We start from the raw sequence: 144,179 nt of genomic DNA, 5'->3' as shown, positions 1-144,179 counted from the left end.
TAAGTTGTTAGTTAAGACATTTATTTCCAGTTATTTCACTGTCCAGCATGTCAATTATTATAACTAGTTCTGAAAAAGGGGAGAGACAGTATTGAGTACTGTAGATTGATTATTCCAGATTTTAGTTAAACTCCATAGCTATAAATAACCCTTCCTTTATTTTGTTTTATTTGTTATTTGCTTTTATTTGTTCAACTCAAAGCAGTGTACAAAATGCTCCTGCCTCCAGAACAAAGAGATTACTGCAAATACAAAGCATAACCTTAGAATGCAAAGCATATCCTTAGAGTTAAGACTTGCGACCCTTGGGGAAAAGCCCTCAAAAGATGTGAAATCTACACATAAGATCAAGATGGAGAAACCCTTATTCAAATCCTGTTGGTCAAGAGAACCAACTGGATTTCAACCTCCAATAGGGGGTCCTTACATGCAGGGCTTTTTTTGTCATAGAACACTCAGAACGGAGTTCCAGCACCTTTTTTGGATGGAACCTTATAGCGTAGGCAAGGCGGGTTATATGACATGTGTGAGTTCCGGCACCTTTTTCTTTTACAAAAAAAGCACTGCTTACATGTGTTATATTCCTGGGCCTGTACTCTGATCTCCAAGTCATAGAGAAAAGGGGCCTGCTTGTTGTTCACACCTCTACCTCCTGTGAGCTAATATTTATCTGTAAAGGTATTGCCTGAACAGGGCTAAAATCCAGTAAAGTTTGATTCATAACAGTAATTGTGCTTGCAGTGGTATTGGAGGAGAATGAAGTATTGAATGTAAAGTTGCCATCCCCAACCAGAAGTGATGGACTATAACCTAGTATTAGGGTTGGGTGGATATGGATTTACATTTATGCACAGTATAAGATCTATTTTCACTCATAGCAGTAGTCCTATTACAGGTATTGGGTTAAGAGAGAGTCAGTAGTCAAAAGTCATTCAATGATCTTTAATGACTGATGCTGGACTACATTCCATGTCTCTCTATTCCTAGTCCATCTTAACCACTACACTAAACTGGTTCTCAAGATGGCCTTGAAGAGGCAACAGGTATAGAAAAGAAGTGCTGAATCCTTAAATAAAGTCACTAAATGGAATATATAACACCAGTTCTGAAAGTATTGCACTACTAAGGGCTTGGGAAATACCAGACCAATTCAACTAGTTTTATATTTTATATTACGCTATAAAATTTAAATGATTTGGATTCAAGAATTGAAGATGATCAAATAAGCCACAAATGAATATCAAGACAAGAAGTAGTCTTTCTCCCAATGGTTGAACTTTCCTGAGGGACATTCAGTTAATTCCCGTGCTATATTCTTGATTCACCAATTTTAAGTCTGTTGGAACTCAACAGAACAAGTCCAAATTTGATAGGGTGGGAGAAGCTGGTGAAGGAAAGGTTGAATTCAAAAATGGATTGGATCTAGTTTGGAGCTGTGGAGAAAAACATTCCAGAGAAAGTCTTCCACTAGATCCCTATGCATTTAATTCCCACTATTCACTAAAAAAGCACTTGGGAAACATCAGGATGGGGAAATTTGATCTAGTAAATATCTCAACTTCCATTCTAACAGAAAGGATGTTTGGAACGAAGTGTTTAAAAAATCAAGACAGCACACACTATCACACCTCTTTTTAAAATATTTATTGGAAATGAGTTTCAGATGTATGTCTTTCTGCAGAAAAAAGGGAATGTCAAGAAAACAGTGGCTGTCTGGGGATTTGATGTACCATGTTTAAAAAGCTGAAATTCCCGTATTCTAGCTACACTGAAAAATACTTTGGGGATCCTCCCAATTCTATATAAAAGCATGGCATTATATGAATGACCCTGCAGAGAAGTCTTTTGTTTTAGGTAAAAGGTTTGGCCAGACAAAAGTGAAAAATAGAAGTACATTAGTTTCTTTCATATCATATTCCTTCTTTCAGTGGCCTGTGGGAGGAAAAAAAACCCTACAAAGTAGATGCTTTTCAGAAAATCTGACACAAACTTTTTCCTGCATACACATTATATTATATTCAGCATTCCTATTTCAAATAAATTTGCAATCCCTCAGGAATCATCGAACAAACTTCTTACTGGTTATTAAAGTGTGTGTGTGTGTGTGTGTGTGTGTGTGTGTGTGTGCTACACATGAGTATGTGTACTTTATTGAGCGTGATTTTATTTAAGACCTGGTGGCTTTCTGACAGCCACTTTCACTGACTGCTGTACATGAAAGACATGTCAGCACCTGAAACATTTTAATGGAACCCCGTCTTACTGTTCTCCATTCTTAAGACATTTCTATCAGCCAAAAATATTGCTTCTCAATGCCTTTGCTTCCTTTTTGTTCAGTATTTTGTTTCCCCCCTCTCCCCCCAAAAAAAATCAGACCTCTTTTTTGCACAATAAAATCAAATCACAATTTATAGCTTTCTTGAACCGCCTTGAATTGCGGTTCTTCTGAGAAAAAGGTTCTCCCCAGCTAAAAGTTTGTTTTGATATCATGGCTGGTTTAGTAATAACTAATTATGAAGAATGTCAGTTTTTTAAAAAAATGATATAGGCAAATGCTATGATGGTAGGGTAACCTATTTTTGTCACTATTGTTAAATCAATAATTTGCTACCAGTAATAAAGGTAAAGGTTCCCCCGCACATGCGTGCTAGTAATTTCCGACTCTAGGGGCCGGTGCTCATCTCCGTTTCAAAGCCGAAGAGCCAGCGCTTGTCCAAGGACGTCTCCGTGGTCATGTGGCCGGCATGAATAGATGCCAAAGGCGCACGGAACACTGTTACCTTCCCACCGGAGTGGTTCCTATTTTTCTACTTGCATTTTTACATGCTTTCGAACTGCTAGGTTGGCAGAAGCTGGGACGAGTAACAGGCGCTCACTCTGTTACGCGGCACTCGGGATTTGACCCGCCAAACTGCTGACCTTCTGATCGACAAGCTCAGCGTCCTAACCCACTGAGCCACCGCGTCCCTTGCTACCAGTAATAGTCAGAGGCAATTAGCTGAAATTACTTCAATGGGAAATCATGGTTAGGATTTCCCCACTAACTTCTTCAAGACAATTTAACAGCATTAGTGAAAAGAGAAGCAGTTTGAATTTGAAAACTGAAGTGTCTTCAAACCATGTTGCTGTACTATATGGACTGGAAACAGTCATGGGAAGTTGTGGGCCCACTTTGTCACTATTTGAATAATTGCTGTTTCTGGTAGTTTTGCTATTTGCTAGTTTGCCTCCAGGATGCTCCACTTGTATATCCCAGAATAAGCCTTTCCTTCTTTCTTATCCCAGATAAACTAAACTCTGTAGCAACATCAAAGAAGATCAAAGGACTAGGGAAATAAAGCCAAGTATTTGGCTACACATCAGAGAAGCTCCACAGAATTATTTAAGATCTGAAATGGCAAAACCCTGCTGAATAAAGAGGGATTGATCAAACATGAGTGCATGTGTGAATGTAGTTCTTGAGCCACTTCTTTGCAGTGTCTCAAGTTATTGTAGCTTGGAAGAGGGCAAGATGAAGGGTACAATAGGCTAGGAGCTGTTGTATTATAAATGTAGCTGTTAAGGGTTGTAGATCAATCAATCAGAATAGAGCTGGAAGGGACCTTGGAGGTCTTCTAGTCCAACCTCCTGCTCAAGTGAGAGACCCTATACCATTTCACATAAATGGCTGTCTAGTTTTCTGTTAAAAAGCTCCAGTGATGAAGCACCTAGAACTTCTGAAAGCAAGCTGTTCCACTGGTTAATTGTCTTCACAGTTAGGAAGTTTCTCCTTAATTCCAGGTTGCTTCTCTCCTTGATTAGTTTCCATCCATTGTTTCTTGTCCTGCATTCTGGTGCTTTGGATTGATGATACATGTACTGATCCATGTAGATGAGAAAGCACTGGAATAATATGCTAAAATAATAAAGACCAGAGACCACATATCACACTGGCACATCTAATAGTGAGGATAACAGTGGATTCAAAGCAATGTCATATGCTTCTAGCTTGTACCTTCACATTTCATGTATATTTACCATGTAATAGCTGAGCCTCCTTGTTGAAATGGCTGCACCAGACCAGTAGCTAATAGTATTTAAGCACCTTGAGAGTTCATGTTTCAATAAACAATATCTATAATGATCCTAGATAGTCTGAATGTTCAAGTTCCATTAAAAATTCAAGTTATAAAAATGTATACCTATAGATCTATTTCAGTTTTCTCAACTTCAGCAGCTTTAAGTGGTGTGAACTTCAACTCTCAGAATTCTCAGATAGCATGTTGCCAAGTTTGAAACCTTGATATACAGTATTTTAATCTTGGTTTCACTCTTGCATTTATATAGCGTTCCATATAGCTAATCATTTGCTTAATTTTATTGCCTCTATAGAACACTGTACAAAAAACAAACTTCTTGTAGTCAGATTGGTTTCAATAGTTCATATCAAAGCCAAAATTCAGAAAAAATTAGGTTGGCCTTTGTAAGCACATCTGAACCTCCTTTCCTAATCGTTCTTGCTCTTCCCACTGGCAATGTACTTCAGTACATCTAAATAAAGATATTAAACAATACTCCTTTGTACACTGATTTCTGAGTCTAAATGTTATTTAGACAGATTTTCCTTGCTGTGATCAATGCAGTGGAAATAAATGTTCAGAACCTTTTCTTAAAATATTTATTTCACAAACTTTGTGGAAGAATAGAGATAATTTGTCTCTATTAAAAAGGAAAGGAGCAACCAGAAGGGCATCTATACTTGCAGAACATAAATTGTTTTAGCAGGAATATAGCCAGCATGGCTGATTTGCAGTTTGTCTATATTTGACCATACTGATATTTAATAGGACATAATACTCAGGGAAAGGTTTGACCTCCAAGCCTTGTAATGATTTACATCAATTGATCATAGGCTTGAACTTAATCCAAGATTGATGCACAACATTAACTCTTCAGGAATTCAAGATGCAAACCAGTTCAACTTCCGACTCTAGAAGCAAGGGTTCTAGGAGCTGGAGAATCATGTGACCTGGTCTTCTTGGATTTATGATGGCCACCAAATGTCTTCTTAGAAGTGAAGATGGGCATGTTCTAATGCGCTATATCTATTATTTATTTATTTATTTATTTATTTATTTATTTATTTATTTATTTATTTATTTATTTATTAAATTTTTATACCGCCCTTCTCCCGAAGGACTCAGGGCGGTGTACAGGGCAATAAATATCAGAATATAAATACAAAAGTTAAAAAAGAAGTTAAAAAGAATTAAATAATCATGCCCAATATAATACAATAATTAAAACTATGTTAAAATTAGATCCAACCCTAAACCCATCAAACCAGGCCAGATTGTTCAAATAGATAAGTTTTTAAATCGCGCCGGAAAGAGCGAAGGTCGGGGGCCATCCGGAGCTCAACCGGCAAGCGGTTCCATAGGTCTGGCGCGCCCACAGAGAACACCCTCCCCCTGGGGGCCACCAATCGACATTCTCTGATCGGAGGCACCCTGAGGAGGCCCACTCTGTGGGAGCGCACTGGACGGAGGGAGGTTGATGCCGGCAGCAGGTGCTGCCGTAGGTAATCCGGACCCATGCCATGTAGGGCTTTATAGGTCATTACCAGCACCTTGAATCTTACCCAGAGGGCAACTGGCAGCCAATGCAGCTCGCGGAGCAGAGGTGTAACATGGGAGTATTGGGAGACCCCCAACACCACTCGCGCGGCTGCATTCTGCACCAGTTGAAGCCTCTGAGTGGTCCTCAAGGGCAGCCCCATGTAGAGAGCGTTGCAGTAGTCCAAACGAGAGGTCACGAGCGTATGAGTGACTGTACGCAAGGCATCCCAGTCTAGATAGGGCCGCAACTGGTGCACCAGGCGAACCTGGGCGAAGGCCCCCCTAGTCACAGCTCCTATATGATCTTCTAAGGAGAGCTGTGAATCTAGAAGGACCCCCAAGTTGCGAGCCCGATCTACGGGGGGTAATAGCTCACCCCCCATATTAAGAGATGGAATATTCTGCGTTTCCCGAGATGCCAACACGCACAGCCACTCAGTCTTGTCAGGGTTGAGCTGAAGCCTGTTCCTCCCCATCCAGACCCGGACCGCCTCCAGGCAACGGGACATCACATCGAGGGCATCACTGGGGTGGTTTGGGGTTGAAATAAAAAGCTGGGTATCATCAGCATACTGATGATAACCAACTCCAAAACCACGAATGATCTCACCCAGAGGCTTCATGTAGATGTTGAACAGGAGAGGCGAGAGGACCGATCCCTGAGGAACTCCACAAACAAGGGGCCTCAAGGTCGACCTCTGCCCTCCTGCCAACACCGACTGCGAACGCCCCATAAGGTAGGAGGAGAACCACTGAAGAACTGTGCCTCCTACTCCCAACCCCCTGAGGCGCCGCAGCAGGATACCATGGTCGATGGTATCGAAAGCTGCTGAGAGGTCTAATAGGACTAGGACAGAGGAACAACCCCTGTCCCGAGCCCGCCAGAGATCATTCACCAGCGCGACCAATGCCGTCTCCGTGCTGTACCCGGGCCTGAAACCCGATTGGTACGGGTCTAGATAATCAGCTTCCTCCAAGAACAAAGGGAGCTGATGCGCCACCATGCTCTCAACAACCTTCGCAAGAAAGCGAAGGTTGGAGACCGGACGAAAGTTATTTAATACAGCTGGGTCCAGGGCAGGCTTCTTGAGGAGGGGTCTCACCACCGCCTCCTTCAAGGCGGCGGGAAAACTACCCTCCCTCAAAGAAGCAGTTATCACTGCCTGGAGCCAGCCTCGTGTCCCAATTTATAAGAAAAATTTCATGTTAGATAAGTTGTATGACAGTAATATGGCTGCTGATTGGTGTGTGGCAAATAGCTGTACTATTCCTATGGGAAAACAGATTGACTAGCTAGATTAGTAGATTGACCTACTCCCCTTAGCCTATTTTTCCCATAAGGTTTTAAGTTAACCAAGCATGAATTACCTGCAAGGGTTTTCATGAACTGAACCCTAGTAGTTGAAATGGGGTTTTCTGTATTGCTTTTTATTCTAATCGATCACAAATTCTTAAATATTCTAATTATTGCCTGTGATCTGAGCCCATGTTCTTACAACACTTTAGGCTCAGGCCCCCTAACGATTATGTAACAACACATTTAGCACATTCACTACTAATTGAAATCATGAGTGGAATAATTAGTTAAAATAATATCACTAGGGATCTTGGGAATGTAAAAAATGAGAGTCCACAAGCGGGGGGGCACACATACACATGTACATATGTGTGTATGTGTGTATATGTGTGTGTGTGTCTGTATGTATAAGTGTGTGTGCCTGTGTTTGTGTGTGTGTGTGCACGCGCCTATAAAATGCTGCATGTAGACTTAGTTGCAACTGTTTATGCTCAGTGAAGAATGTATTGTTTTGACCTGGTCGTACTTATATTTATTTCTGCTAAAAAATTTCACAATCGTATCGTTTTTACATAACATTCTTTTCTACAAAGTATTGTAACACCTTAGGCAATTTTACCTAAAAGTAAGGCCTTTGAAGATTATAATCAGCTTTCTCCCCAAAAGTAACTTAAATGGGTTTGCTTAGTTGCAGATGAAAATTAGCTACTGAAAATTAAATTCAGTTGTACTAAAAGTAGTGAGGTTATAACTGAATTCAGTCCTATATGAGCATTGTGTGGTTTACTAATTTATTAACTGAGGTTGGGCAAAGCTTCCAAGGAATGCTAATTTTTCTACAATGCTCCATGCAAACAACATAGCCTCCCAATTTCTAAATATTGACATAGCCACATTACTTTGCTTCCCAATGAACAAAAAGTGCTTTATCAAGATGAAGTGTGGTTGCTTCGGATAGCTCTGCTCCGGCTGAAATAGTCAGAATGCCATTTATTAAGAGACCCAAATATGCCTCGGGGGGATGGGAGTGGGGGTGTGGGGGGGGCAGATGTTCTATTGACTATAGTCATGCAATGCTAATATTGACCATAGCAACTATATTGTGTTTCACTGAACTGCAGTGATTTGCTTAACAACTATAGCAAAAAGGTCATAAAACTGGGCGTGACTCACTTAAGAATTCCCTTGATTAGCAATGGAAATTCTGGTCTCATTTGTGGTGGAAGGTCAAGGATTACCTGTAGTTATTAGACAACGTTATTAGATATTTGTTTCTGACATCTGTTATAACAGAATCTTGCAAATCTAATTGTGCTGAACCTTCCTTTCTTCTTTTACCCAGTAAATCAGGGAGATGCCTGCCTGAATCCCTTCCCAATACTATCTTGCTTTCCAGGATTTAAAGAATATTTCACCCTTCTTTGCCTATGGTTACAATCAAACTGCTGGTTCTTAAAATGTTAATTTTGTATTTAATTGTTTTCCCCCATTATTATACAAATGTTATGTATGCACAATACTTATGTCATTGAAGGAGAAGGAGTGGCAGAACCAGAGGATAGACGTAAAAAAGGGATCAGCCTAGAATTTCTCTGTAGCCACAAGCAGACTAAGTCAAACCTCCCTTGAATTCTGTTGCCCATACTCTAATTCCAAACCAGTGCTAACCATTAGTTGAAAAGATTCCTATGCATAGGCTGTTTAGCCATACATTTGAATTGGACCTTCACTGGTCTTCCATGCCTGACATTAATCTTCTCAACTCTTCCCCCAGGTTCTGCCACTCCTTCTCCTACAGTTATTGTCATCTCTGCAACAAATAAAAATGTTCCTATATAATATATTGACAAAGCTCAAAAATCAAGTTTTTTAAAAAAAGAAAATTACTATTTAAGGGTATTTAGGCACATCTAGGTCCTATTTGAGTAAATTTAGTGCACATGATCCTTTAGTACAATTGTGATCTATCAACAATTTGCCTTCCTACGAATCTTGGCAATTATATTGAATTACAAGCATTGGAAGAGAGAAGACTCCATGTTGACTATGGAGGCATGTGTTGGTTTGCTCATAACTGTCCTGGGATCAGAGATTGAATGACATCCAAGTAAAGAACAACCATTATCAAAGTTAATTACTGTGAATCTGTAATTTAAAATTAGCTGCCTTGTCCCCACAAAATTACTAAAAAGAATCTCTAGTTTAGAAGAATTTATTTGAGTTTTAGAAATGTACTGAGTCTAATCAGATTAATAAAAGAAGACAAAGTTGTATCATTAACAATAAGCTCACTAAAAATGAAGCTTATTTGCATGTAAGACAGTTAATACAAGCTATACAATAGCTTGACTTTCACTGCTGTTTGCTCAGCATGTTTTAGTTTCGATATAAAGCTGGAATCTCTAAAGTCCACTTAATAAAGGAAATTAAGTCATGCATTCTGAACGCTGCATGTAAAAAAGGGAGGGAAGAATCAGTATTCTACAAAAAATGCACTTTTTCATCATTGACAACTCTGTACATTTAACAGGAATATGTTTAGGTCCCCATTTGGAAAATAGTTTCCAACAGTTCACTGTTCTGATTAGAATCAGTCGCTCTTAAAACACACTGGCTATCCCATTGGAACCTATGCCATATAGACACAGTCAGGGTAACCCCAAAATATTTTCATAGCTGTGTGCTTTATTCAAAGCTTGGCAAGCTAAACTCACTTATTATTTGTTTGTTTATTTGTAAAATTTATCAGCCGCCCATCTTCCCACATGGTAACCTTGAGCATCTTACAATATTTGAGATGTCCCACCTCATCTTAAATCATGACCTTGGAGGTATTTAGGCAAAGAATTCCTCGTAAAATTGATGTTCTAAAGCAGAGGTCACCAATCTTTGTTAGGTGGCAGACCGGAGGAAAAAGGAGGGGGGAAGCATTTTACATGCATGCGCACAGGGCTGCGAGCACATGTGTGCTGCAAATGAGGTGGGGATAGCGCCTGTGTGATATTCACTAGCCCTGCTCTGTTCTTGCATGGCACAGCGCCTTGTTTCTGTGTCCCGTGGTGCAGCAGCGGCCTATTTTTACACCCTGCAGTGCAGCCGTGACCTTTTGCGTCCTGTGGAGTGGCGGCCTGTTTCTACACCGTTGTCCTATTTTGTGCCTTGCAGCGCAGCAACGTCCCATTTTTGCGCCCCACAGTGAACTGGTGTCCCATTTTTGTACCCCATGGTGTGGCGGTGTCCCGTTCTCGCACCCCGAGGTGCAGCATCGGCATCCTGTTTTCACACCCTGAGGCATGTTGGCGTCCCATTTTCACGCCCTGAGGCACAGTAGCGGCCTGTTTTTGCGCCCCATGATGCGGTGTTGTTTTTGCACCCTACAGCCGCAATGCTAGCGCAAGTGAGGGGGTATCCCTCCAGTGGGCCATGGCCCACTACTGGGCTGCGGCCCACAGGTTGAGGACCTCTGCTCTAAATAACATCAGAGATGCTTTGTTCAAACAAGGGCACATCTCATTCCTTGTGCAGGGGATCTAGCATATCCACTGATTTCTCACAGCAGTGGTTCAATCTGGATTCCCTGTTCAAATCTTCTTTGGAATAAAAGGCATGAACTAACTTTAAAATGGTAGCCAGATCTATAAATGAAAGGTGTATTCAAGTTTTCTTGCCACATAGGGGCATCTTTAGAGAGGAGACTATTGGAGGAAGAAATGCTAATACTCAAAAAAGCCAAGATAGGCAGGCCTTTGATTACATGGACACAGCCACACCCTTGATATTTTTGACATGTTCTTAAAGCTGGCTTGCATCCATTGCTGTAAAATCCAATTTTCTTTTTAAATGCTTGAGTCCATACAATGCTAGAGACTTTGTGTATCTGACAAGAAATGTGGAAAAAGCAAACTGGAGGCTCCAAACCCCAAATTATTTCCCCATCTCTGTTATATAGTCAGTGATGATAATTAGCATTTATACACAATTTTTATTGTCAAAGCTGTCATCTTTAAGTTTTGCAACAAGAACACTGGATTTGGAAATTTCCCTAAATCCTCGCTTTTCAGTCTTCTACTCCATGATGCTTTCCAGATGTGCTGGATTGCAGCTTCCATCATTCTCAATCATCAGCTTATGCATCTGGAGTACATTAAACTGGGGGAAGCTGTATTACAAGTAATCCAATTGGGAAGGAGTTGGAGACATACATTTCATAAGACACACGTATGTGAATATATAAGTTTATGTATATGTATGTATATATACAGTTCATGTATAGACACACATATACATATGTGCACATGTATGTATCTCCAGATATTTGTGAAGTGGAAAATCTTATTTACTGTCCTGTCCTAATGTGGTTGAGGTGATATGTCTTTTCTGCCTATTTCTAGCAAATTATCTCTATTCTAAGAGTCTGACACACTTATAATCCAATTGCGGAGGAAAACTCCTGCTTGGAACCATCTCCTGCTCTCCAGCTCCCTTGCTTTCCAAATCATCTCCATGTTCTTTCCCAACACCCGGGAGCAGCACTGGCTGCCCTTGCCTCAAATAGCTGCTAACATTGTGTCTTTCTACTCTGAAATTTGTGCTTCTCAGGAATGAAGTACTCCAAATAATATAGGACCTGGTCCCTGACTTGCATCCATTCGTTTAGTGACCATGCAAAGTTACAGCAGCAGTGAAAAAAAGTGACTTATGACCGTTGCAGCATCCCCATGGTCATGAGATCAGAAATCAGGTGCTTGACAGCTGGGATGTTTTTATTATGGTTGCACTGTCATATGATCATCATTTGTAACCTTTCCAACCTGCTTCCGACAAGCAAAGTCAATGGGGGAAGCCAGATTTGCTTAATGACCGCATAATTCACTTAGCTGCCTTGATTGGCTTAACAACTGTGGTAAAAAGGATAACACATGGGACAAAACTCACTTAACAATTGCCTTGCTTAACAACAGAAAGTTTGGGGCTTCCGGATGGCAAGGCGACGCCGGAGGCAGCCATTTCTTGGCTGTCAGCCTCGCAGCTCCGTACAGCCGCCGAAAACAGCGTTGATCAGCTGTTCGGCGGCTTGGAAGCCCCCACCTCGGGAGAAGAGGAGGGGGTGAGCGTCCAGGTAGGGGTAGAGCTCTCCGGGGCCGCCAGAACTTAGAGTTTTGGTGGCGGAAGGATTAAGCCCCCCCGAAGCCTGGGCATGCTCCGGACTGCAAGGCTTCTCTGCTCCGGGTTTTTTGGAGCAGAACAGGGTGTTCGCAACCATCCCTGCTAACAAGGAAGAGCTTATGAGAAAGAGGACACAGGCAGAGCGATGCAGGAGATTTTGGTGAAGATGATGTTTTGATCTTTAACTCAATGGACTTTGCTGAATCTGCATGTGAAAGTGAGTAGTTAACAATAGAGGGTGAAAATGGCGACTATATCTTCTAAAGTTCCTGCCCTGAGGCAGCAGTCTTCGGCGAAAACTTTATTGTCCTCTGCATCTGAATCTGTATCAGCTTTTACAGTAAAAGATTTGCAGAGTTTGCTCCAAGAAACTATGGAAAAGCAAATGCAACAATTTGTTGAGATAATGGAGAAAAAGTTGGAGGAGACGTTTACAGAGAAATTAGCAGAAATGACAGCAGACATCACATCTGCAACGTTAAATCTGGCTAAAAGCATTGAGATTTTGGATGAAAAAGTGGAAGATCTTGTTCAAAATGATACTAGAATGGAAGCCAAAATGACAGAAACTGAAAATATGATAGCGGAAATGGATTATGATTTGATTTCGACACAGTATTTTCAGATGGAGCTTGCTTTGAGAATCAGAGGCCTAAAAGAAAATCCTAAGGAAAATTTGACGAAAATGGTTTCTGAGGTTTTGGAAGGGGTGTTGGAGCGACCAGCAGATGAAATAATGGAAGATATAGATAAAATCTTCCGTGTTAATTCATGGATTGCAAGACAAAGGAAATTACCCAGAGATGTGGTGGTTTATTTCACAAAGAGAAAGATTAGAAATGAAGTTATCCAGGCCTCCTATAATATTGATTTTGTAATGGATGAGCAAAAAGTTTTGATTTTAAAAGAGATTCCTGCAAGAATTTTAAAAGGAAGGAATTTGCCTTTTTGACACAAGAATTGAGACGACGTGATATTAAGTTTAGATGGCAAATACCAGAGGGGATGGTGGTGACTCATGAAGGTACGAGGCATTGTCTTACCACGGTGGTTCAGGCACGTGACTTTTACAGTAATGTTTTAAAAGCAGTCCCCATATCGTCTTTGGAGTCTACAAAGAAAAAAGGTGACAGAGAGCCTCAACGTTCCAGAGAGAATCCACAAGATGTTGAAGGGTTAACGCAGACAGATGTGAAAGTTACAGGAGTGGGTCAAATTTCATCACCACGGGAGAAGGCCAGTAATTGGAAGAGGTGTGCTGTTTCTGGAAGAATGAAGCAAACCTGAGGATTTAGTTGCATAATTGCAAGAGATAATAATGTAATAAGGATGCTAGAAGGATTAAGTATGTGGGGATTCATTTTTCACCCTTATAAAATAATTATATAATATTTTGTGTTGCTTTAGTTTGAAGATGATTATGAAAATTTAATTGGGAAGATTTGTAGTAGTGTTTATTGATATTCTGTAGGTTATGCTTTGTTATTTGGATGGAAAGTTTTAAGCCTGGAAGGTAGTGTATGGTATTTTAAGTTGTATAATATATTAAGAGAAGGAAAGGTTGTATTAATTTGGTTTTAGTATGTTAAAGTCTAGTTGGATAGAAGAATAGTTTTATAAAACTGATATAAATTGTTTTATGTGTGATTGAAATTAATTTGTAATACTTTTATGGGCAATATTGGAGTAGGTAATAGAATATAAGAATACAAGAATGATGTGATTATATATAAAAAAAATTAAGTTTGGAAGTAATCTATGGTATTTTAATTTGTATATTAGGATAATATGAATTTAAGGTATTATTTTGTATTTGAATAATCATTGATATGATATATATATGTATGTTTGGAATTTACCTATATGAGTTAAAGTTTGATAGTTTGAATAGCTTAGGATTGTTTGCGTAAGTTAGATCATGATTGTTTGTTTGTATTTTTATACCCTGTGTTTTGGTATTAGATTGGAAAGTATTATTTTGTATTTGTATAATTATTGATATGATATATATATATATGTTTGGAGTTTTCTTATATGAGTTAAAGTTCGGTAGTTTAAATAGTTTAGGATTGTTTGCGTAAGTTAGATTATGATTGTATTTTTATACCCTGTATTTTGCTCTGGGAAGCCGGGGGGGGGAGGGGAAAGGGAGGGAGGGGTTGGGGAGGGTGGGGGAGGGGGAAGAGGGTGGGGGGGAGGGGGTTGGGAGGGTTTTTTTTCTTTTTTGGTTTGCTAAAGATAAAGTGTATTGTAAAACTTTTTAATAAAAAAAAACAGAAAGTTTGGGCTCACTTGTGTTTGTAAGTCGAGGACTACCTGTAATGCTCTGGTGCAGGCCTCACAAGGGGCAGTGGCATCACTGAAGCAATGAAGCTCTCCCACCAAGAAGGCAGGCAAGCCCCAACAAGGGTCAAAAGCACCTCCCAACCACACTGAAAGCTGGATGGCCTTGGCTGGCAAAGGCTTTGCTGATTAATGCCCTTAATGAGGGCAACCTCAATTTCAAGAATACTTTGGAAGCACATCAAGCACATTATTCATTGGAAACATGGGTGAAATTTGCCTGCTTCAAACCACTTGTATGCTAACTTTCTTTTCTCAGCCAGGATCAGTCAGTGCTTTAACCATGTTCACTTTAACAAATCTTTTAAATTTTCCTGTTTGTATTTATTTGTTAGAGCTGCTGCAACAAAGCTGTTACAAAATTATTCTCCCAGGACTACATTCTTGATATGACTTTACATATCACACTAAAACATATATGGTTTACTGAATTAGAGGGTTTCCATAACCTGCTTAGAATAAGGCAATAATTAGAATAATGTCTCTCAATTAGCAGAGATGTCACCTTTATTTGCATAGATGCTTAACTGACCTGATTTCATGGCTTGGCGATGCTGATACTTTCTCAATACTACAGACGTTGTGATCTCCTTTTACTAAGGCAGCAAACACATTCAAATTTCAGTAGGTTAAGCATTGAGGAACTCTACCTGTTAATCATTATTTTTCCCCATCCATTTTTAAGGACACATTATTGGTTGTCTTTAATATGTAAAACTTACTAAAGTTTATTTCTATTCCACTAGTATCATCTCTTTTCAAGCTTAGCCTTCCTGGTCCAGTCTCCAAAATTGTGATGAGTGAGCAGAATGTTAAATATCAAAAATTCTAACAATTCTCTTTCTACATCCTTCAAAGATGTCAATATTTGCAATCGTTGAGATAATTTGGGTTATTTTGCACTTACTAAAATAGTTCATTTCACTATGCTGTAGGTGCCTCCTAATCGGTGCTCCTAGTTTAGGGATTATATCTCACAAAATATAACATGGGTCTGCTTGACGTAAAATTAGGGGTTTGGTTATGCTTGAGTTACGGAGGCCAGAATGAGTCTAAACTGACTGTGTCCCGATCATTAGCAAGAAATGCTGCATAAAATGTGGGGACAATAATTTAATAACTTGTCTTCATTTTATCTTGCTGAAGTTACATAAAAGCCATGATTATAAAAGCCAGAATGGGAGTGAAAGTCAACAATCATGGCTCCCATCTACAGCTGAAACTTGAAAAATTAGAATATCATGCAAAAGTTCATTTATTTCAGTAATGCAACTTAAAAGGGGAAACTAATATATGAGACTCATTACATGCAAAGCAAGATAGTTCAAGCCGTGATTTGTCATAATTGTGATGATTATGGGTTACAGCTCATGAAAACCCCAAATTCACAATCTCAGTAAATTAGAATATTGTGAAAAGGTGCAATATTCTAGGCTCAAAGTGCCCCACTCTAATCAGCTAATTAAGCCATAACACCTGCAAAGGGTTCCTGAGCCTTTAAATGGTCTCTCAGTCTGGTTCAGTAGGAATCACAATCATGGGGAAGACTGCTGACGTGACAGTTGTGCAGAAAACCATCATTGACTCCCTCCATAAGGAGGGAAAGCCTCAAAAGGTAATTGCAAAAGAAGTTGGATGTTCCCAAAGTGCTGTATCAAAGCACATTAATAGAAAGTTATGTGGAAGGGAAAAGTGTGGAAGAAAAAGGTGCACAAGCAGCAGGGATGACCGCAGCCTGGAGGGGATTGTCAGGAAAAGGCCATTCAAAAGTGTTGGGGACCTTCACAAGGAGTGGACTGAGGCTGGATTCAGTGTATCAAGAGCCACCACACACAGACGGATCCTGGACATGGGCTTCAAATGTCGTATTCCTCTTGTCAAGCCGCTCCTGAACAACAAACAACATCAGACGTGTCTTACCTGGGCTAAAGAAAAACAGACCTGGTCTGTTGCTCAGTGGTCCAAAGTCCTCTTTTCTGATGAGAGCAGCTTTTGCATATCATTTGGAAACCAAGGACCGTGGGATTACTGTGCTTGATTGGCCAGCAAACTCGCCTGACCTGAACCCCATAGAAAATCTATGGGGCAATGCCAAGAGAAAGATGAGAGACATGAGACCGAACAATGCAGAAGAGCTGAAGGCCGCTATTGAAGCATCCTGGTCTTCCATAACACCTCAGCAGTGCCACAGGCTGATAGCTTCCATGCCACGCTGCATTGAGGCAGTAATTGCTGCAAAAGGGGCCCAAACCAAGTACTGAGTACATATGCATGCTTATACTTTTCAGAGGTCCGATATTGTTCTATGTACACTCCTTGTTTTATTGATTGCATGTAATATTCTAATTAAACTGAGATTGTGTTTTCATGAGCTGTACGCCATAATCATCACAATTATGACAAATCACGGCTTGAACTATCTTGCTTTGCATGTAATGAGTCTATCTCATATATTAGTTTCCCCTTTTAAGTTGCATTACTGAAATAAATGAACTTTTGCACGATATTCTAATTTTTTGAGTTTCACCTGTATTTATGACCAGGGTATAGGAAAAACATGACTCAAAATGAAAGAGTATGAATAAACAAAGAAGGGAAGTTTTGTAAAAAAAAAAAAAGGTATTTTCTTGCTTTATTGGTTTTGGAATCGTTTTTGGATTAATAGTTTTTAATTTTATGAATGCCCAAAGTGGGGGAGGAATTTTTTGTACGTGAGAAGAGCAGCTGTACTAAAACTTTGAAGACTTTGACAAAAACTAAAAGAATAATTTAATTAGAACTGCATATAGTGGTAGCCATAAAATATTAAATGGGAAAAAGTAGAGAACTTGATGGGAAACAAAAAGAAGTACCAGTGAGGACATGCTGAAAAGATTTAAAACATTGTATCATCATTAATAACAAAAATCATATAAAAGCAGTGACCTGACAGAGAAATAGACAGGTCATTTTAAAAGCAGCTGATTTTCATTTTCACCATTTTAGCATTTTAAATTTTCATTTAGTGTTTTTCCCTAACCAAGGGCCAAGTACCAGAAAATTTTAAATATGTTTATTTCAGCTAGAGCATATTATAATTGTGTCTTTGAGTTGAAAATATACATCTAGGTCTTGCAAATATCCTATATGTTTAGATATTTTTATTGTTATTATAATTTATATTTTTTTCTGATTTTTCTATTTCTATAAACAAAGTCAAAATATAAAATTGAATAAATATAATTTTTGGATAATCAAGATAATCAGGCACTGGATAAGTTGAAATGAGCTGAGTCAATAATCTTCAAAGGCAGGTTGGTGTCTGATGGGGTTTTTTTGTATCCGCTTCTTCAAATTATTTTCACTCCCAAAGTGCAGGTGGCAATTACTCAGTTTTTGAATGTATTTTTCCAACCACTATATAGCGGATACAAAAAAACCCCATCAGACACCAACCTGCCTTTGAAGATTATTGACTCAGCTCATTTCAACTTATCCAGTGCCTGATTATCTTGATTATCCAAAAATTATATTTATTCAATTTTATATTTTGACTTTGTTTATAGAAATAGAAAAATCAGAAAAAAATATAAATTATAATAACAATAAAAATATCTAAACATATAGGATATTTGCAAGACCTAGATGTATATTTTCAACTCAAAGACACAATTATAATATGCTCTAGCTGAAATAAACATATTTAAAAATTTTCTGGTACTTGGCCCTTGGTTAGGGAAAAACACTAAATGAAAATTTAAAATGCTAAAATGGTGAAAATGAAAATCAGCTGCTTTTAAAATGACCTGTCTATTTCTCTGTCAGGTCACTGCTTTTATATGATTTTTGTTATTAATGATGATACAATGTTTTAAATCTTTTCAGCATGTCCTCACTGGTACTTCTTTTTGTTTCCCATCAAGTTCTCTACTTTTTCCCATTTAATATTTTATGGCTACCACTATATGCAGTTCTAATTAAATTATTCTTTTTAGTTTTTGTCAAAGTCTTAATGAGAATTTGCAAATTACTACCTTCTATTAAATTTTAAGTTCAAAATGTGAAAATACTGTAAGTCTACCCCAGCCCAGCTCTGGAAATACACAATGAGGTTCCTATTCACACTGAGCTCAGTTCTGTTATTTATTTTTCTCAAGATTAGGCCATGCTGTTTTTCGCTTTTCTTTTTGCAGTTATTTCCCACTGATAAAAATCATATAGTTCTATATAAAAATGTCAGATTTTGACAATATAATTGCTCTCACTCTTAGCAATTGGGTAAGATTTTTTTAAAATTAAGACGTTAACATCTGCTAGATTTCCTTAATTATTAAGAGTTCCCTTTATTAGATTGCATGGCTGTCTTTACAATCCACTATCACGTGTTTCAGTGATACAGGAAATCTGAGAAATAAATGCACACAGAAAATGGTTCTGAAAAGATTGTAAAATTGCCTTCTACAAGTAATCCTTAATTTATGACAATTAGGAATGGAAGTTACATAACTGATGCAGTTGTTATGCAAATTGTGCCCAATTTTATAATCTTTTTTGCACTATTTGTTAAGTAAATCTGGCTTCCCCCGTTGACTTTTCTTGTTGGAATCCCACTGGGAAGGTCTTAAATGATGATCACATGACCTCCAGATGTGACAACCATTGTAAATATGTGCCATTGCCAAATACCTGTGACAGTTGTAAGTGTGAAGATCTTTTTTACAATGCTGTCATAACTTCAAATGGTCATTAAATGAATAGCCATACGCCAAGGACTATCTGCATATTTCTGGAAACTGATGTTTTTAGAATTATAAACTAAAGCAAGAATTCCTACACAGAAAGAATATTTTGTACTACTACTGGAGGGGGCATATTCCCTGCAACTATAAAGTTACTCAATTCTAAGCTTTGGTAGTTTAAATTAAATGTCCTGTTTTCTGTTTTAGTGATCAAGAAATTTAATAATTAAAAACATCTGGACTTGGACTGCTTCTTCATCTTGGTGGAATGAAGGAAATCATCTGAGTCCATCACAACCCCAGGAATCTATTTGACTGCAGTCTCCACTCAAATTCCCAAAGATGAGATTTGGGATTGAAGGCAGCTTCCTGTCTTCCTTCTGACCTTTATTTCGTAAGTTTCTTGACTGTTTGAAAGATTATTGAGGATTACTGAGAGCTGCTATTCCTGATTCAAAATGGATTTTGGAACTAATTCTAGTAACATTCAAAATCTTCATTTTTAGTAATTATAGGTTTACTAGCATCAGGATGGGAGGAGTTAGTGAACTGCTGTGGAAACAAGAGGCAAAAAAGAAATATGTGATGTTTATACTGATTTGAATGTAGCCAATAATTTCCACTGAGATAAATCCAGATTTAAGAAAGTAGTCCTAGTCACTCCATAATAGTACCATCAATCCCCAAATATATGACTAGAAACTGAATCCTGAACTGGCACATACCAAATATGTCAAGGAAACAATTGAATTGTGATTTTCTTCTCAGGTACTGACAAGCTAATCCATTTTACCTGAATGCCTTCATTTTTACAATAGAAATCAACAGAATCAAAGCTTCTTATTCACACAACTGGAATTAGACAATAATTACAGAGATACTCAAATGAAGGACAAATATAATTTAAAGATAAACCAAGACCAACGATAGCTAAATTACAAAAGACGGACATCTAATTATCTAATTTTTACAAAACAAAAATCCAGTTTTATCTTCAGTTCATTTGCTATGTACAAAATGTAATATATTGTCTCAGAATTGGCAATAAGACATGGTTTTCTTCTATTGCCCTCAATCTTTCCCAGCATTAGGCTCTTCTCCAGTGAGTCCTTCCTTCTCATTAGGGGGCCAAAGTATTTGAGTTTAAACTTCAGGATCTGGCCTTCTAAAGAGCAGTCAGGGTTGATCTCCTCTAGGACTGACCGGTTTGATCACCTTGCAGTCCAAGGGACTCGCAGGAGTCTTCTCCAGCACCAGAGTTCAAAGGCCTCAATTCTTTGGCGCTCAGCCTTTTTTATGGTCCAACTTTCACTGCCATACATTGCATCTGGGAAGACCAAAGCCTTGACTATATGCACTTTTGTTGACAGGGTGATGTCTCTGCTTTTTAGTGTGCTGTCTAGATTTGCCATGGCTTTGCTCCCGAGGAGCAAGTGTCTTTTAATTTCTTGGCTACACTCCCCATCTGCAGTGATCTTGGAGCCCAGGAAAATAAACTCTGTCACTACCTCCATTTCTTCCCCATCTATTTGCCAGGAATTGAGAGGGCCGGATGCCATGATCTTGGTTTTCTTAATGTTAAGTTTCAACCCAACTTTTGCACTCTTCTTCTTCACCCGCAACAAGAGGCTCTTTAGTTCTTCTTCACTTTCTGCCATTAGAGTGGTATCATCTGCGTATCTTAGGTTGTTGATATTTCTTCCGGCAATCTTAATTCCAACTTTTGATTTATCTAGCCCTGCCTTTCTCATGATGTGCTCTGCATATAAGTTAAATAGGCAGGGCGACAGTATACAGTCTTGCCGGACTCCTTTCCCAATTTTGAACCAATCAGTGGTTCCGTGTCCAGTTCTCACTGTTGCTTCTTGGCCTGCATATAGGTTTCTCAAGAGACAAATAAGATGGTCTGGTACTCCCATCACTTTAAGAACTTGCCACAGTTTGTTATGATCCACACAATCAAAGGCTTTAGCATAGTCAATGAAGCAGAATTTGATGCTTTTCTGGAACTCCTAGCTTTCTCCATGATCCAGCCTATGTTGGCAATTTGATCCCTAGTTCCTCTGCCTCTTCGAAATCCTGCCTGTACTTCTGGAAGTTCTCGATCCACATACTGCTGGAGTCTAGCTTGTAGGATTTTAAGCATAACTTTACTAGCATGTGAAATGAGATAGTTTATATATATATATAAAATAAATTTGGATTGCTGACAAAGAAGACTGATATAGCTATTTCAATCTTCTTTGCTCTCATCAGTCAGCCACACCCTTCTGAGATTCGAACCTGGGCTGCTTTGCATGTTAGGCAGTTATTTTAACTTCTAGGCCACAGGCTCTTTCTCACTTTGTCAGCTGCATTAGGGAGGGAAGACACAAGGGGATGAGATATATCTTGAGTGTTTTGAGCATCTCGTCAACCCAAACATTTTGCCAATATTTGGGTCAACGAGGTGCTCAAAACACTCTAGATATATATATGTGTGTGTACACACACACACACAGACACACACACACACAGAGAGAGTAAGTGCTTGCACTGTTTGCCTCCATATCGCACATGTCGTTCCTCTTCCCAATTCCTTAGTGCCCGATATGCAGGGGAGAGGTCTATGTGCTGGTTGATAGAGGAGTGGTTTGAAAACCAAGCTTCCTTAAGTGTTGTCACTGGCAATTGCCTCAGTCCCTGTTAGATTAAAGACATACCAGGCACTAAGGAATTGGGAAGAGGAACGACGTGTGCGATATGGAGGCAAACAGCGCAAGCACTTACAGAGTGCCTCATTGTAACAAAATCAAGATTGCACAAACATACAACCACCCTGCATTGTAGAACACAGGGAAGAAGAGAAACAACTATTTAGACCCTCCGGTATAAGAACATGGGCAATGACTAGAGCTATGGCTATAACACATGGAACTGTCAGCATTCCACTTTTGACAACAGACACCCAGAGACAACTACATCCCCCAAAAACGGATGCACGACAACTCAAAGGAATACAGCAGGCCTCAACAAACAGACCGGTGATGTGCTCCATGAGCGGAGTGCAGACACCAACAGTATAAATGCGATCTCCCCACCCCAGCATTTCGATCCTGAAGACGTTAGCAGTTAGCTTTTAGATGTTTCTGACTATCTCCCAAGGCAAAAACAGAATAAAAACATAATAGACACAGCAATCAAAACATGGGACTCTTTTTGTAAAGGCCCTTCTGCTAAAGACCGGTCACCATATGAAAGCCAAGAATTAAGCAAGACCAAAAAATGATTACTACCTTCAGTGATGAGATAATCCAGTTAAATTAGATGAACTGAACTCATTGTAAATAAAATGTTTATACATACCAGACTTAAGTTATACATTAACTGGTGGAGACTGAAAGGAAACTTCCCTTTGAACAAAAGTTTAACTTTTGCCAACAGATTCTTGAGTGTCTGCCGCCAGCTTCTGTTAAGACAGGATATCAGAATAATGGAACAACTTCCTTAGTTGGCTTTAAAATATCTTTTGGACACTTTTAACAGCTGTGGCACATAAACTAAAGAAAGTATACAGACTTGGATTTAAAGTTATTTAACACTATTGAGGCCAAAGATTGCACCATTTAACTATAAAATAGCTAATGCAAACAATTTAAGATTATTCTGCTTTAATGTTTAAAACCAACCTAAAGGACATTTAGATGATGGTGTGACTCCAGAGGACTGCACCACAGTAAAACATGTAAAAATGTAAAATTAACTTTGCTAAATCATGTGAAAATTCATCCAATTCAGGATCTTATAAACTACAGTATGTGGCCAATCAAATGCCTCCAGAAAACAGAGAAGGGGGGAGTTCTTGAAGGTTACAGCAGCCCCAGTCCATGGTATTCAGTGGTATTCCATCTCTGAACAAATGAATTTTCTTTTCCCAGTATATTAATATCCATGGTTACTTATCCACCTTTTTAAGCCACCTCACAAGGACTTTTAATAGTCTTGACAAAGAGTTTTCCTATTGTTCTGCTGTATATTGTTTCCCTATTGTTCCACTTGGTATACTATAGGTCAATATAAACATGACTTTAAAAATGCAAAACTTACAAGTGTTAATCTTTTCAGTATCCAATATATTATTGCTGCCACAATTCTAGCTACAGCAGGGAATTAAATTTCAAATACCAACCAACCAACTTGTCAAAACACTGGGGAAAAGAAGCCTGTTTATGCTCCAAATGCAATTAAATATGCATTTTTTTCAACAGGCTTGAGGGAAAGTTAACGGGGCTGTCATATGAAAAAATAGTGCTCAATAGGAGGTTGGAATGGAAATCTGCCCACAAAGCAGAACATCAGCAAAAGGGATTAAAATTATGGAAGGCAAACTACCAAAAATATTGTTCGGAAAATGGATAATATTGAATTGATTGCTATATGGAGACATAAAAATAGTATTGTAAAAAATATAATTTTTCAGAAAGACATAGATCTTTCTACAGAATAGATATGTTCTGGATTGCTAAAAGTTTAGCCAGTTGTGTTAAAAAAATTGAAATAATGCCAAACAATTTCTCTGAACAGAATCCTATTATTTTAATATATAAGAAACCTAGAACCTATAGAAAGAGACTAAGTGAAACTTTACTACAATGTGATCTAATAAGGAAAAGTGTAAAAATATATTAAATATATTTTTAGAATAATCTAAATAAGGGTATTGCTATAATAATATTATGGCATGACATACTATATAGGATAATTTCTACAAAAGACTCTAAGAGATCTAAAAATAAAAGAGGATGAGATCTCCAGGGAGAAAAAAATATGTTACAGCAAATTAAACTCTTACAGTATTGGCTTTCTATGTTAATGTTGTCAGAGATGGAAATAAAATTCATTTTTGAGAGAGGAAAACCAAGTATTAATATGAGAAAATGAGAAAACTATGATGCATTATAATGTCAAAGAAAACACTATTATACAATGCTACCGTGTTTCCCCAAAAGTAAGACCTGGTCTTTTTTTTTGCCTCTAAAAGAGGCACCAGGTCTTATTTTCAAGAGTGGGTGGGTGTCTTTTCCACTCACCTCCAGCACTGCACAGCCAGCCCACTTCTGCCACTGAAGGAGCAGCTTCATTCTGCAGCTGAGAATGGAACTCTGGTCTGCATTTCATAGTCACAGGCCTTTCCAGAAGGCCTCTGCCGTCAAGAACTGAGCTATGGATTGAATCCATAGCTATGAAAGCTGCAAAATGAAGCTGCTCCCTTGGCTGCAGAAGAAGGGGCCGGCGAGGCAAGTGTCGATCCATGGGAGTCCTGACTGCAATGGTAAGCTCTAATTCCCACCCCCAGCTTGATTTTTAGGCATGTGCCTCACCCCAAAACTAGGGCTTATTTTTGGGGTAGGGCTAATATTAGGGTCACCCCCAAAAATCAAGCTAAGGGCTTATTTTTGGGTAGGTCTTACTTTTGGGGAAACACAGTATATAAGAGAGAAAATTCATTGTCAGGGGCACATGAATACTTAAGAAACAAAACCTGCCCAGTTAACAGATGAAAAATGAATGGACCATTAACATTAAGTGAAATCTGTGATGCTATAAAGAAGAATAAAGGTACAGCCCCTGGCCCAGAAGGATTAAAGGTAAAGGTAAAGGTTCCCCCGCACATGTGTGCTAGTCGTTTCCAACTGCAGATGGATTATCAACTTATAAATACTTTGAAGATCAGTTTTCATTAGCTTTGCAAAAAAAATATAACAATATATTTCATTTCAGATAATAGAAAGATACTGGATAGTAGGACAGTACAGGGCCACAAATAACACTGATTCGTAGGAGAGAATTTGACTTTGTTACAGTCCTAAATAATGATTATACGATATTCATGACAATCTTAGTCTAAATGCTGAAAATGTTTTACAAGATTTTATCCATGAAGAACAATGCAAATATTGGTAGGAAACATTAGGAATGTTCTTAATGTATTATTAGAGTACTTGGAGCAATACAGTGAAAAACAAGCTGCCTTAATATTTATTGATACAGAAAGTTTTTGAGAATTTAAACTGGACTTTTCTGTTTATAATTTTGAAAGACATTGATTTTGGAGAAAATTTTATTGCACGGGTTAAATCAATATATACTGTACTTCACAAAAGGCACAAAAATTGGGACTTAATCAAGGCCTAATAAAATACAGAAACACCGAAAGGAATGTGGCAGGGTTGCCCACTTTCTCCATTGTCATTCTTTCTGGCTCTTGAAGTTTTGAATAGCGAGGTAGGACAAGATGAGAGAATTGCTAGAATGAAAGTTCATAAACTAAAGGCATTTGCCAATGATTTGGTTTTAACTTTGGAGAACCATTTAGGAGGAATATATGTATTAATGGAAAAACTAAGAAAAAATTGTGTATTGGCTGGATTTAAAATTAATAAGGAAAAGAAAAGTACTGAAGATGGAAAATTAAAAAGTATTATTGGTAAAAGTGGTTTTCAGATTGATAAAAATAGCATATTTGTGTATTATTATAACTAATATGAATTATATGTTATTTAAATTTAATTGAATTGAATACTTTAATTGGCCAAGGGTGATAAGATATACAAGGAATTTGTCTCTGGTACAGAAACACTCATTGTACTTGCAAAACTACAGAATAATAATAATAATAATAATAATAATAATAATAATAATAATAATAATAATAATAATAATAATAATAATAATAATAATAATAATAATAGGAAATAAAGAAGATAATAATATGGATAAATAATACTACAGTCACACTATGTATTATACTAACTATGTGGGTTAATATACATGCACATTAGACAGAACTGTTACAACATGAAATGAAACCAAGAAGGATTTATTAAGATAAGAAAAATTACAATTGTCATTGTTGGGAAGAATTTCTATGATAAAAGTGAATGTACTATCTAAGACAAGGGTTCCCAACCCCGGGGCCATGGTGTGTTTGGAACTGGGCCACGAGTAGTTGGTTGGCGCATGCGTACATGCATAATTAGATGGGCTGGTGGACTGGTGTGTGGACCAGCCCACACTTGTGCCAGCTGGTTTCCCCCTCCCCCCCACCGGGCCACCAAGGTTGGGGACCGCTGATCTAGCTTATTATTTGGATAAAGGCTTGACTGTTAAGAAATAAAGACATTTTTAGATTTAGATGGTCTGAGGTTTGGGTGGTATGATTACTTACAGTATGGTAAACTCAATGTAAATTATAAAAATTATATCAGGCATGCCATACTAAATACACAGAATAGATACAAATACAGCTGTGCCCAAAAATACTTTTGTTGGCCTCAGCTTGAGAAGTGTTTTAAACAATGGGTAAAAACAAATGGTGATGGGGGAGATGATGGGGGAGCTTAAGAATAAATCAAGAGAACAATTAACCATTAATTTTCAACAGTTTCATATGCCCAATAGAAGGATTTAATATATATTTAAAAGTACCAAGGATAGATTATGAAATGGAATTTGAAAATGAGTTATGTACAAATAGTGAACACTTAGTTGCTAAAAAGTATAAACTTTTATTGAGATTGAAATGGTGAGTTAAAAATGTATGATAAAATGAGCCAATTATTTTGTTTATAATAATCAAATGGATAAAAATGGAAGAGCATGTAGTTAAAAAAAATCTGAATTTCACTCTTACAATTTAAAAGAACACTCAAAATATGATATAATGTTGGTATATGACACCACAGACATTGTCTAGAATGTATAAAGTTATTTCTAATCATTTTTGGAAATGTGAAAAACATGAAGGGACATTTTACCATGCATGGCGGAGTTGTGAGAAAGTAAAAATATATTGGACACAAATTTAGTGATGCAGAGTTTTAGGAACCAGACCTTTTCTTATTAGAACTTATTAGACAATCAACTGAAAAGGCTCACGGAGAATTGGTTTTATACATGGTGAGGTAAGGCAACTATATGCACAAAGATGGAAGACCACAGAAATACCAATAATGGAGGAATGTATTATGAAGATGGCTGTTTGCAAAGATAACTACATTGATTTGTTTTATTAAGGAAGGAACTACAACTACTTTTAAAAACACTGAAAACCATTTATAGACAGTTTGCTGAAAATGGACAAAAATGAACTGCTGATTTCAGGATTGATTAAAAAGATTTGTTTATGGGAAGAAGGGAGCTTTGATATGCAATGTGAGAGTGGAGATGCTGTAATTGCTGCAAAGATGATCAGAAGTCAGATATTTTTCTTGGGTTTTTTGCCATTTACTTTTTCTTTTACCCTATTATAATCTTTTTTCCCTATTTCATCTTTTATGTTTTGGTAGCTTTTAAAATCTTTCTAACATCTTTTATTAAAATTGTTCATTAAAAATTAATTGTTAATGAAATCCATGCTATTTCAACAAAGGAAAACTATAAAATATTTCATTTTTCCAGATTTATGTAAAGGGGAAATGCTATCTTTGCAATGATTTAACAATGATACCACTGCCAATGCCATTATCAAGGATAAATGCAATACTCCATCTCCACATGATACCTTTTTATTACAATATCAAAAAAGTAGGGTGGGGGAGGTATGCAAGTTTTCAGGATCAACAAGGTCTGTTTTTAATATTTTCAGGAATGTGCCATCAATGCTATATTTAAAACCATAAGGAGGTTAAAAGAAACACAAAAGAAACGCATTTTCTTCATATAACATTCTGTGTCTTACTACCAATCACACCACCTTCCGTAAACCCTGAATTTTTTTCTGTTATGTAAATATATATATATATATATATATATATATATATATATATATATATATATATATATATATATATATATATATATATATATATATATATATATATATATATATATATATATATATATATATATATATATATATATATATATATATATATATATATATATATATATATATATATATATATATATATATATATATGATGTATGTTATGCATGTGCTGGAAGCCCCACCCACCCATAATTAGCTATGTTTATTAAACTTCTGTATTAGTGTCAATTGGCTACAGATACATATTACTTTAAGAATTAAATACATAACTGTTTAATTCAAACAAGCAGAAGGGCAAGAAGAAAAAGCATTATGTGGATGGCACATATGGTTGTAGATACCAAAACATTCAACCATTACAATTCAATGATTCTCTAAGTAATCAACTTTCAATGAAACATCTTGGTTGAAATTACATGTCAAAATATGCTAGATAGTTTTCTTTACTACAATCATACCGTAGTAGTTTAAGAAGAACTATTACAAAATGCTTTTAGTTAGTGTACTCTTCACAAAGAGCCAAAAAGCTATGTAATAGTTGTAGTAGAGTTTGGGAAGAGTGCTTCTAGATACTAGGAATTTTAGAAATATATTACTTGGTAAGCAGAATAGCTACAGAACTCACAGCCACAACCGTTATGTCTACTATTATTTCACTTAGTTAGCTGCAGGTTCAGTGCATTCAACTGTGCCCAGTCTCTCTCAACGATGAATTCTGCCTTCAGGAGCCGTCTGATAACACTGTTTTTCACTTGAGAACCCCCCTCCTTTATCTGGATTAACTCTGTAAACATATATAGAAGAGTTAAGAACCCAGGAAATAAAATGAGTGCTTACAATGGCTACCTAAGTGAATTTTTCAACCTGAGGGGATTCAAAACAACTTAATTTTTAAAAGACTAATAGGCAAAAATGGGGGTAGAGAAAAGCAAGGAGGAAAAGAGAATATAACCAACAGAGCAAATACTCAGAAAGAGACCATTCACTGACAGCTGTGTCTGGTGCAGAGTGCCCTGCTCTATAAAAGTGATTGAGGACCTAAGGCTTTTAAGTTACAAAAGACCCCAGCAGGCCTAGTCCATCTTCAATGTCACTGAAGTGCTTTGACAAGATATAACTTTTCCCCGTGCTCACTGGTGAAGATAGGAGCCTTTTTGTAGTGTTCCACCAACTCATCCATAGTATTAAATCGACGCTGCCCAATGCAATAGACATTGTCCACCAGCTGCACCTTGAAATGTTTGTTCTTCCCTGAAGCCTTTAGAGATACTGAAAAGTCACTGGGCTGCAAAGAGAAAGGAAAGACAAATGTTTAGACAGTGCACAACATGGGATTTAAAGTCTGTTTCAAGAGAAATTATCTGTACTCTGTCTCCACATACACCATGGATTAAGTATTTGAAAATGTGTATTACTACCATCAACGGCAGAGTAGCATATCCAATGAAAGTATCTTAGTAACATCATATACTAATATAAGTCAATCGATTTATTCAGAATAGTGGCTTAAACCAGAAGTCTGCAACTATCTAGAGAAAAAACTTCTATGCACACTCAATAAGCATAAATATTCAAATGCAGAAATGTCACTATGCTAGCTTTACATTAAATTCCATGACCACAAGAGGGCCTTTCTTATTTTTTGTAAAAGGTGCCTAACACAAGTTTTAACAATTCAACATTTAACATGGCCCGAGATAAACATGTGCAATACCACATTACTGGTTTAAAAATATATTTAAAATCTGCTATTCTTATCTCATTATACAAGAACTTACGTTTTCAAACAATGAACTTACTTTTGCTATTTGCAAAGGGGGAAAAATCACTCAGCAAAGATCCCTGAGCACACAGAATTTCCTTCACGACTGTGGTGATTTTCTACTGACAATAGCTTGCTTGTTTCACTTTAAAATGATTTGCTTCAAAAATATTTTTTTCATTTCCAATTTTGTGTAGTGAAAGATTAATCTCCTTTTGGCTATTTACCTAGATCACGGGTAGGCAACCTCGGCTCTTTTATGACTTATGGACTTCAACTCCCAGAATTCCTGAGTCAGATATGCTAGTCAGGAATTCTGGGAGTTGAAGTCCATGAGTCATAAAAGAGCCAGGGTTGCCTACCCCTGACCTAGATCAATGCAGGAGCTAGGCTGCATATTTAAATAGCAAACTAGCACAAAGGATTGATTTGTAAATTAGATACAGGAGTTCCTCAGCTTACAATCATATTTCATTCATTCAAGTTACTGTGATAGACGAATGCAGATAATAAACAAAATAAAGTTTAAGATAGAATTAAAATACATTTGTAAACAATCTAATATCCATAAGTGAGATCCATGATATAGCCTATATTAAATTACAATGTAAATACTAAAATTATAGCATCTATGATGACATTTAAAATGACAACAATAGTTTTAAATGAATTATAGTTACAAAGAATGCATTGCGGGAGATTAGCCCATCAAAGTCTGATGGACATACTAGCTAAGATACCATCTGTGAGCATGTACATCTGGCCATACAACAAATCTAGGTGACCAGGACCAATCAGAGCTAGTGTGAATTTCATTGGATGTCTCCACAAAAGGAGCAACGAAGAAACACGTGTTCTGTAGTTTCCACTTCTCTGGAATTTAAGAGCGAGACTTATGCCCATAAGGGAGCATAATGGAGTAAGTCTTGACAGTCATAAAACAGGTCACCCACGTGACTGACCTGATTTTACTATCTTTTTAAAAGCAACCTCCACAGCCATTAAGGGGGCTAATTTTCCTGAAAACCAGAAGTAAATGCTGGTTGTTGTGTTGTTGTTGTTGTTGTTTTTGGAAAAACACCTTAACACCGGATGCTTCAAAAGCAGTAAATGAGTGTCCGAAATGCAGTCATGTGATCATGGAGGCTCCACTGATCCTAACTTCTGTCATAACTTCAAACAGTCACTAAGCAACCAGTTGAAAATCAAAGACTACCTTTATAAGTTGCCAGTAGTTCCTTTGCTAAAGGATTAGATAAATTCAAGTTCTTTCGTGGCTATCTGTGAAGTGTGTACAGAAGCTGTAATTGATATAAAACGGTGAAGCTTTGTTTTTTTCCCTTTTTAATCTTGTAAACACATGCTTATACTGAAGGGATGATACTGATATAAGAGTTTTCAGAACTCAACTATGTTTTTCTATTCTGAAATTTTAAAAGAGCTTAGAATGATCTGATGGATGACCAATCTTGTTATGACCTAACCCAGAGGTTGTATCTATACTAGTTTCTATTCCTGAAATACTTGTTTGCTTTTACTCTAAATTTATTCCTTTTCTGCATGCTTATTCAGAGGTAGAAAGCCATATCTAGCTCTCAGTTGAAAAAACAGAACAAAATAGTGACCTAAAATTTATTAGAAGTTATGTTGAATAAAGCTCATTTTATGGATTGAATTTTCCATTATGCTATCCAGGCAAACTGATTATGCCAATACTTTGGACTATCTAATTGTGGAAGATACATTTACTTCTAAAATTAATTTGTTTGCCCAATTTTTCTACCAATAGCAAACTTATTGCTTATTTACCACATTATGCAGGAACTTTTGTCATCTCATGGCTGGACGGCTATAATTTGCTTTATCTGGGGCTGGCCTTGAAGATCACCCAGTCGTATATGTAATGCAATGTATATAGGTATACCTAGATTTGCCCATGTAAGCCACCAACTGTGGGAGCTTAATTGATTGCCAGGCACAATTAAAGACGTAAATTGTCACATGGTGTCAAGTCACACTAGGTGGACCAGACTAGAAAATCAACTCCACAATTGTACTTTATTTAGATCGGCTATAATAGTAACAGTCAGATCATGCTTTTCATCTCCTCCTTATAATCCAGTGAATCAGGGACTTGTTTGCCTCAGCTGCTTCCAAATATTACCTTGCTTCGCAAACTTAAAAAATGTTTAGTACTCTTTATCTATGTAGCAATTCTTGCACATTTTTGCCAAGGTGATCTATAATTTATACATGAATATACAGCTAATCCCTGAGTTATGAGCAGTTAGTTAACATGCATTTGAAATTATGTGATAAGCGCCCCCAAGTGTTTACAAGGAAATCCCAAAATTACAAATGTTGCAGCACCATGGCAGTTGTTCGCCCTTACAAATGACTGCAGAGGCTCTGCAACATTCACTCTATCCCCCCCAACTTCCCACAACTGCTTTCCCCTCCCTTACTGCTGCACGGACTCACCTTGAGAAGATCTGTCTCCTCTCCGCCGCGATTTCTGCCTTTGAGGGAGAGCAGAGTCAATGGAACCTCCTGGATGCGTAATATCTTTTGCAGAGAATGGGTACCTGAACTATCATGAGATCACATACCGAGAAACGGGTCTGTTTTCAAGAGTTGCATTTGCACACAGAAGGAGCTCCCCATCTCCTCAAGGTCTCCGTTAGGATAAAAGGTGTTTGAGTGGCAGCAGCTTGTGTTTCTCCGCTCTGTCCGAGTGGACGAAAATGGAGGGGCAGAGGAGGATTGCTCTCAATAAGGCTGGCGCACGCAGCATACCCACGTCCTCTTAAGAACAATTCTGCTCTGCACCTCCAGTTTCTTCCTTTCGGATGGAACAGAGAAACTCAAGTCGCTGTTGCCGCTTGAGTTGGGAGGAGGACAAGGAAAAATATGGTCAGGATTTGGTCTACCGGCCAGTCAGGCATGGAGTAGGTTGGGTGGGCTGGGTGGCTGGCTGGAGAGGGGAGATTGCAGCCATTCAGGTGGCTGCTGCCACCATGAGCTGCTGGGCGCAGGTGCAAGATGACTCACCCCGTGATGCCTCCCCGCTCAGTTGAAGGCTTCGTTCCTGCCCTCAAAGGCTGGCACACGTGAGCAAGCAGCGAACCTGGGCCACGGATGGCATTGGTTCCTGTGCCCAGCCAACTCCAATTCCACGTTTTACCCCATAGGTAAGCAAATAAAGCAAACACTCCCCCCCCCAGAATGGAAGCTTCTGGGGGCCATGATCTCTTTTGAACTCATGTGATATTATAGTACCAGGAGCTTTCATTGTTGGCACAAAAAGCATTTCCAAGCCAACTCTCCTCTCCCTTGAAGGAAAAGAAACCACAGCAGAGAGGATTTTTGCAAGGTAAGCGAGTCCGGAGCAGCAGGAAGGGAGGGGGAAGCATGAGGTATCTTAGTGAGTCAGGGAAGCCTTGGGGGCCTGTTCCATCACTAGGCCTCCATGGCCTTCCCCACCCTAAGATACCTCAGTGCATTTAACGAGCTGTGTGTGTCTTAACAAGAAAGGAAGTGATCTTGTTTGAGGTACGAGATTCACTCCCATGAGTTTTTGAGTTACGAATGGAATGGGCAGGCTCCATTACATTCGTAACTTGAGGACTACCTGTATTTAACATTCCCTGCTCTGGCCTGAGTTTACACATTCACTGGGAGTTAGGACTTGCTAAGGGTTCCTTCTACCAAGTAATTGCAATTACAGAGACCCTGTTATTGAGCTTTCTCAGTGTTGCCCACCTATGAGCCAGCTTGCCCATGATATCTGAACTGCTTCTTCCTGACTGGTGGGATGTTTGTGTTTCGATATTTCTCTTGTTTGATGCAAGTTACTCAAAACCATTTGGAGAAGAGCAGCATTCAAGCTTGAGCATGTTAGTACATAAATAAATAGACTGACATGATAATAAAGAAGGCAGGCAAGGGTTTTTGGTCAGAGTATCTACAGTTAGTCTTATTACTGAAAATGCCTCTCCTGGTATCTTCTACTTCATTTTACAGAGTTTTTTTTTCAAAGGATACCAAGCTTTGAGCAAGTGTATATGGGAAAATGCAACAATTAAGTAACCTAAATTGTTTTTTAAAGGCTTTTTAAAAAGCTGATGGCAGGGGAAATCTGGGAGTTGAAGGCCACATTCATTAAAGTTGCCAAGGTTGAATAACATTGCTTTAAAGAAAACAAAAAAAAACACCCCTCTGTTACATTGAAGATCAAGTTTCTAATTTTGGCTACTTTGTGATCCAATTTTGTCAGTTGATGCCAAGTAGGAATGGAGCAAGATTTGCCTTAATTGGTTTATTTAAATAATTGCATTTAGTAGAGCTTGTCCTTTCTAATAACCCTATTTATTAAACTGTTTTTTAAAAAATATGTCTCAACCAAGAATTTATAATACTAAACTCTATTTGCTATAAAGTACAAGGCACTTGTACTTTCAAACAGGGGTCCCCAACCTCTGGTCTGCAGTCCGATACTGGGCCACGACCCCTTGGAAATCAGGCCGGGCAAATGCACTCTCCCTCCCCAGCCCCACTCCCCAAAGCAAGAAAGGTTGGAGACCGCTGCTTTAAAAGAGAAAAAAAAAGGCTGGTCCAGAACAGAATGCCTGAGACAAATGTTCAGGATTGTTCAAGGATTGTTTATTTCATTGAATAAAAACAAAATGCCTTAACATTTAAATTTTACCACTATGTCACAACTGGAAAACTACAAATTGGGAAACAGAAACTGAATCTAGGTATGAAAACCTGTCTCATTGGTTATTGGAACATTGTTCTTAAATATCTATAATATTAACTTTTGTTGAAATAAAGGAGTCATTGGTAAGGAAAAAATGTGGGAGATAAACTAAACTTGCTGATGTTGATGAAAGATTGATTACATTATTTCCTTTGTGCACTGCTCTAATCCTGCCAATTCAAAGCAATCATTTCAATTATTTTAAAATTTGAAGTAGAATTCATTTTCAATGGACAAAGTGAACATTATGACAGCCATGGAAAACAAAGTATAGTGATAAGATTGATTTCTATACTAGCAACAGCTTATCAGGAGAAGGAAAAATCAAAGCATGTGCTGAACAAGGCCTACACAGCTCTCTCAGACTCATTAGTTGCAAAGCAGATGTAAAAAAAATGTTTCTGTCAAAGACATTTTTACTGAAAAATGAATATTAATAATTGCTTTCCAGATCAAACTCTCATATTTACCTTTCAAATGCATCTGTCTATCATTTTTCCTTCCACCAAATAACAGAAGACCTTGTTTTTGTGGCATTATACTTAAAAAGGGCGGAAGAGGATGAAGGGAAAATCTTTAGTTCTTTTCACAGAAGCCCTACCAAACAAGAGGCTCTGACAATCTTCCTTTTGCAGAAATGAAAAGTAAGGTCTGGGCTCCCACCTTCCTCCTCACAATGGGCAAATATTTTAAGTAACAACAGGAAATTGGAAAAAAAATGCATATGTCACTGAATGTATTCTTGACTTCTTCCTGTTGTGAATATTTAATTAGTAAAATCTTAAGACTTCATCTTGGCATGTTACAGTGCACACACTACAGTGTGCGGAGGTTAAATTCAGTTTCAAACTATTCCCTGCTGTCTTCCGTTGAACTCATTTCAAGAGTGTTTATTTTTATAGTTTGCATCTGTTTGCCTTTTGGGTTTTCAGCTCTTGGCAGATATTTCTGCAACTTTTCCCACTGGACATGGTTGCTACAGCTGGATGGTTTGCAAGCAATCTTTCCCAGGCTTAAGACTAGTGGAACTGCATGCAATCGTGACGGCTACTTTAAGAGGACATCTGAACCAGTTACATGCTATGGATCAAACTCTAATGTACAACTCATCAATTTCAGTCACCATGACAAATACAAAACCAGCCTGTGTAAAGGGTCAACAATAAAAAAAAAATCTGGAAAAATTGTAAAAAGAAATGTTTTATAGGCTTCAGTCTTTAATTCTGTACTAAATAGTTACATTTCAAAGTACATTTCCCAAGTTTTCATACTTTTGGATCTTTGCTGGAAAATTGACTATTTGAATCAGGTGACATGAAAACAAACCTCTTCACCCTTAGTAATCAGGCAGTGAAGATAAAAATTATGTTAATGAACATGTTATTTTACAACACACTGCGGTATTTTACACTCCAGGAAGTATACAATTTGGGGAAATAGCTTGCTTTTTATCAATATTACTGTTGCTATGATACAGGCGGGGTGGCACTAAATTAGGAAATGTCTACTCCACTCTTCCTTTCACTCTACCTCCTATATTGCCTTTCATTCCTAAACAAATCCTATCTTTTCTTTGCTCAAGTTGTTTCATCATATAGTGAATCAAAATTAACACCACAGCTAATCAAACCATTAGCTGGATTGACTCAGGTCTGCCAGCATCAAGCATCCTGTTTACAGTAGTGACCAAAATTATGGAAACCTTTTGGGAAAAGTGTACATTTGAGGTTTGATGGCTAATAACACCACCTTTTTTGGAGTAGTACCATAAAATTATATATCAGTGGAAAGATATTTTACTCAAGAATGTAATGCAACAAAGTTTGTTTAATTATCTGTATTCTATGAAAAGTTATAGCCAAATAACCAGAAAAAGGAAGCACAACTTGCTCAGGTTGATATCAGGTAGCTTTCCTTCATCTGATTTTAGCCAATGAGCATGAGTGTTTACAGAGCCAATCAGGTGTCATCTTGTTTTGGCAATGAGCCAATCAGATCACAGTAGGATTCAGTTATTGATGGTACTGAAGCTGAGAGGAGGACATTTGTCAGTGTGTTATGTCATCGCTATCAAGTTGATTTTTTTGTGTTCTTTCATTTAGTGAGCTTGTAAAACGTAATAAAATTAAAGTAATGGTGCGAAGAGTTGACTGGTCCCCCAGAAAGCAATGTAAAATAGTATTACTAAGTGAACAACGCTACAGTTATAAAGGAATTAGAAAAAAATTGATGGAAACTTAACCAAAGGTAGCATTTCTAAGTTTTTGAAGAGGTATAAGGAGACTCAGTCATTACAAAACCACACTGGTAAAGGCAGGAAAAGGTGCACAACAGCAAGTGATGATAGAAGAATTAAGAGACTGTGCCTACGTGACAGAAGAAAATGATCTGGGTGTATACAAGATGAAATGGTGCAACGCAATGTGAAGTTGAGTGCAAAGACTGTTCGGCGCAGGCTGCAGGAATTTGGCCTAAAATCTAGAATTCCACAAAAAAGGCCACTTTTATCTCTCAAACAAAGGTTGAAAAGATTAAACTGGGCTAAAACCCATGTTACCTGGACAGAGGAACAATGGGACAGGGTTATTTGGAGTGATGAGACCAAGATCTCCCAGTTTGGTAGTGATGGCATAAAATACATAAGGAGAAGAATCAGAGAAGATTTGCATCCTGATTGCATTACATGCACCATGAAACACCCAGGCAGTGTTATTTGTGTGATTAATGGGAATATAAATGGCCAAAAATACATTAATGAAATACTTGAGCCCAAACTATTCTAATAGCAAATCCTTCATAAAAGTTATTGCATTACATTCTTGATTAAATTATCTTTCCATTGATATATAATTTTATGGTACTACTAAAAAAAGTGTTATTAGCCATCAAACCTCAAATGTTTCCACAATTTTGGCCACTATTGTAGTACAGTATCATTATTACAGCATCCTCTTGTGCAAGAAACCTACTTTCTTCAAAAGGCCTAACAAACCTAGCGTTCTAACCCCTAATCATCACAGAACAGGGGTCCACAACCCCCATTTGATGAACAGCACCGCTCTGTGGCATGCCAGAAACCGGGCCGCACAAATAAGCGAAGCCCCATCCACGGGATGCAGGCAGAATGCGAAACCACGGCCCCTCTGGTCTGCGGAAAAACCTCTCTCCATGGAACCGGTCCCTAAAAAACGGTCTTTTGGCTTTTTCCATTTTATTTGATGATGATAATAGTTATACTTTCTATTTGTTCAGGCCTATGGAACCATATTATGTCTTGAATTCTATAATTCATAAACTGAGCCTATAAATATTGGATCTGATTTTTATTTAGGGTAATTCACAAAATAAGCGCACAGTAGATCATCTTTTAAAAAGTACATAACACTACTTGCCCAAAGGCATTGGAGTCTTAATTTGTCCTAAACTTATTCAAAAAGATCACAAGGGAAAACTTGTGTTGCTCTTCAGCTAAAAAGTACGAAGACCATTATGAGTCAGCAAAGGCCAAATGAAAAGTCATGATGAGTATATAATAATCCGTGTGCTATTTCTGAAACTCAAAAGTTCTTGTAAATCAAGTATTGGAATCAAAGTTGGCCTTGTGATCTCAAACTTCAGAAAAAGATAAGATAAAATGGTCTCATAACTAATTATCAGTTGTAAGGAATGCCAATTTCAGCCAGCTAACGGGACTGGAATTCCCTATCCATTTCAATGAGCACTTCTCATTCCATATTCAAAGAATATGCCAAAGAATTAACAAAGAGAACTCTTTTTTTATGTTATTCATAATTTTTCAAGGATACAAGATACAAATCAAGTACAGGTAGTGCTGGACTTATGACCACAATTGAGCCCAAAATTTATGTTGCTAAATGAGAAATTTGTAGATGAGTTTTGTCCCATTTTATGACTGAATCACTGCAATTGTTAAATTAGTAAAACAATTGTTAAGTGAAGCTGGTTTCCCCACTGACTTTGCTTGTCAGAAGGTTGCAAAATGTGATCACATGACCCCAGCACAATGCAAGCATCAAAAATGTGAGTCAGTTGTCAAGCATCTGAATACAAATCACGTGACCATGAGGATGCTGCAATGGTCATAAGTGTGAAAAATGGTCATAAGTCACTTTTTTCAGTGCCGTTGTAACTTTGAACCATAAAATGAACTGTTATAAGTCGAGGACTACCTGTATAATAATACAATTATATTCTCCCAACATTTGTTTGTTATTAGATGTACAAATATACTCCTCCTGCTTTCTGGGGCTTAACAGATGGCTTTAAGCCAGAGTTCACCTACCATCCTTATGATACAAAAAAGAGAATAATGCTATTGCCTATTTCACAAGAGTGAACATTTTTCCCCCCATACCAATCCAGTAGAGCACCATCATTCCAATTTTTTTTCTTCGCCACCCATTAGTGCAGCCCTAACTGTCGTTTGGAACTGTCTTTTAAAATACAGGTAATCGTCTTTTAGCAATCACTCGTTATTAATTCAGCAACCATTCAATTATGATGGTGATAGAAAAAATTAACTTTACAACCAGTCCTTATATTTATGACTTTCACAGGTCTGTTAAGCAAAGGAAAGGAAAACTGAAGTAAGATCATAAGCACAATTGCAATTTTACTTAGCAAGCATTTTGCTGAGCAATTGCCACTCCCAATTGTGGTCGCTAAATGAGGACTACTTATAATGCACAATCCTCAGAAGGAAAGGCAATAAAACTTCATCAAGTGCAGCTCTAGATATCTACTACATCTTTATTAAAAATAAATAAACACAGTTTCAATGACAACTGGCATTCAAACTAGGCTGTTGATCATTTTACTGACTAAATGAATAATGGTGTTCATTGCTCAATTAAAAAAACATTACTTCTATTGTACTGATTGATCAAAATCACAACTATCTAAATATATCACCCAGTGACTCAAAACTGTTCCACTATGTTTACTAGAACTTATTTATTCCTAATTAAGGCTATACTGGATTCAGAGAATTGAATAAAACTGTAATTTATGATGAAGTGCTCTTTCCAAACAATCATGATTTTTAAATGAAAACCAACAAAACGTAAATATTTTGCATATACTTTGTAAATCTCCCTATTGATAGTCCAATGTGGACGGGACCGAACCGTGGTGGGAGGACGGTTTTGGACTGGTCAGCGTCCGCCTCACTGGTGTGAGAGACCAGTTGGGGTGGGCCTGGCTCAGGATCCCCTTTTTCTCTCTCTGCTCCAGTCAGATGCCTCAGCCGGAGTGAGAGGACGGCTGAGGTTGTCTTTTGGATTTCCTTCTCAGGTGAGAGCTGAGATGGCTTTGCAGATTGAGAGATACGCCCACTGGACTTTTTCTTTCTCCATCTATGTACCATCAACGAGTGATCCTCTGGATATATTTGTAACATCGGCCCTGAGAGACTATTCGAGCGCAATATGATCTATCGTTATTCCGAAGCGGATTTGTATGCCCTTAGGGCGGTTCCTGCCTCATGGGCGCGACCTGTCGCCTGTTTCCATACTCCCCTTAATGACGGGTCCCAGCTTTGGGACTCCGAGAGGTGGTTGGGCTTGGACAGGGGCCTCGAGTTAAGACGCGCTAAGAGGCCCCTGATAAGATTCTTAGCCGGTTATTTTAAGAGGTTAGGGAGGGGGAGGAAGGGGAGGGTGGGGAAGGAATCTGTAACCGGCACTCAGTCTGGACCTGTTAGAGGTCCCGACGGGATGGGGTCGGGGGAGGTGGCTGCTGGCGCTGGGAATGTGGGGGTGGGGCATCGAATCCCCACGGCGATAGGGTATGGCAGCAGGTGTTTGCGCGGAGGGCCATATCAACATCTGGGATCGCGCCCCCGCTATCTCCGAGCGGTGGCGCGCTCCGACCCTCCGGTTAGCACCCTCCTACCCGGGGATGAGGGTGATCAGGCCCCTGAGCTCAGGTTGGTCTATTTTAACGCTAGATCCGTAGTTAACAAAGCTCCCCTCATCCGTGATCTGATCGAGGAGGAATGTGCGGATCTAGCGTGCATCACGGAAACTTGGTTGGGTTCGGAGGGAGGGGTGCCTCTCACCGAGTTATGCCCGCCAGGTTTCCGGGTGCTGCACCAGCCACGGGCTCAGGGCAGGGGCGGTGGGGTGGCAGTGGTTATTCGGGAGACTTTGTGTCCCCGGGAGGCCACCATTGTCCAGATGGCCGGGAGTGAATCCCTCCTCTTGAGATGTGGTCCTCGGGTTCAGTTGGGCTTGTTGCTCACATACCTGGCGCCCAGCTGTGTGGCAACAGCCCTGCCTGAGCTGCTCGACACCCTCTCAGGGTTGGCGGTGGAGTTCCCCAGGCTTATTGTCCTGGGTGACTTCAACCTGCCATCACTGGGGGGGTCGTCGGAGTTAGCTCGGGAGTTCATGGCTTCCATGACAGCCATGGGCCTGACCCAGGTTATTGAGGGCCCTACTCACGAGGGGGATCATACTCTCGACCTGGTGTTCCTGTCTGGACAGTGGTTGGATGATCTGGGAGGGGGTTCTCCGTCCATCACCCCTCTGTCATGGTCAGATCATCACCTCCTGAGGCTGGTTTTCCGTCATGCCATCCCCCGCCGCTGGGCGGCGGAACCGACCAGGTGGTTCCGCCCCAGGCGCCTAATGGACCCGGATCAGTTCCAGAGGGCGCTTGGGCCGATACCTATCACCCTTACCCACAGCCCAGTCGATGCTCTGGTGGAGGCCTGGGAAACGGCTGCCACCAGGGCACTCGACTGTGTTGTACCCATGCGACCTCTGACTCGGCGCAGATCCCGTTGGGCTCCATGGTTCTCTGTGGAGCTCCGGGAGATGAAGCGTCGGAGATGAGGTCTAGAGAGCGGTTGGAGATCCAGCCGATCCGAATCCGACCGATTGCAGTTAAGAACCTTCATAAGGTCTTATCTTGCGGCGATAAGGACGGCGAAGTCTAACTACTTTGCCGCCCTTATCGCGTCCGCAGATAATCGCCCGGCCGCCCTGTTTAGGGTGACTCGCTCCCTCCTTAACCAGGAGGTGAGGGAGGATCCCTTGCAGGGACGAGCCAAGGAGTTTAGTCATCATCTGACGGACAAAATCACTCGGATCCGGACCGGCTTGGACTCTGACTGGGCAGAGTCTGATGTGGAGGAATCAGGCGGTCTTGAGCACGTTATCTGGACTGAGTTCGACCCTGTTTCCCCTGATGATGTGGACAGGATCATGGGGAGACTGAGCTCCACCACCTGTTTGTTGGATCCGTGCCCCTCCTGGCTAGCTTATGCGGCTCGGGAGGGAACACGAGGCTGGTTCCATGCAGTGATAACTGCTTCTTTGAAGGAGGGTGTCTTCCCTGCCGCCTTGAAGGAGGCGGTGGTGAGACCCCTCCTCAAGAAGCCTGCTTTGGACCCGGCTGTTTTAAACAACTATCATCCAGTCTCCAACCTTCGCTTCCTGGCGAAGGTTGTTGAGAGTGTGGTGGCGCATCAGCTCCCTCTGTTCCTGGAGGAAACTGATTATCTGGACCCGTACCAATCGGGCTTCAGGCCCGGACACAGCACGGAGACGGCATTGGTCGCGCTGGTGAATGATCTCTGGAGGGCTAGGGACAGGGGTTGCTCCTCTGTCCTGGTCCTATTAGATCTCTCAGCGGCTTTCGATACCATCGACCATGGTATCTTGCTGCGGCGTCTCAGGGGGTTGGGAGTGGGAGGCACCGTCCTACGGTGGTTCTCCTCCTACCTCCAGGGCCGCTCGCAGTCGGTGTTGACAGGAGGGCAGAGATCCACCCCGAGGTCTCTCATTTGTGGAGTCCCTCAGGGGTCGGTTCTCTCGCCCCTCCTGTTCAACATCTACATGAAGCCGCTGGGCGAGATCATTCGTGGTTTTGGGGTGGGGTATCACCAGTACGCTGATGATACCCAACTTTTTCTTTCCACCCCGAACCAACCCAGTGATGCCCTCTCCGTGATGTCCCGGTGCCTGGAGGCGGTCCAGGTCTGGATGGGGAGAAACAGGCTTCGTCTCAATCCCGCCAAGACTGAGTGGCTGTGCATATCGGCGTCTCGGGTTAACCAAGTTATTCCACCTCTAATGATGGGGGGTGAGGTGTTACCCCCCGTTGATAGGGCTCGCAACTTGGGCGTCCTCCTGGATTCACGGCTCAATTTTGAAGATCACATAGGAGCCGTGACCAGGGGGGCTTTTGCACAGGTTCGCCTGGTGCGCCAGTTGCGTCCCTATCTGGACCGAGACGCCCTACGCACAGTCACTCATGCGCTTGTGACCTCCCGTTTGGACTACTGTAACGCTCTATACATGGGGCTGCCCTTGAAGACCACTCGGAGGCTTCAACTGGTGCAGAATGCGGCCGCGCGAGTTGTAATGGGGGTTTCCCGATACTCCCATGTAACACCTCTACTCCGCGAGCTGCATTGGCTTCCGGTTGCCCTCCGGGTGAAATTCAAGGTGCTGGTTATCACCTATAAAGCCCTACATGGCCTGGGTCCGGGTTATTTGAGGGAACACCTGCTGCCGGCATCAAACGCCCTTCGCCCAGTGCGCTCCCACAGGGAGGGTCTGCTCAGGGTTCCGCCGGTGAGAGATTGCCGGCGGGTGACACCCAGGGATAGGGCCTTCTCAGTGGGAGCGCCTGCCCTCTGGAACCAGCTGCCAGTAGAGCTGAGGACTGCTCCCGACCTCTGATCATTCCGCCGGGGCCTGAAGACCTGGCTCTTTGAGCTCTCGGGCCCAGGCTGAGGGGAAAATTTTAACTGGGGTTTTAATGTACAGGGTGAATTTAATGCTTTTTAAATTGGTTTTAACTTTTGTATGTTTTGTTTTTAATTCCCTGTAAACCGCCCTGAGTCCTCAGGGAAAGGGCGGTATACAAATGCAAATATTAAATTAAATTAAATTAAATTAAATCAACTCTGCTTGTCAAATAGAATATATTTCTCTATAATGTAGAATCTAGAAATCAATTTTTGTAAGAAAAAATAGTGCAATGTATGAAACATTTAAAAATCGTGAAAAAGAAAAGATGTAGAGATTTAACAATGGTTTAAACACTATACATTTTTCAATATTAAGTCCATCTTGAGGTTAATGCTGTAGTATGAAAACCACAGGAAGCGGCAAGAGAGAAAGCCCATGTCAAAAGATCTGAAAATTATTCAGCTGCATCCAATTACATCTGCTGCTGTAATAAATTAAGTCAATCTTTAAAATAGTATAGGATTCTTTAGCTGCCATGCTATGCAGTTAGATTTCAGGAATATTGTTCTCAAACATATATAGATTTCAAATCTTTTGGTAAAAGGGGCCAACATGGCTGTTCTTTGGAACTTCTTGACAATTCCATATACAAAACTAAAGCAGGAAAAGCAAGCATGTAAGTGGATGCAAAAGAAAAACAGGTTAGCTAAAACTTTGCTGAGCTGAGCTTGCACAAAATCTGAAAGCACACATTTTGAAAGTTCGAATGTGCAGGATTAATAGAGAATTCAAACACAATTACCACACACCTTGAAAATTCAATCTATTAAACTAACTTAACTTTTCCTACTAACATTTGCTTATGCATCGATATATTTTAAATTTCCTAAGAGAAAATCCAGTTAAAATCTATATAACTGAAAAACGTTTAAAACCAGAGCACAAAAATGGTACACCATTTCCGTTTTTATATTCCGTTTTTCCCTATATAATTTATTTTTCAATTAATGAAAGGAGAACTGTATTACACAACCATGAATATTCACTTTGAAGAACTCCACTTGATTCATATAGCAAGGCAAATATATAATCTGTAACTTCATATATTCTGCATAATGCATCATAACATTTTGAATTTATATGATTGTAAGCCGCTCAGAATTACCCTGTGGTAAGATAGGCAGCCAATACATTTTATAAATAAACAAACAAATAAATAAATAAAATTTGAAATTATAGCTACTTACTGAAGATTCACTGTCTCTGACAAGGAAGTCACCTTCTGATCCCCTTTCATTCAGAGCACATTCTGCCTGATGTCGAGTAACGCTCCCATAATACCACTCTTTTCCTGCAAACCGTCCTGTAGAAGAGGGCCCTGTGTAGCTTATCTGAGGAGGGTGGGAAGTATTAATGGTAGGACCATCACTTAGGATTACTACATAGTTTTTCGGAACAAGACCAATTTGCCCACGAGAATTTTTACATTTCCACCATTCTGGGTCGTTTTCTGGTTTCTCTATCACTTCCATAGTTTCACCTTTTTCAAAATTGAGCTCTTCTTCAGTGACAGAACTGAATGGATACAATGTCTGGACAATGTGAAGTATTTTCATGGCTTGGCCATTACTCATGGATGCCCCTTTTCTCAAACTTAGAAAACTTGGTGAATCAGCAGTTGCTTCCTCAACTTCTTCAACGACATAGTTTGAAGGAAACCAGCCAATATGTCCATTGTAGCTCCCTCTCCACCAACCATCGCTGCATTTCTCCATAACAATCACTCGAGATCCTTTAACAAGAGATAGTTCATCCTCCCTCTCTGCCACATAGGCAAATTTTACATATGCAGGGATGTTCAGATCATAAATCCTATCAGCACTGCTACCATTGGATGGGTATTCTGCATCAGTACTAGGAGTTGGCGAGGCATCTCTAGCACTTGTCTTTCGTTTTGTTTTACCCAAACCTGTCAATAAAATAAAAACATTTTAAGCATATAGTAAGAATACGTTTATCTGATTCAGAATGGGAAAATACCTCAAATCTGAGGGTAAGGGAAAAGAACTAAGAACCGAAGAACAAAGTATACCAGTAGAAAACCTATTAGAAAAACAGTTCGGCATCTTTATTTTTTAAGAAACTCTTTTTATCCTAGAAAAGTAGCTGCTAAGTGAAACGTTGATGTGACCTTTCAGGTCATTTCTTTCTAAAGCCACTAGAGATTTAATAGACACAAAATATTGCAGGCAAATAAAAAAGGAAATACTATTTTTATAACCAGCCATACTTTACACTGCATTGTGGGAATAAAATCTCTTAAAATGATATCAGCCAGTCTTTACATGTAGTTGTAGCAAATGTAAAAACAGGAACAACTAATTAACCAAATGTAAGCTCAATGGTATGCAAAACCCACCACAATTCTGCCATTTAGTCCATTATGATATAATAACAAAAAAACCTTCTTCAGAATGATGTGCACATATTACAATTATTTTTGCATATTTTATGGTGGAGTTTCAATGGTAAAATTATCCTTGTAGAGGAACAGAACTCGAGATCGTTTTCACAAGATAAATTTTGACAAAAATATTGAACTTGTTTAACCTGGCAATGTGTAAAGCCGTGAGAACTACAGAACAGGCATCTTTTTAAAAATAATTACCACTATCATCATGTGGCTTGGTGCAGAAACAGGAGTACAATTTCTAGGCTCTATTTAAATATCACTGTGATAAAGTTTTAATATAATTATTTAGCACACCAAAGAAATCCTAACTTCTCAATCCTACAACACTGCTCATTTCAAGGTCAAAACCAGCCACTTCAATTATTTCAGAAGTATTTCAAATTCTGACAGGTTGGAATAAGAAAGTCCAATCCTTTGTAACTTTGAGCAATGAGTATTAGCAATTAGCAGGAGTATTAGATATGTATGCCACCTTGAGTTGAAATATATACAAAGATTTGCTTTGCAGCGAGATGGATGGCAGACAGGCAAACAAAACAAATATATAAATGTGCCAGCTCCCTGAAATCCACAGATGCTGTTTTAACTACAGGTAGTCTTCAACGTACGACCACAATTGAGTCCCAAACTTTTGTTCCTAAGTGAAATATTTGTTAAGTGAGTTTTGCCTCATTTTACAACTCTGAATCAGTTGCCAAGAGTCTGAATTTTGATCACGTGACTATGGGGATACTACAAGTCATAAGTGTGAAAAATGGTCATAAGTCACTTTTTCCAGTGCCATCGAACGGTCACTAAATGAACTATTGTAAATTGAAATTGATGACTACGTGTATAATGACCAGTTGTATGAATCTCAACTTTGTATTTTTACCTTCAACTTTAAGAGAATACACAGGATAATCTGTCTAGCATAAAAGAAGTAATTTGTTTATACAAGGCAACTCACAAAATGTTCAAGAAAAATATATACACATATACATTTATGACACTACAGTACTGATCTTTTAAAAAACAAATCCTTCTTTAAACAATGCTCCCTCACATATCAATTTGATTCAATTATTTTATTTTTTATTATATATAAAAATGCCAAACATAAAATGCTCACTTAGTGCATAATCAGGTACAGGCTAGTCCTTTGGCTTAACAACCACTCATACAATGATGGCTCAAATTTAGATAGTTCTCAATGAGCAGTTCTTACAACTGGCCCTTGGACTTACAAGAGTCACAGCATCCCTATAATCATGTGATTCCTCTAAGAAAAATCAATGAGGAAGCTGGCAAGAATTCAAAAAGGGTGACCACATGGTGTCCTCACTTAATAACCTGTAGTGATTTGCTTAACCACTGCAACTAGAAGTGCCAGAATTTCTGTGGCTTAATTGGCGTGATATTGTGCTTTATGACACTGTTGCTTTAATGAGGGAAATTCCATTTCCAATTACTGTTGTTAATTGAGGACTACTTGTTCTGACATCATTTTCCTAAATTTCTCAGAGAGGCCTGTGGGACAAAATGGAAGTTGCTGTAACAAAAGGAAAAATGTGACTGTACTGATCAAAATTCAGGATGCCCCATTAGTAAGAAGTAATTCAATCATTTTTTCCTTAATGCTTTCCAATATGATATATTCTTAAATTTTCCTGTTTTCTGTACTTAACTAAATAATTTCAATGGAATATTTTCCTAGCATAGTTATTATCCTCAGTAATACAATTACAGGAAAACAGTACTTCTACTCTTTCCCAAATGTAAAGCTCCATTATACTGACCGTGGCTGTTGAAAAATTCCTCTCACTGTCACTAAACAATAGGTGTGCAAAAATGTAGTGAATACAGAATACAGAAACTAGAGGTGTTAACTCTAAATATTTTACTACTAAGAAATTGCAAAAACACAAGTATAAGGTTCAGGGCATGTTAGTTCCTCATTCTAATATTTTAATTTTAATTTAATTTAATAACATTTATATACCGCCCTTCTCCCTGAGGACTCAGGGCGGTTCACAGGGCAGAATAAAATAGCGAATACAAACATTAAAATAAGATTAAACAAATTGCCCTAGTTAAAAACAATATAAATACAACACTAAAAACCCCCAGAAAAGTTAAAAAACGAAAAATAAAATAACCCCAACACTCCCCCTCAGGCTAGGCCGGCTTGTACAAACAGAAATGTCTTGAGATCGCGACGAAAGGAGCGAAGATCGGGCGCCATCCGGAGCTCAACCGGTAGCTGATTCCACAGCTCCGGAGCGCCCACAGAGAAGGATCTCCCCCTGGGGGCCACCAATCGGCATTCTCTGATCGGTGGCACCCTGAGGAGGCCCTCTCTGTGGGAACGCACAGGGCGCAGGGAGCTTGATGCCGGCAGCAGATGTTCCCTGAGGTACTCCGGCCCCATGCCATGGAGTGCTTTAAATACCGTTACCAGTACCTTGAATCTCACCCGGAAGACAACTGGCAACCAATGCAGCTCACGGAGCAGAGGCGTAACGTGGGAGTATCGGGAGGCTCCCAACACCACTCTCGCGGCTGCATTCTGTACCAGTTGGAGCTTCCGAGTAGTCCTCAAGGGCAGCCCCATGTAGAGAGCGTTGCAGTAGTCCAGACGAGAGGACACGAGCGCATGAGTGACCGTGCATAAATCGTCCCGGCTAAGATGATGATTAAGTCATTTTCCATCTGTATGGAAGCTGAGATTTCTAAATACTTAGAAAACACTCCTCTGGCATCAATGATCTAGTGCAATTAAAAATAAAAATAAATCTTAAATAGCAGCCACTTTCCTTGTTCATACTTAATAAAACTGATCTTGGATTTAGGTGGCCTTTGAATCCACAGCCACTTTCTGTCACTAAAGTTCAGTATTTTTCCTCATTAACCTTTGGGTATTGGGGAACCACACCTCCGATTCAGTCAAGATCTATATTGATGACCTCACACACTGCCTACAGAAAGTATCACCCAGTGGCTTGGGGTAGATGTTAAAACAGCAGGGGGAAAAACAGATCTCTATATCAGACAAGTCAGTGGAAAAAAAGTTTGATTAGAGATGCCAATGTACCTTTAAGCATTCATAATGTAGTATGTTGCTGAAAAGGCAAATAATTGAAATTGACTATCCAAAGGCATGATACTACCAGTCATGCCTTCTAGCTGCAGCTTTTTATATTTTAGGGAAAAGAAGGATGGAGATGTTTTCAGTTTGGTGTGCTTGAGGATAGCACCATATTGTAATGATGAGTAGATTTGTTGAAATCTGAGAACAAAATAAAAACACTTTCCAGATATTCATATACACACATCCAGAGGTTGTATATTACTTTCAGAACTAAAATTAAACAGGAAATGAAATGATGCTGTTTAAGAGAAAACAGTTTTCATACCAATAGTCTCAGCTGGCAGGGTGAGGAGTGGGGGATAGGGAATAAAACAAGATTTCATGGGGAAAAACAATTGCTACTTACAAAGTCTTCAAAGCTATGTTAATGGATGGTGGATAGAATTGTTTTAAATCAGGCATATACCTTCCAAAAATATCAGTGTTCTGAAAGATGAAAAAGGATGACTTGCTTTTGCTATATGTTCCTTAAGAGTTTAATACATAAAGTCCAGGGGAAGGGGAAGAAGCTATCATGCTGAAGAAAAATAAAAGGAGAAACCCGAGCAATGTTGCTATTCATATAAATTAAATCATCTTATGATGAAATAATGTTTTCACTGACATTTTAGTTATAAATTTCTATACCACCAAGTTAAAAGTCTCTGGACTTCCTCCAAGAATACCTATATGACACCTATGTTATGCTTGACACACAACCTGCTTGGTTGACTGAATCAGTCACTCTCTCAGGCCTAGGAAGGAAGAGCTAGCACATTCCTTCCAAAAATAGGTATTATTTCATAAAATAAAATCTATCTGAATATTAAGTTTCCAAAAACTTTTAAAATACACTATTTTTGATGTTAGCCATAGGTTTTTACAGATGTCATTACTCAGTTTAATTGAACACTGAAAATTTTATCTATCATCTATCTATCTATCTATCTATCTATCTATCTATCTATCTATCTATCTATCTATCTATCTATCTATATGTTTGCATATGTTAGGAATCATTTTTAAAATACATACTACTCAAGCAATCCTAAATCTGAATAAAAATGTACATTTATTTTAACAAATTATATGTTGCTTCTCCCCGATATGGTATCCGGGAGGGAGGGAGGGAGGGAGGGAGGAAGGAAGGAAGGAAGGAAGGAAGGAAGGAAGGAAGGAAGGAAAATTTGAACATGTGTGAAATTTCAGGTTATTCTTGATTCTGGGAGACTGCCAGGACAAGTTCCTGCAGTCTTTTTGGCAATATTACAGAAGTGGTGTTTGCCTTTGCCTACTGCTTTCTAAGTTCACCAAGCTGGCTCTTGGACAAAGGCAGAACTAAAACTCATGATCTCCTGGTTTTTAGCTCAATGCCTTAATCACTACACCAAACTGGCATATTTATTACTGCTTAATGTCAAGTTTCCGACATATGGGCTTTTCAAGTGACTCTGAGGCATTGTTTACCTTAAAAGTCCTTTATTAGCCTAATACACAGGCAAATGCTTGCCAGAAGGAAGCTGAAATCTGAAATCTCCGCCCCTTGCACAATATATTAAAACACAATTCTCCACCTTTCTAATTTTGTCATTAATCATATTCTCCAATTAATTTAAAGAATCAGTTTCCCTTCCGTTAGAAAACCCACCAAGCTCTTATCTTCTTTAATTTCAGATGGCCTTGAGGAACAATCCTCCTCTTCCCCTCTCCCAACCTTGATCCAATCTCTTAAAGCAATACACAAGTTTAACATATGAAATGGCTACTTCTTCATCTCTCATCAAGCAATAACATTCGATGTTAGCAGCATTGACATCTAATATAGTACTAATGACTAATATTATTACATGAATAGTGCTAAAATGAAAACATGCTAAAATAGGTTTCCTAATTTTTGATCACTAGCTGCAGGGTTAACAACTCAGCTCAAGAAATTAATTTCTAATACTCTTCCTGTACCTTCTCCTCATTTGGTGCAGGACTGAATACTTAATTTCTGTCATTTTGTAGTTCTAATTGGAACATTTCAACTATCCCCAGAATGACCCCTGTTTTGTTGTTTTTGCTGTCTATTAGATTATTTTAATCTGGGCTCTCTGTTTAATTCAATGTTTTGTGCTATTTCCGTTTTTTTCTAATTCTGTATGCTGCCCAGAGCCCACTGAAGTAGGAAGGCCAATAAATTTAAATACACAAATGAATGAATAATAAGAGGTGTTTTTGTTTCATTTCTAGAAGTATGGTAAGGACATATTTGACATTTGCACTTACACAATACAATCATATTTAACTATTTGGAGATCTAAAATTTCAAGTGAACCAGTTCTGTTACAGTGGCAGGCAGACATTGTTCCAATATCATTTCATTTTCAAAATGATTTGATATGCAGTCATTGCCAGGCTTTTGTGTTTCATTTGGTTTCATTTTAGGGAGGGAGTAGAAAACAACATAAGAACGTATTCACACCAGTACATATGCCTATGATTTCCAGCTTAATGTATGAATAAGCTCCATTAAAAGATACTAAAATCGTGTAAAAAGACAAACACTTTTAGCCTCTTTCAGCCACCTTGAGAGAGCAGCCAGTTAGAAATAAAACTGTACCTGCAAATCATTACTGGACATATCAGTTACTGGTACAATTTGCATGTAATGCTAATAAACTATAATTTGGCTTTTGTTTCAAGGATCTGTACTATATGTGCACCTATGCTAAGAAAGAAACCATGATGAATTTTGGCAACAAATGACACTGTAACTGAAGCTGCAATTTGGTGCTGGTTTACAAATCTTGCTTTATTTTAAACTATATGATCACCATGTCTGGATCTAGAATCTTAGCCTTACTGTGCAGATATTGTTTGTGCCCTGTCAATTTTTATGATGTCCAAAAAAAAGAAATGGAAAAATCAGGAATCTGCTGAATAAGTCTGATTATTTGGTTGACTGCCAGACTGACCCCAATTAGATCAAATTATAGCTCAAAGCTGTAATATTATGTGAGTCAAAAATTGAGTTCAGAACCAATATCCAGCAAGAGGTTTACACTTGGCAAATCAGCTGAGTTAAAAAAGAATTCTACATAATATCTACTTCCAGTTCCAGATATCTGAATAAGATTCAAAGAATGAAAGTGAAACGGATGTAAAAAATATTAGGGCTACAGCAAAATCTCTCAACTATAGTCCCATTTCCTCAACTTAAAGAAGGTCCAGACATACTGAGATTTCAACTTCCAGAGACATACATTGCATGGCCAAAGGATGAAAATTCATATAAATTTAATTCCCTGATGGGAAAAACTGTGATAATTGTTTTAATTTGCAAAAGTCACATTAATTCCAGATACAAATATATGTAAACCAAAGCCTTCAGGAAAAGACTAAGGTGCTATTTAATTAAAGACATTAAAGCAGGTTTCAGAGAAATAATAAAATTAAGGCGGGCAGACAAAGCCAGTTCCTAAACAAATGTTTCATTTCCTTTCAGTGATGAAATGGGGAGGGGTAAAATGTAAAGCACTGATACAGCTAACAAGCTGTATTTCCTCAGAAAAGGAAATAGCTGACAGTTTATATCAAGCTTTTAAAATAAACAGGAAGTTAAGTGGAAAAAGAAAAAGCAAGCCACACTCAATACTCATATAATGTCTTTCACTTCAAACAAATGGAAAACTGCAAGACAAGACTGTTTATGCAATTGACATTGGTAACATCAGGCATTAAAACAATTATCAAGCTATATTAGTTCAAATATACAAAAGAGCTATTCTTTTTTTAAAAGCAAACATTTTACAGCAATATATAGTAACAAAATCTGATAATAACATTATTTTGTAGATTTATGTCTATTCTTTGGCAAAACCTTGGCCAGTAGGTTTTGCCCAAACACTTCTAAAGAAAAAAGGGATTTCTTTTATTTGCAATTTACAGAAGCACTGTCATTTTTGCTCTCATGCTTTAAAAATTGGCATGGCACTTAATGATTGTTAATTGAAAGCTGAACCTACATAGAATTTTTGGTATTCTAACTCAAGTGCAGCAAATAAAATACTGGCCACTTCATGAACACACTGACTTTGTCTAGATTTTTTTTTTACAATTCAGAGGCTCCAAAAACTACGGTAAGTTTTAAAATATCTGTTTTAAAGCAGATTCTAATCTGATATCTCAAGTATCAAGGAAAATTCTGGCCCCAAATTATACAAAATTTATTTTTAAAAATTTTTTTAAAGTTATGAGCACAACTCAGTGGCAACCCTCACACCAGTATGAAACTATGGCTTTTAATTCATTTGTACTTATGTATTTAAATCAGTTTTTTTAATGATAAACAACAATCTGTGTTCAGCATGATGTGAATAAGCTTTGAATGGTTTACAATTAACACAATAAAGAAAAAGCATGGAAATTGCAGTCCTTTAACATGATAATCCACATGTTGTCTTTGGCAAAGGCAGAATTTTATTGTCAAAGGCATCATATTACTGATAATTAGTAATAAAATAATAAGGAAAGAAGGGGCTTAATGTTCATGTTTAACTTTTGAAGCGTATTTAAATGGCGAAAACATAAAATCATTCATATTATCATAATGTCTGAGATCTTACTGACAGTCCTAAAATACTGAGTTATCTGTGTACTCTAAAACCTTGAATCTGTAGGATATTTTAAACAAATTATGAGCAAATCTTTAGTTTAACGCAAATTCACATTTGTCTGTATATCTACACTTATGTTTTCACCATATTCTAATAACTTGTTGATGAGCATTTTGAAACAGTCAAGAATCCTATTCCATGGCTAGGCCATTTTTATAGATATAGACAAAACTAAACTGTTTCACTCTTGCAAGTGATAAAGAGGGAACTACTGTATATCACTTACTATTAATCCTTTGCTTTGCCTTACAAAAATGGATATCTACCTTTGTCTTCACAGAATGATTACAAACTGTTACCACAGAACAATATTAACATTAGGCCACTCAACCACTATAGAAAGAGTTTGAGCATCGAGCTTCACATAGCCACAATCCTTATTGATTTAACTCTACATAAGATTAATAGTTAAGTATAAGACTAAGAATGTAGCAATTATTTCTATTCACCTCATCAGAACTGAGTGGGCATGCTCCAGGTCCTCTCTATTAAACATGTCATCTTATGTTGTGCCTTCTCTGCTCCTGACCAGGTGTAATAATAACATTCCCCCAAAGATCTGGATGGCTCCAAACATAGTTATCTTTCTCAAAGTTTAAAGACATAGGTGTTCCACACAGCATTTGGGCCAGGATATTAAGCAAACTCCATTAATTGTCTCATTTGGTTGTTTTTACTGATTGTAAATTCCGAATGTTTTAGATGTTAAGTAGGTGTTCTGTTTTAAACAACTGGGTTGTGTTTTTAATGTTCTGTATGCCACCTAGAATCACAGCAGTGAGATAACTGGCCATATTGATTGTTTAGATAAGAGTTAGCCTGTGGTAAGATGGGTGGCCAACAAAATAAGAGAGGGAGGGAGGGGGAGGGAGGAAGGAAGGTAGGTTAAATGTAGTACAGGGTTTTAGGGTTGATACCCCAATAAGATATAACCTGCTACATAAGCTCCAGAGCCAAATTTGAAGCATTAAAGCTGGACAAGAGCTGATCAAATATGCTGTATATAGTAGACTATGTAGGCCTTTAGTAAAATGAGGCTCTGGAAAGTCAGAAACTAACCCTTGTTGTTTCTTTTCTGTGGTATGGATTAATTATTCTTAAAACAATTACTCTTGTATTCCTCTGTCTCTGTCTGTTATTTCATTCTATCAATAAGAGCCAATTATGTGAAGTAGGAGACATGAAAACAAAGACAAGTGATGTCAGAAAACAGCATGAGATACTAGATGGAAGAAATAATGTTTTATTAACAATACAATGTTACTTATTTAGGTGTTAAATTTAAGTTATAAGATTATCCCAGTTTTTTTCAACTAACAATATATAGGCATTGTAAAGAATACTACATAAAACATTACTTGATCACAATCCCCATTCCTAAGGAATGCATGACTGGGGACTAACTGCACTCTTTTCTAGCCCTTGAGAGTCTGGCAAATTACTCATATATCTGGTTCAAAATGGAACTGCCTATTTGCTGATCAGTCACAATCAATGTAGCAGAATACCATATTGCAAGAGCAGCATTGCTTTGCCTGTTGGCTCCCAGATCCAATTACCAATAGTGCTGAAATCTTTTTATGGCTTGTTACTTTATTACCTTCAGAACCATCTCATCCAGGTAGAATCTAATTGCTCACTTTGTCCTAGACAAGAATCCTTCCATTCAAGATGTTAAATGGGAAGAACTTAGAAATAGGTTCTTAGAAATAAGCCTACTCCATTAGAAGCGTCCTGTTCACCCCAAGATTAGGATACCCCCCTCCCCAGCAAATATATTGAGACTGCATTTCCACAAGCCATTGGGGCAGAAGGTGCCAGTGAACCAGAGACACCAACTCAAAGTAATAAAGGTTAGATGACTATCTTGAGTTTCAAATATAATTAATCCATGGAGAAGGCAGCTTACAAATGTCAGGGTAAATAGATAAATAAAATAAAAAGCATACAGAACACTGATATCTTCATAACAGAGAATCTTAGAATACATTTAAAAGCAAAAGCCCCAATTTCTGATTTTCTTTCAGTGAGGCAATAATCACTTCCCATTAGGGAAGAATAAAAAAGAGTTTTGTTTTCTCTTTACAAAAAAAAGCTATTTGCAAATTAAAATCATCTTCTATCTATATTCTGAATTAACAGAAACTATACCTATACTTCTTTAATAAAACAAATCCTTGATATGACACTCCAGCTAGACATTTGTATACAACTTTTGTAAAATTAACTCAGGTTTTAGATAAGGACTTACCCAATGTGTCTTTCAGATTTTTAACCAAGGAGCCTTTCTTCAAGCTGTTCTTTCTCTCCACATAATTTGATGGCACATATCCTGTTTTGTTGGCTGCATTTCTTACTCTCCACCATGTCTTGGAATCATCCAGCAGCCAGAGGCGTTCATTCTTTTTTATGTCAAGTTCTTGGTCCTGTTGGGCAGTATAATCCCACTTCGCTATAACAATAACTTCTTCTGTCATCTTTCATGGAGTCTCTCTGTCATAAAACAAATAGATGCATTGAAACATTCATGAGTTCCTTCACCATTCATTCAAACCTTAAGGCCTGAAAAATGCTAGAAAATATTTTTAAGAATATATACCATTGAGTAACCATTACCATGCGTAAAATACAAATTCACTGAAATGTATTCTCTGCCTCGATGATTAGTGAAAAGAACAGAAGAAACCGAGGGCCTTAAAACCACAACTGAGTGATATGACTTTTTTATTCAACTTCATGACAAACTGGCTCATAGACTATGCTAAGCTTAGCACAATATGCTAATAGCACAATAATTCTAATGAAAAAGAGTTCAGTCCTCACAGTCCATGAACTTTTAATTCTAATGAATGACGTGCAGGTTTTTCTGCATGAATATTTTCCCATTAAACAGAAACACAATTCCCCTTAATGAATACAGGTTAATATCTTTGTGCTATAGATTTTTCTAGGCAACTTCATTATCACTGTTTCTTTTATTTAACCTTCTTCATATCCCTCCCATTGCACTCACTTGACCACAGAACACAAGCACTATTAATTTCACATAAAACTTACTCAGTTCATATTTCTGAAAATTAGCTACTTTATAACCTGGAAGCTGATATGGCAAATTAAGCACAGCAATACTGTGAAATCTTGTCTGGAGAGAGACTATCCCAATCAGGAGAATGGGTCAAGTGGAGGATTAGTCTGGAATTATTAGTAGATACAACAAGGCAAGGTCTGACCTTTCAATGCCAATGAATCTTATCAAGTTCAGGCAACTAGATAATGGGGCAAACTGCCAGGCTGGGAAGATTCCTGTGAAATAAGCAATAAACAAAACAATAAAAGTAGCCAGTTTATACTCTTCACCTTTGGGTCTGATTGTTTGCCCGACAAATCCTTGTGGAATATAAATTGGAATATGTATAAGTTCCAAATTTATTAATCAACATTTCATTTTTTATTAACTACGTGATTAATAATTCTTTGTCAAAAACAAACAATTCATTTCCTTTTAAAGTGAGAATGCCATATTCAACATAGGACCAATTTATTAATGCTGCTCTACTTCTTTTGCTCCAAAAAAATGTTTCTGCAATTAGAGCTATGAAATTGAGGAAGTTGTCTTCTTGCCTTTTCCAGTCTAGTTTAAAAAGGGTATTGCTGGTTTTACACACACACACACACACACACACACACACACACACACACACACACTTGTCTGTCAGCTTTAATGAATTAATATGACAACTATTCTTATGGTGGGCAAAGATTCCACTCTATGATCTAATTATAAATCATTTTTCTTGATAAAGTGGGTATCGAGATTTTTTAACAACTACTTTCATTACAGACAGCTTTTCCCAATCTAGCGAAAAGTGCATTATTGCAAAACTGATTTTGATACATGTACCTATAAACACTTACACTATGGGAATATACCAGCATAAAAATAGCATTTAAATCTGGTGGTGGGGGTTTTTGTTTTTGCAAACTGGATATCTCATAATTACCTCACTGCAAGGAAGCCATTAAGAAGAATTAAAAAGGTGTGATTTACTTCAATGTATTTTTCAGTAGTTACATGGGCATTTCCTATTTCTTTTATAACTGCTTCCTGAGCTATTGTCCCTATTTATAAGAAGCTGTAGAAAGCTGATATTAGTTATGTATGCAGTCTCTGGAATAATGAACTGAAATGTCTTTTCATGATAAAACAAGAGAGGTCAATTTTTAACCAATGTGAAATTAGCTTTCTTGATATTGGAGCTGTATCTTAGAGGTTAGAAAGAACATCAGTTCATACAGTTCAGTTTAGTCTTATTAGTATCACATTTTGGTTTGGCTTCAATAGTATTATCAATGACTGCATGTTAAATATGCCTATGTGATTTGCACATATCTGGAATCTAGTAAAATATCAAAAACTGGACTTTCTGGATATGTTGGTCAGATAAAAAAATTATAATACTAAAGTGAGAAAACTAGACCTGATTTTTAGCAACAATTGTTGATAAATACGTTGTTTGTCAACATTTTAATTTTTTTCCTCAACAAAGGAGCTCTGTAATCTCTAAGCCATTTTTCATTCTGTGAAAATATTTATGATTATCAATCTAAGTTAAACTATTTCTCACAATTTTTGTTAATCAGTTCAGCGCCAACAGAAACGGTTGAAAATAGTTTAATAACAAGGAGGATGGGTGTAAGGGAAAGAACACAGCAGAAAGTAAGCTATGTGAAGATTAATATGACACAATAGGATATAAAATGAAAAAAAAACAGTAAGAATGCAAAAAACAAACACTACAACAGAATGTAAGTTTTAGTGAATTTCTGTAATAATAGCCATGGATATAAGTATATGTAATAAAATCTTTTGTATTCAGTATTCTCTCTTGCATGCCACTTGCACTGCTGCTCAAATTAAATCCTTTGTCATGTTATTACATGGTTATTATCATAGTACTTTTCTTTTAAAACGATACGTAAAATAAAAAAATAGCACACTTGATCAAGAAAGCTAGGGTAAGATTTTTGCCAATATGTTCTGAGAAGGAACATATAATTGCCACTGAACATGCAGAACTCCCAATTCTTTATTACACTGAATTTTCCTATTCAGTCTTAAAGTATATCTACCATAAAGCAAGTAGTTTGCTATGAATTTTAATAATCTAGTTAGCTTTCACCAATAATAATAATAATAATAATAATAATAATAATAATAATAATAATAATAATAATAATAATAATAATAATAATAATAATAATAATGGCAAAGGCAAGCAAGCATAGTACCAATAGTAATAGGCGCCTCAGGTGCAATCCCAAAACAACTGGAGCACCACTTGAACACCACTGACATTGACAAATTCGCCATTAGTCAACTGCAAAAGGCGGCCTTACTAGGAACTGCTTCCATCCCGGAACGATATCTATAATACCATCAAACATCCACATCTGCCTATCCCAGGTCCTTGATAAGGACTCGATGGGTAGACAAAAATGCCAAATCCAGTCTGAACATCTGGCTGACTGTGTGATGAATAATAATAATAATAATAATAATAATAATAATAATAATAATAATAATAATAACCCCCCTAACCCTGCAATAACTCCAGCAAAGCTACAAAAAACTGCGCTACTCGGAACATCTTATATTTTAAGGAGACACGTGGTTGATACCTAGGATACTGGCAGCATCCCGTGTCAACCATTACTGCCAGTCAATTTGACTGTTCAGTTGACTGAGTTTCATGTTTTATGAATAAAAGTATAATAATAATAATAATAATAATAATAATAATAATAATAATAATAATAATAATTAGTAGTAGTAGTAGTAGTAGTAGTAGTAGTAGTAGTAGTAGTAGTTGGAAGGTACCTTGGAGGTCATCTAGTCCAACCCCCTGCTCAGGCAGAAAACCCTATAACATTTCAGACAAATGGCTATCCAGTCTCTTCTTAAAAACTTCCAGTGTTGGAGCATTCACCACTTCTGGAGGCAGGTTCTTTCACTGGTTAATTGTTCTAACTGTCAGGAAATTTCTTCTTAGTTCTAGGTTGCTTCCCTCTTTGGTTAGTTTCCAGCCATTGCTTCTTGTCCTGCCTTCAGGCGCTTTGGAGAATAGCTTGACTCCCTCTTCTATGTGGCAGCCCCTGAGATATTGGAACACTGCTATCATGTCACCCCTTGCCCTTCTCTTCATTAAACTAGACATACCAAATTCAAGCAATCGTTCCTTATGTTTTAGCCTCCAGTCCCCTAATCATCTTTGTTACTCTTCTCTGTACTCTTTCTAGAGTCTCAACATCTTTTTTTACATCATGGTGACCAAAACTGGATGTAGTATTCCAAGTGTGGCCTTACCAAGGCATTGTAATGTGGTATTTATACTGCACGTGATCTTGATTCTATCCCTCTGTTAATGCAGCGTAGCACTGTGTTGGCTTTTTTGGCAGCTGCAGCACACTGCTGGCTCATATTTAAGTGCTTGTCCACTAGGACTCCGAGATCCCTCTCACAGTTACTACTATTGAGCAAGGTACCACCTATACTATACCTGTGCATTTGGGTTTTCTTGCCTAAATGTAGAACCTTACTTTTTTCACCATTTTATTTTGTTAGATAGCACCCAGTGTTCAAGTCTGTCAAGATCCTCCTGTATCTTAAGCCTATCTTCTGGAGTGTTGGCTATTCCTGCCAGCTTGGTGTTGTCTGCAAATTTGATGAGTTCCCCTTCTATCCCCTCATCCAAATCGTTGATGATGTTGAAGAGCACTAGGCCCAGAAGAGAGCCCTGGGGCACCCCACTACACACTTCTTTCCATGTAGATGCAGTTCCATTGAGGACCACACGCTGAGTACGGCCTGTCAGCCAGCTGGTGGTGATGCTGTCTAAACCACATTTTTCTATCTTATCAAGTAATAGGTTGTGATCTACTTTAACAAATGCCTTACTGAAGTCCAAGTAAATGATATCCACAGCATTCCTCTGGTCCACTAATTTTGTCACTTGGTCAAAGAATGCAATAAGATTTCTCTGGCATGATCTGTTTTTGACAAACCCATGTTGGCTTTTAGTAATGACTTTGTTTGCCTCTAGGTGCTCGCTGATTTGTTGTTTATCTTTTCCAGAATCTTCCCAGGTATTGAGGTCAGGCTGATAGGTCTGTAATTTCCTGGATCCATTTTTTTCCTTTTTTGAAGATGGGAACTACATCAGCTCTTTTCCAGTCCTCTGGTAGTTCCCCAGTGCTCCAGGATCTTTGAAAAATATAGTTCAGTGGTTCTGAGATTACATTTGCCAGTTCCTTCAGAACCTTGGGGTGTAATCCATCTGGTCCTGGTGATTTGAACTCCTCTAGGCTGGACAGGTACTCACTTACCATTTTCTTGTCTATCTTAACTTGTGTTTCTATTATGGCACTATTTTTGATAGGTTGGTATGTTTTTTCCCTTTGTGTAAAGACAGATGCAAAAAACGAATTAAATAGTTCTCCTTTCTCCCTGTTGCTTGTCACCTTTTTGCCACTTTCACCCACTAATGGACCAATCATTTCCTTAACTTTTTTCTTGTTTTTTATATGTTGAAAGAAGCTTTTTTTGTTATTTTTGACTTTGGTCACAAGCCTTAGTTTATTTTGAGCCTTAGCTTTCCTCACTTGCAGGCACAGGCTATTTGCTGATATGCTGCCTTAGTTATGTGCCCCTCTTTCCACTTTTTATACTTGTCCTTTTTATCTTTCAATTTATCAGAGAATTCTTTATGCAGCCATGCTGGTTTCTTTTGAGAGCTGTTATTTTCCTTCTTTGTTGGTATTGTACTAGACTGGGCTTTTACTATCTCACTTTTCAAAATTTCCCAAGCTTCTTGAGTTGTTTTCCCCTTTAGGATTCTCATCCATGGAATCCTTCCCAAGCTCTCTCTAAGTTTATTGAAATTAGCTCTTTTAAAGTCCAAGACTCTAGTTTGACTGTGTTCTATTGCTTGTGCTTCCAGAATCCTGAATTCCAATATTGCATGATCACTTCCCCACAAGGTTCCTGTGGCTTCAACACCTTCTATCATTTCATCTCTGTTAGTGAGGATTAGATCCAATATGGCTAATTCCCTAGTTCCCTTCTCTTCTTTTGGGGAGACAAAGTTGTCTGCTAGGTTTGTCAGGAATCTGTTTGATCTTCCACTTGATGCAGAGTTTGTCTCCCAGTTGATGTCAGGGTAATAAAAGTCCCCCATTACTATTGTGATGTGCTACCTACATACCTTAGTTAGCTGACTAGCAAAAAGTTCATCTATTTCCTCTGTTGGGTTGGGTGGCTTATATACACCTATGGCAATGTCATTCCCTCTCCGCCTTTTATATTGACTCAAATGCATTCAAAAGAGTTTTCATCATTGTTGTGCTCTATTTCTGTAGAGATATAGTTATTTCTTATATAGAGAGCAACTCCACCTACTCTTTTGTTTGGTCTGTTTCTTTTAAATAATTTAAATCCCTCTAGCAGTGTGTTCCATTTGTGGGTTTCATCCCACCATGTTTCCATAATGGCAACAATATCATTTCTGCCCTCATTTACCTGAATTTCTAGTTCACCCTGCTTTACTGTTCATACTGTGCATTGGTGTATAGACATTTGAGTCCGTTATGACTGACCCTGTGTTTACTTTCTACTTAACTTGTGTGGTACTTGAGTTCCCCTATTTTCTTACCACTAGTGCACTTTGTGAGGCACTCGCCGTTAAGCTTGATTTTGCTTGAGAGCAAGGCTGATATTCTTGTCCACACACACATCTATGTTACATGCACTGGTAACCATATAATTTTTAGATTGCCGGGGACAGGGATGTTCTGTATCGATTAACTCATTGTCCCCATTTAGTTTAAATATTCCTCCAGAAATATCTGTGAATTTATTACCAAGTAACTCAGTCCCTTTCTTAGATGGATGCAAACCATCTCTTTTGTACATTTTTTCGTTGGACCAGCTACAGACATTGTGACTAATATAACCAAAGCCTTCTCCTTTACACTACTCCTTTAGCCACATACTGAATTCTGCTATACGCTGGCCGTTTCCATTTTGCTCCTTATACACTGGTAAAACCTCTGAAAAAGTAACCCTATTCTGCTGAGTTCCTGCCCCAAGCTTTGGAAATCATTCTGCACAGAGAGTACATCTTTTTGGGACAGATCATTAGTGCCAAGATGTACAATGGTATGCACTCCACTGTCCTTGCTGGCGTTCTTGACTATCTTAAAAACACGCTTCTTGTCCATACTGGCAGTAGCACCTGGAAGACACCTAACCTCTTTTGAAACCTCTGTATCCTTTCCTAAATTTGCATCCCTTATAATTGAATCACCAACCAGAAGGTGGCTTCTCTTTTTGGATACCTTTCTCTTCTTGCATGACTGATATGTAATACCTGATTCGCACTTCTCTCTGTCAAAAACAAGTTCTTCATCTCAGACCATTTATTGAGAAAAAACTACAAAATATGTTATAGTTCTATACAATTGTATACCATAATGTGTGTAACAGTAGTGTATCAACTAGTGTTGATACACACAGACATTATTAATTCCTTTTGGGATTTTAAAGACAATGACTCAAAATTGTGACATACAGGAAGATTGCCATTTAGAGGAATGTTAAGAGAAGAAAAAGAAAAATGAAGTCAAAATGATGCAACATTTTATCATTATTAACACCACCACCCTAAAATACAAAATAGGACTGCGAATGCTCCAAAGTGATTTGGAAAAAGGAAGATTTCGATCTCAAGTGAGCATTTCTTTTGCTATTTACTACTGTGAACTAACTTTCTTCATGTTTCGGCATGAGCCTAACAAATTGTTCTACTGATTAAAAGTCTGCATAATTCCAAATTTCAAAAAAAAAGGCACAAGTCTAGCATAAGTAAGATGAGAAATAAGAAAGTGAGCATAGTTTCTATCATGGGTATTCTGCTTGCTAGTGGATAGACTGGTAGGTTTTCTACCTGATAGGTAACCATACTTAATATGATTTTATTCACTATAATAACAAGCCCTTATCTAAAATTAATGTATTATTTTGCTACTGTATGAAGCCATGTTTTTGCTATACTTTTACTGTCTACTTTGTAATGGATCTTTATTTTACATGTACAATAAGAGTTAAATAAATTTCAAATGCTGTAATTTCAAAACAAAGTAGCCATGCTTCTCTACATAAAAAAGTAATTCAACTCTATTATTATTTTCCTTCAAAGTCAACTATTTCTCTATAAATACCCAACTATACTGTATTAGGAATTTCAGAATTGAAGGCTCCATTCTGGTTCAAAACACCTGCACCAATCACACACACACTGATTGGTTTTGCCTGATAAAGAGTCCATATTTATTTTTGGAAGCATATTTTCAAATATACAAACAATGAAACAACCCATTCAGAGAAAGGAATCATTTGTGCAATAGCAAATAAATAGTGATACTTTCTAAATAAATTGTTCCAATTTTTAGATATTTTTTTCCCATTTGAGATACGCAAAGGAAATTTTGAGAACAAAATTGATATACTACAGTTGAAAAATGAATATTGTGTTCTAGCCACAGGAAAATCATACCTATGGATTTCATTTAGATTAATTTCAGTTACCATGAAGAGAAAAACTTAGGCTTTTGTATGACTGGAAAATATAGCTGCAGCATGAAGGGATACCGTTATTAAGCGCATCCAAAGCTATCATCTGGGCAACCCATCTTAAACAAAGCATTCAAAAAGTTATCTGCAATATGCATATTAGAAGTTGACTCTTTAAAATGTGTTATGACACAGGAAAACTCTCAGTTGAAAGCCATTAGTACGGACTATGATAGGCAGTCAAAACAGGTTATTAACTGGGGGGAAAAGCTAGTAAGATATTGTATGAATTAGCTTAGAAGTCATGACATTTTGGATCAAACTTGTCTTACCACACCTACGGGTGCATCAATGAGTATAATGCAGAAGCACAAAGATGTTCCATGCTGATATTGATCTGAGTAAGTTGTTGCTTACGAAATTGCTTACAAATAGATACTCAAATGTTTCCAGTGCCATATTTATTTTCAGAAAAGCATATGTACAGTTGTTTAATCTCTGAAAAAGAGACTAACTTGTACTATTACACTGTAAGACAAAACCAACGTGAATCATAAAAGCTGGCCTCAAGTGAGAGTTGTCCTCATTTTCATTTTGATAAGCCATTTTATCAGGCCTGTTATCAGCTGTATTTACAGGTATTTATTTATTACCAAAGTTTCTCTAAAACTGAAATCTGATTGGAAGAAAATAAATCACACAAAAGTAACCATACAATCCCAGGAAGAGGGATATGATATTAGGGATGCTAATAGTTTGGTATGCATATATTGTCTCCAAATGCTCCCCCCCACATCCAAACTGTTACTGAAAATGCATAAAAAGGAATGTATTTCCAATTATCACAGATAAAACATAACAGTGTTATGTTTTCAATTATTTACTTTTATTTTATAAATGCTTAAGGCTATCCAACTCTACAAAGACTCTGGGTGGTATATAGTATAAACAACCATATAATACAAGAAAACAGAAAAAGAAAAAATTTTCAGGCAATCATTTAAAAGCAATCAAATATGCATGATCCACCATCTACTCCAACCCAACACTGGGGAGAAGAACCTTTATTATCTTTATTAATCATTTTTTTAATATTTCCCGCAAATAGATAAGCTATTTTACAATAATGAAGTCAGATAAACCCTGCCAAATACCCTACCTTGTTTACATTGCTTTTTCTGAAAATGCAGATGCTAGGCACTCTTTTCAAAGTTTTTTTTTCAGTGGCAACACCTGCTCTTCTGCCTAACTGTACAATATATCTGATGAAAAATACAACCCACAGCCACTCCAAAGAACATACAAATCCTTTCCTACACAGGCCTACTTACAGGAAACCTCAAGTTAGCTTACTTTTGAAGCAACAATAACAATATTGTTCCTTTGCAAAAGGAAAGCTGGTTGCATGCCCGATTAGTTACATAATGCATTGATTATTTTATGCACATAGTCATATCATATATTCTTAATCATGCAATTAGATTATTTGCAATTTCTATCTTAAACTGTGATCATCAGAAAAAGACATCTATAACAAAAGCAAGTTCACAATTTTTTTCACATGATTTCAGCTGAAAAGACAACAAACCCTTAAAATGTATAGCAAACTTAAAATTGGCAAAAACCAGCAATCCTTCCCCCCCCCCTTAGATCCAATGTGTGGTTTCAGCCCATGAATGGAAGCCAAGAGTGAGTAATGCAGGTTAATAAGCAGTTTTGAATATAGGTATGGTAGAGACTGGAGAAAGGGGGGGGGGATACACCAGGAACTCAAAAATACTTTAAAACAAACAAAGTCCTCTCTTTAAAAAACAAGCAAAATTCTCCTACACAACCTAAAGCAACTGCTTTTTCTTGCTCCTTTGAAAATACAGCATTCTCATGCTCCATTCACCACACCTGCATACACCTGGCACCAGTTAAATTTAAACTGCAGTATATGCTTCAGTTAACATTTCTAATGTGCTATATAACATTGCACCAAGCTGGCAGCCTCCTTTGGTCAATATTTATTGCCAGAAGAACAGCAACAGAAAATGTCCCTCTGCTTTTTCCTGACTTTCAAGAGGAAAAATAACCTATCTCATTAAAGTAACCTTGTCCTCTCCCAGGATTGCAAAGCTCCTGTAGTAGCTTCCAGATATCAGAAATAAATATATCTGCTTTAATAAGATAACAATTATTTTCTGCATTTGTACTTCTGCACATTCTGAAGCACTTCTTTCCAATAAAATTGGAAATATGGCATGGATCTATTATATATCTTCCAAAGAGTAATTATATTCCATTAGAACACTCAGAAAAAAGGCAAATAAAAATTAGAATTAGAAAAAAATAAACTTACTCACTTACTTGCTCTTAAATTTAAAATGCTATAGACACATTTTAACTCATCGCAAAAAATTAATTTCCTTTTGCAGACAACTGTTATTTTTAAAATAAAGGTTCTTTGCCAAAATTGTTCTCTAGGGTGTAACTGCTGTTCTTTGAGCGTGATTGTTTTCTTGCAGACGTTTCATTACCTACCTAGATAAACACAGATGATGATGATGTTACCTAGTTTGATAATGAAACATCTGGGGGGGGGGGAAACCAAGCTCAGAGAGCACCAGCGACCCACAGTTCAACCCTCAGCTACAAATATTCTGCTTCCTAGGATATAGCAAGTGATAAGCTGGCTTTATTCATGAAGTGTATTTGACGGTAGTTCCCTGATAGCTAAAATCTTACATCAAGGCTGTTACTGCCGGCCTGCGGGCTGGATGCATCACAGCGAAACCGCACCCATCCCATTGCCAGCAATGGCAAAAAGTCACGATACGTCGTGACACGTCACATGACATGGCAAGTTTGACATCCCTGTCTTACATAGACCATATATGTAAGAAGAAATGGAAACTTGGTTTCCGTATCAAATTTGAACTATACAATTCTACCAAAACATTTGTGTTAACAACAACATATTTGATTACCACACAGGTTTTCATAAAAAACACCAGGGTTAGGTCTAAGGGTACCAATACCTCTAAAGAACAGAATGTAGTTTTCAACTTTGTCAACCAGGTCCATGATTACTTACTAAAAAAAATTATTTATTAGATTTTTTATCCCACTTTTATTACTTGATAAGTAATTCAAGCAAGGAAACATACCTAATGCTCCTTCCTCTTCCTATTTTCCCTACAACAACCACCTTATGGTTTGTGCTGGGAGAAAGTGACTGGCCCAAGATCACTCGGTTGGCTTTCATTCCTAAGGAAGGACTAAAATTCAGTCTCCTGGTTTCTAGGCCAACACCTCAATTACTATATCAAACTGGCTCTCCAGGTTAATATTTAAGTAATGTTATATCCAGATATGCCTTTGTAGGCATTCTAAAAACACTATATAGAAGATAACTGGACATGTATTTCTATCGGGGGGGGGGAATGCAGTTGAAATTTTGTTCCAGATCAGGAAGGTTGCCATTACAGTACTCAGTTAAAATAATGCCTGTAATTACATTCAGCCAAATACAAACCTTTCCCTTGAACAAGAATTTGAAGTGTTGTGGGGACCAAGGGAACATTAGGGCCAGAGCATGTGTCCTATCACTCCACTGTTTTAGAATGCCTGAAAAATGTCAAAAATGGAACAATTTAATTGGAAACACTGCCAAACAGAAGAAATTACTTATTTATAAGTACTGTGATTTTCAGCTCAAGCCAGCTGAGCTGAAAATTCATCCATTAGAGAAATGAGGTCACTTCTTTAGTTAGTATTTGTAGCTACTGATAATCACACACAACTATGTTTTCATTCAGTTTATTTCAAGTTTAGCCCTTTTCAGGCATTCCAAAAATAGAGTGTACTGAAGGAGAAACGAAGACAGTTCCAGATGACTGGGATAATTGCTTTCTTTTTGAAAAACTTGCCCAATGTTTATATTTTTCAGAGTTAAATTTGAACACACAAACCTGCTGACTTTGTTATGATTGTGAGATTAGGGTTTGGGGTTTTTTTTGGTGCCTATGAGACATTCTTGATTCCTGGTGACTGCCTGGACAAGTCTCTGCACTTTTCTTGGCAACAATTAGGAACTGTTGAAGTCCTACTTAGGCACGAACTGACATTGGGCCAGTCCCTCTCGTAGCCCTAGAAAGAAGGCAATGGCAAACCACTTCCTAACCTCTTGCCAAGAAAACTAACAGGGCTAGCCCAAGCAGTTGCTAGGAGTCAAGAAAGGCTCAAAGGCACTATATAGTGCAAACAAATTAAGTGTTGATTTGTCTCAGTTTCAAGTCTGTTAATTTAAATAAGTGATACATCTTGTGGTTAACATGTACATTTAATTACCTTTATACCTTGGTAGTTTTAAAAACTGACACCTTAGACCCTCTTTTATTTTATATGAATGTTGTACAACACATTTCCTTTGAGCTTTTACCTAAATCAGCTTTTTAGTCAAAACTTTGGTAATCATCTACTGCCTAAAATTTTTTGTGATAATTGGAAAAACATATTACAACAATTACTGATAGGTGTCCACAGAAGGGCATATGCGTCATGGGACAAAAGAAGAGAACTTTGCATGGACACCACAATGTCACACACAAGCTTTTATTGCAGCACTGTGGCGAAGACTTAACTTGCTGGTCTTCAATATAACTTTGTGACATGAACTAAAATTTGGGGGATAGTATACCGTGTTTTCCCAAAAATAAGACCCGGTTTTATTATTTTTTTGCCTCCAAGAGAGACACCAAGTCTTATTTTGGGGGGTCTCTTTTCCACTCACCTCCGGCACCAACAGCCCCACACAGCTGGCCCACTTCTTCGGCCAAAAGAGCAACTTTATTTTGCAGTTCAGAATGGGAGCTCGGGCCTGCATTTCTCGGTCAGGCCTTTCCGGAAGACCTCTGCAGCCAATAACCAAGCAATGGATTCGATCCATAGCTTGGCTCTGAGCTGCAGTGGCCTTCTGGAAAAGCCTTCTGACTGCAAAATGCAGGCCTGAGAATGCCACAGAAATAGTGGGCCGGTGAGGAGAGACCTGGCTGCAAGGTAAGTGGGTGCAGGGTACCTGGAGCAGCTCCACCCCCCACCCTAGCTTGATTTTTAGGTGTGTGCCTCACCCCAAAACTAGGGCTTATTTTTGAGGTAGGGCTTATATTAGGCCCACCCCCCAAAATCAAGCTAGGTCTTATTTTCGGGATAGATCTTACTTTCGGGGAAATACAGTACAAGAGACATCTAGTAATAAAATCTACATTTATGTTTTAATGTCAACACGTTTTATGATTTAAAGGGGAAAATGAATTGTTGCGTTATGCTGCAGTAAGCAAAGCCTTTTGCAAGCGGCACAAAAATCCACTTAGACACTGCTTCTGTATAAAAATAACCTAACCTGATCTTTAAGAGTAAAAAAAAAAAGCCCCTGTAAACCTGTTGTTGAATATAAAAAGGGCTGGCATGGTACTCAACCAGTCTGGAAATGTCAGCTAAAAAAAGGCCATATTTGAAATCTGAGCTACTAGTATTAAGAGCTATCAGTGTGCCGCAGGCAACAGGAGACAAGACAAACATTGGACATGACTGGTCTAAGCACCCAGTCCATTTTCTTACCATGTTCATAGATATGTTTAGAAAAAAGCACCAGAAAACAATGTCTGGGGTCCTGGTGGAGAATCACAAAAGAGAATCTGAGCATGGATACATGTTTGCGCTTGGGCCAAAACTATGTTGATAAGGGAGGTAACAGCATTCTTATCTTACATTCTGCCCTCCCTTATTGTGAGAGTAGCTTGTTGCCCAATTGTCCAGTTTACAGTTACAAATTTTCTCTAGGGGAGAATCAGTATCACGATCTCCTACCTGGCTACGGTCAGCAAACTGCATCCTGGTTCAGTATCTGGAAGCTGTGGAGATCTTGATGGGAAACTAGCATCAAGAACAAGTGGCTCTAGGAATATTCTATCTTTAGTTCTGAGGGTGTATGAGACCTATGTACAATTTCAAGGAGCAGATGGCAGCCACAGCTAGGAGGCCCCTAGTATCACGTTCGCATAGCTATCAATTGCACCTGTTCCTGAACAACCATGAACAGAAAGGCTGTGGTTCATTCATGTCTTGGTTTCCCCAAATTGGATTACTACAATGCATTCTACATGGGGCTGCCCTTAAAGACCAGTCAGAAGCTTCAGCTGGTACAAAAGGCAGTGGTGTGGAAAACTATGGGTACTTTTCATTTAGTCCATGTAACATTTCTGAGCCACAAGATGCATCGGTTGCGTGTGCTTCCAGGTTCAATTTTAAAAATGTGAATAGTTACCTAAAAGCCCTTCATGGCTTGGTATGGGTTACTTGCAAACTCTCCTGTTTTATCTATCCATGCTGTTACATCCAGCAGGAGAAGCATGCTGTGAATCCCATCCAGTACCGAGTTAGATTCAGCAGGACCTAAGAAGAGAGCCTTTTCTGCCATGGCACCTGCCCTCTGGAGCACCATTCCTGCTTTTCAAAGGTACCACCAGAGCTTTGGAATAAAGTCTCAAGGAAATCAGACTGGCCTACTCCCTCGTGACTTTTAGATGGATATTAGAAACTAAAATCTTTCAGATGGTGATCCAATTAAGAGCATGCATATGCCATATTTTATTTCATATTTTACCTACATTTTTGTTTTATTGGGTTACAATTTTATGATACAAATTGCTCTCCTACGTACTCTGAAAGGCAAGAACAAACAGAAACAAAACAAGAAGTTGTTTCTGGCATTCTCATATTATAATCGCCTAGTATTAGCATGCAAGGGATATTCCAAATGTACTTCGGTCTAGCGGTTGTAGTTTAGATTAACTGGCAGAACTGATTTTCTCACATGTTCAGGGATGCCATATAATTTATTATAATCTGGAACTTCAGGCAGTAAGCCAATTAATCCTCTTCAAAACTTTCTTTTTCAACACAATAAGGAATAGTGAATTAACCTGAAATATTGTAGATAGTACTGATTATACCTTTCCTGTACTGGAAAAAAATATATCTTTAGCACTATGCAATGTTTCTGGATTTGGAGAAAAAATAAAATTAAGAGTTTGAAAACAGTCTATTATAATCACCTTCAAGCGGTATTTAGAACCCATATCTTTCCCATTAACTTACATCAAAAGCTTGTAAAGAAGTGCAATAATTTTATCATAATTGCTATTGCTTTTTGTAGTGAACAAACTGACACAATGATCCTTGACATATTCTAAAGCTGCTATGTTTACAATGAGGTCTAGACCTACCTTGAAATTATGTGTTTCCTAGATCATGAGATCCAGTATAGAACAAGCATGTCAAACTGCCAGCCCACGGGCCAGATGCGTCACAATGAAACCGCACCCACCCCATTGCCGGCAATGGGGAAAAAGTTGCGATACATCACACGACATCACGTGATGTCACGAGTTTGTCATGCCTGGTATGGAACAAGGAAAAAAAATATAACTTTCCAAGGTCTTTTTATTCCTTCCTTTTGGAAGATATATGAGGCCTTATTCTTGTACTCAAGTAAAACTTTCCTAATTACTTTGAAATGGCTTGGATTTGAAATCTATATTCCAATTTTAGGAATTGCTTCTGTACAGTGACTTTATATAGGCCATGGCTCAAATTAATAAGTGAATACTATTAAGACTAATATCCAAGAATAAGCTGCAGAAGTGCCACATTATGCTAAGTTATTGATTTCCTGTCAACCAAATGCTCTGAGATTAACTGTAGGCACTGATTTGACTAAAACATGAAGTTCTCATAAACACAGATGTGATGGGAGCTTTCCTGACAATAAAAGCAGATGCTTTATAGGCTCTGTACAGGAAGATCTTCTTGCATCTATTCTACTTAGTAGGTCAACCCCAACATGTTAATACCTCTGAAACTAGGACATGCTATAGAAGGATCCATAAAGGAACACTTGGTAAAGGGGTATCCTCTCTGACCATCTCCTTGAAGAAACCCATACATACATTTTTTAACTTAAAGAATATCTGATATCCAAAGTATCAGCTAGGCACCCAATTTCATGATTTGTGGATTGACTATTTGGTTTCACAGTATTTTAGTTCCACAGGTATTACTATTTTTAACAGCTTGACATAAAAAAATTAAGACTGCTAAAAGTCTGGTTGTGTTTGGACAATGGCAATGCTGTTTTATCAGTCAAAAGTGTACCACATTTGTGAGAAAAGCAGAGAAAGAGTTCTGTGATAAGACAAGACCTGAAGCTTGCTTGAGATGCCAGTATCCATGACTTGAAATATTCTCTTGATTTCTCAAGCATCATGGTTTGGAAAAGGAAGACAAAGGGAATCCCTTGTGTTCTTGTAAGAGCGCTTGTCTATCTGTTACCCTCTCTACAATGAGACAGAAATCACTGAGATAAGTGCTCTTATTTATGCCTCCAGCATCAGAGACTAACAAACTGAATGGAGGCTCTTACATCTATATTTGAAAAATTAGATCCCATCAAAACAAGTGGAAGAAACAAGCCAGCTAAGACTATTTTCTTCTCATGTGAGAAAACTGCTGTTGACATGTCACTTTCTGAAAATGGTAGCAGAAAAGACATTTGCTTTTGCTATGTGTCTTATAGGTGATAAATTTAGCATGACCATTTTGAAATTAATCATTAAACACATTAATGATTTCTATCCATCCATTCTTAGGATTCCATATATATATTTAGCCTAACAGATGCACATCAGAAGTGCGAGCTTAAAAGACAAGCTTTGCTGGACAAGAGAAGAAAACACTGAGAGAGTATTAATGTTTAAAATATACCAGAGGAATGAAGATGAGAAAATAAAAACAAAGAAAGTTACAGCCTCTTTACAGAGTTGTCGTTTCAATTTCTGAAATAATCTCATGCCAATCTCATCTTTGAGACCCAAAAATGATTGCAACATACTTTATACAGAAGAAAATCTTGTGTCCAACCTTCCTAATCATTTAACTCTTTTATAAATTAAAGTCATTGTAATCCATTTTCAATGTAAGACAGTTATGCTCTTAAGAGGCAATTTTGTCAGGTTCGGAAAGCCAAAGTCTTATTTTTCCTTGATAGGTGATTCTTTGCATTACTGAAATTGGTGCCGGGAAATTCCTTACTAAAACCAACTAAAAAAAATGAAAGATTACGAACAATGTATAAGGCAAAGCAAAATTTACTGCAAGACATGGATATGGACATGCTTTAATCTTACTAATAAGGAAATTTAAAAAAATCCAATAAAGCTTGTAATATAATTTGGTTCCAGTCAAAATGCCTCTTAGTCAATCATAGGGTTAAAAGTATGGTTTAACCATGCTATAGCACATGGACTTTTTTTAACATGGACTTTTTTTTTAATCAGTTCCACGCTATTTCAAAAAAATTATAAATTTCCTGAGCTTGAAAAATATGGCAATTTTTTCAGATCCTTTTTAATCCACATCTTTTAAAAACACTGAATTCCAAATATGAATTTATCTTAGAAAAAAATCAAAACAAGAAGACCCCTTCAACTTGGTCTATTATCATGGTATTTTACATGAATAAATCCTGTTATATATGGCATTTAAAAAGCTCTAAGTCAACTACATACAGTGAATGTATTGTAATATATTGAAGTATGATATTCACAGAATAAATTACTCCTGGCTTTAAGTGATACAAACTGAAATGTTCAAAAATCAATTGATGTAGTAAAAAATGCACATTATAGCTCAAAGCACATTATTCCCCTTAAAAAGAACTATCCAAAGAAGAGTTTGCTACATAGTATACAGTGGTTGCTCAAGATTAATATGACTTTAAATGACTAACTTTAAAAAACAAAGCATCATAATCCTATTCAATAAGACTATGTTCAATTTAAAACTATCCCTTTGCAAACTCTAACATATACTGTACTAAGAATTTTATATAACATTAATTTTGTTATGTTGCTTCAAACATGAATATATAATCACTACCACTTTACCAGCCTACCTATTTATCTGTCTTTATTTTCCCACTCATCATAGATCAGCAGATTGTGTTCTTACATGCAAACACACCAGTTCTAATTATTTGGGACATTAGAGATTATCTGATCAATAAAAGCCATATTTTCAGATTAGGCAGAAATCTGCAAGACAAGAACTTTAGTATTTCATTGTTGATGAGGAGAAACAAACACATACAATGAATTCTGTCTCTTGAAAGTTTGCAATTTTCTGCATTTTACAATCAATTGGAACTAGAAATATTACTTATCTCACTTTGAATTTCTATTTCATGTTCCTGAGTCTGGTCTTAAAATCCATTAAAGGGATGATGAATAAGTATGGCAAAAATGTGCACAGAAGACTATATCATTATACACACATAAATACTGGCCTTACAGGGTGAACTAACCTGTAAACCATTTTTATAAGTTACTTTCAATCCTAAAATCACTTAGCACTTGAAAAATCCTCTTTCCTTTGGTCACATTACAATAACTTCAATTTATAATACTGTTTATATGAAAACAGCATTTTCCTAATCCAACATTAATTGTATGCCAATTAACAGAATTGAGACTCTTGCATTTTATATAAATATTGCTTTGACACTTTTTTATGGGAAGAGACAGCAATTTTGTTATATAGACTAGGAAGCCTGTGGTATCCATCTTCTATCCTTCTTTGTCAAATATAAGTAGGTCATTGTTTTTATATTAGCCAGGCATCTTTATCAGCTTTCAGTAAGAGCACACATATACATGCAAATCTATAATATAAGCAATGTATATTTTTATTAAGTGCTGTATCATGAATTACTATTTTATTTATTCATTTATTTAATGATAATGATGATGATGATGGAAGGGACCTTGGAGGTCACCTAATCCAACCCCCTGCTCAGGCAGGAAACCCTATACCATTTGAGTCTCTTCTTAAAAACTTCCAGTATTGGAGCATTCACAGCTTCTGGAGGCAGGTTGTTCCACTGGTTAATTGTTCTAACTGTCAGGAAATTTCTTCTTAGTTCTAGGTTGCTTCCCTCTTTGGTTATAGTTTTCATCCATTGCTTCTTGTCCTGCCTTCAGGTGCTTTGGAGAATAGCTTGGCTCCCTCTTCTATGTGGCAGCCCCTGAGATATTGGAACACTGCTATGTCACCCCTCATCTGTCTCTAATTTGTACCTCACCTTTATTTTTACAAATAACTCAAGCTGGCAAACAAATCCAGCACACCTTCCTCCTCCTATTTTCCCCACAACAGCCCTATGAGGCAGGTAGGGCTGAGAGAGAGTGACTGGCCCAAAGTCACTTAGCTGGTTTTCAGGGCTAAGGTGGAACTTGAATTCACGGTCTCATGTTCAAGCCTGGTGCCTTAATCACTAAATCAAACCGGCTTATCAAACGTTGTGAAACATTTATTAAAATCTAACAAATCTAACAATTTACAATCAGTATTTTCATCTGAGGCTGTCTGCTGAAGTCTGTTGATCAATTAAAATACTTAACAGTGTGGTAAAGGTAAATATCTCCAAAATTATAACCTTCGCTCAAAATATTTCATCATCTTACATAAAGAATTAAAATTATATTCCACCATTTTTATACCAAGATATTGACTGCATTTTGACATTCAAAATGGACTTCAAACTCAGTTTAGGCACATCTCTGCTTTATAATTAAATCAATTAGCTTTTTAACAAGTCAGTGGTTGGGGGAGGGGGAAATTTCATGGTTGCTATCTGCACCTCTTTATAAAAATAAAAAGCTGGGTCTTTCAGTTTGAATGTCTTGCACCAAATCCTCTGCTTAAGGTTGTAAGATGCAAGCCAAGGCTGAGAATGGGTATTGCCGGAAGAAAGAAAGCCACATTATGCCATATCATGTGGCTAGTCTAGCAGGTAGAAGAGAAAAAGTATCTATAACATAATAAGAAGGCCAAGATATTTTAACTGAACTATAAGCTTTTTTATAGCAATAGCAATAGCACTTAAACTTATACACAACTTTACAGTGCTTTACAGCCCTCTCTAAGCAGTTTACAGAGTCAACATATTTACTTCCAACAATCTGAGTCCTCATTTTACCGACCTCAGAAGGTTGGAAGACTGAGTCAACCTTGAGCCGGTGAGACTCAGGCTGCCGAACTGCGGACAGTCGGCAGCCAGCAGAATCAGCCTTCAATACTTTATGCTTCATACTTGAAAGGTTTAATCTGCCCAACAAGACTTCCATTGATCTTTAAAATAATTGGAGATCTAAGCACTTTCTTGACAATACTAAAATTTCTGTTAAGAGTGCATTTTGCATATTTTTTTATTTGTGGTATTTGAAATTTTTAATATAATAGTCTTAGACCATAATTAAATTCTAACTATTTATAAAAGGGACACAAGTCACAAGATGTGTATTTTTTCCAAAATGCACATTTACAAGGAAAATCTGTTAGCAATTATAAGGAGCACCAATATTTTTTCCCTTCTAGCTGTGTCATTTTACTATAGACATAGGTACTGGTGTAATCGTTACAATTAAGCTGTAATAGCTTCTTGGCATAAATTAATGCATTACGCTACTTTATGATTGTATACATCATTGTAGAAAGAATACAGAAACTGGAATGCATGTTAATATTCTGTTGGTGTTTCGGAAATATGTATTCAGTATGTACATATGCTAAAATATTACCAATTTTCTCAAAATGTAGTTATATTTGAAAAGAAACCTTTGGTGTTAATACAGGTCTCAAAATCTTTCAAAGCATATTCAAGGGGGAAAAAGCCATGGAATCTGCTGATTGTCATCTTTCATCCCATTACACCACAGGTCGGCAACCTGCGGCTCCGGAGCCGCATGCGGCTCTTTGAGCCGTCTCTTGCGGCTCCCAGCCGCCCGGTGCGCGCGCACCTCTTCCAACGGGCAGTGGTGCGCGCGCACCTCTCCAAATGGAGAGTGGCACCGCCCGTTTGGAGAGGTGCACGCGCACCTCCCCGAATGGGCGGAGGTGCGCGCGCACCTCCCCAAACCTTTGGAGAGGTGCGCGCGTACCTCCGCGCGAATGGGCAGCGGTGCCGCTCTTTCAGGAAGCTGCCGCGGCCCGTCTGTGAAGCTGCCGAAAGCGGCAGCTTAGCAGACGGGCCGCGGCAGCTTCCTCAAAGAGCGGCGCCCCTGCCCATTCCGAGAGGTGCGCGCGCACCTCTCCGAACGACCGGAGTTGCGCGCGCACCTCCCCAAACCTTTGGGGAGGTGCGTGCGTACCTCCGCGCGAACGGGCAGCGGTGCCGCTCTTTGAGGAAGCTGCCGCTTTCGGCAGCTTCCTCAAAGAGCGGCGCCGCTGCCCCTTCGCACGGAGGTACGCGCGCACCTCCGGTCGTTCGGAGAGGTGCGCGCGCACCTCTCGGAATGGGCAGGGGCGCCGCTCTTTGAGGAAGCTGCCACGGGCCCGTCTGCAAAGCTGCCGAAAGCGGCAGCTTTGCAGACGGGCCGTCGCCGTCGGGCAACCGGGAACCGGTTCCATCTCATTTTTAAAAAAATGGCAGCCGCGTGCATCCGCGCATGCGCAAAAAACCTTTTTGCGCATGCGCGTGCATGGACACACGCACGCGGCTCCCTCTTTTTTTAATTTGTGATGGAACCGGTTCCCAGTGGCTCTTTTTCTTTTTTAGGTTGACGACCCCTGCATTACACTGATACAAACCTTCACTGCATGAAAGAACATTTCATAGCAAAATGACACCAATTGGGTATTCAAGTGACACGTTTTTTAGCATGATCCAAACAAAAGGGAACACAAGAATTATACACACAAAATGGTGATCATTCTCTTGAGGTACTGGAGATTCTCTTAAACAATCTTAGAAACTCAATACAATCTTGATAAGTTTAATATTGTGATCATACATAAATTAGTAAGTAAAAGCACAAATGTAACACTATCCAGGATTACATATACGTACATATGTAAATTGAGAGATTTCTTAAAAATCATTGTGGGTCAAAATAACAACTGTGGAAAACCTGCCTATGTTATGAGAAATTGCTAGGTACTAATCTGATAAAAAAAAAGTAAGTAAAATAGTCTTGCTGGCATGTTCATTGTTGTGTAGCTGGTTCTTTGCAGGCAATAAGCGAGACAAAAAGTTGCAAACAGGAACATGCTTTATTGAGGCAAACAGGAAAAGAACTGAAACAGTGGCTGCTGCACAGCTACTTATACGGTTGGCCACTAGTTCGGCGGCCAATAGGTTTAAAGGAACCCATTCCCACTCCAAATCATCATCTTGGAGACAGCAAGTCTGGCTTAGTCATTGACCGTTATACAGACACACCATTAAGCAAACTTTAAGCAGCATTCAAACAAACACGTGAATCAGTACAAGTAAAAGTCCCAATAAATTATACTCATCAAAATAAATTTAATGTGGGTGAGACAAATGTTTTGCAGTAGGAACAGTATAGGAATGTATGATCTATTCTCTGTTTCATTTAATAATCTCATTATTATACATGTTATAATCTATAACAAAGCTGCAGATTTTTTAAAAAATACAAGTTAGTTTAGCAAACAGGAGAATTATGAGTTATATGAATTTTTGTTGTTGTTGTTAGTTGCGAAGTCGTGTCCGACCCATCGCGACCCTATGGACAATGTTCCTCCAGGCCTTCCTGTCCTCTACCATCTTCTGGAGTCCATTTAAGCTCACGCCTACTGCTTCAGTGACTCCATCCAGCCACCTCATTCTCTGTCGTCCCCTTCTTCTATTGCCCTCAATCTTTCCCAGCATTAGGCTCTTCTCCAGTGAGTCCTTCCTTCTCATTAGATGGCCAAAGTATTTGAGTTTTAGCTTCAGGATCTGGCCTTCTAAAGAGCAGTCAGGGTTGATCTCCTCTAGGACTGACCGGTTTGATCGCCTTGCAGTCCAAGGGACTCGCAGGAGTCTTCTCCAGCACCATAGTTCAAAGGCTTCAATTCTTTGGCGCTCAGCCTTTCTTATGGTCCAGCTTTCACTGCCATACATTGCAACTGGGAAGACCATAGCCTTGACTATACGCACTTTTGTTGACAGGGTGATGTCTCTGCTTTTTAGTGTGCTGTCTAGATTTGCCATGGCTTTCCTCCCCAGGAGCAAGCGTCTTTTTATTTCTTGGCTACAGTCCCCATCTGCAGTGATCTTGGAGCCCAGGAAAATAAAATCTGTCACTACCTCCATTTCTTCCCCATCTATTTGCCAGGAATTGAGAGGGCCAGATGCCATGATCTTGGTTTTCTTAATGTTTAGTTTCAACCCAAGTTTTGCACTCTCCTTCTTCACTCGCAACAAGAGGCTCTTTAGTTCCTCTTCACTTTCTGCCATTAGAGTGGTATCATCTGCATATCTTAGGTTGTTGATGTTTCTTCCGGCAATCTTAATTCCAACTTTTGATTCATCTAGCCCTGCCTTTCTCATGATGTGCTCTGCATATAAGTTAAATAGGCAAGGCGACAGTATACAGCCTTGCCGGACTCCTTTCCCAATTTTGAACCAATCAGTGGTTCCGTGTCCAGTTCTCACTGTTGCTTCTTGGCCTGCATATAGGTTTCTCAAGAGACAAATAAGATGGTCTGGTATGCCCATCTCTTTAAGGACTTGCCAGAGTTTGTTATGATCCACACAATCAAAGGCTTTAGCATAGTCAATGAAGCAGAAGTAGATGTTTTTCTGGAACTCTCTAGCTTTCTCCATGATCCAGCGTATGTTAGCAATTTGATCTCTAGTTCCTCTGCCTCTTCGAAATCCTGCCTGTACTTCTGGTAGTTCTCGATCCACATACTGCTGGAGTCTAGCTTGTAGAATTTTAAGCATAACTTTACTAGCATGAGAAATGAGTGCAATGGTGCGATAGTTTGAACATTCTTTGGCACTGCCTTTCTTTGGAATTGGAATGTAAACTGATCTTTTCCAATCCTGTGGCCACTGTTGAGTTTTCCAAATTTGCTGGCAAATTGAGTGAAGCACTTTTACTGCATCGTCTTTTAAGATTTTGAATAGCTCAGCTGGAATACTGTCACCTCCACTAGCTTTGTTGTTGCTCAGCTTTTCTAAGGCCCACTTCACTTCACATTCTAGGATGTCTGGCTCGAGCTCAGTGACCACCTCATTGTGATTATCAGGGACATTAAGCTCATTCTTGTATAGTTCTTCTGTGTAATTTTGCCACCTCTTCTTAATCTCTTCTGCCTCTGTTAGGTCCCTGCCATTTTGGTCCTTTATCATGCCCATTTTTGCATGAAACGTTCCCTTCATCTCTCCAATTTTCTTGAAAAGATCTCTGGTCCTCCCTATTCTATTGTTTTTTTCTATTTCTTTGCATTGTTCATTTAAGAAGGCATTCTTATCTCTTCTAGCTATTCTTTGGAATTCTGCATTTAATTGGGCGTATCTTTCTTTTTCTCCCTTGCCTTTCGCTTCCCTCCTTTCCTCAGCTATTTGCAAAGCTTCCTCAGACAGCCATTTTGCTTTCTTGCATTTCTTTTTCTTTGGGATGGTTTTGGTTGCTACCTGTTGTACAATGTTGCGAACCTCTGTCCATAGTTCTTCAGGCACTCTGTCTATCAGATCTAATTCCTTAAATCTATTTGTCACCTCTACTGTATATTCAACAGGGATATGATTTAATTCATACCTGACTGGCCTAGCGCTTTTCCCTACTTTCTTTAATTTAAGCCTAAACTTTGCAACAAGAAGCTCATGGTCTGAGCCACAGTCAGCTCCTGGTCTTGTTTTTACTGACTGTATAGAGCTTCTCCATCTTTGGCTGCAGAGCATATAGTCAATCTGATTTCTGTGTTGACCGTCTGGTGATGTCCATGTGTAAAGCCGTCTCTTGGGTTGTTGGAAAAGAGTGTTTGCTATGACCATCGTATTCTCTTGACAAAATTCTATCAGCCTGTGCCCTGCTTCATTTTGTACTCCAAGGCCAAACTTGCCTGTTATTCCAGTTATCTTTTGGCTTCCTACTTTAGCATTCCAATCTCCCATGATGATAAGGACATCATTTTTGGGTGTTAGTTCTATAAGGTGCTGTAGGGCTTCATAGAACCGGTCAATTTCATCCTCTTCAGCACTGGTGGTTGGGGCATAGACTTGGACTACTGTGATATTGAATGGTTTGCCTTGGATTCGAACTGAGATCATTCTGTCATTTTGAGGGTTGTATCCCAGTATTGCTTTTCCTACTTTTTTATTGACTATGAAGGCTACTCCATTTCTTCTGAGGGATTCTTGCCCGCAGTAGTATACCTGATGGTCGTCTGAATTAAATTCACCCATTCCTGTCCATTTTAGTTCGCTGATACCTAAGATGTCGATGTTTAGTCTTGTCATCTCTTGTTTGACCACGTCCAGCTTTCCTTGATTCATGGATCTTACATTCCAGGTTCCTATGGAGAAAGAATCTTTACAGCATCGGACTTTCCTTTCACCACCAGACATATCCACAGCTGAGCGTCCTTTCGGCTTTGGCCCAGTCGCTTCATTCTTTCTGGCGCTACTAGTACTAGCCCTCTGCTCTTCCCCAGTAGCATATTGGACGCCTTCCGACCTGAGGGGCTCATCTTCCAGCGTCATATCGTTTTGCCTTTTGGTACTGTCCATAGGGTTTTCATGGCAAAGATACTGGAGTGGGTTGCCATTTCCTTCTCCAGTGGATCACGTTTTGTCAGAACTCTCTGCTATGACCTTTCCGTCTTGGGTGGCCCTTCACGGCATAGCTCATAGCTTCATTGAATTACGCAAGCCCCTTCGCCACGACAAGGCAGTAATCCATGAAGGGGTTATATGAATTAAGCAAGTCAAATAACATCATTATCAAAGGCAGTCAACAATATCCTATCACTTATTTCATCCTAAAAGTAAACTAAGCAAATACTAGTGGAAATTTGTAAGTAATATGCCATGTAAATTGATTAAAAAGCCATCTTTCCTCTTTGCACTTCATTTCCAAATTCCAATCTTATTCAATGTATAGACAGGGCTTTTTTTCTCATAGAACGCTCAGAACGGCGTTCCGGCACCTTTTTTTTGCAAAAACAAAAAACAAAAAAACAGCTCCCTTACTGGCTTTCCTAAGCCTATTGCAGGGCTAGGCAATCTTGGCTCTTTTTTATGTCTCGTGGACTTCAACTCCCAGAATTCCTGAGCCAGCCATGCTGAGGGGAAAGGGAGAGGTTTCCAAGCTGAGCCATGCTGGCTCAGGAATTCTGGGAGTTGACGTCCATGAGTCATAACAGAGCCTGCACTACAGGAGGACATTAAAATTATTTACAGGATTACTTCTTTAGGAACTAAACTTTTATAGAATCTAAAACAGCTAATTCAAAAAAGCCAACAGGAAAGAACCTCACATTTTTCATCTGCTTCTGTCTTTTGGAAGGTAAAATTAGATAACAAAATAATCTATTTCTTATGTTAACATCTCTGCAATGAAATCAAAGGTAACAGGAAAGAAATGAGAAACATTTTTCTCAATGTAATATGTCTAATTTAGCTGATTCTAGAAAAAAAATTGTATCTTTTGTACACTCTTGAAAACTATTTTGAATCTAAACAATTCTTAAGAATGAAAGATTCTTAATTTGGACTTTACTTTTACTGTTTGAACTGTTGTGTGTTTTGAAAAATAGATTATTTAGAATCTAGTTATGTTGCACTTAGTCTTTAAATAATTAACCTAGTATATATATAACAAAAGGGACGCGGTGGCTCAGTGGGTTAGGACGCTGAGCTTCTCGATCAGAAGGTTGGCAGTTTGGTGGGTTGAATCCCGAGTGGCGCACAACAGAGTGAGCGCCTGTTACTCGTCCCAGCTTCTGCCAACCTAGTTCAAAAGCATGTAAAAATGCAAGTAGAAAACTAGGGACCACTACGGTGGGAAGGTAACAGCGTTCCGTGCGCCTTTGGCGTCTAGTCATGCCGGCCACATGACCACAGAGACATCCTCGGACAAGCACTGGCCCTTCGGCTTTGAAACGGAGATGAGCACCGGACCCTAGAGTTGGAAACGACTAGCACGCATGTGCGGGGGAACCTTTACCTTTACCTTTATACATAACAATATATGATGTTTTCCCTGGTGAGTTTAACATCAATAACAACATTTATTAAAAAGGCTAAAATAATTTCTGGTGGTATTATCTGTATATTAAAATTTTGGACAAGCAGTGATCATGTTACACATATGCATAAGCGTAGTCAGTAGCATATGCCTTTTAAAAAATATGCTAAGAAACAAAAATAAGTCCAAAATATCTGTATTACATCCAGAAATGCCAACTTTGCAACCAATATTTCTCATCCATAACTATGGCACCCTAAGGATACCTGCATACATGCAAATGTTTCTCTGGGATCAGTAATCAGCAGGGATTGCTTTTTCCTTCCAGTAACATATACCTAAAACCAGTTTATTGCATTTGGCAATTGTACTAAAAAAAAATCTCATTGTCAACCAATATAATTCATTTAATTTGAAATCAAGTGCAAAATTGATTTAAATTATTTTATTAAAACAAATTAATGGCAATTCTTTTATAAAAAGTTGCCTCAAACAAAATGAGTTTGACATGCCTGCTCTAGATAGTTGAATGCTCCAAAATAAATTCTAGACCAGGCCTGTACATGCAGCCTACCAAGCACCCTTGGACAGAGCACACTTTAAAAAAACAAAAAAGTAATAAAATCACCACCACTGCCCTGAAAGTCATGTTGCCTAGTGCCTCCATGGCTTACCATGACCACGAGCTCCAACACTGTAGATGCTCCTCTAGTCACCAAATCATTGATTAGCCCACCAACATTCATTTGCAGACCACAAAGATTTTTAATTTATCAGTGTGGGCCTCTTCTAGATTTTCCTCTTTCTTTTCCGAGTTAACTCCTTGGTTTGTCAATGAGCAAGAATTGACTTTGTAGGGAAGCATATTATCATTTGATGTATATTTAACATATGTTCTACCTTTATTTACCAATTATATAATATTTGTATGCAATCCACATGGCGAGGTTTGGGGCAACTTATAATAGAAAAAAAATAATTTTAAAACCATAAGATTAAAACATTGCCTGGCCTGCACCGCCTCCATGCCCACCCCATGCAGCCCCGCCATATAGAGCGGGCTCTGCTGCTCCCACAGCACCAGCTGCGCCGGCTCTGGCCCCAGAGGGGGAACCCGCCACCAACACCCCTCGCACCTGTGACCGCAGCAGCGCCCCCCCTGCGCCCGCCAAGATGAGAGTTCCGGCACCTTTTTTTTTAAAAGAAAAAAAGCACTGTGTATAGATATTATATTTTGCAATTTTTATTTTATGAAACATACACCAAAGCGACGGCAGATTATAAATCCCTAAATAGTATCTCAACTAAAAATCACTGCAACATGTGTCTCATCTATCAATAAAAAGGTCTCTGAATGGAATTTGAGCACAAATCTAATCATGTCATTTTTGTTTTAAAATCTGAGAGAGCCCTGCAGGATTAGATGTGAAAAATATACTTAAGTATGGACTAAACAGATCTAAATGACACCAGAACACAAATTCTTATCTCTCTGCAAAAGGAATAGAATATATCTTTAAATAGCATTCAACAAAAACAAGCCAATCTTACTAGATTTTTATACCACTTCAAAGGACTGTAACTGGCAATCAAACAATTCTGTAATAGTATGAATACCTTATCCTATGTGAAACAGTTTTGTCCATTTGCATATTCTGGCAGTTCCAAATCTTGGCCATTTGAGATAAATATATACCTTTTTATTTTGTATTTCTTTTTTATTTTAAAAAGATAAAATAAAAAACCGTAACTATACATCAATGATTGAAACAAAACTTATTATTAGTTACTTACAAGGCAGAATGCAGAATATGGAACAGGATCCATATTTAGTGAGAGCCCACTGACTGAAATCAATTGCTTAAATTATTCTAACTAAAGCCCTACTGATTTTAATGATCTTACTGTGCATAATCAAATTCAGATCCATTTGAGATTAATTCATGGACTTAGAGAGTTTTAGAACATTCCTATTATTCTTTGTTCATTTACACACACTCAAAAATCCATGGAACAGAGGAATTAGAATAGTCAATCTGCAACATATATGAAAGTAACGAAGAAAACAATCTTATCTTGGTATATTCTGCCAAATATCAGATTAAATTTTCTTTCTTTATTCTTCTTGATGTTATTTATGATAGTATTAAAAATATAACGCACATCACTATTTTATTTCACATTAAATACCAAGATGTTCCAGGTATTTTAACTTATTTCCATAAAGGGTCACATCCCACCACCAATTATTATGAACACAGCTAAGAAATTGTGTGCTCACATATAAAATAATATGGTTCTGTTGCATTTGTTCAGGAGGGAAATTTCAAAATATCAAGGCATGGACTGCTGGCAAAAGAAAGGGGTTAGGGCAGGCATGTCAAACTGCCGGCCTATAGGCCGGATGCATCGCACTGAAACCACACCCACCCCATTGCCGGCAATAGGGAAAAAGTCCTGATGCGTCATGTGATGTCGCATGTTTGACATGCCTGGGTTAGGGTTATAAGACCACTGGCTTATCTCATTCACTTGGTATCTTTATTTATAACACAGCAATAAATGTAGACAGAAATCTGTAACTGTAGAAAATTTCACAAATCCTATACTTTTCCTTCAATCCAACATCTGTTTTTCAGCATGATTATTCATTTAAAACCTAAACATCTATTCAATCTCTGCAGAATAGGAAAGCTGCAAAGAAGCAAGATAAAATGTAGTTCAATTCTATAGCAAACTCTCAAATCATCTATCCTATTAATACAGGGTATATTATAGGAGGTATCATAGGAGAGTGCAGTTGTATGGCTTCTATGTTGTGGATTTTGAATGTTGTCAGCTGCCTGGTGTTATCTGTGTGTGAGTTGGGAGGCTATATAAATTTGTTTAAGAAATAAGTAAATAAAAGAAACTGATAATTATTACAAAAAAAGAATTTAATATGGAATTGATATTTTCAGTGACAATTAGAAGATTTTATAACATCTAGCTAACCTCATTTCAAACTGAAAGCAATGGGAAGTGGCAGCAGTAAATTTAATCAGGATCAATGCATACATGAATAATATAAGGGGCAGCTTATCACCAGCAATATACACTTATTGCTGAGAGAAATGGTGTAAAATCTATATTAAGGAGCTTAAAATTGCTGCTATTCCCAACTAATTATCAAGTGCACATTAAAATAAAATTACAGGTAGACCAAGCTTACCAGCTATCCCATTTGGTGACTATTCAAAGTTATGAAGTAAAAAATAACTTTATGACCAATGTGCTAATTTACATCTTTGTTGTTTCCTTTAGTCACATGGTTACCATTAAAATGATGATGTGTTGTCATGTGCCTGACCTGTTGCTTTTCTCCCTCCCAAATTTCAATCATTGCACCACCCCCATGGTTATGTGATTCTAATTAAAGCGTTTGATACCCAGCTTACAACCAACTGCAGTGTCTTGCAGTCACATAATCATGATTTGCAACTTTCCTGGCCAGTTTCTGACATGCAATTCACTTGGGGAAGCCAAATTCACTTAACAACCATATGATTCACTTAATAACCTGACAGAAAGTTGAAGTCTATCTACAAGAAAAACTGAAAGGATAGCTGGCTAATATGGCCTTAACTCAAATAAAAATGAATAGTTAACATTCATTTGTTCTTGGAACAGGAATCAAAAACTCTTAATATAACGGAACTGCTTCCAACTAACCTGATTTTTCTGAATAGTCCTAGAATTTCAAGGCCTTTTAACTTCTCAATCTTGACTATAGCCAGGTAGAGTATTAACATCTTCATATTAACCAGTCGATCCTGAATAGCTTTCAAGGCAAGGTTGGCCAGATGTTATCATTTGCAGAGACCAACACAGTACAGCCATGTCTATCTCCCTTCCTAGAAAGCTTATTAAATATCATGTATTGACATTTGTTATGCTTGCTCATAAAAGAATTTTGCCAGATGGAGTATACAGAAATGTTAAATGCCATAAACATAATGCAGGTAACATAATCATGAAGTATTCTTTTCTATCAACAACACTACATTAAAAAAATAGTTCCAGCTTAAGAAAGGCAAAGAAATGAATTTTAAATATGAAAAGGAATATTCTGAAGAGTTGAAAGCAAACCTAATCAATCAATAGTTAATGATACAATGTCAAACAGTTTTCTGAAAATAATTATTTTTATATCTTAGGAAGGAATAGAGAGAAAAAATGAAAACAGACAAGAAAAAGACAATAAAAATAGTTACAATTACATGATTAAGGTGTGATTAAGGTGTTGAAATAGGACTAGGAGACCAGAGGGGTTTTTTAAATTTATGGAAGTTCCCTGGGTGACTTTTCACCCATCTCTCTCTCTCAGTCTAATCTATTTATCTTATACCAGACATGTCAAACGCAAGGCCCGGGGGCCGGATCCGGCCCGCAAAGTGGTTTCATGTGGCCCGCAAACCCATCCTGGAAACAGTGAGGGAAGGGCCCCCGCTACCTTGGCCCCGGCCCAGGCCGGCCGGGGGAAAATGTACAATTTTGTGGAGGCCATCTATGCTGAAATACATTCAGTCTTAGCTCCACAAGGCCGTCTGGAAACAGTGAGGGACCAGCCCCTGCCGCATCGGCACTGCCCCCTGGGCGCACAATGGGGAGGTATCACCATTTGTGAGGAATGAAGAAATGCACCATCGCCTGGAAGTGGCCAGCACATGGCCCTGCCTACTTTGGGCAGGCTAGGGCCTGGCCAGCGTGGTGCTTCTCTTCAGATTCATGCCACCTGGCTCAGCCTCTCGGCACTGTGTGGAGAGCACCCCACTGCCTGGCAAAATCGGGCAGGCTGGGGGCTGGGCAGCATTGCGCAGGTAACATCAACTCTCATGCTGCTCATGGCATCCCCTCCCCCAGAGCCCACCAAGCCGGATATGTGAAGTAGGTGAGGGTCATGTGCTGGCCACTTCCAGGCAATGGTGCATTTCTTCATTCCTCACGAAGGATGACACTTCCCCAGCTGCATTTCTTGCCTGTTTTTCTCCCTCCCTCATCTCAAATATTTTCCCACCACTCTTGGAAGGAAGGAAGGAAGGAAGGAAGGAAGGAAGGAAGGAAGGAAGGAAGGAAGGAAGGAAGGAAGGAAAGGAAGGAAGGAAGAAGGGTCTGAGGGAAGTCCTGCCTTAGACCTTCCCTGCTGCCCTTTCACCATCCCCTTGCCCCCTCCTCCTGGCCTATCTTGGGGGGTCTCCCATCCTATTGCTAAGGAAGCTTTGGATACAAAGCCAGGTCGCCTAACATGGAGAGGGAGTGGGCTTCCCTCTCGACTTTGCCCTCGAACCCATCATGAGCAACCTGGCTAAGGAGAGCAAGCACAGCAGCAGCAGCCTTGAGGAAGAGGTAAGTGCAGCTGGGCACCCCCCTTGGGAAAGTGGGGCTGGGCTTAGTGCCGTGGGTGCTTGAGGACTGGGCTGGGCATTTGACCTCCGTGCCACCATCCAGCCCCCCACCACCACCATGGCCTGAGAGGAACACTGAGGCTCCTCCAGTGGACCATGCCTTGGCACTTGCCCCGGTCCTATCTCCTTCTGCCAGAGACCCTCAGATCTGTCCCACTCCTGCCCAGGCCCCCACAGGCACCCTTGACACAAACGATGTAGAGCTGGCCATGCCCACCCAGTAGGCCACACCCACCCAGTAGGCCATGCCCACCCTGGCCACACCCACCCATCCCCCCAAGGACAACCGCAATGCTGATGTGGCCTTCAATGAAATTGAGTTTGACACCCCTGTCTTATAGGGTTGTTGTTTTGATGAAACATAGGAAGAGAGAGCAATTTATAAGGCTTCTTGAGTTCCTGGATGAAAGGCAGAATTTAAACCCTATAAATAAATAGAATATTCATTTCTCACATGGAAATAGTTGTATATAAATTGTCTTAAGGCAGCTTCACTTGATAATCTCTACATAAATAAATAAACACAGTAACATTATTAAAAAAGACATACATTTAATCTGTTGCATCTGTTGTATTATATTTTACTGTTTTACTATAGTTTGGATTATTTTATGTAATTACATATTATTTAAATTATATCTATTCAAAGTGATTTAATTAATAAAATATAGATATAAATGTTGACCAAGTGGAAAAATCTCTATGCCTGATATACAACCAGCTAAGAAATTTTTATTTGAAATTATAATTTGCAAAGCAGATAAGAATTCCTTTATAGTTTTCTACATTACAAAAATCACTTAAGTGGCAATCAAATTAAATATGATTTTACAAAGCCTCCAAATGGAAATCCTTTCTACTAAAGATTATTTTAAAAGAAACTAGTCACAATTAACGCATACATTTGACAGTATCTAAATAAAAGGAAACAGGACTATAAAGAGATCGACTGCAGATAATCCTTGCTATTAGCAATTGCTTCAGAATATATAACTGCATAAAAATATATTAGGTGTACTACTACTATTGTGAGATATTCCGTTAAAAACAGAAGTGATATATTCCCTTTTATACAGTAGAACAGTGAATCATTTCTAACATCTTTCTAAGTAAATGGTGTAAAGATATCTAAAGTAGAATAATTGTTTAATTGCTGCTTATTACATCTATTTCAATCCATATAATATGACGGAGAGATGTATCTTACAAATCAGTGTTTTTGCTGAGAAATCATTGGGTTTTGTGTACATAATTAACATAAATGTTAATTTCTAAGTAATTGTAATTTCCAAGGACAATTTTTAGCACTATTTTATATGCAGAATGTCTAGATCTAACTAAAAACTATTAATATGCAACCTAGTTCCACAAGAACAAAGTCAAAAGTTCATTTTGATTACTGCTGAAGAAAAAGTTACATATATTAAGTATACCAGGAGAGTAGAATTATATCCATTTACAAAAGTGCATTAATATTTTATCCTTTAACATTTGTTTTTTAATGGAATAAACTAATTTGATCTTCTTCCATATGCATGCCACTGTTTCTCAACCTTGACAGCTTGACAATGTGTGAACTTCAACTCCTAGAATTCCCCAGCTGGATATGCTGCCTGGGGAATTCTGGGAATTGAAGTCCACATATCTTCAAGTTGCCAAGATTGAGAAACACTGAATATGTTATACCAGGGGTGTCAAACTGCCAGCCCACGGGCCGGACGCGTCACCAGGAAACCACATCCACCCCATTGCCGGCAATGGCGAAAAAGCTCTGAATTACAATTAATCTTAAATTTAAAAATTCTAATTATTCATTATACTTTTAAGTGTCTTATGGTAGAAAACAGTGGTTATTATCATCTGTTGTTTTGGCTGACTATTTCTCAGATTTTCTTTTGCTTTGTTTTCATATTCATGAAGAAAAAACATAATCACATTTCGACCAATGTGCAAGTATAATAAATTCATTACTATTAGCTATATGAAATTGTACCATTTCACAAAATAACCACTTTATAAATCAAACATTTCACACACTAATGAACAATGTCAATAGAATACATTTTAGAAATCTATATGATAAAAACCAAACCAAAATAATTAACCCTATTTCCTTTCTACATCAAACACAAATATAAATACAAGGAAAACAATAAAAATCTCAGTGTGAAGTGTTTGGAGTATAAACCAGAATGGAGAAAGGAAAAGAGAAAAGGAAAGATGGGAGGGGGAGAGAGAAATCTTACAAAAAGAGGTCTTAAAGTAGCCCTCCAAAGCAACTGCTAATCTGTAAGGCTCTTTTAGTGGTCTTTTCCATCTCTTGCCCATCTCTTCGTTTCCAAATGTTTCTTGTACTCTGCCTGAAATTCACAAGTAATTAAAAAGGATTCCTTCAAAAGGTAAAATTGGAGAATGAGGGAAAGAAATGAGGGAGAGATCTTCCTAGGGGAAACATATTATGAGATGCATGCCGGCATCTCGGGAAATTCAGATTATTCCATCTCTTACTATGGGGGGGTGAGTTATTACCCCCCGTAGATAGGGCTCGCAACTTGGGGGTCCTCCTAGATTCACAGCTCTCCTTAGAAGATCATATAGGAGCTGTGACTAGGGGGGCCTTCGCCCAGGTTCGCCTGGTGCACCGGTTGTGGCCCTATCTGGACCGGGATGCTTTGCGTACAGTCACTCATGCGCTCGTGACCTCTCTTTTGGACTACTGCAATGCTCTCTACATGGGGCTGCCCTTGAGGACCACTCGGAGGCTTCAACTGGTGCAGAATGCGGCCGCGCGAGTTGTGTTGGGGGTCTCCCGATACTCCCATGTTACACCTCTGCTCCGCGAGCTGCATTGGCTTCCAGTTGCCCTCCGGGTGAGATTCAAGGTGCTGGTGATGACCTATAAAGCCCTACATGGCATGGGCCCGGATTACCTACGGCAACACCTGCTGCCGGTGTCAACCTCCCTCCGTCCAGTGCGCTCCCACAGAGTGGGCCTCCTCAGGGTGCCTCCGATCAGAGAATGTCGACTGGTGGCCCCCAGGGGGAGGGCGTTCTCTGTGGGCGCGCCCGACCTGTGGAACCGCTTACTGGTTGAGCTCCGGATGGTCCCTGACCTTCGCTCCTTCCGACGGGATCTAAAAACCTATTTATTTGAACAAGCCGGCCTGGTCTGATGGGTTCGGGGTTTGGGTTTTAACATGGCTTTTAACTATTGTATTATATCGGGCATAATTATTTAATGTTTTTTAACTTTTGTACTTTGTATTTTGATATTTATTGCCCTGTACACCGCCCTGAGTCCTTCGGGAGAAGGGCGGTATAAAAATTTAATAAATATATATAAATATACATTGGAAGGTGACATTCAACCTGTACTTATGTTCATAAAACAAAGGTTTCTAAAGTATGGATGCTTTTTTGGAAAAAAAGGCAAAGTTGCATAACTGTTGACAAAGTAGAAAGAGAAATATCCTTTGCCATTTTCATTATTTCATATGAAAATCAAGGATAATCATATAGCAAGACTTCTGTTGGTTGCTGTGTTGTTAGAACTTGTATTTATTTCTACATAATACATCATCCAATCTGACAATCAGGTTTGGATCACTGCAGTAAAAATACACATACATCCAAATAAAAAAAATCAAATCAAAATAATGCATTTATTTAGGTGAAATTACTGTCCTTGTTTGACTACCTAAAAATGGAAAAGGCAGGAAAATCAAGTCACAGCAATTGTAATCAACTTGGAACCAGAACCTCTGTCACTCTCAAATAACAATGATAGTGATGATGACAACTCCCATCCTAAAATTATGGAGAAAATCAGGTTGTAATAGTTATAATAATTTACTAACTAAACAGCAAGAAATATAGAGACATCATACCCACTCTTCTCTCCAGAATTTATGTAAATATAGTAGTTCTTCCGTCTTAAAAATGATCTCAAATAGCACATGACATTTATCAGTAAACTCCAAAAGGACAAAAACTTCTGCTTGTTCCATAGGATTTACCCATTCTCTATTTCTACTAGCAGCCCTCAGCTTCTCTTTTCTTAGAAAATTCACCAATTTTGAAAACCCACAGGAACTGGCAAGATAAATCACCTCCTTTCTTCCTGTCTCTGGGAAATTCAGAAAATTCCTACCCACATATAACATGGTTACTTTCTGAACTATTACTTCTGAAAAGGTTTAGTCTACAAAAATGGAAATTCCCACAATATAGCAATCATATGTCATAGCAATCAAATAAACTCAGTCACTATTCTCAGCAAACTTCATTATGGTCATTGACAAAAAGACAAAAGACAAATTCAGCAAACTGTAATAAAACTAAATCATCATAACATTTATATTATTAAAAATTATTTTGCAAATAGTAAACCAAAAGTTAGCCATATTTAAGAATCACACCAGTTGGTTCTATTTACAGTAGATAGAATGAAGCTGGGTGGCCTGGTCACCTGATGAGATGGTAAGTTTATTTTTATTGATTGACTTGATTTGTTAAGGCTGTCAAACTCCATTCCAGATGGCTTACGGTATGTCCAATATATAAATTAAACATGACTGCCTGAACCAAAAACAAGACTCGCCAAGTAAGACTAAACAGAGGCTCCACAAATACCCTAATCCCAGGACTTGGAACAGGGTCAGATGTTAAGCCTCTTCTAGAACCCTAGGAGAACGGGAGCATATATATCTCCACGGGGATGCTGTTGCAGAAAATAAAGACTGCAATAGAGAAGGCATGTTCTGCAGTCCTTGTGGCCCCAAAACAAATAAGGAACACATAACATAACTTTCCAAAGAGGTGAAGGGCCCATATGGTTCCATTGGGGGACTATAAAAAAAAAGTTTCTGGATTCTAGCCAAAAGTATAGTTAGTGCAAAGTTATGACTCATGCATTTTAGAATAATATAAAGATCATAGGACTGTTAAAACTAAATATCTGAATGTGTTTATACTCTTAAGTATGATTTAGCCCTATTAACAATTACCTCATTATACATTTCAGCATTCTTTTTTCTGTTCACCATCAAAGCTGGCTACAGGCTAGATATCACGATGTTTTGATTGCTTCCTTTATGGATAAAGTTCAGTACTATTAAAATTAGAAAAACAAAGAAACTTCCTTTCAAGAAGCGCCATCTCCAACCCTTAAGAAACTAATAAGTGCTCAATGAAGTTGTATCTACGCATCTCCTACAGTAATATTAAACTAAAACAGTAAAACGTTCCATGGTTAGCTTGCAGGAAAAAATATTACTTTAGTCAGTTATTTCTGCAACTCAATCTTGCAGCTAAAATTATTTTTAACACTTCAATCACATACTAAAAATATATAAAACTGTTTGGAACTATATGGAGGGCAGGTTTGGCCATCACATCTACAGTTTCAGAAACACAAAATATTTTAGAAGGATATTGTGTACTTTAGACAGAAAGATGTGTAAATGTTGGAACAGTTACCATGAACTGGCCCTAATGTCTTCTTATTTCCACTGGATGTCTAAAATCCACCTAACAAATATAACATTTAAAACATTCCAAGCCTGCATATTAAGAATGAGCACTTTCCCCCATCTTATTAAAACTATTTAGGAATAATGCTAAACCATAGCTGCAATAACATTAAGATTTTCATATAATGATGTGGTTCACTGAGCAAGGTTTGCTTTTATTAGTTTGCTCATTACAAGAGTCAAAAAAGTTATCTTCTGCTGATGTATGGAGCAGGCTAAGATGTCATAATCTGAACAAAATAAATAATGCAGGCTAGTGAAAAGAGCTAAGCACCTTCATTTTTTTGCCACTCATCCATAAAATCTTGAGAAGACCTCTGCTAAAACAAGAAAGAGGCCATCTAATCCAGCACTTTACGTCACTCAGCAGCCAAACAAGGGCATTCCAGAAGCTTCCCAACAGCTGGTATTTAAAATTTGAAGCTTACTTGAGGACTGCTACTAAGATCCTTACCCACCAATGAATTTGTCCAATCCCCTTTTAAAGTAAACACTACTGAGCTCAGCTAAGCTACTGGAAACTATATGGACATATGCATTTAGTTTCTTACAAGCACAGATAGTCCTTGACTTTCCGCTGGTTAACTACCATACAATTGCAACAATCTTGGAAAGGGTGCATTACGGTCTGTAAAACTCTTGTGGCCATTATAAAATGTTGCTTGCATGTGCACATGCACACACAATTACATGACTGCATTTTGGGTACTTGGCCATCAGCTTTACAACTTCTGTAGACAGAAGTACTACTTCTTTCAAGATTTTCGGTTCTTTGGTTTGCTTTATGGTCTAGACCACAGGTCTGCAACCCGCGGCTCCAGAGCCACATGCGGCTCTTTCAGCCGTCTCCTGCGGCTCCCAGTCCTCTGCCATGTGCAGTCCAAAAAAAAAAAAAAGTGGGATTAAAAAAGTTCAACTAATCAATTCAAATATGCAGGGTAGGTGCATATCTTGCCTTGGCTCCACTCTTCAGTCAAACCCTGTTCTGCGCATGCGCGCATGTATGCGCATGCACACATATTTTTTGCGGCTCCCAGTTTTTCCTTTTGTGAGGGAACCGGTTCAAAGTGGCTCTTTCACTGTTTCAGGTTGCTGACCCCTGGTCTAGACTCTTTTATGACTCGTGGATTTCAACTCCTAGAATTCCTGAGCCAGCCATGCTGGCTCAGGAATTCTGGGAGTTGAAGTCCACGAGTCATAAAAAAGCCAAAGTTGCCTACCCCTGCTAGACTATATTCCCTGGAAAATACCAGTACTCTCACAACTACAATAACTATTAAAAAAAATCCTTTTAAGCTTCTCAGCAGACAAGATTGGCTAAAAGCTACCTCTTAGTGAGACTATCCATTTTAAAGTTACTTAAACTTTGGATGCAGCAATGGAATAATGAGACTGAGGTGCTCATTCTCGCTGCACAAGAAGTGTTAAGAACAAATGTATATAAAACCAGGACTGAGAAGAAAGCAACAGACAGCAATTGCTGTCTCTGCAAAAAAAAAGCTGAATAAAAAAACGGTGGACCACCTAGTTAGCTGCCGCAACAAGATTGCACAGATTACAAAGATCTGCATGACAAAGTAGCAATAACAGTGCACTGGAATTTCTGTAAGAAATACCATTTGCTTGCAAGTAACTACTGGTGGGACCACAAAACAGACAAACGCATAGCAGTGCCCTGGGACTTTAGAATTCAAACAGACAAGCATCTGCCACACAACATTCAAACTTAACAATTGTTGATAAGAAAGACAGTGTGGCAGTATCTGGAACAGGAGAATAGAAAAATATCTGCAAAAAGAAGTGGAACTGTGGCAAAAGAAAGAAAAAATAATATCAATAGTAATAGGCAAGATGGGTGCAATCTCCAAACATCTGGAGCACCACTTTAAAATATCCACGTGGAGAAAATCCCCATCAGTTCACTGCAAAAGACAGCTTTACTTGGAAAAGCTTACATCCTGCCACTATACCTCTAATACCATCGAACATCTGCCTATCCAAAGTCCTTGAGAAAGTCTTGATACATGGAAAAATACAACAAATCCAGTCTAAATATCTGATTGATTGTGCAACAAAGCATAATAATAAAAACTTATATACAGCTCTACTCCCAAAGACTACGGGTAGCTCACAACAATCAAAGAAATTACATTCAATAAACGATTAAAAAGGGAAGTATGACAGACCAAATGGAACAAAGCAAATCTCCCTTATTCTCGCAGAGTGGAGCTATCCATATCCCAGAGAAACCTTATTCTAGAGCACAAGTGCTGCTACCCAGAGTGCCAACCCTTGCAAAATTTGTACAGGCAACACTACAGAGACAGGTAATGACAATCAAATACTCTGAATGGAACCCATAAGCAAAGTAGGACTCAGTGCATCTCACAAAACAAAAGTGTTATATGGGCATACTGACAAATGGCTACCATCCCCAACAACAACACCACCACTTAGTGGAACTGGCTTTGGACAAAGAAAACTGCCAAAAAAAGAGTGACCCCATCTCCAGGGTGCAAAGCCAGCTCAAAAGGATATGTGGTCAATGAGTTGAAGCCAATGAGAAATCAAGGAGCACAAGAATGAATGCACCCCTTTTATCTTGGTCATCAAGAAGCACAACCAAAGGCTGTCTCAGCACTAAACACTGGTTTGAAACATGAATGAAACAGATCTAGATATTCTATTTTTTCCCGGCGTTTTCAACTGCAGCCTAACAAGTGACGTGATTTTGTTCTGATCTAACTCAAGACTCTGGGGGAGCAGACTTCCGGTAGCGCTGCCGCGCTGAATGGCAGCGTTTTGAAGCCGCTCAATCCTGGGAAGTGTCAGAGCGCTCGGAGGCAGCGAAAATCAGCTGTCCCGCGGCGCTGGAACCTCTCCCTCGGGAGAAGAGGGAGAGGCGAGCTTGTTTGGGTAGAGGTAGAGCTCCCCGGTGATTCCCTCAAGTAGTTTGGGGGATAACGGGGTGAGCTCCCTCGGAGCCCAGGCTCTCTCCGCTCCCAGGACGCTTTCGCTCCAAAAGGAGTGGAACTAGATGCGACATCTACACCTGTTTAGATGGGACTGTATTTTTTTTCTTTGAGAAGCAGGCAGAGCAAAGCAGGAAGACCTGAACTTTTAAGTTGGATTTTAACTTTAACTGAAATTCATTATCAAGTTTTAAGCTGGAAATGGAGTAAAAATGGCACTGGAATGTTTCTTTCTTGTGTGAAGTGACTGCGTTGGAAAATTGTTATATTTTGCTACATAGCAAGAGATACAATCTGCAACTGATTCTACCCAGTACCAGATTTTGTGTATTTAAAAGCTTGTCCCTTTTTTATTGAAGGTTAAGGAACTTTGGGAGAACTTTTATTTTTTTCTTCCCTTTCCCTTCTTTTTTTTTCTTGAACTTTGATTCTGCTGGGTGAAAGAGGAAATCGAAACCTAAGAGATGGCTGCGAGGCGTGGGGGAGGCCCTACAATCTCTAAGAATGTTATTTCTTCACCTATACCACAAGTTGCAGGGCAGATATCGACGAAACCTACAGTACAACCACCTTCCCCCCCACCTCCTGCATTCACACTGGCAGACATTCAGCAAGTTGTGATGCAGTCAACACAAACAATAACACAAGTATTGCAGCAAGAAATAAAGGAAACAAAGGAAGAATTTGTCAATCAAAACAATCAGATGAGGGAAGATATAGTGCTTGCACTTCAGGGTTTGGCTGCATATATAGAATGCCTGGATGTTCGTGTGGATTCAGTTATGGAGTATGTGGAGAATTTGGAAAATAAAATCATCACCGCTGAACAGAAGATAGATAGAGCAGAGGTTAAGATTGACAGAACAGAGGACGAAGTTATCATATCACAATATAAAAACATGGAGTTCGCATTGCGTATCAGAGGCCTTAAAGAGAATCCTAAAGAAGATTTGGAATGGGAAGTAGCACAAGCAGTGGCTCCTGTTTTGAAATGCGAACCTGAAGAACTACTTAAAGAAATGGATAAGACATTTAGGGTTAACTCCTGGATTGCTAGGCAGAAAAATTTACCTAGAGATGTAGTGATTTATTTTTCCAGGAGATCAACCAGAAATTCTATTATCCAGGCTTTTTATCGGGAAAGGTTTCAAATTGCAGGCCAAGACATCATAATTTTAAAGGAGATACCTCCAAAAATTCTTAGAAAAAGGAAAGATTTTGCTTTTCTGTCCGATGAGCTTAAGAAGCGACAAATCCAGTTTAGATGGGAAATACCCAATGGAATTGTGGAAAATTATGCAGGGACCAGATACAGATTGGATACAATTTTAAAAGCAAATGATTTTTACACTAAGGTCTTGAAAGCAGGCTTACCACCGTCTCCTCGAGTCAAAAGAACAGAAGCAAGACAAGAAGACAAACAATTGAGTGAAGGAGTAATGTCATTGCCTCTTGAGGAGATACGGCAGGCGGAGGTCATGGAGCAGAGTCTGGCATTAAAGGAGGACCCGAAAGAACAGAGGATGACTAGGGCTGCATACAAGCGTATGGAAAAAGAGCAAAAACAGAAGTCTGTATCTGGTCTAACTACGCAAGACGCGGCTGTTTCAGAGCCTGTGGGAGGAGCACGTCCGAAGAGAGCAACAGGTGATCTTCAGGCTATGTTCCAAAGGCTTATGGTCACCAGAGATGGTGAGGTTCCTGACATGGAATGTTAATGGCTTAAATTCACCACAGAAAAGAAAGAAATAATTTTATTATCTGAAACAACATAGAAATGACATTGTTTGTTTACAAGAGACACACATTGCATTAAAAGACCAAAAGTATCTGACTAATTCCCGATTGGGAACACATTTTGCATCTTTTGCTCCGGACAAGAAGGCTGGAGTGGTCATCTATTTAAGAAAAGACTTTTCGGCTAGATTAATTGAATCGGATAAACAAGGGAGATATGTTAGTATTGAATTAACATTACAAGGAAAGAAAGTTCTTCTTATTGGATTATATGCTCCAAATCAACAACAGCAAAAATTCTTCAAATTTTTACATCAGAGACTAATCGAATTGGATTATAAATCTGTTATTATGATGGGGGACTGGAATGGAGTTTTGGTCCCATCTGAAGACAAGAAGGGATCCTCCAAAAACTTATCTAATTCAAAATTGCCTAAAGGTTTTTTTTATTTGAAGGAGGATCTGGAACTAAGAGATGTATGGCGGGAAAGGAATATGAAAGACAGAGATTTTACTTTTTTTCGGATAGACATAAATCTTTCTCTAGGATTGACTTTATTTTGATTACTACTGACCTTTTTTCTCGGGTTAAGAACGTTAAGATTTTCCCTAGGACAATGTCTGATCATAGTCCTGTTTGGCTGGAGTTTTTTGCTGAAGATGGTAGTAGGAGATCCTGGAGACTGAATGAGAATTTATTTACAAATGAGGTGTTCTTGCAGAAATGTAGAGAACATCTGAAAGAATTTTTTGTTACAAATATGCATAAAGGTACATCGATGGGAATGGTTTGGGATGCCAGTAAAGCTTATATGAGAGGGGTTTTGATTTATATGAATAATGCCTATAGGCGTAAGCAAATGCAAAAACGTCTAGATCTTGAGGAAGAGATTAAATCTAAGGAGAAAAATTTTATTTTGAATCCATTGGATAATAATTTAAGGACTTAAATACACTTATTGAAAGAACAATTTAGCATGCTAATGGCTGATCAAGTAGCAACTAATTTGCATTACGCTAGACATAATACTTTTTGTAACGCTAATAAGCCTGGTAGATGGTTGGCTTACCAATTAAGGAAGAAACAGAAATCACGTACTATAGACAAAATAGAATACAAAGGAAAAGAAGTCTACCAACAAAAATTGATCAAGAGGAGTTTTTTAGATTTTTATTCGAAATTATATTCTAGAGAAAATATACAAGTTTTAGATATAGATAAGTATTTACAGGAATCTCATTTTCCGAGACTTTCAAAAGAGCAACAACTTGAGTTGAATTGCTCAATAACATCAGAAGAAATCTCTTTAGCTATTAAACAGCTGAAACTGGGCAAGGCTCCGGGAACAGATGGATTAACAGCAATTTATTATAAAATGTTGTTGGTTGAAATGATTGAACCTTTAAAGATTTTGTTTAATGAAATTCAGACTGGAGGTGCAGTTCCTCCATCATGGAGGACAGCTTTTGTATCACTGATTCCAAAGGAGGATCAAGACCTTACTCAACCTAAAAATTATAGACCTATATCGCTTTTGAGCGCCTGACCTTCGCTCCTTCCGACGCGATCTGAAGACCTATTTATTTGAACAAGCTGGCCTGGCCTGATGGGGGATGTGTTGGGGTTTTTATTGCGGGTTTTTTATACTATTATTTATTGTTTTAGCTTGGGCTCTGTTTAATTCTCTTTTAACTTTTGTATTTTGCATTTTATATGTGCCCTGTTCACCGCCCTGAGTCCTTCGGGAGAAGGGCGGTATACAAATATAATAAATAATAATAATAATAAAATAATACAGGTTATAAGATTTTTGCTAAAGTATTGGCTAATAGATTAATGCAAGTTTTGAAACAAATGATTCATAGTGATCAATCGGGATTTATATCTGGAAGGTATATGAAATATAATGTAAGACAAATTGTAAACTTGCTCGAATACTTGGATAAGAACAACCAAGTCCCTGCAGCATTGATATTTTTGGATGCAGAGAAAGCCTTTGACCAATTGAATTGGCAATTCTTATTGAGAGTTGTTGAGAAGATGAATTTTGGAGAAGGCTTTCTATATTTTATTAAAGCTATATACAGGGAGTGCAGAATTATTAGGCAAATGAGTATTTTGACCACATCATCCTCTTTATGCATGTTGTCTTACTCCAAGCTGTATAGGCTCGAAAGCCTACTACCAATTAAGCATATTAGGTGATGTGCATCTCTGTAATGAGAAGGGGTGTGGTCTAATGACATCAACACCCTGTATCAGGTGTGCATAATTATTAGGCAACTTCCTTTCCTTTGGCAAAATGGGTCAAAAGAAGGACTTGACAGGCTCAGAAAAGTCAAAAATAGTGAGATATCTTGCAGAGGGATGCAGCACTCTTAAAATTGCAAAGCTTCTGAAGCGTGATCATCGAACAATCAAGCGTTTCATTCAAAATAGTCAACAGGGTCGCAAGAAGCGTGTGGAGAAACCAAGGCGCAAAATAACTGCCCATGAACTGAGAAAAGTCAAGCGTGCAGCTGCCAAGATGCCACTTGCCACCAGTTTGGCCATATTTCAGAGCTGCAACATCACTGGAGTGCCCAAAAGCACAAGGTGTGCAATACTCAGAGACATGGCCAAGGTAAGAAAGGCTGAAAGAGGACCACCACTGAACAAGACACACAAGCTGAAACGTCAAGACTGGGCCAAGAAATATCTCAAGACTGATGTTTCTAAGGTTTTATGGACTGATGAAATGAGAGTGAGTCTTGATGGGCCAGATGGATGGGCCCGTGGCTGGATTGGTAAAGGGCAGAGAGCTCCAGTCCGACTCAGACGCCAGCAAGGTGGAGGTGGAGTACTGGTTTGGGCTGGTATCATCAAAGATGAGCTTGTGGGGCCTTTTCGGGTTGAGGATGGAGTCAAGCTCAACTCCCAGTCCTACTGCCAGTTTCTGGAAGACACCTTCTTCAAGCAGTGGTACAGGAAGAAGTCTGCATCCTTCAAGAAAAACATGATTTTCATGCAGGACAATGCTCCATCACACGCGTCCAAGTACTCCACAGCGTGGCTGGCAAGAAAGGGTATAAAAGAAGGAAATCTAATGACATGGCCTCCTTGTTCACCTGATCTGAACCCCATTGAGAACCTGTGGTCCATCATCAAATGTGAGATTTACAAGGAGGGAAAACAGTACACCTCTCTGAACAGTGTCTGGGAGGCTGTGGTTGCTGCTGCACGCAATGTTGATGGTGAACAGATCAAAACACTGACAGAATCCATGGATGGCAGGCTTTTGAGTGTCCTTGCAAAGAAAGGTGGCTATATTGGTCACTGATTTGTTTTTGTTATGTTTTTGAATGTCAGAAATGTATATTTGTGAATGTTGAGATGTTATATTGGTTTCACTGGTAAAAATAAATAATTGAAATGGGTATATATTTGTTTTTTGTTAAGTTGCCTAATAATTATGCACAGTAATAGTCACCTGCACACACAGATATCCCCCTAAAATAGCTATAACTAAAAACAAACTAAAAACTACTTCCAAAAATATTCAGCTTTGATATTAATGAGTTTTTTGGGTTCATTGAGAACATGGTTGTTGTTCAATAATAAAATTAATCCTCAAAAATACAACTTGCCTAATAATTCTGCACTCCCTGTATCAACAACAAACTGCACAAATTATAATTAATGGGGGGCTAACAGAGACGTTTAAAATTGAAAAAGGTACAAGACAGGGATGCCCCCTATCACCATTATTGTTTGTTTTAACATTAGAGATTTTATTAATTAAAATTCGAGAGTCCTCTATGATAAAGGGAATTAAAATAAAACAGAATGATTATAGATTGAGAGCTTTTGCTGATGACTTGGTTGTGACAGTATCTCAACCGTTACAGTCGGTTATAGATTTGATCGAAATTATAACTCAGTATGGTAAAGTTTCTGGGTTCAAGGTGAATAGTAATAAGACTAAGATATTATCTAAGAATTTATCTATGAGTGAGAGGGATATGTTAACTAAATTAACAGGTTTTGAAATAGTGAAAAAGGTTAAATATTTAGGAGTGTATATTGCAGCCTCAAATGTAAAATTATATAAGAATAATTATGAAACACTATGATTGAAGGTGCAAAGGGATTTAAATAATTGGAAAAAACTACAATTATCTTTATTGGGAAGAATTGCAGTTGTTAAAATGAATGTTCTGCCAAAGTTTCTTTTTTTGTTTTAAATGATACCTATATTGAAAAAGGATGCCAACCTTGATCAATGGCAGAAGGGTATTAATAAATTTATTTGGGCGGGGAAAAAACCAAGAGTTAAATTTAAGATTTTACAAGATGCTAGGGAAAGAGGGGGACTTAAGGCACCGAATTTGAAATTGTATTATGATGCGGTGGCCTTGACGTGGATTAGTGACTGGCTGAATTTAACTAATAAGAGAATACTTCATCTTGAGGGTTGGGATTTGGTATATGGATGGCATGCATATTTGCTTTATGATAAGAAGGTGGATAGGGCTTTTAAATCTCATATCCTTAGAAGTGCTTTGTTGTGTGTCTGGAAAAAGTATTATTATAAGTGAAATTATAAAATACCGATCTGGGGAATTCCTGGACACGCAATAGAGGGCGTATCTATGGGAGTGAGTTTGGATATGGTCTCCTATAAGGAATTACTTAGATTGGAAGGGAATGATTGGCAACTTAAATCATTAGAGGAGTTAAGACAAGAAAATATAAGTTACTCTTGGTTTCAATATACTCAATTGAAAGCTAGGTGGAAGTCAGATCAAAAGGTTGGCATCACAATTACAGATCAAAATTTAGTAAAACAAATTAGAGATTTAAATTGTGCACATATAAAGAGGATATATAATGTTTTAATTGAATTGGACTCGGAAACGGAATTAGTTAAAGATTGTATGATAAAGTGGGCACAAAATATTCAGGAACCAATTCCGCTGGATACTTAGGAGATAATTTGGGTCAGAAATGTTAAATTTACTCAGGCTCAAAATTTAAGAGAAAATTTTTATAAAATGTTTTATAGATGGCATCTGGATCCCAAGAAGTTGTCTAACATGTATCCTAACTTACAGTCTAAATGTTGGAGATGTGGTAGCTTAGAAGCCACCTATTTTCATATGTGGTGGACTTGTAGAAATATAAAAGCTTTTTGGATTAAAATTTGGTGGAACATTCAAAAGATTTTTAAGAGAAAGATAAAGTTTCTCCGCAATTGTTTTTATTGGGTATTGTTGTAGATTGCGATGTTAAAGAAACCAATTTGATATTGAATATGATAACAGCAGCACGGTTACTGGTGGGACAATATTGGAAGAAGGATAGTTTGCCTACTATAGAAGAATGGGTGTTTAAAGTTTCGAATCTTGCAGAAATGTCTAAGATTTCTGCTTATTTGAAAGATCATTCACAGGAAAGATATATTTCAGTTTGGAGGAGATGGATAGATTATATTCAGAATAAATATGGGACTAAAAAGTTCCATTTAGCTTATGAGTAGATTTTAGAGGGATATTGTTATTGATTTTAGTCTTAGTATTTTGTATGTATCTTTGTTAAAGGGGAGTTAAAGCACATTATGAACTTGGTTAATTTTATATTATGGATAATCCTTATTTAGAATATGATTTTTATAACTATAACCCTGTATTTAGCTCTGGGAAGTGGGGGGGGGAAGTGGGGTGGTTTGGGGAGGGGGGAATTTGGGGGTGTATTGTAAAATTTTGTTTCTGTAAAACTCTTTAATAAAAAAAAAAGAGTCTGGGGGAGCAAAATCCCAGTGGAAGAAAGGAAGCACCCAAGACACTGGAGCCTGGAAGTTGATGGAAGTCTGGCATGGGTCTGGTTGTGATACAAGTTAATAAGGTGATTTTTTAAAATGTTTTGAGCCATTTTCTTTCTACATAGTTGGTTTTTATTTCTATTTTCCACGTTGAGTTCCTTGAGTGGATGGGTAGCTATATAAATTAAATAAATCTCATTGCTTTCTCTAACTGCAGGTCATGTAAGTTTAAAAAGCTGTGGTCTCATATACAACATCTTTCCAAATATCAAATTGACAGTTATTGTTACTTTGATTCCTCTTTCTTAAGCAGTTTCCAGTTCGTGAGAATAGTTGCCTGTCAGGACCCACCCCAAACCACGTCTTAGGAAGACAAAACTCTTGGAGCCAAATCTAGTCCAAAAAGAATCTTTACTATGACATGCTTGGTTGTAGGAATACAAGACAGGACTTAATATTGTTCCACGAACTAAACCCTTATAAAGAGTTCCCGGTTTAACCCCCCCTTAACCCCATTTGGTCAGTCCCCCATCATTTACCTCGTATCATCCCTCTCGTGGGAAAAAGGAACTTAGGACCTTTTATGTTTATTGCTGTCTTCCGTGACACAAGCCAGATGCTAGCCCCCCCCTTTGTTTCCCCAGTTCAAAAGGCTTCTCTTTTCCTTTGAAATGCCTAATACCGGCTCAATACACATCCATTCCCTCCTCTTCGGGAGATGGCAGAATCCATGGAATAATGTTTTAAACATACATTTATGAATATGATATAAATGGATTCTGACACTGCCTCTGTTATGACTGCTGACTTGGCCTTCTGTGATACTTGAAATCATTCTAGATAATCCCCAACCCCTAGAAGGTGGTTTTCAGTGCAAATCTTTAGTGAGTTTGAGGAAATTAGTGAAGAAGTGAAAGCAAAGGCACTGCTGGACATAACCCATTCTGTTTTACTTGTTAATTAAATAAGAATCTGAACAGGAACAAACTGCATACCTTTTAATCCATTTCAACTCTGTCATTACTTCCTTAATTATTTAGAATGGAGGCATACGGATTGATTATACTGTATCTGATGTCTGTGGCTGTATAATTTATTTCTGTCATCCTTCAAACTGAATCAAGTGTAGGTGGTAAAGAGAACAAAATGTATTACTGTTCCTCAGCTGCCTGCTGGAATATTGTCAGTCCTAATTCTGGGTCATTTCCTGCCTAACTTCCCATTAATCAGAAATAAAAATTATTTTTCATTAAAATATTGCAAGCTTATCAACTGTAAAAACATTGGAAGTAAAATTATTAAGGCCACATGAAAGATTTTCATGCCTTATAACACTGGCATTGAAAGGATCCATTTATACTTAATAAACTATACATTTTAAAATATATAATAGGAGTGTTACAATTAGATACAAGGGCTGCGTAAAATATTTGAGACTCATCTACAACATTTGGGAGCATCCATAATGACTCTTTTCAAGTTAAAGCAGCCTTATCTCTGACAAAGTTTAGGCTGCTGCTTTGGAAGGTATGCTGTGTTGGCAATTATGTATAGATATAACCACTTTTTTTGGCTGGGAAAAAAACAGCAGGCAGACTAGGGCATTTATTAAACAGTGAAACCTAGATTTTGCTTTACAATGGACTTTGTATGCAGAAGACCAAATTTCCATAGTAATTGATGTCATTTGCATAAATTATGTCATTTTCCATAGATTTATATCATTTGAGTAATAACCACATTATGCAAATGGCTAAATGGATTCACGTAAGTGATCTCAACTGCATAATGATATCACACCCGTGATGCAAAATGATACAGGTGACATAATTTATGGAATATATGTAATTATGATAAATTGTATTTAATAGACATTTGTAAATAACTGATGACCTCTTCCTCTCTACTGGGAATGCCCTATGATACAAAGAAACCTTTAGGAAACTAATTAACTTAACATGCAAGCTTAACTAGTATGATAAGGTATCTACAATTTACTCTGGGGAAAAACTAAAGCTGGGAATACTTTTTTCAAAATTATTGTGAAACAAACATTTTGTGAAACATGACTGCAGCACTGAATTAGCAATGATACTCTTCATTTTAATAAATAATTGTTGAGTTTACTGTATGTTGTCAGCTATGATTCTACAAGTATTATATTAAGGCTTAAAATCTTAAATATTTTCTTTTATAGAACTTATAAATTGAATTAATAATGGACCTCACTCAAAATAGAAAAAGTTCCAAACAGAAAAAATGTTCCAAATATATAATGAAAAACTATATAATAATGTATAGAAAACTAATGAATAAATAAACACTTAACATCACAAGTAAATCACAGGAATACTGGATCCAGTTAGAAAAAGCTATGAAATTATTTGACATCCATATAAAGTAAAGACGAAGCACCTCTTCAGAAGTCAATGTAGTTACTACAAAATACATAATAGGAGCATTTTCTAGTTATTAGTGAAGTCTAAATCCTAAGATATGCACAAATAAAGTTGACCTAAACAATATGGAGTAATAAAACTGACATGCTAAATTTACAGTTGTGCCTCATCCTAAGTATTCCAAATTCCAACATTCAGCTGAAATAGCTGAGTCTGATTTGTCATTTATACAGGATGCAGCTAGTGAAATTAATAAAACTATTTAGTAGGATATATAACTTGTGTTCCTGTCATACTAATCAATTTTGTTTAATTTCAAACTAAGGTTTCATCATGTTATGTGGTTAGAGGAAATTACAAAAAAAATATTCTAAACCTACAATATTATATCCTCATTCACCATACTTACTTCTGGAGCAGAGAAACTGCAGTGAATTCACTTTCTACACTAAAACTATCAATAAACATTCATCATTAAACAAGCAGGTAATGTATGAAAATGTTGATGGGTAAGCCATGTAAAAGACGCCAAAGAACAATGGCTGAACCCATAAAAGACTTCAGGGAACACCAACTAGGGTAGGCTAAAGCTTATTCCCTGATCATGATTATTATCCAATAATTAAGCATCAAGTCAGGACAAACCTATCTATTGCACCATGTCTTCTGAATATGGTGCATAGACCAATACATATTGATGCATACTAGCGTTAAAACAAATATGCACAAGTTCTTTCACCAAGAATAAAAGTCAATACAAACTTTATTGATAGGTTCCCTAAAGAGCATTAATGCTGTTTTCAAATAAACAGAACAGGCATCCTGTGCAAGGTATTAAATGTGCATAAGAGATATTTGGCCATGTACACCTTATGTGCATTTGTCTGTCCCCTCAGTCCTTGATCTTGCCATGTTCAGCTAGATGGTTTGAAGAAGATTTAGTAACTTATGATCTTTCACTGCAAAGTTTTATTTGCAATGAACAGCATACCTGAAAACATATCCCACAAGATCAAAAAGTAAGGAAGATGCCAGCATCTGCAATCACTTGTCCTTCATACACATTTAAATATCCTGTTTAGGCAGAATGACTGACTACAGCTAGAAACATTTTTAATGCTATACAACTCCCATCTCTATTATTTTTATTATAATAATAATAAAGTCTATATTGATTAGCCCTTGGGCCATATCAAAGTGCAAAGTTCCAGCAATAAATTGTTACTAAAATTTGATAAAGGCAATTTAAAATGGAATTTGATAAAATACAATTTAAAATGGAATTAAATTATATTATATTTATAAATAACTCAGTTGCAAACATACCTAATACTCCTTTCTGTATTTTCTCCCCAACAACAACAACCCTTTGAGATGACTTTGGCTGAGAGAGACTGACTGTCCAAAGTTATCCACCTGGCTTTCATGCCTAAGGCAGGACTAGAACACACAGTCTCCCAGTTTCTAGTCTGACTTGCAATAAAGGCTGTTTCTGAAGCAATTATTAGTATATCTAGTGATTGAAACATAAATATCTCATGTCTAAAGCAGTAGCACTATCCCATTAAAATATATTCACAAATGAATTTAAAAATATAATTTTCTATCTACACCTCTCAATGTCTCAAAAGAAACCATGACTGAAGAGCTTTAGTATGTATATGTGTATGTTTGTGTATATGTATGTATGTGTGTATATATAGTTGTGTGTGTATACACACACACACACACACACCAACTAAAGTATATAGGGTAGTTGAAAATGCATCAAATCTCCACATCTAACAAGTATACTTGACATGCTGCATTATATTATACAAGAGCTAATTAAGACAAATGCAGATTGGTGGGCCCCAAGATAGCACTCTCAGTGATTGTGGGAATGGCCATTATGTTTTAAAAAGGAGCCAGAGATGATTCTAGTTATTACAGACCAATAGATATGCTGAGTATTACAGAGTACACAAGCTTTTTGTCATTTACATTGGAAAATCCTGAATAGGATAGAAAATGAATGCATCCTACTTGAAAAAAAAGTTGAATTTAGAGAAGGCTGATCTACCATAGATCAAAAAATCATTGTTCAACAATTAAAAAATACTCTGCAAGGTTAAAATCTCCACATACATACAGAAACTGTTGTAGATTTCAGAAATGCTTCTGATTTGGCGATCATTCTGAATATTTTTTAAACTCAAGGTGCTGATGCCCGATATTCATTTATTTCAGGTAACAGCATTAACATCACTTTTATATGATATATAATTAGGTTCTTATCCTAACTACATAGTGACAAAATAATATAAACTAACAGCAATATTACAGCTTCCTGTATCATCCAAAACCCAACATTACAGCTGGAGGATGGGCTGGAAAATGTGTAACCAATTGCATAAACAACAATAGCCATTTATTGGTTGAAGAATATTAATTTAATTTATTTAATTTAATTTAATAAGAATATTAATTTCTTAAAAAGTTTACCTCCACATAATTTTCAGTGCAGATGGAAACAGCCTTGTGTTTCCATATTTCTTCCTCTACCTTTTTACTCTCCTTATGTTGAGCAAGCTAAAATGGGAATAAGGCAGCAAATTAAAGATAAAAACAAATAAAATTTTCAAAGTGAATAATAATAGAATCATCCATCTCAGAAAATCCTACAGCAGATTTTGAGTACATTCCCAAATCCAAGATTTGATGTGTGTGTGTCCACAGTATTACAGAGCAGATTTAGTAGTAACCCATATAAGGAACATACATGTTCTTCTGGATTAAGACTGCAATGTGTAATTTATTATACCATATATTTTACAGAGAGATCCATATTAGGTTCCACACTATAATCACCTCTTTAATATAATTCCAAGACCACTTGGAGAACTTACACTTCTTCATTTCTGTCAAAACAGAATAATTGTATAGTACATTTGGCACAGTTTTCATGACTGCATCAATTGAATCTGGATTAGGTTTTATATTGACTAGTGACTGATAACTGACTAAAAATTCTGATTCTGTTTATAAGTATCCTATATGAGTGATACAATACTTTACTAATTTTACACTATTGTTTATCTATATAAATTTTATGAAGTTTCAAAGAGAACATAAAAAGTAATACAAAATTAATACAGAATAAAATAGAGAAAAGAAAAAATAATTGTTGCTGTTAGTTGCGAAGTCGTGTCCAACCCATCGCGACCCCATGGACAACATTCCTCCAGGCCTTCCTGTCCTCTACCATCTTTTGGAGTCCATTTAAGCTCACGCCTACTGCTTCAGTGACTCCATCCAGCCACCTCATTCTCTGTCATCCCTTTCTTCTATTGCCCTCAATCTTTCCCAGAATTAGGCTCTTCTCCAGTGAGTCCTTCCGTCTCATTAGGTGGCCAAAGTATTTGAGTTTCAACTTCAGGATCTGGCCTTCTAAAGAGCAGACAGGGTTGATCTCCTCTAGGACTGACCGGTTTGAATGCCTTGCAGTCCAAGGGACTCACAGGAGTCTTCTCCAGCACCATAGTTCAAAGGCCTCAATTCTTTGGCGCACAACCTTTCTTATGGTCCAAGTTTCACAGCCATACATTGCAACTGGGAAAACCATGGCCTTGACTGTTCGCACTTTTGTTGGCAGGGTGATGTCTCTGCTTTTTAGTATGCTGTCTAGATTTGCCATAGCTTTCCTCCCCAGGAGCAAGCGTATTTTAATTTCTTGGCTGCAGTCCTCATCTCTAGTGATCTTGGAGCCCAGGGAAATAAAATCTGTCACTACCTCCATTTCTTCCCCAAAATAAAAGTACAGAAAGATGAAAAGAAATAGAAATTCCCAATTTCCTTTGCAACAAAGATGATTAGTTATTTCTTCCTTTATGATTACAAAAAACCTTCCTTTTTTCTATATTTTTATAACCATCAAAATCACAAGTTATAAATGCATTTTTTTCTCTTTCATGTAAAAAATCTATAAGGGATCTCGTTAGCCACAAATATATTGTCTTTTGTTTAATAAAAGCAGTCAATTTAGCCATTTCTGCAAGTTCCATCGTCAAGCATTCCTTTATTGTGGGTAATGTGGAACTTAATTTTATAAAAGTTTGAGTTTGGGCTATATTATTAAAGCATTGTATTTAATAGTATAATATAAATTTTATATACTGATATTAACCAGTGTGCAGAGTCTATCTTATTTCCATTTAATATTACAGGATGCCTTGTATCATAGACATACTATATAGTTAATTTTATACTGTTCTATATCTGATCAAAATCTGGAAAAAGTTGAGAAATAATATGTGGGCTGGCTATAACTAAAAAAAAAAATCCCAACTTTTTTTTTAAAAGATGCATGGTCATACTTAATCTAAGCTAAAAAGGGGTCAAATTATCATAATTCCCTATTAAACTCTTATACAACAAGCCTGATTTACAAGAAATATGCAAGGGATTAAACTAACAAGCATCTCTCCACTTTAATGAAAATAGTAGTCTACAGAAATTTAGATGGTTTCCCAGAGGTTCCTGAAAGGTAGGTCATCTTTATTACTGTGCATGTGAAGAGGAAGTTCCTTTGACACAACAAGTTATGACTTCAGGCAAGGATATCTCCATTCCCCACCCCGACACAAAACAGCAGCTGACAAAAACTCAAAGAGAGCAGGAGCCACAGCTACTCCATTTTAACTTCCAAAGGGCAGGGCTGGAGAAACACTCCCAGCCTTCAATCCAGTTTATCCATCATCCTATCCCTATCTCCTCTGAGCATTACTCTGGGGCCCATCGTCCCCGCCTTGGTTTCAATCGCTTTTCAACTCTTTCCACATTACGCACGAAGAGGGGGACTTTTCCCGGACTGCAAATCCTCTAGGAGGAAAGGGAGGTGGACCCCTACCTACTTGCCACCCCGCGGGGTCTCCTCCCAATCCACCTGGTTCGCCCTCACAGGGCTTCGCAATTCCCACCCACTCAAAGCGCCCCTAGACTCCCTCCTCTTCTCCCCCACCCAGGGATTTTCCTGCAATCCCCCCCTCCCCTTTCCTTTCAGATCCCCACCCGAAACTCCTCCCTTGTGGGGAAGGGGGGGGAGAAACACTCTGCACCCTTTCCCTGCCCTCCTCCGGCCAAGAACACGAGTTCTCCTTTCTTCCCCACACCTATAGGTTTGGTTGGGTCCCCCCCACCCCCTACCCTTTAGTTTTAGGCGTTTCGAGGCTTCTGTCAATATCCCTCCCGGTTTGCCCATCCCACCTCCCAGATCTTTCTCCCCACCGAGCCGAAGGCATAGGGCGGGGAAGCCGAGCCCCGGGGTTTCCTCCTACCCCGGCGCCTTAGCTAGGCCCGGTGGCGACGGGACGGAAGGCGGCCGGCGGAGGGCTTCGCTGGGCCGGAGTCGGAAGGCGCTTCCCGCAACTCCTCGGACGCTCCCCGAGGCGGCAGCTGCTTCAAGTTTATGGCGGCTCTTCCCTCCCTTCCTCCCTCGGCGGCAGCCCTCCTTCCTTCTTACCTGCCCGCCTGCCGGTCTGTCTCTCCGGGCTCCGGCCCAGCGGGGGGCGCGGATGGGCAGGAAGAAGAGGCGGCGGAAAGGAGAGGGGCGAGGAGCGGGCTGGCTTCGGCGGCGGGCTTCACTCTTTTGTCTCGGCGGCGGCCGAGAGCTGAGCTCGTGGCTCTGCCCTCGCCTTCCTGCCTTTCTTTGCCCAGCGGCGGGCAGCGCTCAAGGAGAGCTGCCGGTCTGGCACCGCCGCCTTTGCAGGCTTCTCTTCCACGCCCGTTCCCGGTCCGACGTGTCCAAGGCCCCGTGCTGCCGCTCGGCTCGGCTCAGCCTCGGCAACCCGGCGGCGGCGGCGGCGGCAGCTCCCGCCCCTCCCCTTCGCATAAGAGGCAGGCGGCTACCTCCTCCTCCTCTCCGCCTGCCCCTTCCCTTCCCTTCCTGCCGCCGGGATCGCGCAGAAGAGAGGCGGAGATGAGAAGCCCACGAGTCCGCCCACCCATCCCCCGCTCCTTCTCCCGAGGAGGAGGAGGATCTCTTGCCCTACCGCCTTCCCCCCCCCCCCCAAGTCCTGCTCTCCTCCATCCGGTCGACCAGGAAATACCGAGGGGAGGAGTGAGGAAAAATAAACACACACACACAAAATTATTGGGAGCGCGAAGATTGCCGAGTGATTTTGCTCTTTTTTTTCTCTCGTATGCAGAACCGGAGAAGTTTGAGGGCTCTGCTTGCCGTCCCCGGGACAGGATGGGTGGGATGGTGAGGCCAAGCGCGGCGCTGGATGCTGACCCGAGGCAGGGACTCGCGCCTCTGCCGCGTCAGACGCCACCCCGCCTGTGTTGTGTTGGTCGTTAGCAGGAGGCGCCTTTCCCCACGCCCAGGGCTCTGCAATCGGGGTTTTGCCGTCTCCTCTTAACTGGGTCCCTGCCGGTCTGTCAGCCTCGTTCAATTTTCAAATTCTGAAGAGATGAAGGTTTAGCAGCTCAGATCAGAGCTTCAACTGATTCCAACCTATGATTTGCCAATCTAGGTCTTCCGTTTTGACGATGCGACTATGCATTACAAAATGTCCTCAAATCCATATAATATTTTATTCTAAACAAGCCCAAAGCCGCGCCTCCGGCAAGGCGTAATAATGAATCCAATTCCCGGCTCCTGCTTCCGCTGTCTCAAATGATGCTCCGTTCATTTGGAAAAGAGGCGGGGAACAACGTATTGTCTTGTTTGCCTTATTGGGCACGGGAGGACGGCTTTTCCTATTTCCCCGGAGAAACTGGATGGATTTAGATGGTTCCAAGTTTTCTGCGGGTCAAACAGGTTGCCGCCTAAAAAGAGAAAGCAGCCCATCCCGCTCCGTGAATTTGCCACCTTTACAGAAAAGTCCTTTAGAGAAAAGGACTTTCAGTCACTGGAATTACTTCCTCTCCGAGGAAGTTCAAAAGAGAAAGAAATAATTTATCTCCACCCGTGGATGGGTTTTCGAGAAAAAAAATGTGTTGCAATAGGGCAGGATTACTTCCATAAATGCTCCCTATTTAGCCCATTCTGTATCAAGTTAGGTAAAACAGACAAAACGTACAGATAGCATTCCTAATAGAAGTATAAAGTTCCACAAGGACATAAAATCAGAATCATAAATGCAGTGTAATAATAGAATTATATAAAAGAACTATAAAGAAGAACTATAACTGCAAAATACTGAATAGCTCAAAGTACTTCACTGAGAAATAGCATCTACTTTGATCCCTGTGACTTTCTATCAGATTACCATAGATAAATATGGATAGATTTTTCAGTATTGCAGACTTGTCTAACCAGATTCTGAGTTTCTCTGAGAACATTCTTAATTTACAAGAAATGGCATATCATTCATTTGCTAGTTGTTAAGTGTTAACAAAAACTATTTTGTGTTAAGTAACATTGAAAGTACTTCCCCTCTTTAATTAGTGTATAAAGTTTGTAAGGATATATAGTTGGAAAAGGTTAAGTTAGAAATATACTGTTCTCAAAACACAAATACCTTTGTGTTTCAGTGATATGTATTTTACATTTTCAGTGAGATCTGTGGAAGTTATGCCAGAGACTGAGTACCCACTGTTCTTAGTGGAAAAGATAAATGAAACAATCTTGCTAACATAACAACTAAAAGTTATAATATCAGTCAGCTGATAACTGGCTTGGAAAGAAAATTAAACATAAATACCAAAGGGCAACACAGTATTCTTTGTATACCTGTTTCCTAATTAGCATTTAGTAAACTTTTTTTTAACTCTGCAGAGAATCTCTGATATACTTCTTGAAATCATGTAGTTATAAGATAATAAACCTAAGACAGTTTCACCAAAGCAGATTTTGATTTATAGCCTGTGACAAGGAGTACCCTATGAACCACAGACAGCCCTGAAATACTTTCTATAGCTTGGAAGCCAGATAGTAGGATTGCAGTTTCAAATTTGGCAACAATTTCTACAAAATTAGCCATGCAATTTCCTGCGGTTGGTTTCTGGCATGAAATTAAAGAAACAAGATACTCTTACATTTTCATAAATCTACACTTTTAAAAACAGTCCTATGAATTTGCATGATATTAAGACATTGATGCTCCATTCCCTGATGTTGTTGCCCACACTCAGAAAATGAAATGGTTGCCTGCCTCAAACAGGAAACTTTAATGGCAGATTTAAACCAAGTTCAATCTTAGCAATAAATATATGTCACTGAAATAAACAGAACTTAAAAGAGCCCAAACCTTTGGTGCTCAAATACCACACTATAATTTACATTATTGCTACAGAGTAAGGTAGTAAAAAAAAATTAAAAATTTTGGAAATATCTTTCACTCTGTGGGGAAATCATATATAAAATGTTTAATTAGTTACCACTGAATCAGATTCCAATTGAAGCTGACAATAACATGGCTACTTTTGTTACATGGCTGCTGCATTGTCAATTAAATTTATTAAAAACATGGTGAATGAGGTATCATTTCAGAATGGAAAAAAATTGCAACATCCATGCGTATGTTCTTAAAAGACTCATCTGTATATTTCCAATATACATTGAGGAAATATATGGATGCTCTTGCGATTTGTATTATAAACAATGCATTATGTTTATATAGCAGTGACCCTAGGGGAAAAAGTGTGATCACAAATGTGGAACTATTTGAGGGCTAGCTTACATGGGAGGGGGACTCTTTTGGAACAGCAAACCTTTTGTAATAGCATTAACTTACAAGGTTACAAAATGAATTGAGACTGCAGTGCCCAGCACTTTCAGGTTGCATAGCATTCTAGAGAACAGGGTATAATTCTCCACTGTTAGGTTTGCTTTGCATTACATTTACTCTCACTATTTTTTTTCTTAATTGTAGGAGCATGACAAACATTCCCAAATCAATCTGATAAACTCTGCATAAACTCTGAATAGTGTGCCATACAAGAATTACTACCCAAGTACAGTTGAAAAGTCTCTCTCTAGGAAAGCTAGGGCTGCCTTGTGAGCCATTGAACTTGGTGGTCCCTTCTGAGAGAAATCACTGGGCTCCTGCATGTCATGCTAAATCACAATTTGTTTAAGTGAATAAACAATAGGCTAGGTACCATCATGTTTTGGATTCTAAATGAAGCTAATCAAAATGGCTACATTGACATAATATTCTAAGCCAAAAGCAAACAAGCTGTTCTGTTAGTTGGCTGCTTTGCTGGAATAAGCAGGAAGTTGGGTGCAACTTTTCCTGGGTTTCGGGCAATGCCTGGTTTTTGAATGGCATGGCAGCACACCAGTCCAGAAAGGAATGAGTGGTCCAGACAAAAAAAACCTAAATATAATTTAATTTTAATTTAATTAACATCAAATCAAAATCAAATTATGTCTGTCACTCAAATAATCTATTTACCCTTGTATCACAATCTAACTTAGAAACATTTTGAGATCTCTGGGGCCTAACCCAAGTTTTTCAGGGTTCATGCAATCAAATCCCATTCCCTTTTTATGTGTGTTTTATGTATGAGGCTATGATTGCATGAATGCAAGTGACATTTTTTTTACCTCACCTCTGCAGACATCTTTGTATGTAACTCTGTGGCTTATTGTAATATCTAAACTCTGTATACCCGGGACCTGAAATGTTGTTAGTGAGTTTTAAGGAAGTACAGTATTTAGCTTTTTTCCCTACTAGATTATTTAGGTTTAGGTTTAGGTTTTATTAAATTTATATACCTCTTTTCCTCACAATATTTTAAAATCTTTTATTATATTCTAGAAAATTTCATGCCTTATCACATCATTGTTTTAGATTTTGGGATATGTTTTCTTGGAGAAAGAAGAGTGGAATAGTAATACAGTAGATTCATACATATATACAGTGAGAGATTATATAAAATAGGATTAAAACTAATGTAAGTGATGCTTACATTGCAATCTCAAAATTCTTAAATTCTTTGAGCGTATATTAATTTGTCTTTTTATGGAGACCCATACAAATGTCAGTTGCTTATCACAAATAGATAAGCAAAGAATTTACATTCATGTGTCATGGTACTCTAAAATTGGTGCAATGTCTGGCTTCTTGTTAATGAGCAGCATAGTTGTGCATGCTTGACTGACCATTTCTAATTTGCTTTTGCAGTATGGGAGAATGCCTGCCAGTGGGCGTGCCAACAAGCCAAATGTCATCCCTGTTCTTTAAAGTCTCCTAATGAGCTAAATACTGGAGGTTTCTAGTTTGTTTGATGGTGACAGGTTAGAAGTTCCAATAATGCTGAACAAATCAACACTGGAGGTTACCTAATTTGTTTAGCTACACAGCAGTTCTGCTTTATTGTACATCAACTAGCCAATGAAATACAATGTCATTATTTTTAACTAAAATAACAGTGCCATAATTCATCAATCTAAATTCCTCTCTCACAATCTATTAGACTGACAGTGGAATTAAAAATCACTTTTGATGTATCTTACAAACACAGAAACACACAGATTTTAGAGGGAAATTATGATAAAATCCATGGCTTCTTTCCTATTTTTTTCCTCAGTTCAAATTCTATGGGTAGCTAGGACAGTATTATTGAAACTTGAAGAGTAGCTCTCTTGAAATTAATAGAACTTGAATTAATCATGCCCGAGTATGGATCCAATCAACTGTTTCTTCCGAGGATGGGCTTGAACAGACTCAGGGTTATGGGATCATATAATGCATTTAGTTAGCATGTAATGCTGGATTTGTGTGCTACGTATATTGTGAAAACAGGGTCAACATTTTTAAAAAAAACACTGCACAGGCTTATGTTAAAGATGCAAATGGCTTTTTATTGTCCAGAATTTACTTGGAATCTTTTATATTTTCTATTCTTGAAACACTCAATTTATATACCAGATTAGCAAAAATGGTTTGAGATGAGCAGCATAACCTTTGTATTCCTGCTACACACACACACACACACACACACACACACACACACACAAAATTTCTAAGATATGATCAAAATAAGCCAAAGAGGCAAAGTCCTGGAAAGCATATTTCTCTCTTTCTGTCATCTGATATTGTAAAACTACAAAAAATCATCAAAACAAAATCTTCAGTGAGCTCATCAGAACTAATGTTGAATCCACAGACTTCCCTTGTTTCTGCTCTTCATTTCTCAAAGCTGAACAAATTTCCTGCTAGTGTCTCTCCTACAAAGATAAATGTAGTGAGGAATAACAGTATTTGGGGATTTTTTAAATAATAATATAATTATTACTGTTATTTAATAAAATAAATGGTTTGCAGATGTACATCTTGAACATCTTCATCTTCAAAGAGCAACTTTTTCCAAAAGCAAAAGTTGTTGCCAGTTGTCAAAGAACTGGAAACTCTATTAATGAGGTTTAGGTCCCCTTTATTCTATGCCTCACAAGCTATCAAATGAAACCAGTGTTCTTTAAAAAAGGTTTTTCTATTATAATGGTACAAAGTTCAACTAAAAAGTCATCTTATACTGTATATATTAGCTGTAACTATAGCTTTTGTATAATGACTTTTTAGTTGAACTTTGTACCATTGTAATAGAAAATGTTTCTATTATAATAGTTTTGCTGATTCTTCAGATAATATGTTTGTAATCATACACAGAGTTCATTAAACATAAGCCTTAATGGTGTAAATTACATTATCTAACAAACTAACCACTTCTGATCATATATAATGAAAGTACAAAAATCAGTGGGTTCTAGCTGGCCTGTTGGGGAACTTTGATCAAAGAGGAAAAAAACATCTATGAAGATCTGTAAATCCATTGACTTCCTCAATATGCAGCAGACAATTGTAATTTTAATTCTTGACAATTGTTTATACACAAATACAACAACTAGGACAGGGGGAGAAGAGACTTCAGACTTCTGATAGAAAGTCCCTAAGCTATAATGAGCTGCTATCCTTCCACTTTTCTATATATTATAGACTTCCCAAGAAAACTGGTTCAATATTGATACATAATCAATCAATTGTTCTGTGACCCTTTTGTGGTTTTCCTGCCTCATTGTTGTAATTTTGGAAGACTTCTGCAACATCAGTCCTGGTAGTCCAACTTTAGCTTCTATAGAGCATCACAGAGAAAACCTTTTGTCTGTATGATTGTGATGTTTGCAGGTACAGACATATCAGAGCCTCTGAATATATTTTCTGCAGTCTTCATTGCTACTCTACCAAGTCCTAGTCCCATGGTGGTGAACCTATGGCACACGTGCCACAGGTGGCATGCAGAGCCCTCTCTGTGGGCACACGAGCTGTTGCCCCAGTCCTAGGCCTTCAGTCCCGTCCATGAGCAACCTGCATCAAAATCTCCCTGGGCAAGTGGCTTTTTAAGCTGGGTTTTATAAACCCTTTTTGATTTCAGCCTCTGCCGCTGTGTACAAAAAAAAAAAGTTCAATCAATTTCAACTCACGGGGGGAAAAAAGATCTCGCAAAGTTGAATTGATTGATTGAACTTTATTTTTAGTTCCACACAGCGACGGAGGAAGTGATGCATCGGAGCTGGAAAGAAGGTGCCTGCAGCTCTGGGCGGCGCCTAGTGCATCTGCGTGACATGGCTGTTTGCCGCCAGCTGCGGCCATTTGCCGCTTTGCGCGTCGCACCCAATGCCACTGCCATGAAACTGTGGAACTAGCTGAGTGGAGGTAAGGAGGCGGCAAACAGCTGGTTTCAACGTGATGCGGCTGCCCCACTTGTTCAGAGGCCGCTTTCCACTCAACTGTGTTGCTCTTGCCAACGGCCTGATTGCCCACTTCAAGCCTCCGGTACTCCACCTGCTGCTTTGGTGGCTCTATCAGAGAAGAGAACTTTGCAGCTCTGCCTACAAAGCCACCAAAGCTGTAGCTGAATGAGCAGGTGAGGGGGGAACCTGCCCCACTTGTTCCATGGCCGCTTTTGGCCGAGCCGCATTGCAGCAGCATTGGACGCAATATGCAAGGCGGCAAATAGCGGCATCATGCCAAAACCGGCTGTTTACTGCCTCCTGCCCAATGCCGCTGCCATGAGGCCACAGAACAAGCCAGGCAGTAATAAGAAACCGGTATACCGGTTCCTTACCTCTGCCCGGCTAGTTCCACAGCCTCATGGCAGCGGCATTGGGTGCAACGCGCAAGGCAGCAAATGGCCACGGCTGGTGTCAAACAGCCACATCGCACAGGTCCACTAGGCCACCACCCAGAGCCGCATGCCCACCCAGCATGAAGGAGGCGAAAGGTCGTCTAGGAAGCCCCATGTAGAGGTGGTAGAGCACACACAGGGCCAGCAAGCAAAAGGCCACCCCAAGCGGGGAAAGCGTCATGGCTGTCCAGGCCCAGCAGAGATGGGGGGAGGCACGCAATTCTAGCTGGGACTGGGGGTCCATGGCGCTGATGGGGATCTGCCTTTCCCCACTTGGGGTGGCCTTTGGCTTGGTGGGCATGGGCGTGCTCTACTACCTCTACTTGAACTTGCTAGCTGGCCGTTTCACCTCCTTTGTGCTAGATGGGCCAGGCGCTCCAGGTGGCAGCAGCAGCCTAATGAACCTGTATGAGCTGCTGGTGGCAGCCCAAAGTGGTGCTAAGATGCATTGGGTGTGCGAAGGAAACAGGCTCCACATGTGAGCCAAGGGCAAGATCTGTGAGGGAGCCAAGGAGATGACCAGCAGCAACCTGCTCTGCAACCTCAAGCAAAAACAGATGGGACAGAGTAGGTCTACATCACATGCCTCCCCCCTCCCCTACTCTGCCTGCTGCTGGAGGGCTGGGCCGGTATTTGCAGTGGGCTACGGAGCCCCAGAGTGTGCTGGTCAAGGGGCCAACAGGCTGTGGCTGCTGACAGACACCGTCAACCCCCATGCCCTCGCTGACCTCTGTGTGCGGGAGCTGACAGTGTTAGGCAGCAGCTGCCCTGCAATACATAAGTGGGTTTTGGGTTGCAGTTTGGGCCCTCGGTCTCTAAAAGGCTCGCCATCACTGTCCTAGTCTGTACTATACTTCTTTACTATTTGTTTACCATTGTTTATTGATCTTAAAAAGCAGAAACTATCCATTATTTAACTGCCTTTATTTTCAATTTAAATCTAGTTGCTGTATCTGTTACTTTATCTTGGCAATGTAAATATTTTTTTTTCCCGGCTCCAAAGATGGCGGACGCGCTGGGGAGAGCTCCGTAGCCCCCAACGGTAAGGCGTCCCCCCAGGAGCCCCCCAGGGATGTCAGCGGACCCCTGGGGTGGGGCTAGAAATTCGGGCAGATGAGCTGGGCAATGATGCCGCCCGCTGCCTCCCGAAACAGCTGCAGGGGTGCCGGGACATCTCCGCCTCGCCGCCTGGGCCGTTGGCAACCGTTATAAACGGGGGCCAGCGCCTCTGCCCTGCCTATACCGCTGTTCATGCTGCCGGGCAAGGGCGGATCAGCTGTGCGGCGGAGGCACCGGCGGCGAGGACTACAGCGGCGACGGCGACGACTCTCCAGCTCCAGTCCGGTCGCCTATTCAGGGAGCCGGCAGCCACGATGGCAGTGGCGGCAGGGCTTCCCCAGGCCTGCCCCCTGGCCCTTGGCAGGCATCCAGGAGGGGCCGGAGGCTCTGCTCGGCCCCGGCCCCCTGATCGGCTCCCGGGCGGCAGCGGCGTCTCCGCGGATCAGCTGTGCGGCGGAGGCGCCGGCGGCGAAGATGACAGCGGCGGCGGCGACTACTCTTCATCCCCAGTCTGGTCGCCTATTCAGGGAGCCGGCAGCGACGGTGGCAGTGGCGGCAGGGCGTCTCCAAGCCCGCCCCTGGACCACGACAACCATCGCAGCCATCCAGGGGGGGCCGGAGGCTCTGCTCTGCCCCGGCCCCCTGACTGGCTCCCGGGCGACGGCGGCGTCTCCAGGCGATGGGCGGAGACGCCGCGGACCAGCTGGATGGCGGAGGCGGCGGCATCTTCGTCGGCGTCGGCGGTGAGAGCTTCGCGGGCCCTGGTCCGCGATCCCCCACGATCCCGATCACCGGACAAGGGCGGCGGAGACGCCGATGGCGAGGACGGCAGCGACGACTCTCCAGCCCCAGTCTGGTCGTCTATTCATGGAGCCAGGCAGCGACGATGGCAGTGGCGGCGAGGCATCACCGGCCCGCCCCTAAGCCACCACAACCATTGCAGCCATCCAAGAGGGGCCAACATCTCTGCCCTGCCCCGACCCCCCCACCTGTTCGACTCCGGTGGCGTCTCCAAGCGACCAACGAAGGCGCCGCGGACAAGCTGGGTGGCGGAGGCAGCGGCATCGTCGGCGACGGCGAGAACCCCGCGGGGCCCTAGCCTGTCATCTCCCCACGGGCCTGAACACCGGCGGGGGCAGTGGCGATGGGGCGCCTCTAACCCGCCCCTGAGCCGCTGCAACTGCTGCAGCCATCCGGAGTGGGGCCGGCGCTTCCACCCTTGGCTCCCTATTATGCCTCCCTGGGCAACAGCGGCACCTGGGATGATCAGGAAAGACCCCGCGGATCAAATAGATCAACTAGGTGGCGGAAGAGGCAGCCGCAGCAACCGCCCTGAGCAGGACCGGAGTCGTTACCCTGCCTCGACCTCCTGGCCTGCTCCTGAACAACGGCGGCGTCTCCCTGGGATCAAGGAGTTGCCGCAGACCGGCTATGCGGACCCGATCGACCACCACCAAGGGGCCTTTGACAGCGGCGCTAAGCTTCTCCAGGCCCCGGTCAACCAACTCACCGAAAACCCCTCGACGGCAGCACCACTAGATGCGGCGTGGCGTCCCCGGCCCGCACCCTAGGTGCCGACGGTATCTCCGTGCCGATCAACACCCTAAAGACGCCAAGATGCAGCTGACCATTGGAGATGACGGCGACTAGACCACCGAGGCCATCAGCATCTGGCCTCCACCAGCTCCGAACCCCCTGCCCTCCCTCGCCCCACAGGACATGATGGGCCTGGGTGTAAGCCACGGTGGCAGAGTGGCCTGTCCTACACCTGCAGCCCCATAGAGGTGAGAGCTCTATGGGGTATGCTTCACCCAGAGTGGGTCCTGGACCACCCCCAGAAGCAGAATCACAACCCATCGTGAGAGGATGGGGAGTGGCCTGCTTCTGGGGTTCACCCAACCAAGTGGCAGTGGTTGGATGACGGTCCAGATACCCACCTACCCGACTAGACCCTCCTTCCAATGCTCCACCCAGGGGACCACCTTCCCAATGCTCCCCAATGCTCCCTATGCTTCTTCAATATTCTAGCATAGATCTACTCGCCCTCAGGAGTTCCCCCCTCTCCTGGGTTCGTCCTGCCTTCAATACATCAAACCTCGATGACGGGCCCGACCATTGGGCCTCTGAGAGATGGCCAGGCAGGGTCAGGGGCCTCCATCACAAGACCAACAAGAGGCCCCTGGTTAAGTTTCTTGTTAAGTTTTTTGTCGGGTTAGGGAGGGGGGCGGGAAAAGAGTATGGCTGCTCAGGGAAGGCAGGCCTTCCGGCTACCATAACGCAGGCCAGGCCTACGACCATCCACGATGGTGAGAAACAAGGACCAGTCGCCGACAATACCCAATGGCGTACTGATGAACATCCTATTCCCAGGATGGTGGGGAACGGCAGAAGGTGCACAAACAGAGGGCCGTATCGTCACCGGGAGTGTCATCTCCGCTCTGTACAAGCGGTGAGACGCTCCGACCCTCTGTACTTCCCCGGAGGACCCGGGAGCGAAGGTGTGCAGCCTCCTATGCTAAGGCTGGTCTACCTGAATGCCAGTTCCGTAGCTAACAAGGCTCACCTTGTTCGTGACCTAGTGGAGAGCGAGCACGTGGACCTGGCTTGCATCACGGAAACCTGGCTGGGCCCAGAGGGTGGTGTCCCTCTGGTTGACCTCTGCCCGCCAGGTTTCCAGGTGCTGCACCAGCCTCGGACCCATGGGAGGGGCGGGGGAGTGGCAGTTATTATCAGGGAATCCCTTAGCCCGCGAGAGACCACCGTCCCTCAGATGGTCGGGTGTGAGTCTCTCCTACTGAGATACGGCCCGGGGGCGCAGTTGGGCCTGCTGCTGGCATACCTACCACCTAATCGTGCAACGGCAGCCCTGCCCGAGCTACTCGATGTCCTCTCAGGGTTGGTGGTTGAATTCCCAAAACTCATGGTCTTGGGCGACTTTAACCTACCGTCCCTGGGAGGATCGTCCGATCTGGCTCGGGAGTTCATGGCTTCCATGGCGGCCATGGACCTGTCGCAAATAATTTCTGGACCGACTCATGAGAGAGGCCACACCCCAGACTTGGTGTTCTTGTCTGGACGGTGGCGCGATGATATCGGTGGGGGTGCCACGACTGTTACACCCCTGTCATGGACCGATCATCACCTCCTGCGGCTAGACTTCCCCTTTGCCACCCCCCGCCGTGGGTGCGCGGTGCCAACCAGATGGTACCGCCCTAGGCGCCTAATGGACCCTGATAGGTTCCAGGCAGCGCTTGGGGACGCACATGCACTCCCTGCTCACAGCTCGGCGGATGCCTTAGTGGAAGCCTGGGAAAAGGCGGCCACGGAGGCTCTGGACCGAGTTGTACCCTTGCGGCCTCTGACCCGGCGCAGATCCCAGCGAGCCCCATGGTTCACCACGGAGCTCCGGGAGATGAAGCGTCGGAGACGGGGCCTAGAGAGCCGTTGGAGATCCAGTCGATCCGAATCCGACCGATTGCGATTAAGAATCCTCACCAGGTCTTATCTCGCTGCGATAAGGGTGGCAAAATCCAACTACTTTTCCACCCTCATCGCGTCCGCAGATAATCGCCCGGCTGCCTTGTTCAGGGTGACTCGCTCCCTACTGAACCAAGAGGTGAGGGAGGAACCCTTGCAGGGTCGAGCCGAGGAATTCGGTCAATATCTGCTGGATAAAATTGCTCGGATTCGGACCGGCCTGGACTCCAACTGGGCTGAGCTGGAAGAACAAGGCATGGACAGTCTTGCCGACGTCATCTGGGAGGAATTTGATCCTGTGACTCCTAAGGAAGTGGACAGGATTATGAGGAGGTTGAGCTCCTCCACATGCTTACTGGACCCGTGCCCTTCCTGGCTGGCTTATGCAGCTCGAGAGGGGACACGAGGCTGGTTCCTGGCGGTCATCTCCGCTTCTCTGAGTGAGGGTCACTTCCCCACCGCCTTGAAGGAGGCGGTGGTGAGACCTCTCCTCAAGAAGCCCACCTTGGACCCATCCTCATTGAATAACTTTCGTCCAGTCTCCAATCTTCGCTTCCTTGCGAAGGTTGTTGAGAGCGTGGTGGCGCACCAACTTCCTCAGATCCTGGATGAAGCGGTTTATCTAGACCCGTACCAATCGGGCTTCAGGCCGGGCTACAGCACGGAGACGGCATTGGTCACTCTGATAAATGATCTCTGGAGAGCCCGGGACAGGGGCCATTCCTCTGTCCTAGTCTTATTAGACCTCTCGGCGGCTTTCGATACCATCGACCATGGTATCTTGCTGCGACGCCTCAGGGGACTGGGAGTGGGAGGCACGGTTCTGCGTTGGTTCTCCTCCTTTCTCCAGGGTCGCTCGCAGTCGGTGCTGGCAGGGGGACAGAGGTCGACCCCGAGGCCTCTCGCTTGCGGAGTCCCTCAGGGGTCGGTCCTCTCGCCTCTCCTGTTCAACATCTACATGAAACCGCTGGGTGAGATCATTCGCAGCTTTGGAGTAGGGTACCATCAGTATGCTGATGACACCCAGCTTTTCATCTCAACTCCAAACAACATCAGTGATGCCCTCGACGTGATGTCCCGCTGCCTGAAAGCGGTACGGGAATGGATGGGGAGGAACAGGCTTCAACTGAACCCGGACAAGACTGAATGGCTGTACGTACCGGCAAACCAGGATACTCAGAACATCCCATCCCTTAACATCGGGGACAAGTTACTACCCCTTGTTGATAGGGCCCGCAACCTGGGTGTCCTCCTAGACTCGCAGCTCTCCCTGGAAGATCACATAGGAGCTGTGACCAAGGGGGCCTTCTCCCGGGTTCGACTAGTTCGCCAATTACGGCCTTATCTGGACCTGGATGCCTTACGTACAGTCACCCATGCCCTTGTGACCTCTCGCCTAGACTACTGTAACGCTCTCTACATGGGGCTGCCCTTGAGATCCACTCGGAAGCTTCAACTGGTGCAAAGTGCAGCGGCACGGACACTCTTGGGAGCCTCCCGATACTCCCATATCACACCTCTCCTCCGTGCGCTGCACTGGCTTCCAGTTGCCTTCCGTGTGAAGTTCAAGGTGCTAACAATGACATACAAAGCCCTACATGGCATGGGGCCGGACTACCTACGGGAGCACCTTCTGCCAATGTCAGCACCCCACCGTCCTGTGCGCTCCCACAGAGAGGGCCTCCTCAGGGTGCCACCGCTCAAGGAATGTCGGCTGGTGGCCCCCAGGGGGAGGGCATTCTCAGTGGGTGCGCCAGCCCTCTGGAACAGCTTGCCAACCGAAATCCGGATGGCCCCCGACCTCCGCACCTTCCGGCGCGACTTAAAAACTTACCTGTTCCAGCAGTCCGGCCTGGCCTGATAGCTCTAATTGGGGTCCCAGTTTGTTTTTACTATTGTTTTTTCACTATTGTTCAATCTGTATACCTACCTTATTCTGTACACCGCCCCGAGTCCCTCGGGAGAAGGGCGGTTTATAAAAATAAATAAATAAATAAATAAATAAATAAATAAATAAATAAATAAATAAATAAATAAATAAATAAATAAATAAATAAATTTAAAATTAACCCCATTTTTTACATAGTGATCCTTGTCTTTTATTACTAGAATTTGCAGCTCATTTGTATTTTCAGATATGAGAGAAATGTTATCAATAAAGCACAGGTTATTGATGTTTCTTCTAGTTTTAAAACCACACTCATCATTTTCTAGTACAGCTTCCCTCAATATATATTCAGCAAACAAGTTGAATGAATAAAGGGAAAGCCTTGAGTCATTCCTTTGCTGACTTTGAGCCAGTCTGCTTCACTTTATTCCATCTTGATCATGGCTTCTTGATTTGTAAGCAGGTTTCACAGGAAGACAATGAGGATGTTCTAAGATTCCAATTTTCTTAAGCATGTATTTTAGTTTGACCTTGTCAACATAATCAAGGAACTTTCTATAATAATGAAACTTATATTGATCTTTTTTTGTAAAAAAATTTTTAGTTTTCTACTATGTGTCAGCAACAATGTACAGTATATTGTTCACCTTGAACATACGGGATCATTTTCCATGTAGGGTTCTAATATATGTTGGATGCTCTTAATCATTGTGTGGTAGTGTATGAAATTGTGAATATTGATCATTGTTTGCATTCTCTGTTAATATCCTTTCTTTGGTAATGGTAGGAAGGCTGACCTTTTCCAATCTATTTGCCCGTGTCATTCTCAAAATTTGCTGGCTTAGCTTAGTTAGAACATTTATAGATTCTTTTCCTGTTGCTTCCTATATTTTATAGCTATTCTATCAGTTCCTGTAGCCTGATATGATGAAGACTAGGGAACAGGTTTAACTTAATTTTCTAATACTAGAGGTGTATGTAAGCGATCTCTACAGAATTTCAGTATATTCCTTCCATCTAGCTTTAGCATAGCAATTCAAGGTTGCAATCTTCTTGAGTCTTGAATTCAGAGATCTTTTGGAAGACTTTCCTTGTTTTTTCCATGTTTGTTATTTCCATCTTTTGAGTTTCTCAACTTTAGTTTCTCATCCCTTCATGACAACTTCCAATCATTTGCTACAACATCCATTTTGCTTCCTTCTGTTTTTTTTTTTTTTTGGCTTTGGCAAATTCATCCAGAACTTCTTTGATGAAATGACATAGTTCTTTGTTTTTTAATCCATGGAGTTCAGAATTTCAAAAAAATCTGATGTTTTCTTTGAACATAATGGGTATGTATTTAAGCCAATATTGTGGAAATTGGTTGGCTTTGTTATTCTACTTTAGCTTGACTTGGAACTCGCACTCAAGAAGTTTGTGATCAGTTGCACATTTAGCCACTGGTCATGTCTTTACTTAGGACTCAGGTTTTCATTTCTCTGTACCAATAATATGGTACATTTAATTTCTGTGTGTTCCTCTGATGTTTATATATAGCGACATTATTCTAATTGTTGGAAGAAAGTGTTTGCAAACAAGAATCATTGGTAGATGCATCATTATCCTCTTTCATGTTAGTTTCCTAAACCGTTATGTACAACTCACACCAAAAGCTGATCAAGTCCTTTCAAGTTGAAAGTGAGGGCAAAATATAGGTCAAGCTAATTGATATTAGAATGATTTGTCTTTTAAAGCTCTGGATGGAATGGAATAAGGTTAATGGAAAGTGTGCCTTCTTCCACACATATTGACAACCTTTCAAGTGAGTCCAGACCAGAAGCACAAGCTGTGAGAACTAATGCTATGTTTACTGCAGGATTCAATCTGGGTTTGTCACCAGAACCAGAGCTTATTCTTCCAAACTTTCAGACTCATGCTGGAACCCATCATTATGAATCCGAAAGTTTGTAAGAATAAACCTCTGAACCTGGTGACCGACTCAGATTGGATCCTGCACTATTATCCTGGGACATGTATATTTGTCTTCATTCACAAGATAAGGGGAGCTAGTGCTTTGAACAGTTTGGCTTTGGGAATCTTTCACAGCACTATCCTTATTGTATATTACAGTGATAGGATTTTTCAAGTCTGAAAACAATCTCTCCTTCTTTACTTTTACTTTCCACAAAAATGGAGCCTTGGTGGAGCAGTGGGCTAATGCCTCCTTAAGTAACACCAGCTGCCTGCAATTAGTGCAGGTTCGAGTCCCACCAGGCTCAAGGTTGACTCAGCCTTCAGCCTTCCATCCTTCCGAGGTAGGTAAAATGATGACCCAGATTGTTGAGGGCAATTAAGCTGACTTTGTAATAATGCCGCTTGGGGGGGGGCGAAAGCCCTAATAAGCAGGCATATACATAGAATGAAGGCTATTGCTAAGCACATTGATTTGTGCTTTAGATTGTAAGCCGCCCTGAGTCTTCGGAGAAGGGCGGGATATAAATAGGATTTTTAAAAAAAATAGTGAGGGTCCGTTCTGAGATGATTCCCATGCTCCTTTTCCTTCTGAGGCTGAGAATTCTTTTTGGATGTCTAGCTGTGCCTCTTCCTCTTATTTCCCAAGGTCATTCCCAATACCATTACATATACCTACCTGTATTTGTTATATTGCATTTTTTTTTGAAGCAGGTGACTTCTTAGAATAAGCCATTCTTAGAAATAGATCCCTAGATCGATTTTAAAGATTTGGCTATCCTTTTTATTTGCTTTGGGACTATATATTATATTAGTCATCCACCTTTTAATCAGATAAAGTAATCATGTATTCTCTAACAACAGAAACAAACTATTTGATTCTCAGAACTTGAGATGTGTTTGTTTTACAAACTGATTGAACTATTAATTACTTTTATTTTTCTTTTGCTTGGAAATGCCATTTTCAGCACTGTGCTTCTGTTGTTGTTACTTTTGCTTTTTTATTACTGTACTTGAGATTTTAATATTGTATTTGATTTTGGATTCTATGAGCTATCAAGAGAGCATAGCCTCCCTTATACAAACTTAGAAAATAAAGATATAATTACTAAAACAAATCCTTCTGTGCTATTTTTCTCTGCTAGCATACTTAATGAACAACCTTGGTACATGGCTGCAATTGAGCAGTTTCTCAGTGCAATCAATTGTTACTGTAATTAATTAGTGGAATTACCGGTAACTAGAAAACATAGTCTAAAGAAATAATAGCAAAGAACTAAAATTGATATTGCCTTCTAATGTCATTGATTTCAATTTACATAGCTAATCTAATCTATTAAAGGTAAGAATGTATCACACTAACGAGAGAGTTATGGAAAGTATTGGGCCAACTGCAAAGGTTTTCCAAAGTGTAACTGAAACAAATAAATGCTCTTTGTTTGCAATAGAAAGCACTGGTATATAAAAATATAAATAGGCTTCTTACAATTTCACTATAAATCATGACAAAAATTACATTCTTACACAAATATCTTTTACATTAAATCATGTGACTGTTTCACATGACAGAGCCCTTCAGAACCATGATAAATTCCACCATATCTGTCAAGCACTGGGGAAATCAGAAGATCCAGGCAGTTCAAATGAGTATAAAGAATTATTTCAAGCTTAAGCAAGAACATTCAATGTTAGCAGTGTTGACATCCTACAAGAATCTGTACTACTAACAGCCCAAGCAAATTGGTAGATAAGAGTTGAAGGGATTCAGCGAGAGCTGGATTTAGATCTCTTGCATGTGCAAAGAGACTCATGACTGATGACGCATTTGACCCCTCCCTTGGGCTCAGCCTGGTCACCTCCTACAATATCTACATACTAGGCCCCTCTTACAATACTGTTTAGAAACAAAAAAAGACAGAAGTTTTTTTAAAAAAAATGCATTCAAAATAAACTTACCGTGTTTCTGTGAAAATAAGACCGGTCTTATTTTTTATTTTATTTTTTGCCTCCAAAAGAGGCAGTAGGTCTTATTTTCGGGAGCACCAATACCCCATCCAGCAGGAGCCCGCATGGCTGCTGGCCCATTTCTGTGGCCGCTCGTGGTAGCTTGTAGCAGGACGCCTCTTAGTCTGCCGCCCTGTGCTGGTGCCACAAGATGAGGCAGTTGGGGGTGGGGGGTGGAGCTTCCCTAAGCACCCATAGGCACCCAAACACTTTTTTTTGCCCAGAGGGAGACTGGAACCTTTGTCTGCTTGCAAAATGGGGTGCTTGGAAACGAACAGATTGCTCAGTTTCCAAGCACCGCAAAGGTGCCCAAACATTTTTTGCCCAGACGGAGAAATGACAGAGACTGAAATCTTCCTCTGCTTGCAAATGGGGTGGTTGTAAATGGAGCAAATCCCTTGGTTTCCAAGCACCCTAGTTGCAAGCAGATGAAGGTTCCAGCCTCTCTCTCAGCAAAAAGTGTGCAGCACATCCAGATCGCCTGCCTTCCCTCCCACCTCTGCCTTCCCCCTGGACTTTACGCTGCTCCAAGGAGCCAGTGGGGTCGGTTTTATTTTTGGGTAAACATGCTAGTAAGCTGAAACTGTGGATGATGCTCAATGAGTAGCTTGTCATTCATTAAGTCCTAAAAATGTATGTCATTTAGACTAAGTAGGCCTGAAAGAAATACTGAACCACAAGGTAAAGATGGGCTACAAATGACCAGATGTGATTGTTCATTCAGGAGTTGGATAATCCAAGAATGTAAAACCTAGCTGGTTTTAAGAGCCAAGCGGATCCATGACTTCTAGGAGAGGAAATTGTTAAGCTTATATCTAGAAATATTCTTGCGTTTTATCCTAGGCTGTATTGTATATAACTCTTATCTTTCCTTATTGGAGATGAGATTAAATCCAACATCTGGAAAGTCAAATTTTACTATTTTCCATTCCAAATTGGTTTTACTGCATTTTAGTATAATGTGTGTTTGGAATTCTGCACCTTGATATAACCCAAGGGCTAATCAATAAAGATTATTATTATTATTATTATTATTATTATTATTATTATTATTATTATTATTATTATTATTATTATTATTATTATTGTTGTTGTTGTTGTTGTTGTTGTTGTTGTTGTTGTTTTTCTTTTGTTTTGTTTTTGTTATTTTTGTTATTGTTACTACTACTACTACTGCTATTACTACTACTACTACTATTCCTGAATTAACTTTTTTTCTCATTACTTTGGACCATGCTGATAAGGAAACAGCAATGTACTCAAGAAGCTTTGAGTGTGTTGGAAAAGTTTATGGTTTTAGCAGTCATTTCTATGGAAAGCCATACAATGCTTGAAAATGGAATGCTGCCAGTTCCATAAGCAAGGACTTTGCTTGGATAGTGTTCTTCAATACATGGCATTCAATCTATACAACAGAAATCTAGTCCAGTCAATGGACTCTGGAATTTGGAATTAACGTATCTCCACTTCAGCAGAGTGGTTTATGAAAAAGAATTGGTTTTGTGTGCTTTTTCCTATTGATACGAAGGTGGCAAATTGGAATTAACTTAGCACTGTTGCCTCATAGTCCAATCACGTTTTCACAACTGAATGAATAGATATATAAATACATAACACTTATGGTGGTTTTACTCCCCCCCTTCTTTTATAATTGTTACCTTTCCTTGCTGTAAACAAGGCAGCTGTGCCAATTCTCCACAGAATGGAAACTTTCTGTATGCCTCTACAAGAATACAGTAAATAGTGCACATAATGGAAATGCTCTTCTCTGCCAGCAAAATAAAAATGTGAATGTTACCTCTTAATGGAGAATTTTAATATAATATTTTTGTTATTAAGGAAGAGAGTTTGTTATTAAGGAAGAGATTTTGAGCCATATGGCCATATGGGCCATATGGGACTACAAGACAACTTGGAAACTGCAAATGTAATCTGGCCCAGCGTAAGGCCAACTTTTGAAATGTTTACTGTACTTCCTGAAGGGAATATAATTTTTGATAAAATATGTTTAATGATAACTTAGTTAAATACCACATAGTCTTAGTTTCTAAAAAGGCAGAAAACTTGTTGTCAGTTAGGTGGTTGGAAAGCATGTGACCATAGTGGGCCTATTAACTGGATCCACGGAGGAAGGATGTGGCATGTTATCAGGACCAGGAAGTATTTAAATCATTGCCAACTTTGATCTTGTGTGGCTTCTGGATTGTGTTAATAGAAGTCCACTAGTCTTTGCAAATGCTTGTAAATAAAATTTTCTTTCAATGACCTCCAAGTCTCTTTTTGAGTCTAATTTTATCCCAGACAACTTGGGAGCTCATCCGAGATATCCAAATGGTCCCTTGGTAAACTGAGTGGCACCATGTCCAATGAAAGGTATGCCCCGTTGATTTTAACAGGAATGTACGAATCTGGATACTGTGGGTTTGGGTCCAAAGTCTTTATGGAATAAGACCACAGGGGTCGAAATGCAATAGTTGCATTACCACCACCAAAAGAGAAGGCAGGCAACACAAACTTTAATTTACCATAGTTATTATGAGTGCACAGGAATGAAAGGGAAGTGTACCCATAACCAAACTATATACTCCACTTGTACCCAGAATAAAAAGATAACATGTTATGATACAAGAGGGCAGGCTAAGGAGATTTATCTGGAGATCTGGTCAGGCTTTGGAGAAAGGAAGTTACTGAACTCCACAAAAATTACAAACCCTAACTTTCCAGTGGACCTTACTATTGATGCATGTGGGGCAATTGATCTTAATTTGAGATTACCAAAGTGTGGTTCCATGAGTTGGATTCACACCTATACTCACAATGAGATGTACTTATGTATTCAGCATAATTATCAGGGGATGGGGTTCAGTATTCCCATGTTATAACCCAACCAAGTGTACAGGGTTGAGATGTGTGTCTTGGAGCATGTCCAATTATGGGGATAAGCAAGGATGGCTGTTAACCATAACTGCAATCCTAGCACCTGTAATCCAGTAGTGCTCAACTTCACCAAATTTAGTGAATAGGAAAGAGTTGTTAATAACAGAAAGATTTTACAGGAGTTCAGATTGGGAATAGATGGTGCTGGCTCTGACCCATTCACTCTCATTACAACAAAAGTAGTAAAAATAGAAAAACAGAGTAAACAACATAAACTGTTCCATTCTTTCTATGAAGAGTTGGAAACCAAGATTGAAATACCAGCCATCACCAAAAATTTGTTCATTCATTTGGCTAAAAGAATAGTAGCCTCCTTGAATGTAACTAACTGCTATTTGTGTGGAGGAACTAATATGGGTGAACAACGGCCCTGGGAAGCTCAAGAGTTAAATCTCATCAGTGTAGCCAGGATGAATTTAACTTGGTCCTCACAAGATAGACCATCCCAGTGGGTCACACAAGCCTCTATGGTAGGTAAAGTGTGCTTTATCTGAGAAGAATGAAACCAATTCAACCAAATAGTAGGACAACTGGCATGTGAACAGGGATTCCAGATAAATGACATAGCTCACAGTTGGTGGAGTGGCTGTAATATGAGTGAACCCTCCAATCCCCTTAAAAATGTAATCAACCTTAAAGAAATATGGAAACATTTCTCTAGAGTGGAAAGTGCTGGATGGAATGTATTGGATCTGTGGCAGATATGCCTATGTAAAACTTCCCAAAAGGTGGAACGGAGCATGTGTTTGGGGCACAATTAAACCTAGCTTCTTCCTTCTTCCAATAAAACAAAGGGAGAGGCTAGTTTATGATGAAATTGGACTCAGGAAAAAATGATCAGTACAGATCTCAGGTCCAAAACAACGGCATGATGAAGAATGGCCTCCTGAGAGAATTATACAGGTATATGGGCCAGCCACTTGGGCTGAAGATGGGATGTAAGGATATAGAACTCCTATATATATGTTAAAGGGGATAATAAGACTTCAACCAGTGTTAGAAATTATTACTAATGGGACAGCTATAGCTTTGAACTTACTTGCTAAACAAAATACTCAACTTAGGACAGCAGTATACCAAAATCATTTAGCTTTAGATTACTTATTAGCTCAAGAAGGGGAAGTGTGTGGAAAAGAATGAGTATTGCCAAAACTTTGAATTAATTAATGAAGACATATATGAATAAAGATATTTTTAATGTAAATAGAAAAGGGGTGATTTGAAGGGAATATAATTTTTGATAAAAAATTGTTAATGAGAACTTAGCTAAATATCACATATCCTTAGTTTATGAAAAGGCGGGAAACTTATCAGGCAGAAAACTTGTCAGATTAGGCGTCAGAAAGCATGTGACCATAGTGGGCCTATCAACTGGGTCCATGAAGGAGGTTGTGGCGTGTCATCGGGATCAGGAAGTATTTAAACCATTTCCAACTTTGATCGTGTGTGGCTTCCTGATTGTGTTAATAGAAGTCCACCAGCCTTTGCAAATGCTTGTAAATAAATTTTTATTTCAGTTACCTCCAATTTTATCTCAAACATTCCTACAAAGCAAATGGCTCATAAGCCGTTATATCATGTGTACATTTGCCTTTTCAGGGTTTCAAACAAGATTCTTTTTGAATTGTTCTTGGGCCTGGAAGAAATTGAGTCTAGGAACAATGAATGTGTTTTCCAATGAGCTTTCAACATAGTCAAGATATGTTGCTACTGAATATGGAATATTTCCAATTTGGTAGACAAAACCCTGCAAAACAAAACAAAACAAATAAATAAAAACAGTACTCCAAACCCCACAAGAATATACTCATAGATAACTTCCTAGTTACCTACAATCAAACTGTGGGCCAAAGACCAGTTGAGAGAAAAGAATTTTCATGCTTTTTTGGAATGAAGAATGTTGGAGCCATACCTACCTTTGTGAATGGAGAACATATTCCATGGTGTGAGAGATATTTTAGAAAAGTCTACCTTTTCATTCATTCCATCTGTATTTCAAGAGATGGTGGGGATTCAAAAAGTCTTTTCAAGATGTTCAGACTAGACAGAATCATATTTGGCAAGGTGATTCTGTAGGCATCTTCGATGTTATACACAGAGGGCTTTATAAGTACTAATTTGAGCTCAGATGCATACTATTAATCAGGGGAATAATTCTTGAATAGAAACATGTAGAAGCCTGACATTCTGTACCAGTTTCAGCTTCCAAGTCATCTTCAAAGGCAGATCCACATACAGCATTTTTCAGTAATCCAGTTATGTGTTGCCTAGGTTGTGTATTATTCCTGTGATGGTTTTGAGGTCCAGGTCAAGCCATAACTGGCACAACAGCAGTACTGGGCAAAGGGCTTTCTAGCCATGGATTCTACCTGCTTGCTTCAAGCAGGAACAAGTTGTCCAGGACAACTCCCAGGTCACCTAGCAGTTTCTTTACTCAAGAGTATAAATCCCAAACAAGGATATACATCAAGACCAATCATCTTAAATAAGTCAATTGTTTATCCATAAATAGAACTATATCTTGGAAGGGTTTAATCTAAGCTGGGACCTACTGTATATGGTTATTGATTGACATGGAAGCCATCATCTCTCAAGCCCTTCTGGACTCCACACATAAGACATAACAATTGAAGCCACCCAACACTATAGCCCTTGAGGATTCCAGCCCTAGCCTTAGATAATGTCCCCATGTTTTTCAAGAGCTGCTGCTTGCCAGCTACTTAGTTCCTTAACAGCAAGAATAGCTAGTATGTATGGTTCATGTTCACATGCAGGGACCAGGCACAGAGCACTCTAGATCAGTGCTTCTGGCCACTAATGTGACCTCATGAATTATTGCGACTATCCTTTTTCCTGACTTTGGTGTTCCAGTTACTATAGAAGCTGAAACATAGATGGGCAAATTTTTGAAAAGACTGTGTCCTATTACTTTCCAGCCTGGTCTTAGTAATGTCTGGAAGGTCTGCAAACTCATCCATCAGCATGATGGTTGTGGTCTTATTACATATAGACATGGCAATATCCTGCAGTGGGAGACCAAGGCTCCCAGCCACGTGGGGTGGGGTCTAGAGGCTTAGAAGAAGGGACATATTATATTGTGTGGGTCCTTCTCCTCTGTTAATAGTCCACCTTGATAATCTGTTTATGTGTTTCTGGGTTGCTCTGCAGTTTGTCCTGCTGCACAAGAAAAGCATATATTATTGCCTAAATCCATATGTATTTATGAACTTGTAAGTAGTAAATAGAAAAAGAAAAATGAAGTGAACGGAATATATTTTGTAAGCTATATTACATTTATAAATGGATAAACATTCTTTTAGGGAATTGTTTCCCAAGTGAGCAATAAAGGCAAGTATCAAATGTAGTTTTCCCTTTTTGTACCTTCAATTGTTGAAAAATAGAACAGATTAGATGTCAAAACAGCAAATGAGATGTAAAAACTACCAAAATTGAATTTCTCTCTCACTTCATAAGTCACCCACCAGCTATAAAAATGTCCATTCATTAGACAAAGATCTAAAGGCAGAATTTTTCCATATCCAATTTTCCATTTTCTTTTTAAGCTATATACTGATATTTAAGAACCTCTGTACAACAAATATCCCAAATATATTGACATATTGTATAATATCTTAAACTAAGCTAGGATTTGTAATCACAAAAATGTCATTCAATGGTATGTTGAAAATTATATTATGTTTTACAAGCAAATAAAAACACAGGGATATTAGCATCTTCTATAATAATTTCTCAGAAATAACCATTCCTGTTTGTTTTTATGTTTCTTCATGGATTTAAAAATATTAATCCATATGTCTAGAAATGTTGAATGTTGAGGTATATATGAGTGTGATAAATACATTAGTATGAAAAACACATAAAGTATAAGAATACAGCTGAATGAACATTAAATCTACTCTCAGAAATATTATACTGATTACAGTGAGCACTAAAAGCACTTCCAGACCATCTGTCACCCAACTATTTTGGTTTCAAGATAAAATTCACTCAAGATTCACTAGTTTGGCACCTATACCCTGTCACCCATTCTTTGTAGCACTTCCCAGAAGTAAGATTGACTAGAGTTAATTTGCCATAGATGGGCTGCACTCTCTCTTTTCTTCTGAGAACCCTATAAAAGGTAGATTTGTAAACTTTAGAGAGAGCAATTGAATTGTACAGAAGATTTCAGTCCACACAAGTAATAAAGATATACTGAAAACTTGCATAGTTGCAGTTCTCTGTTCTAGCATAATTTCATCATCTAGGGCTTATCTAATGCCAAAACTGAGATAGTATCCCATTTTGCTTTCACAAAAAAGCAAAATAAGTCATCAATAATTTAACATGGAAAGTTTTAGCAGTATACTTGATATGGCACAAAGGGTAGAAAAATGTAGAGTATATTTTCCAAATTCATGATGTCTCACAGAATTTATCTAAGTTTATGAGATCTGTGAAAAGTACATTTGGTATATATAGATATAGAATCATGTTAATAAAATCTTCATTATAACTTACACTTCAACCTTATTTATGCATTAAAACCTTGTATATGTTTTTTTACACACACACATATACACATTACATGCCAGCTATTATCTCCTGAATACTAAGAAAAGCCTGCAGAATGGATTAATGGAGAGCAAGAGAGATTATGCAAAAATGCAAAGTAAAAAAAAGAAAGAAAAACTATTTACAATTATTATTGTGCTCTTCTAAAATAGAGGTTTTTCAGAATATTTAGAATATCATACAGGCTTTGAAACAGTTCAAATCCCCAGAGAACTTATTTTTTCAAAATTTGTAATAAGTTTCAGCAAAGATTGCTGCATAAATTGTATTCACTGACTTTTAAATGTAATTTTTGCATCTACAATTACCAAAAATGCTAAATTCATGATTATGCTTTTGCATTTAAAGCTTTAGTTTTTTAAAAATATGTTTATTGTTGTAGATGCTGTCTTGGAAAAATTTTCAAAAAGCCAAGCCTTTTACATTTTCACTCTGAAGAAACAGAAATATTGCTTTTGGAATGCTTGCAGCAAAAAGTCAGAAGAAATCAGCAGTAATTTAAAAAGCACATAAGGTTAGTATTTTTAATCTTGAAAAAATTAGCTACATTTCCCATGAATCTTATAAGATACCATAGATGAAATTTAATGCATAATTTTTATGTAAATGAAGTTTTTAAGGCCCGTTAATTGCACTACATATGAACTTCTTTTTAGTGTTAAATAATAAAAAGCTAAATGTAACTTTCTACAGGAGCTAACAATAATTACAGATGTCAGTGCAAAGTTGCCAACTCAATAATGATTTCTGGTTGATTAGATGTCTTACTTTAGTCAATTTATTTGATGAATTAACCAGCTTAGATAAATCTTAAATTAGCTCAAAACAAGTGACATTGGAAGGACATTGTGGATAAATAAAATCTGTTGATTAAATATGAGAGCTATTTGATTTCTTTTGGGGAACATAGAAGGTATGGCTCAGTTTTAAGTTGAAGAGTCCAAAAGGTAGCAATTAATGTGTATTGCAACAACGCATTTATTTATTTATTTATTTATTTAGTGTATAGTATAACATGAATTAAAAACACATTAAAATATGAATGTTAAACAGATCTCTATTCAGATACCAATATCTAGGCCATCTAACCCTTGAAGCGCAGCATTGTTTATCCAAAAAAAGTCAGATACTGGATAGGTACATGCTCTCAGCCTACAGCCGGCCAGCCCAACCCAAAAAAATATAGTCTCAATAACATTTCAAGGTATGTTTATTTAATATTTATTTATTATATTTGTATAGCTGTCCATATCATATGAATATGACTCCAGTGGAATACAACACTTTGACAATAAATACAAAAAAATCATCACAAACATAAAAATAATTATTCCAACACAAAGATTAAGTATTCAATAATCTATTGGCAGTGTGGTTGCAGTAAAATAACAAAAAATGGCAGCCATTTAACATTTTAGCTGTCTACCTCTGATGTTCCAGACCCCAATCTCCTATGTCTTCTAATTATATATATATGTTTTCTAATTATATATAATTGATAGATTTCTTTCAATTTACTAACAAAGTTATTGTAAAAATGGGTGCATGTGAAATATATATAAAGAAATGAAAGTTATCAGAAAATTTGTCAGATCTATATTAAGGCTGCTTTATATTCCTTGTTATTGGGCAATTTAGAATGCTAAATCAAATACAGTTCTTGTCTGATAATGAAATTTTGAAAATATGCATCCAAAGTTTCCATTCTCACCTTAAAAAATTATTCCTTCTCTTTCTAATTGTATGCAGTCAATTAGTTTTGACAGGCAACTTAATCCAACATGTAAATATGAATTGTCAGTACAGGCTACTCAGTGCAAATTGGAAATATTTGAAAATAGTTATTGTAATAATGAATTAGTAGAGTTCCACGGAAAAGAGCAATGAATTTTTAGCATGTTTCCAAATTCTCTTTTCTAAACTTAAGTTCTGCGCAATAAAGCACATTTGAAACACGATAAATCTTTCTAGACCAAGGTGGTAGTAGCTAACATATCATTAAAGGTAAAGGTAAAGGTTCCCCCGCACATGCGTGCTAGTCGTTTCCAACTCTAGGGGCCAGTGCTCATCTCCGTTTCAAAGCCGAAGAGCCAGCGCTTGTCCAAGGACATCTCCGTGGTCATGTGGCCGGCATGACTAGACGCCAAAGGCGCACAGAACGCTGTTACCTTCCCACCGGAGCGGTCCCTATTTTTCTACTTGCATTTTTACGTGCTTTCGAACTGCTAGGTTGGCAGAAGCTGGGACGAGTAACAGGCACTCACTCTGTTACGCGGCACTCGGGATTCGACCCGCCAAACTGCCGACCTTCTGATCGACAAGCTCAGCGTCCTAACCCACTGAGCCACCGCGTCCCCTAACATATCATTAGGTGTAAGGATATCATATAAAATAATATTATTTTCCTTTGTTTTTTCTGGATATTTCTCTATCTTTGTCATTGAATGTTATTAGTTTCATGTGGGTCCTATTGATGTATAAAGGAAATCAAAGTAAACATTTTTTGTACATTTGCTTCATTTATTCAATACAGTCATCTAACATGAACAAGTAATTGTCCCCTTAGATTTAGTAATTGGCTACACACCACATTTATCTACAACTGCCAACCTAGCGGTTCGAAAGCATATAAAAATGCAAGTAGAAAAATAGGGACCACTACGGTGGGAAGGTAACAGCGTTCCATGTGCCTTTGGCGTCTAGTCATGCCGGCCACATGACCACGGAGATGTCCTCGGACAAGCGCTGGCTCTTCGGCTTTGAAACGGAGATGAGCACCGGCCCCTAGAGTCAGAAACGACTAGCACGCATGTGTGGGGGAACCTTTACCTTTACCTTTTACAACAGAAATGTATCAAGCAAATAATTGGAAAATATTTGGGGGGAGGAGAACAGAATAAGAAAAATATATTCTTTATTACACCAAAAGCCCCAATATATTTTAAGGGAACTTTTAAACTCAGTTCAAGAGCACCTAACCCTTATAAAGTATTTGAGTCATACTACAAGTAATCCTTGACTTACCACTGTTCATTTAACAACTGTTTGAAGTTAAAATGGTGCTGAAAAAAGTGACTTACAACCGGTCCTCATACAACCATTGCAGAGTTCCCCGTCTTGTAATCCAAATTTGGGCATTGGGAAATTATACCAGGCTGCCTGCACCTTATTTAACCACTTTTATCAGTAATAACTGTACTAAACACTTGTAACTGATGGCGAGTCAATGACACCTACTTCCATAGCCCAATCTTTCATAATGAGCTATGTTGTGTAGTGGGTTCATTGCTTGAGAGAAGAGATGAGGTGAGTGAATTCAGTCAGAAACATTCTTTATTTGCATGCAGGAACTGAATTGGGAAACAGGGCTGCGAATGCAGCTATTTATACCCTGGCCTCTAGGTGGAGGCCAATAGGTTTAAAGCAACATATTGCCGCCCTGGAAGCAACCAATAGCGGCGCTGGAGACTGGTTGTCTGAGGAGCTGGGAGCCGTTAGCCAGCTCCCTGCTAAGCAACCTTCCAGCAATCAAAACCCATGTGATGCATTCAGTAAAACAAAACCCAATACATTACAAGCTACTTCAACTCAGTAACATCTGGGGTGGGGTGGGGAGGTTTAATGTGATTTGCTCCTTTTAGATCCTAACACATTTCTATGAAGTTTAGTTTTTGACTTTGACTTGGTTATTACCAAACACTGTTTTTGTTCTTTGTAGCTATTCTCTTTTTTGTATGTTTAAACTCAACATCTTGTTCCATGACTCATGGCTTTATATTCATCTGCAGAATTCTCTAATATGGAGAACATAATTTGTGCTTCCTTTAAAGATGACAAATTGCATGTTCTGAGCATGCCATTACTTCCTTTACACTTCAGATTTCGGCACAAGATTATTATTGAATAATGGTTTATTTAATTTCTTCTAAATATAGTGATATCTAGGTTGCCCAAAATATTCTGGCTTTAACTATCTTGCATTGAACTCTCTTCCAAAAATAGGAAGAGTCACCTAGTTACTGGTAAATTCAAGTTGTACATCAGTGTTTTTCTTAGTAAACAATAACTTAACCCTTCTTTTGCGAAATGAATCTCATTTCTTTATGTTGTCCTACACTGACAGTCAGGGCAAGGCAAGCCTGCAGATCTGTAAATGGGGAGATACTGATAGGTAACAAGGACTTTTTTTTTTACAGAAGTCAGAAATGTCTTTTTAGCAGGACATAGCTTGTGTCTAGACTCCATATGGTGATGGGGAGAGTTTGTGAATTAGTGAGATTTACATAGAGCATGCTTGGCTTCAACTATCCTGATCCAATAGTTGCATAACTGGCCCTAATTATCACCTTCATTGAACTGACTGAACTAGGGGAATAATTACTTTTTCACACCAGAATATCTCTTGCTGTATGACAATATTTATAAAATAAATGAAATGATCACTAAATTTTGGTGCTATTTGTTCATTTATTTATTTATTTATTTATTTTATTGGATTTGTATACCGCCCTATTCCCATAGGACTCAGGGCGGTTTACAGGGCAGTTAAAACCATGAATACAAAAAATTAAAAACAATTAAAACAAATTAAATTCAAGCCCCAAGAGTAAATCTAAAACCCAGTTAAATTAACAACCCCACAGTCTGGACCAAACAGATCAAAGAGCCAAGTTTTCAGGTCCTGGTGAAATGAGCGAAGGTCGGGGGCAGTCCTAAGTTCTGTGGGTAGTTGGTTCCATAGGGCAGGCGCACCCACAGAGAACACCCTTCCCCTGGGAATAACCCGCTGGCATTCATTAACCGGCGGTACCCTGAGAAGGCCCTCCCTGTGGGGGTGCACAGGACGATGGGAAGATGATGCCGGCAGCAGGTGTTCCCTTAGATAGTCCAGACCCAAGCCATTTAGGGCTTTATAGGTCATTACCAGCACCTTGAATCTCACCTGGAGGGCAACCGGAAGCCAATGTAGCTCACGGAGAAGAGGTATTACACGGGAGTATCGGGAAGCTCCCATCAAAACTCGCACGGCTGAATTCTGCACCAGTTGAAGCCTTTGGGTGGTCCTCAAGGGCAGCCCCATGTAGAGGGCATTGCAGTAGTCTAACCGGGAGGTCACGAGCGCATGAGTGACTGTACGTAAAGCATCTCGGTCCAGATAGGGACGCAACTGGCGCACCAGGCAAATCTGGGCAAAAGCCCCCCTGGTCACGGCTCCTATATGATCTTCCAAACTGGGCCGTGAATCCAGGAGGACGCCCAAGTTGCGAGCCCTATCAACGGGGGGTAATACCTCATCCCCTATTGTTAATGATGGAGAAGGCTGGTCAGCCCGAGATGCCGGTATGAACAGCCACTCAGTCTTGTCAGGATTGAGACGAAGCCTGTTTCTCCCCATCCAAACCCGGACCGCCTCCAGGCAACGGGACATCACGGTGAGGGCATCACTGGGTTGGGTCGGGGTGGAAAGAAAAAGTTGGGTATCATCAGCATACTGGTGATACCCCACCCCGAAACCACGAATGAGCTCACCCAGCGGCTTCATGTAGATGTTGAACAGGAGGGGAGAGAGGACCGACCCCTGAGGGTCTCCCTATTATATTATATAAAAATAAGGATCACACAAAGTTCTGATAACATTCAGTGGTGAAGAAATATAAGAGGTAAATACTTCTTCAAAGAGACAGAGATATAGCCTAATTCTGCAGATATAATATCAGTTTATCTGAGAATAGAACCCATCACCATGGATAATTTTTATTATTTATTTATTTTTTATCCCACACTTACTGTTTTTAGAAATAAGGCACCAAATATATCCAATATACCTTCCTTCTCCTATTTTTCCCATAACAACACTCAGGCAAGTGGGCTAGGCTGAGAGATAGTGATTGACCCAAAGTCACTCACCTTATTTTCAAGGGTAAGGCAGTACTAGAACTCATACTCTCTCGCTTTCTAGCTTGGTGCCTTAACCATTAGACCAAACTTGCCCTCAATCATTTGCTATTTTAATTTTGAATCTCAAGATTGTTTTGCACATTTCAAGAGGACCTGCATCATTTCTGATTAGGATAAATTTGGCACACATGGATCTCCAATGTTAGGCAGAATTAGAGTGGATACTGGGTCAGGTCTTGAAATATATTTTTTTCCCTTTTGG

The 144,179-nt window shown here is 39.2% G+C and overlaps 1 protein-coding gene across 3 annotated transcripts; it reads right to left on the bottom strand.

The window, feature by feature from the left end:
• Positions 1-28,135: 28,135 nt before the first annotated feature.
• On the bottom strand, positions 28,136-112,846 carry NCK2 (NCK adaptor protein 2). 3 transcript variants are annotated; one of them, XM_081328047.1, is made up of 5 exons: positions 112,517-112,846; positions 109,501-109,587; positions 55,672-55,913; positions 44,425-45,146; positions 28,136-29,215 (listed from the first exon to the last, which is right to left on the bottom strand). In XM_081328047.1, the coding sequence occupies exons 3-5, from the start codon at positions 55,895-55,897 to the stop codon at positions 29,021-29,023; spliced, it is 1,143 nt and encodes a 380-aa protein (XP_081184173.1). In that variant the 5' UTR covers positions 55,898-55,913; positions 109,501-109,587; positions 112,517-112,846; the 3' UTR covers positions 28,136-29,020. The 3 variants fall into 3 exon arrangements, with proteins under 3 accessions (XP_081184173.1, XP_081184172.1, XP_081184174.1); XM_081328046.1 differs by lacking the exon at positions 109,501-109,587; XM_081328048.1 differs by lacking the exons at positions 55,672-55,913; positions 109,501-109,587; positions 112,517-112,846 and adding an exon at positions 48,724-48,913.
• Between the last annotated feature and the right edge of the window lie 31,333 nt (positions 112,847-144,179).

This window comes from Vipera berus (genome assembly GCF_964194415.1).
Source record: "Vipera berus genome assembly, chromosome: 4".
In the NCBI taxonomy this organism is placed as follows: Eukaryota; Metazoa; Chordata; class Lepidosauria; order Squamata; family Viperidae; genus Vipera; species Vipera berus.
The sequence above is the reverse complement of the archived record's forward strand: the minus strand, read 5'-3'. Positions and strand labels throughout refer to the sequence as shown.

Coding starts and splice junctions, on each gene's coding strand:
- NCK2 (XM_081328047.1), bottom strand. CDS start 55,897: ATGACAGAAGAAGTTATTGTTATAGCGAAGTGGGATTATACTGCCCAA. Junction 45,147..55,671: donor AAATCTGAAAGACACATTGG/GTAAGTCCTTAT, acceptor TTTTATTGACAG/GTTTGGGTAAAACAAAACGA. Junction 29,216..44,424: donor TCAGAGACAGTGAATCTTCA/GTAAGTAGCTAT, acceptor TTCTCTTTGCAG/CCCAGTGACTTTTCAGTATC.